General features: G+C 43.9%; 1 protein-coding gene across 2 annotated transcripts; it reads left to right on the top strand.

The window, feature by feature from the left end:
* Positions 1-14,236: 14,236 nt before the first annotated feature.
* Positions 14,237-117,493, top strand: Rerg (RAS like estrogen regulated growth inhibitor). Of its 2 annotated transcripts, none has more exons than XM_005072897.4 (5): positions 14,237-14,503; positions 19,354-19,523; positions 103,718-103,774; positions 114,319-114,392; positions 115,801-117,493. In XM_005072897.4, exons 2-5 carry the CDS (start codon positions 19,463-19,465, stop codon positions 116,206-116,208), a joined length of 600 nt encoding a protein of 199 aa, XP_005072954.1. In that variant the 5' UTR covers positions 14,237-14,503; positions 19,354-19,462; the 3' UTR covers positions 116,209-117,493. The 2 variants fall into 2 exon arrangements, with proteins under 2 accessions (XP_005072954.1, XP_021084523.1); XM_021228864.2 differs by lacking the exon at positions 14,237-14,503 and adding an exon at positions 18,145-18,301.
* Positions 117,494-135,569: the final 18,076 nt, after the last annotated feature.

Genomic DNA, 135,569 nt, shown 5'->3' with positions numbered 1-135,569 from the left:
GGAAGAATGGTGAAGATCGTGGCCCAGGTAGGCGGCCCAGAGGATGCAAACTCCAGATGGTACAGCAGAGAATGTGAGGATTTGGGAATCTGAGGAACAGCAGAACAGATGATGGGAATCCCGCAGGGAGTTATTCTGGGTTTTTATTTCGTTTTAGCTTTTTGCGTCTGTGTTGTGGTTTGATCTGACCCACCACTCTGCCTTTTGACTATTTGACAGTCCTCCAGAGTTTACTATTTGCATGTTTTCAGTGAGGCTTCTCCTGTCTTTCCCAATGTTCTCTGGTTGGGATGAAAAATCTCTTACTATTTGGCAAACAGTCCTCCTGTCTTCCACCAGCCAGCATTGGCTTAAAAGCCTCAAATGTTTCCTGTTTGCTGCACATGTGTCAGATTATACGAACAATGTATCTTTAACTGATGCTTGAACCTAAGGTGGTTTGTTAAACTGTCACCTTACTCGTTTGCTAAGGTTTTATGTAACGTTTGGGTGGGCTTTATATCATCTACATCTTTAGAGGAAGCTCTTCTATTTATTTTTTTTTTGAGACAAGGTTTCCCTGTATTGTTTTGGATAAAGATAATATTGTCTGGGAAGGACCACATTGTGCTGTGGACCCAGGAATAACTTCAGCCATTTGCTTGTTCTGCTTGGTAGTCTTTTCACTTTGCTGATAATTCAGTTTTGTTAGTGAACCTGTTGGAGGCTCTGTTGCAGCTTGGCAAGCAGAGAGCACCCTCTTGTTCATTCCGGATTCATTGTCCCACACAGTCTACATTCTGTGGATGTTCTGCTAAGGTGGGGTTCCTCTTGTTCCCTTCTTGTATCTGAATGGATGAAATTTCAGTTTTTTTCAGTTCAGTCATTTAAAAATGACTTTAACTATAGCTCTGTGAGCTACTAGAATACAGGAGAAAGTTGGTTGCTTTTTAACATTTCCATGAAAAATAAGGAAATGGGTTTCTATCCTGTTTTATTGTGGATTCATGAAAAAGTTAATTGGGACTATTTCTGTTTTTAAAAATATTCTCTAGCAGTACTATCCACTGATGTATTCTCTAGATTAAGGCAAAAGGAAAAACAGGGATCAACCATTTCAAAATGTAGAAAAAGGCACTGACAGCCAGCCGCCTAATGACTGGTGGGGAATCAGGCTTGGATAAAATGAGTTCTTGGTGCCTCCAGCGCCTCCGTCCCATAAATAGTCCACAGACCTGCACGATTGACAGCAACATGCCTGCCACTCTCACTTGCAGAGTGGGACAGGAATGACAGCATCTTTTAACTTACGTTCATGCCTACCCATTATCACCCTTCATGAGCAAGCTGTTAACACACTACACAGCCACCAAACAGTAGATGAGGCCTCTTGGCAGTGATTAAGCAAGAAATACAATTGCAGAATGCAGCCATTCTCTATTCTTATGCTAAGGAATTTTGCTACAGATGGGCCAGTTTTCTTGATCGGTTTTCCCAACTATCTCCAATGTGCATGATTTCACTTTGTTGCTTGTTTTTAAAGGGGCAATGTGATTTTTAATTTTTTCCAACTGATATAATTCCTATGCCCTCATCACAAGCCAGAAGAACTGAAACAAAGACAAGCATTCCAAGTAAGCCTGACTCCTGTGTGTCTACCAACACCATCTCCGGTCACCTCCACACTGAGACCATCATCTGTTTGCTTTCTAGCTTCATACATGTTCTGTGTCACAATGCATACTTGCACACAGAAATGACATGGATTCTTTTAGCATGGATTGCATACAGTTTTAGACATTGCATCTTGTTTTGTGTTAGAGATACTTTTCTGACAGCATAAATGTGCATTTATTTTATATTTTTAATATAAAAGCTTGCTTTGAGCTTCAGGTTGGTTGCTTTTTAAAAATTATTTTAATATGACATTTTATTAGTTCTTTGAGAATCCATACAATGTATTTGATCATATTCACAGCCCCCACTCCTCTCCTAACTTTCCCAGATCCAACCCCAGCCTCCCTACCCACTCGCAACTTCCTATCTTCTTTTTTATATAACTTTTTAAAGAGATTTGTTTATTTTATGTGCATTAGTGTTTTGCCTGCATGTGAGGATGTCAGGTCTTTTGGAGCTGGAATTATGGACAGTTGGGAACTGTCATGTGAATGCTTGGGATTGAACCTGGGTCCTCTGGAAGAGCAGCCACTGCTCTTAACCACTGAGCCATCTTTCCAGCCTCTTCATATTTTCTTATTTGTTTGTTTGTTTTTAAATGATATCCATGTAGTCCGAAGTGTCTGGCCATCTACTGGAGCATGGCCGACACACCAGAGACCACACACACCCTTACAGAAAATTCATACTCCTACCAACAGTCCACAGCACCTCAGTCAAGGGTGGAGCCTCGGGAGCTCCTCCCACTGCATGCTAGGGTGTTGACTGGCTTGGTCTGGTGTAGGCAACCACAGTTGCCTTAAGTTCATGAGTGCAGTGAACTCCCTCACAGCCAAAAGACACTATATCCCTCTGATTTTTCCCAACATCTGGCTCTGATCTTTCTGATCCCCCCAACCCTTACAAGATGGTCCCCGAACCTGTGGCAGAGGGCAATGTAGACATCCCAGTTGTGGCTCGCCGCACTCTGATTTGTTGGGAGTTTCCTCATTAGCCACCATCCACCGTACAACAAAAGTTCTCCAGATGATGTCTGGGGCTGTACTCACGCATGGCTCTAAAGATAGAAATTTAGAGGCAGTTTGATACTGTGTTCATTTACCAAACAATAACAGTAGTAGGTTCCCCTTGAGCCTGTATGCTTCCCAACGGTGGGTTCTTGACCTCAATTTATTTTTAATGTTACTTTGTGTTCCACAAACTGTCAAAGTGTTTAGATTGCATTTCAAATTTACTGCCAGCTCACCACACAAAGATCTCTCATGCCATCTGAGCACATGAACACCGTATCAAACTTACACTTCCATTTGGATTTATTTCCCCAAAATTCCAGGTAATGTGGCTAAAGCGTTTTCATAAACACAGTGGTTGCTAAGTTGAATTTGTTTTGTCTGTCCCCCAAAACTGTCCTACTGCCCAACTAAAAGCCAATACAACCCATAACAATACGAACTCAGTAATTCTATCAGGGAAATGTAAGGTCTGGTGGTCTGGGAAAGAAAGCGAGATAGACCCCTGAGCACTAAGTCTGACACACAGGGTGAGGCTCAAAGGTTTTCTCAGCAGCGGCTTGCTCCTGTGGCCACATACATCGTGAGATGTCTACCCCGCTTTATGTCTTAACTTTAAAATCTTACTTCTTATTGGAGAAAGAAAGAACATTCCATTTTGGAGAGGAGTCTGTTCTCTCGTTCCACCATGGGAATCTAATAAAAGTCACTAGGATTATGACAATCCTGCCTACCATGTGATGAGGGCCAAGAAGGAATTGGAGTGAGATTCTAAGCTAGAGAGACACAGAACATTAGCCTCAGGTTGTGTTTCTCTAAACACCCTTGTTCCTGTATTCTTGTGCTCTGTACAGAGGAAGGTCAAGGGAGATATCAACCTTGAGGAAGGTCAAAATGGTCTTAAGGGAGAGGAGCTCATCTGAAAGATAGCAGTCATAGCTAGAAGGTTCCAGAGCATGAGGCTGTGTGGCCAGCCACAAATTAGGCATGTGCACTCCCTCCCTGCAAAGGTCAACATTGTAGTATGGGATGTGGAGGTGGGTGCTCCTGAATTCAGCACCATCACTTCCTGATGACCTACTACTGATGGCTTCTGAGGTGGGGTCACACAGGTTGTTTTTTTCAGGGTGTGACACTTGGTCATTCAACCATGCTGATAGTCCCAGACCTAGGAGCACATGGTGCACAAAATTTGGACTCAGCCAATTATTTGAAAACATAAGAGGATATGAAGTTGAGGGGAGATGGGGAATCAGGGGCTAGATCTGGGAGGGATTAGGGGGAAGATTGGGGTGAATATGATAAAATTCTTAAATAATTCCTAAAACCATGGTATTTTAAGAAGAACACAAGTTTGGGGAGGTAACATATTTAATAGTGTAGAGTGAAATTGTTTCAAAAGACCGCTCCTTCCTCGTGCTTAGTTTTTGTATGGCACAGCCACTATTTTCCTGTGTCTTCATATTTTTCTGTGTCAGTATATTACAGAGATGCCCTAGAACTGGAGTTGTAGATGGTTGTGAACTGCCATATGGGTGCTGGGAACCTCTGAGCCTTCTCTTCAGCCCCATTCCTCATTCCTTCTTTCTTTGCTTTATATTAATGGAATACTTCATTTTATCTGCCACATTTGCTTTTGTTTTTCAGGGCTGGGGACTGAGCGATGTCCATAGACATGACAGGCAAGTGCTAGATCTAACGCTGAGCTACATCCCCAGCCTATTGTTTCTATTTTATGCTTGAATTTTCTAGTATTTTCCTAGAAATAATAAAAACGTATTCTTAAATTATTTGTATATTTTACATTAATAATCTTTTCACATCTCAGAAATTTTACATCCATATTATTTGGGCTTCTTGCTAATGTCATAGATTTTTGCCTAAAGGTGTTATTTCACACCCTTAGGACATTTTAATGCTGTGGCTTTAATTGATTAATGTTCATTGGTTTTGACTTATGTATTGACATTAAATTGATGTTGCTAACTGTAGCTTAATTCTTTTTCTTCTATCTGAAGTCATAAACTAGAATTGTTCTGCAAACAATTAATGAACTCTTCCAAATTGTGTTTGAGAGAATGACCTGTTTCAAGTCAATGTAGAATCCTGGTATGAAACTTTCGTAATGCCCCTCTGTCCCCTTACATCTGCCAGACATTGTGCAGAGAGGCCTTGACATCCATTCTGGTGGGTTTAAGATGATATCTTCCTGGTTGCACTGAATACTTTTCTCTCCATCCTTATTTCTGCAAGTTGTTCAGGCTGTGTCTCAGTAATGTTCTTCTGTTATTGGCCTGTTTGGTGTTCATGGGGCTTCTTATACTGGAGCATTGCCAGTTCTCAGTAGATCTGCGAGACATTTTCGGAAATGCCTTTCAGCCATTGTTTTCCGAGATCCCTCCTTTTCTCTGTTTCTCACCTCTTCCGTGATTGGGATGGTGCTCGTGTTAGGCTCTAGCATCAAGGTCCACATTTCTCACAATATCCAAGTTTTTCCATCCATTGCTTGCCATTATTGTACCTTCCAGATATTTTCTAATATCACATCTTTGAATTTACTAATTCCTTCTTCTTTTAAAAATTTCATTTTTCTGGTAATTTTATATATGAGAATTGTACTTATTTCATTTCACTAATTCTTTCTTTTAATCCTGTATTCCACAGTTGAACTTATTCGACATGCTTTTAATGTAAGGTATTATATTTGTAAGGTTTTCGCTTAGCCAATTGCATTGTTTCCTTTCTGTATCAGTTACTTCCCTGCTGCTGTGATAAAACACCATGCCTAAGGCGACTTATAGGAGGGAGGGTTTGTTTAAATGTACAGTTCCAACGGTATAGGAGTCCACCACCGTCATGGCAGAGGGCATGGCAACAAGCAGGCATGGTGGCTGAGACAGCAAGATCACATTTTCAACCACAAGCAGGAAGCAGAGAGTCAGCACAGAGCAATCTAAAGAGCCCACCATCAGTGATGCACTAAGCCCAGTGTCAAACTTCCTGCAACAAGGCCGCACCTACTGAGCCTTCCCAAACAGTACCACCTGGGGATCAAGTATCCAAATTCCTGAGACTGCCAAACAGCAGCTCATTGACATCAATGCAATTTCTTTGTTGAGATAATCGCATCCATGAAAACATTACTTTATGGTTTTACTGACTTTTGTCCATTATTTCTCCCATTGTCTTCAGTATACCTAGCTACCCCAACAACCCTAAAATTGTACTTGAACTCCAGCTCCAGTTTGCCTGTTGGTATTAGCGTCTCATTAATGCCGTTTTGTCTCCTGGGCGTTGTTACTATTTAGTAAATTTTACTGGATGTGTTATGGGTTACTGGTTAGTAAATTTTACTGGATGTGTTATGGGTTACTGGTTAGTAAATTTTACTGGATGTGTTATGGGTTACTGGTTAGTAAATTTTACTGGATGTGTTATGGGTTACTGGTTAGTAAATTTTACTGGATGTGTTATGGGTTACTGGTTAGTAAATTTTACTGGATGTGTTATGGGTTACTGGTTAGTAAATTTTACTGGATGTGTTATGGGTTACTGGTTAGTAAATTTTACTGGATGTGTTATGGGTTACTGGTTAGTAAATTTTACTGGATGTGTTATGGGTTACTGGTTAGTAAATTTTACTGGATGTGTTATGGGTTACTGGTTAGTAAATTTTACTGGATGTGTTATGGGTTACTGGTTAGTAAATTTTACTGGATGTGTTATGGATGAATGTTTGTGTGCTCAAGACATCATACATTGATGCCATGATTCCCAGAGTGAGTGTATTTGGAGAAGGGCAATTCCCCCATGGTCAGTATGATTTCTGATAAAAAGAATAAGTCATATAATATATATGAAATAAATTATTATATCAGTCAGGGTTCTACATAGGAGCAGAATGAATATATGTGCATATATGTACATGTATGCATGCAACTGCATATGTATATAGACATGTATGTGTAGGCATGTGTGTATATGTGTTATATATGCATGTATGTATATAGTCTTTTATGTTTATGTATATAGACTTTTATGTGTATACATATAGACTTTTATGTGTATACATATAGACTTTTATGTGTATGTATATAGGCTTTTATGTGTATGTATATAGACATGTATGTGTATGTATGCATGTATATGTGTATATGTGTGTGTATATATATGCATGTATGTATATAGTCATATATATATATATAGAGAGAGAGAGAGAGAGAGACTTTTATGTATGTATATATGTATATAGACTTTTAGAATGGCTTTCAGGCTGTGGTCCAGCTAGTCTAACAATGGCCATCTACCAACAGAAGGTTCATGAATCCGTGAGGCTGGATGTCTCAGCTGGTCCTCATTACACATCAGAACCCCAAAGAAGTAGGCTCTAATGCCAGTAAAGGAATGAACTTGCCAGCAAGAGCAAGCAGGAAAAGAGAGCAAGCTTCCCTCTCCCATGTTCTCTATTTAGGCTGCTAGTAGAAGGTGTGGCCTGGATTGAAAGATGGCACCACTGGAGGCAGATATTTCACTGGGACCATCGACTCCCCAATAATGGCAAGGAGACTTACTATTAATTATGAAAGCTAAGCCGACAGTTAGGCTTGCTTCTTATAGCTCTTGTAACTTAAATTAACCCATTTCTCTTAACTTACCTTCTGCCTCCTGGCTTTATTATCTCACCTCTGTATTGCCCATCCTGCCTGTTCTGTGTCTCCTGGTGTCTCCTCCTTTTCCTTTTCAGCAGCTTCACTGCCCCCAAAATTCTGCCCAACTATTGGCTGTTCAACTTTTTATTAGACCAATCAGAGTGACACATCTTCACAGTGTACAAAAAGATTTTTCCACAGCATCCCAATTTAAAAGATCTAGATTAAAAACAGGTCTTCCTATTTCAAATGATTTAATTAAGGAAAAAAAATCCCTCTCAGCTGTGCCCAGACAGTTAGGTTTTAGTTAGTTCCAGATGTAGTGACAATGACAACCAAGAATAGCCGTCACAACTGTACAAGAAAAGATGATGGCAGTATCCCTGTAAGCAAAAATAGCTAACGAAATAAGAACGGAAAGAGGCAGCCATCGTCAGATATGCAGAGGCTTGTTGTAGGGCCTCCGGGAGGCACTTAATGAGTCATAAAGAGCCAATAATAGAAAAGCCATGATAATAGTTACTAAATGAATTTCTTCCAATTAAATATAGAGCTACCTTTAAATGACTCTGAGAGTGAAACCGGTAAGTGAATGCAAATGATGTGCATCTTAACAATGAGTCAGTGACACCCCAGCAAACCCAGAGGGGAGGCTAGGGGAGGTGAGGAAAGCTAGTCTTCCCACCTTCAAATGGCGGGAAACCACTCGACACTGAACAAAGCTGACACCAGCTTAGGCACCATGAGGTCAGAGCCACAACATGTGATAATTTTGACTTTGGACGAATTGTAAGGTTGGGAAAGCCAGTAACAAGAGCCAACATCTGAAGTCCACTCCTCTCTGCATTCACTTTATCTATGTAGTTCCTTTTGAATGGGAAGTGTTGTGTTCAGTGTGGTGGCACTTAACAGATCTTCTGATAAGACTATGCTCTACAGTGCCTGGCCTGACAGTGAGCATCACTGTAGTCCCTTGTGGTAACAGTGGCCGTTTCCTCTTGGGGTGGCGCTTCTGCTTCTTTGTGCTTCTCAGCATGCTTTGATTATTTATGACGAATCTACTTCACAGCTCTCACATACAGCTTCAGCTTGGATTGTACTTTGTGGTTTTATTTTCCTCTTCACCTGTTAACACTGAGCTAGAAGTTTAGCTTGAGTCTGGAAGCTGGGGAGTATGTATGACAAAGCCTGTCTCCAGGGGAGTGTATGCCCAGGAGGCAGGCATCATGGGACCTTACTTGCTCCTGTGACTGATCCTTGAGGTAGGAGGCATAGGAGGAGTGGGCATTTTTTTTTGCAGCTTTTGATAAGGAATACATCCCATAGAACAGAGGACCCATGGTCAGTACGGTACAGTATGGTAGATATGAGGTTCCAATGGAGTTAGCTCATCTTTCCTGGTCCAGTGCATCTGGAACTGTACGTGTGATATTTCTACCTCCATGTCCACTGATGTTCTACTCATAGCAACAGGACAAGTATCCTGTCTACATGCCTACTAAGAGAAGAACGGATCTCGAAAATGTGGATTTTACACATGGACAATGGGATTTTAGTCATCTGTCAAGAAGAATGAAATCATGAAACTTGAAGGAAAGTGTATGGAACTGCAAAGGAACTTGTTAAGAGAGCTGGCTGAACCCAGAAAGATGAAAACCACAGGTTGTCTCTCATAGGTGGCCCCTAATTCCTGACGTTCATACGAATGTAAATAAGGGTTGTGAGAGTGGGTATAGGCTATGAGATTAGATGAAAAAGGGAGCAGAAAGGTGCTTGAGGTACCAAAGGGTGGTGATGTATTATTTATGATTTATTAAAGCTTGCCTGAGGATTCTCAAAGGCAAAGTGAGCCTCAAGCTATAGAGATCAGGCAGTGGTGATGCACACCTTTAATGTCAGCAGCCAGAAGCTAGGAGGTGGTGGTGCACACCTTTAATCCTAGGACCCGGGATTAAGAGGTAGACGGCTCTCTGTGAGCCCAAAGTCATCCAGATCTACACAAGATTGATTCAGTCCTAAACAGAAGCAGCTCACACAAAGATGATCTCAGCACCTGGGATCACACGCCTTTAATCCCAACATTAGAGGTGTATGAAAGATACCTGAGATTGATTCTCCAGCCACATTGAGACTAGGAAGGCATTGAAGTCTCAGGATTCTCCAGTCACGCTGAGGAGAGGCTTCAGTCTGAGGTTTGGTGGAGCCAGGATCGCCTTCAGTCTGAAGTAGAGTGAGAGCTAGTGCCCGGCTGCTTTACTTTTCTGATCTTCAGCTTGAAGCTTGAACCCCAATATCAGTTTCTGGGTTTTTTACTTATCAAGCAACACCAAAGGTGACATGTGACAGGACAGTGGAAAGGTATGGGAAAGGACAAAGCGGGGAGGGAGAATGAGGAAGGAAGAAGAAACAAAGAAAACTTTGTTTGAAGAATACCATCTAGGCTCCACCCACAGAACTAGGACTAGACTGGCTGCTTGTGCTTGGGGTCTACTGCTGCATCTTCCATCCAAGCAGCAGGAGCCAATGATCCCTAGTCTCCTTCCCTACCCACGGGTCCAGGTAAACCAGGGCCCATTTCTGGACCACCTGCCTGGGCCTGGGCTCTGCCACTGAGGCTTCCAGCCCGGTAGAGGCTGCAGGAGCCAAGGTACCATAGTTCCCTGCTCCACCCACGGAACTAGGAGTAGACCGGCTGCCGGTGCTTGGGGACTGCCATGGTGGCTTCCATCCCAGAGGCAGGAGCAAACCCATCCCAGCATCCTCGTCTCCTGCTTCACCCACGTGACTAAGACTATCAGGGCCTGTCTCCAGGCCACACTCCTGTGCCTGGAGTATACTACAAGGGCTCCCATCCATTCTAGTGGGATCCAAAGCACCCCAGCATCCTAGTCCATTTCTCCACCCATAAGACCAGGAAGTGGAGAGCTACCAGAACAGTGGACTTGACTACACCCACCAGAAGGGCCCTGGTCCCACACCCATCAATAGAGGAAGAGGCACCCTCTGGAACCCACTGCAAGAATGGATGGGAAGGAGACAATATAAAAACACAAGGAGCAACAGAAAACCAATATGATACCGCCAGAGTCCAGAGACCCTACACCAACAAGACTGGAACACCCCAACATGAATGAAGCTAGAAGAGAATGACATAAAAAACAACTTCATGGAAATGATAGAGGCCCTCAAAGAGGATATGAGAAAATCCCTTAAAGAGATGGAAGAAAAAACAATCCAAAAATGCAAGAAATGGAGCAAAAGATAAAACAAATTTGCAAGAAACAATTCAAACAGTTTGAAATCTGAAATAGAAACAATAAAAAAAACCACAGTCTGAAGGAATGCTGGAAATAGAAAAACTGGGAAAATGGTCAGGTAATACAGATGCAAGCATAGCCAACAGAATACAAGAGATGGAAGAGAGAATGAATCTTAGGTGTTGAAGATACACTAGGAGAATTAGATTCATCAACCAAAGAAAAATTTAAGTCCAACAAATCCCTAACACAAAATATCCAGGAAATATGGGACACCGTGAAAAGACCAAACTTAAGAATAATAGGTATAGAAGAAGGTGAAGAAACCCACCTCAAAGGGCCAGAAAACATATTCAACAAAATAATAGAAGAAAACTTTCCCAACCTAAAGAAAAAAATGCCAATGAAGGCGCAAGAAGCTTACAGAACACCAAATAGAGTGGACCCCCCAAGAAAATCCCCCCAACACATAATAATCAAGATCCCAAACATACAGAATAAAGAAAGAATATTAAGAGCAGCTAAGGGAAAAGGCCAAGTTACATATAAAGGCAAACCTATCAGAATTACACCTGACTTCTCCATGGAAACTATGAAAGCCAGAAGGTCCTGGATAGATATTCTACCAACATTAAGAGACCACGAATGCCAGCCAAGACTGCTATACCCAGCAAAGCTTTCAATCACTATAGATGGAGAAAACAAGATATTTCATGACAAAACCAGATTTAAACAATACATGTCCACTAACCCAGCCCTATAGAAAATTGTGGAAGGAAAACATCGACCCAAGGAATTTAACTACAACCAGAAAAACATAAGCAATAGATAAACCCACTTTTCTAACAGGCAAAAGAAAAACTGATGGAAATCCACATACACTTCCACCACCAACAACCATTCCAAAACAAACAAGAATGAGCTATGAATGGTCATTAATTTCCCTCAATATTAATGGTCTTTACTCGCCCATAAAAAGCCACAGGTTAACAGATGGATTCGAAGACAGAATCCATCCTTCTGCTGCATACAAGAAACACATCTCAGCTTCAAAGACAGATGTTATTTTAGAGTTAAGGGTTGGGAAAAGATTTTCCAATCAAATGGACCCAAGAAACAAGCAGGAGTAGCAATCCTAATATCTAACAAATTAGACTTTAAACTAAAATCAATCAAAAAAGATGAAGGAGTTCATTTCATACTCATCACAGGAGAAATCAACCAAGATGAAGTCTCAATTCTGAATATCTATGCCCCAAATACAAAGCCATCCACGTTCGTAAAAGAAACATTACTAAAACTCAAAGCACATATAAAACCTCACATACTTGTAGTGGGAGACTTCAACACCCCACTCTCACCACTAGACAGGACCACAAGACATAAACTTAACAAGGATACGAAGGACCTAATAGAAGTTATGACCCAATTGGGTTTAACAGACATCTATGGAACACTCCATCCAAACACAAAAGAATATACCTTCTTCTCAGCTCCACACGGAACCTTCTCAAAAATCAACCACATACTTGGCAACATAGCAAACCTCAACAGATACAAAAAAAATGGAATAACTCCATGTATCTTATCAGACCATCATGCCTTAATGTTAGAATTCAACAATAACACAAATTGCAGAAACTCTGCAAACTTGTGGAAATTGAATAATACACAATTTCACCACTCCTGGGCCAAAGAAGAAATAAAAAAAGAAATTAAAGACTTCCTAGAATTCTAATTCTTTTCAGGCTAATACAAAACTTGAAAGATGTTGCACGAGTGTACATGAATGTCCCTTGTATTGAGTGATGAGATCTCTTTTATAAGGGCTATCCACGATAATAGACAGAAACAGCTTCGGGGACAAAATGATAAAGGATTGTTCACATGAAGCCTGCTGGTAGGCTTGTATCCTCTTCAATATCTATTGGGTAGAAGAGGTAAAATGGGAACCCACACTTAAGTTATTGTAAAATACTACATATAATCTAAATTTTATGTTATATGTAATATATATATTCATAGATATTGTATGTATCATATTCAAAGACATTTTATTAAATACTGCTCTACAGAACGTTATGGGAATAGAAAGTAGATTGAAACTTGATCATATTAATGCTACAAAATTCCACACAATTTGAATTTTATAGGATTCTGTATTATCTACATAATTATCTTCTTACTGTAGGTCTTTTAAGGTATTTTGTATTCTGAGATGCTGAAATCTCCATGTCTCAAATACGGCAAATATGGCATCCATTCCTTCAGTCCCATACTCGTTACCTCTAATCAAATCAGTACATAAACAATTTAGATATATCTGTCTCAAGATGTCTTCTAGTTGTATTCATGTGATCATTGTGTGTTAGGAGGGCCTACAACAGAGGAACAAGCACATGTGCACACGCATGTGCACATACACACACATGCTCATATCACACACACACACACACACACACACACACACACACACACACTATGTTCCCCACTTTTCTGGCCTCTGGAGTTTCAGGGTTAGCAGAAGACTAAGAAAACGGGAGTGAATGCGGAGCTACGGGACGCCGGCAGGGTGGTTGAGGTGCGGAGGACAGTATCTGCTGCAGGTCAGACCGGGGGTCCAGGGCCAGTTGGGGTGACTGGGAGACTCACGGTGGGTGAGGTGTATTAAGCTTTCTCAATGAGTTATCATGACACATCCTACTGAAGGAGCCACATCCCATGACTGTCACAGGTTCTGCTGTGTTATCCAGCCTGCCTGCCAAGTCCTGCCTCTGTGGTGACCTTTCTTTTGTGGCCTTGGCCTACTGATGGTTCGCATCGCCCTAGGCCCCTTCCTGCTCTTGTCCGGCTTTCAGTAAGCCACCAGATACCCTTGTAAGAAAGTGCAGATTTGGAGTAAGGAAAGAGACAGGCATAGACATTTCCTGTTGCTTTATTCATGCATATCATTCTTTGGGAACCCTTTGACCTCTTTGAAGTTCCCTTCCCTCTGAAAGACGGCAATTACAATAGCCATACTTACCTCAAGGAAGGTGAATAGCAAAGGAGAGGAGAGATGCTAGCAGTCCCTGCATAGCTTAGCATAGCATGAATGGTAATTATCTTTGCTGGGGTTAGAACACCGTGGGGTGGGACGCCAAGGCAAATCTTATAAATGCTGGTCTTGCCTAGAGAACTGAGCGCGCTGGGGATTTTACCATATATACAAACACGAATTGCAGTTGAATCTGGTGTTTATATCTTTCGAAGTGTATTTGTTTCCGATCCGGTCCGGATTTTTTCTCCCAGCTATTTATTGGCTTGAACCAGTTCTCTCTCTCTCTCTCTCTCTCTCTCTCTCTCTCTCTCTCTCTCTCTCTCTCTCTCTCTCTCTCTCTCTCTCTCTCTCTCTCTCTCTCTCTCTCTCTCTCTCTCTCTCTCTCTCTCTCTCTCTCTCTCTCTTCTGCTTCCTATTGAATATTATGAGAATAACAGAACACAAGGCGTATTGGCAAGATCCTTTGAAACAAGTCGTAGAGAACACGGAGTAAGTGATGCTTTTAATCAAGAAAGGACTTAGCTGGAACCTGCAGGCCTGGCTCTGAGCAAGGCTGGGTTGTGGGGCGCTCAGCTGGCAGGCTGGTCCAGCAGGGGACGCCCGAGAGCCTCACTGCAGCATCCCGGCGGCGGAGCGCGGCGGCGGCCGGCAGCAACTCGCGTCCTGCCGCAGTCTCTCGGCAGCTGGTCTGGGCGAGCGCAAGGGAGGAGACCCGCGCCCGGAAACCGCACTCGGAGCCGCGGTGACTTCCACCCGCGATCGCGGCCCCCCGGCTCTCAAACACCTCCCGCAGCCTGGGAGGGTCAGCGTGGGAGGGCTTCCCGATCTCTCGGGTCGGATTGCGAACTTGGAGAGGACCGCGGCTCTCTCTCTGGCCTGGAGAGTGAACAGGTGAGTGACACACACGTGTCCCAGGTGGCTCTCTGAGGACAGGGTGCAAGCCCCAGAGAGCTCAGTCCCTGGTTGCGTCCTCCAGATCTCGGGGAGGGTCCCTCGCCAAAGGCGACTTTGGGGTTCTCTGAGAGGGATGTGAACGCCAGCACCAGGCTTGACAGCGCGTCCGGAGCTAAGGGCGTCCTTCTGATGTCGGGGACATCTGCTCCCTGCTGTGGAGCCTACAGTCTGCAGGAGTCCAAGTCCAAGGTGGGCTAGCTCCTGGCTGCAGACCTGTTGAATTCAGGGTAACGAGACAGCCCGGGGGGCTTGCACGGTTACAACCTCTTTGCTGTGCGTGTTGCGTTGTGATACGATGAAGGAAAATTCCTAGCAACGGAATAACCCTGATTTCAGGAGAGGTCTGGCCCAGACGGAAGCGGTCTCACTCCCACCGTCAGACTGGCCCCGTTGCTGCCCTGCACAGCTACACTTTGTTTTTGTTGCTTGTAAGGAGGCCATAAAAACATGAAAATGTAGTTATAAAGATGCCCCCACCCCCACCAGAGGAAGTGGAAAACACTGACCTTGATAAGCGCAGTCTGGGAAATGATTTACTGGGAGCAAACCCTTTTGATGAGTAAATAAACATGGGTGAAGCTTTCTGAATGTCAGTCTAACAGAATCCCCACAGGTAGCCGCTTTGGTTTGTGTATACTTGCATGCGGTGAGTCAATGAGTTCATCAGTAGTATCAAATAAAACAATGCCTTTCTTTCCTTTACCCTGAAATTTTGCTCCAATGACTTTATGCATAGAAAAAAAAACCTCGGTATTTCATCTCCTAAATATTTAGGTGTGACTTTATGATTGGGGATGATAGGATCTTGAAAGTCGTTTGTTTATTTGTGTTGCCCAGCTAAAGCGTTCTGCTCATAGAGTGAACTTCTCTAGTCGTGGCAGGAATAGTTCCATGTGTTAGAACCAATGAGTTTTCTCACATCTGAGGGTTAGAAGGTCTCCAGTTACTAATTCAACAGAAACTTGCCTGCAGGTTACTATGACAACAGTTGACATGTTGATGGCTTCTGTCAAATTTTCATGTGGAAATAAAATGTGAAGGCATCTCTAGGGGTCAGTTTTGCATCTTCCCTTTGATTTTTCTAAACACACCGCAAGGCTGACAGTAGCCAGCAGGATCTTTATTATGTTACAAAGGGGGGGGGAATTAACCCACATAATTTGTCATTCACATGTGAAATCCATGAGCTTCACAGGCCCAATAGGAGTTACTGAAATATTTGACTTGGTTTGAAAAAAAATACAGTTGATGGTTACTTTTACAAAGTATTAATCAAGACTATATCCACATTTTAGACACATAGGATGACACTTTTACATGAAATAGCAAATTATTATTTATGGGTGTCCCTGTTATGAAGATGCTCTATGTTTCAAAGAAATGCAAGCTGGCAGCTATTCACAAGTTAAAAGACAGCTAACAAGTTTAATATGCAGACCTTAAATGTAAGGCCTTTCCTTTGTGGATGCATATAAAATGATGGATGAGGAATTTGTTTTGTTTTGGCACACTGCTTAGGTGACGTGGAATAGCCTGAAACTCGTGATGTAGCCCAAGCTGCTCTTGGATTCAAGGTCTTTCCATTCCAGCATCCCAAATGCTGGGGATACAGGCCAGCACCTAAGGAAATGCACATCTTTAGCTAAAAGGATGGGTCCAGATCTGTAAGATCTTTGAGGATCACTGCAAAGTTCTTGTTTGGAGTTGGAAGCAAAGACTGAAAGAAACACCCACCTCTTCTTCCCTGAGAAGTGCCCACACTTAAGAAACCTGCTCATCAAAATGTGTTAGGTCCACATTAATGGCTCAAATACGTGAGCGATAGTGGGAAAAGAGGAACTAACTTGTCTCTGCAGGATATGTATTGAGAGGGAGTTCTGTTTTCTCTTTCCCTTTCTTAGGCTGTTTCTTAAAATCTGTATATCCAAAACACTGTACCAGGCAGGATCAGTTAACATATTTAGGAAACAGATTGTGACATCATGTTGAGAAAGGTTCTGTCTCCCAGGCTGGCCTCAAGGTGAGCGACTGCGAGTGACCTTGAACTTCTGAACTTCTTCCTAAATTCTGTGATCATAGGTTCACGTCACCATGCCTAGCAGAAACACAACTTTAGGAGGCAGAACAGTGAGTGAATTCTGAATACCAGTGCCACTGAGTTTAACACATGTGAAAGTGGGACTTTGAGTTGATGGTCGTAGCTTGATGGAGAGGCTCAGGCAGTGGGAGTCCTTAGCCAATGGGAAAACTGTAAGGCTTCCCATGGTTGGCTGTGCTAGTAGCAACCACAGCGGACATGTCGGAACTTCTGTTGTGACAGCTTACCAGGTTGTGTGTCAAGTTGTGAGGATGAAAACTCCACGTTTTTAGAGTCATTAAAACAGCCGGTGCCCGGGGGCAAGTGTGCGTATGGTGGGGGGGGGGGGTCAAGGACTTAAGCAAGGTCTTTATCATTTGCTGTGTGTCCCCTGAAGAATGCGTGAACAGCTGGCCCTCACTTTCCTAGAAAGTGGAAGCCTAGGATGGGGCAGTGTCCTAAGGGCTGTCAGACTGTGTAGCCCCATCTTAGTGAAAGAAATGACTTGTTTCCATGGAAAAGAACCAGGACATCACAGGCAGAAGTAACAAGGAGACATATCACAGCCCAATATTATAGGTAAGGAAGTTCTCCTGATTAGAAAAGGCTGCCTATGAATGACATGACTTACAAAGGAAATAAACTGATCTTGAGTACCTGGAATTGACCAATCGGACACAGAATGGTTGGCTAACAGAGGCAAATCTGCAATAGTGGGGAGATTTCCCTTGACTGGTCCCCTACCCAAGGCCTTTCCCAAGTTTACGTTTCTTCGGGTGTTAAGAACCGTGAGAGGCTGAGCTAAGAGTATAACCTGTGACAGATGCTTGCCTACCATCATGAGTGAGGCCTTAGGTTCCATCTCCAGCACAGCATAAAATTCAGTCACCAAGAGCTACAGATGCCACGACTCAACATCGGCCTGTGCACAACGAGCAGAGGCACACGAAGCCATGTGTGCACCATTAGTGTTAGGACCTCCTTATAAATGGACGCACCTGAGATCATCTTTAAAGAGGACCACGGATGCGGAGCACACCACATACCTCCTGTGTGCCAGGGGATCACATCCGGCAGAACATAGTCGTATAATTTGCATATTTTGCACGTATCGAGTTTTGAATCATGCGTACCTGTTACGTGATTTACCCTGCGATCTATTGTGAACTGAGGTGAAATCTAACCTTGCAGTCGACAGTTGGATTGCGTGGCAATGCAGTTGACCGATACGCATGCGCATGGCTCATTAAAGAGATCCCAAGGTGCCTCTTCCCATCATGTGTGTACTGGCTGGTTTTGTGTGTCAACTTGACACAAGCTAGTTTCGTCGGCTAGGCATCAGCTGAGGAAATGTCTGCATGAGACCCAGCTGTAAGGCATTTTCTCAATTAGTGAGCAATGAGAGGGCCCAGCCCATGGTGGGTGGTGCCATCCCTGGGCTGGTGGTCCTGCATTCTATAAGAAATCAGAGCAAGCCAGGGGAGGTGAGCCAGTAACAGCGCCTGTCCACGGCCTCTGCGTCAGCTCCTGCCTCCAGGATCCTGCCCTGTCTGAGTACCCGTCCTGACTTCCTTCGTTGGTGAACAGCAATGAGGAAATGTAGGCTGAACAAATCCTTTCCTCTCCAACTTGCTTTATGGTCATGGTGTTTTGTCAAGGTAATTGAACCCATAACTAAGACAATGTGTATTTATATGTGGAGGATTTGTAAGCAGTGGTAAATGCATTTATTCACATAGCATTTCTTATCAATTATGCCAAAAAACAATCTATTCATAAAAACATAGTAGAGGAAGTATTTTAAAGGCGATGCTATTGCTGGGCGTTGGTGGTGAACACCTTTAATCGCAGCACTCAGGAGGCACAGGCAGACTGATCTCTGTGAGTTGGAGGCCAGCCTGGTCTACACAGCAAGTTCCAGGACAGGCTCCAAAGCCACACAGAGAAACCCTGGACATGCTTGATGGTCTTTGGGTCTCCAGATCTGTGGCTACCAGCTGGCATTCCTGTAACAATACTATGTGTACACATATTTTAAAACCAAACAGTTTTATTTTTTAAAGATCACTTGTATTTGTAATTAGGCATTTGTGTTTTTGGAGCTGTGTTCCCACCTGAAGTACCATAGAGACCTGAAGAGTTCTTTGGAATCCCAGGCAGTTGTGAGCCACCCAATGGGGTGCTGGGAGCCAAACTCTGGTCTCCTGACGATCAGTGATCACTGCTGCTCTTAAGCAGGACGCTAACCTATCCCTCCAGTCCCAGCTCTAAATTCCTAAGTCCCAACTGTGCCTTACTCTGTGGTTTAGAGTGAGTCCCTATGGCCCTCTCACAGAGCAGTGGTGAAAACCAAACTAGAAGATGCATAACTCGGGTGGTTTGATGGTAACTGCCAACCTGTCGGGATTCTGGGAATCACCTGGGAGATGGACTTCTGAGCCTGCCAGTGAGAAGTGATCTTCACGGAAGGCCCCAACCACTGTGAGGCGAGCAGTAGCAGACCTTGGTGCCTTCTGGTGGCAGGTGTGATGTGACCAACTGTGTCACACTCCTACTGTCTTGACCTCCAGCCTGCCGTGATGAACTATGCGTTGCCTTTGCCACGGTATTTTATCACAGCTACAGGAGAAGAAACTAAGACGAAGGGTGACTGGCGTTTCACAGATGTTTCTTTTCTCACTTGGAATCTGCAACTCTCTTTTCTTTTAAGGATTGTGGACCCTTTGGAGGTTGACAATGACACAGTGAACCTGAAGGCTACCAGCAAAGCCATCTGCTCGCATCCTGAGTCTGAACAGTACATCCCGTCGTCACCAACCATGGCGAAGAGCGCAGAGGTCAAACTGGCCATATTTGGGAGAGCAGGCGTGGGCAAGTCAGGTGAGCTCCTTCTCATGGCATTTATAGGATCTGTGAGTTTGTCACAGCTTTCAGGATGGGGCAGGTAAGCAGCCCTGCTGTCCTACCCCTGTATCTAGAAGTTTTCTTTTTCACAGCCAACTCAGGATTTGTCTACTTACTTATGACAAAGTAAATTTGCTGATAAAGTACAAGGCACAGGATAGGTCATAGACCGAATCCAAAGAAATCAAACTGTGGAAATGTCACAAAGTATCTGTTCTTCCCTCACTATGGTAGATCTCAAGGCGTCAATTATATGTCTCATCTATTTGTATATTCTCACCAAAATGGTCCAAGGTCAAGCAGATGCCAGGGCCCTAGTAAGTGCTTGTTGAATGAATCTATCTTTGTCGGCGACAGAATTGTTTTCTTGCCCAGTCTTCTATAGTGGGAGAAGGACACTTGAAATTAGGCGTGCAAACTTCCAAGCAAGAGAGCTATGACCAGGCCCCCAGAGTGAATTTGAATTAGCAATTCCGAATAACATCACTAATTCAGAGCCCTCTTTTGCTTTGTTGTGCTAAAGGGGTTTTTAGAGGCCGCTTTTATTTGGCGGTGCCAAGGGGGTGAAAGCCAGGACCGTGTTCATGCCGGGCATCACTCTGTCCCTGAGCAACATCCCCAGCCCTGGGCTCCTTGAGACAGTCTCCTAAAAGACCAAAATCATCACTCACTTCCTATGCTTAAAATCAAGTGTAGGCTAAAGGAGATGGTGCCCAGTGCTAACACCACATGGCTTTACCAGTGACAGGGATCAGGGCTTGCTTGGTGTCTCATGGGAAGGAACCAAAACCATACAGAGTTTTTGGCAGTCGGCAAGGACACAAACACCTCCGAGGGGTGTGAGTGGGTAGACAGATACCTGCCCAGAAATAAACCGGCTGATCCCCATACAGGTAATCTATGCGCTCTTAAAGAAACACACACACACACACACACACACACACACACTCACACACACCTTCCTTACAGTTCTGTGACCAGCCTCCTCCTAGCCATCTCCCTGGCTGTCTCAACAGCGATCTGCCCTGCTGTAGGTCTTGTCTCTGTTGGGTTTTCTTGGCTCTTTCTCTGCCACCTTGCTTCTCGGCTGTTCTTGCCTCGGGTGGAATCCAAACAGGGCAAACAGCGGCCAGGACTGAAGATGCCCAAGCCCCGCCCCTTTAATCTCCTTTGGTTTCCCAATGGTGTGAGAACCTCAGTCTGTAGCTGGTAGAAGGAACTGGAGAATGAGGAAACTGCCCCAGGGAGTGCCTCTGGTGGAAGGAACGGAACACGTGGGATGGAGAGCAGGAGAGAGGTGCTGGGGGGGGCGAGGGCGCGTGGGAAGATTGGGTTTTTAACAGTGTCTCGGTTTGTGTGACTGGGGGGTTTAGCCATCCATCCTCCTTCCTTCCCTCTCTCTCTCCCTTCCTTCCTTCCTTCCTTCCTTCCTTCCTTCCTTCCTTCCTTCCTTCCTTCCTTCCTCTTCCTACCTCCAACAGGAGAATAAGAGGAAGAGTTCTTCCAAGCCTTCCTGCATGGTTTGGAAAAGCTGAACGCTGAACGTAGGGCTTGCAAGATGGCTGGAGGGTAGGAGGACTTGCAGCTCAAGCATAGGACACCTGAGCTGAATCTCCAGCACCAGTGTAAAGAGCTGGGCGTGGCTAGCGCATGCCCAGTCTTAGCTACAGGTGAGGGAACAGGATTGCCTGGGCTTGCTCCCAGCCAGCCTCCTCGCCCTGGGCTCAGTGAGCCTTTCTGGAGGAAATCAGTGAAAAAGCAGAACACCTAATGCCTTGCTGGTTCCTCTGTCCATCCCACACACCACACTTCCCAGCACAGACGGCACACACACCGCTCCCCCAAGTAAACACACATTTTAGTTTTGAAAACGATCTAGACATGAGATGCAGCCTCGGGGAAGAAGTACTCGGTTTGTGAATGCCCATCCGCACCCCATCTTCAGCCCCTCAGAGAGAACGGACCCTCCTATCCAGCCTGACTCACCGCCTGAGCTGTAACTTCAGTTTCCTTTGTGGGTCTCCAAAGTGCTCTCCACTAATGTAGCACCTGGCCCCGTCATTCCCTCCTGACCCGGTTTTCCCTGAGCCGCCTTCCATCTTTGTCTCTTCCGAAATTTAGTGAACATGGGCACTGTGTTTCCCAACTTGTCTCTTCTGCTCATTTGCAGTTTAAGCGTGTGGACCTGTTGCTGTAGCCATTCCACAGAAACTGCCACTGCTGGGTCCACTACCCACCAATGCCCAAGAAAGTGATTTAACAAAGCTATCATCCTTTCAGGACTCTTTCAATGACTCCTTACAACCCCTCTTCCCCAAGGTTCCTTCCCAGGGGGTTGGGGCACTACCCTCCCTCCTGGCTTTCTGGGTTCTTCTGTTGACTCTAACTAGTTTGTGCCCTGCCTGCCTCTGACCTTGGGTCTTCTAGGGGTCTGCATGATAAGTAAAACCTCCTAGACTGTTCCCGTTTCCCGAGGGTGATTCTTCATGTGTGATTCTCCATGTCCTGGGCAAAGATGACGCCTGCTCTAGGGGAACAAGTTTGGATGACCTGAGCTTTTTTATTTTTCATATTGAAAGCATAGGTTGAAACTGCTTATGAAGGTCCTTACCAGATCTGTATCTTGATTGAGAGTAAATAAATCTTTTCAGATCCATTTCTGTGTGTGTGTTTGCCGTGTGCCCACGCACACTCATGTACATATGTGTACATGCACGTAGAAGTCAGAGGTCAACCTCAGACACCTTCAGTCAGCAGCCATCTTTTTTTTTTTTTTGAGACAGTTTCTCTTGTTGGCCAGGAGTTTGCCATTTGGCTAGGTGGCTAGCCAGTAAGCCCTAGGAGTATGCCTGGGTCTTTCTCCAGGTGAGGGAAGGACCTCCCGGGGAGCCAGCTTGAGATGGGGTCTGCGGAGACTGAGCATCTCTGATTTGACTTGGTCTGAATTGTTCGAGGGGCGCAGGCTCACTTCACCTCTCTGCTGTCTCACCCACTCACTGATGTGTGTAAACCACGTTGTCTCTACTATTTGGGATTTATATCATTCTGAGTCTTGAGCGCTGGGCATGTGCTATGATCTACTTCCAAGTCTCCCCGCACACCGCGGGCCCCCCCTTCCCCCGTTTGCTCTGTGAACTTGGCAATGTGAGGCAAACCATTCCTCAATTCTTTAAGCTATGGGAAACACATGGCAGTGTCCATGTCCATCTCAGTTATCAAAACTGAGTCATTACACGCAAGTGTTTTAGCACAGATCATGACACGTAGCAGATGTGCATGCGCTATCTCATATTATTAGGATGTTTCCTGTATGCTTTTGATTTCTGAGTTCCATGGTGAATAAATTAAATCAAAAGTAAATGTGTATTCTACTGGGTATTTTGTTTTATCTCTGAAAATCAAAAGGCTAGAGTAAGGTGAAACTATGTCCTTACTCAGCAATACCAGCATATGCAGACACACAAACATGCATACACACAGAGGGATGGGGAGAAACAGAGAGACAGACAGAGAGAGAGAGAGAGAGAGAGACAGAGACAGAGACAGAGACAGAGACAGAGAGACAGAGTGTTCCCTTTTATGAATCCAAGGCCTGGCTCATGCCAATTACAACTTGGTTATAATCCTACTTAATAGCTTTATATTAAACCATGGGAAAATAGTCAGAAATATGTAGTTTCACCAGTATATCGACACTCTTCCATTTGAAAGTGTTTCTGGTGTGTAGTGGAAGGCTTTCTAGTCCCAAGTGACAGACAGGTCTTCTGTGTTTGAAAAAGAATTGAACGGAACTTCCCAGTTGACAAGTTGACCATGGAAGCATCAGCAAGGGCTCAGTTTAAGAATGTGCTAATGACTGGAGTAGACCAATACAGTGAGGAGCGTGTGTGTGACACGCATGTGAAAGCATGCTGAGCCTGGTGGAGGGCACAGGCTCTTTACCCAGTCTAGCTTCACCACGCAGGCTTGTCTTCATGTGAGCTTGCTGGCTGAGGGACAGCATGCTGAGCACAGTGGTGTGTGTGTGTGTGTGTGTGTGTGTGTGTGTGTGTGTGACAACCTGTAGGCTGTGGTTTCCCAGCCTTTCCTGTCTTCTTCCCCAGCATGGTAAACATTTCCCTTCACTAGCCAATGGTAGACCATGAGTATCACGGCTCTCACACTTCCCTCCTGAGTGTCTCAGTCTATATTTTGACAGGTTCCAAGTAATTAAGCAAAAGACCTGCCAAAGCCCGAAAGACACCAGACACACACTTTATTAAATTCTTCCTAGATGTATTCAGATCTACAAGTGTGAGAAGGGTTGATTAAAAAAAAACAACTGGAAATTTAAATTTAGTTTCACAGTTGACACTCTTGTTTCAGAGCTGAGACACTCTGTGCCATCACAAGATGTATTTCTTGGAAGGGCCAGTCTGGTTGATTGTATCTCCTAACTCAAAATGTATCCCCTAACTCAAAAGCCAATGGGTACACTCATCCGTGCAAGCTTAAATACAGATTTCGGAGCCATAAACTGGTTACCAAATCAAAACAGCTTGTGATATTTTCATTCCTTGGCACGAGGATAGTTTTCTCCTTGTTCTTGTCTGCCACTTTTTACTTTAATGAAACAGCAACAAATTTTCTTTTCTTTTTTCAGATAAAGGGTCTTGTGTATCCCAGGCTGGCTTCAAATCCATTATATAGCAGAGGATGACCTTGAACTCCTGATCCTCCTGCCTCTGACTCTCAAGGGCTAGAATGGAAAGTGTGTGCCACCACGCCCAGTTCTATGTGCAATGCCAGGAATGAAACCCAGGACTTGATGTGAGCTAAGCGCGGACTCTAGCGAGTGAGTCAGTCACACCCCCATCTCAACGATTTCTGAGTTTAGATGGGAGTTTCTGCTATACACACTAAACTATTTTAAAATATGTGTGCACATATGACCGGAATTTACTTGTGAGTCTGTGTGCGATCAGGTCAGTCTCCTTACACTACTGAAAAGGTTTAGAAGGCTTAAGTGGCTGTGCTGTACTGACTCTTTGCCTTTCAGACTTCGCTGTGTAGGCTGCTTCTCGAACACCATTGTCAAGGCACTCAAAGGAGAGAAAGATGTAGGGGACTGGAAGGCTTGCCAGCCTCTCATAATCTGTCTATTCTTTTCTGTATTTCATACTTTTATAAGAATATGCATGCAGATTAATATTAACATATGGTCTAGCTATGTTTGTTACTGCCCAGAAAAATTTAACAAGCTGACTTTTGGCTGCAGTTTCAACATGGAGGCCTGAAGAGGGCCTTGGACCCTCTAGATCTAGAGTTATGAGCCCCCTGCTGTGGGTGCTAAGAGCTGAACTCTCTGCAAGAGAGTATATTATCTTAATCACTGAGCTGGGCCTGCAGCCCTCCACCTTAGGTTTTGAGAGAGGATCTCTCACCCACTTTGGAGTTCAAGAATTGACTGATCTGGTTGGCCAGTGAAGCGCCTAGGATTCTCCTGTCTCTGCCCTTGACTCAGGGCACAAGTTACAGGTGTTTGATACCACACTTGAGGTTTTTTTTTTTTGTTTTGTTTTTTTTTTTTTTGGTTTTTCGAGACAGGGGTTCTCTGTGGCTTTGGAGGCTGTCCTGGAACTCGCTCTGTAGACCAGGCTGGCCTCGAACTCACAGAGATCCGCCTGCCTCTGCCTCCCGAGTGCTGGGATTAAAGGCGTGCGCCACCACCGCCCGGCCACACTTGAGTTTTTAATATGAATGCTAAAGATTCTAAGTGTGGCCCTCGTGCTTATGGAACCAAGCACTGTTCCCATGGAGCCACCACCAGAGCCCCATCCCCTCAAATAGTTACCATTCCTTTGTGGTGAGAACACGTAAAATGGTCCTTCAGACATTCTGAGTTATACATAGTTAACTTATTAATGAGTTAGTAATAAAGTCACCATGTTAGTAATAAAATATTGAAGTTACCGTGGTGTGCCATTTGCCACCAGAAATTGTGTCTCCGGAATAAATCAAACTTGGTCCCTGTTGATCAGCACCTCCTCTTTCCCTAGCCACACCCCTGCCCTGGCCTCCGGTAAATGCCTTTGCTTCTGTCCTGAGAATGCGCTTGCTCTCTCATGTTTTCCATGAAGATTGGTTGGTACAGCCTTTGTCCTTCTGTGGCTGGTGTTCCTCTTCGCATAAAGTCCTCTGGCTGGCAAGGTTGTTGGAAGGACAGGATTCCCTTGACACTTGTCGGGCTGCAAAACATTCTGTTATGTAAATAAACCCTCTTTTCTTTAGTTGACTATTGGTGGTTACCTAGTTTGATTGTTTAATATCCCGGTAATTGAGAATAATGCTGTAATGAATTTGGGACTGCAGGCACAGATTATATAATCCTACTGATAATTTTCTAAAAACATTAGTCAGAGTAAAGGCTAGATTATATTTCCTTTTTCCTGTGTAAGAACTTGCAAGGTTGTGTGTGTATGTGTGTGTGTTTCCTTTCTTTTGTTTTGTTTTTGTTCTTGTTTTGGGATGGGATTCCTTTTCATGGCCCCAGCTGTCCTGGAGCTCACTACGTAGACCAGATTGGCTTGAACTCCTCTTGCCTCTGTCTCGGGAGTGCTGGCTTCCTTCGAAGTGTTGCAAAAGTGAGGTCCACTGACGACTCGTGAAGTTAACGGTTAGAAGAACGGCTTTTAAAGGATTGGGCTGAAGGGAGGGAAGTTGCCTGCACACATCTGAGTGGGACTAGAAACACTACCTTCTGAGCTGTCAGAGAAGCACGTGTCTTCCTTCCTGCATCTACACCGACAATAAAGCAGGAGAATGAAGATGGATCTTTGTTTTATCCATCTGAAGGGCACCCAAAGGACATTTCCAAGTTACAGGACTCACTTATACACTTGTACCAAGCCGGAGTTCTGTATAAGCTCAGGTAGTCTTGCACACCCAAGCAAGGAAAGAGAATGCGTTTCTTCTCTCTTTGCTGTGACTGAAGACCTGACCAGAAGCAACTTAAGGAAGGGCCAGCTTATTCTGGCACTCAGGTTGAGCAGCTGCAGCTCATTACAGGCAGGGTGGTGTGGCAGCAGGAGCATGAGTTAGCTGGCCACTGCATCTGCAGGGCTCTGACCTGAGCTAGGGCTGGACCCTGAGACCCTGGGCCTCCCTCCTCCTCCATTCTCCAGTGAGGCTCTCCTATTGCTTCCACAACCTTCCAAATCAGCACCACATGCTGGTGATCAAATGTTCAGACACAGGAGCCTGTGGGGGCAACAGAAAGACACTTAACCTGCAACAGGAAGAGGGGGAGGAAATGCGCCTCCAGAGTCCTGGGGAAGAAAGGCTGCAGCAGCTACATGGCGAGCCAGCAGCTAAGCGCTTTCTTTGTCTGCTTCAGCGATCAACTCCTAGTTAAACTCCACCTAGGAACTGTTGCAATATCACATGAAAACAGCTCTCAGCTTTTTAAATAATAAAGGCAAGAACATGAAAGGGGCAGAAGATACATTCACGGAAGAAATAATACAGGGAAATAAAGCCATATTAAACCATGAACTCTTTTTAAACGTCAAAAGTGCATTTTTCTGCCTCTATTTGTTCTATTGTAATATATAATTACATTCAATCATCCTTTATTTTTAATTGCCATCTACTTTATTCATTGGAATACCATCTCGTCTCCGTAGTTAAGCATCAGGGTTTCGTGGCTTCCTATTCAACTTGACCTTTTTTTTTCTTTTGCTCTGATGAGGGCTAACTTTAAGCCGAGTGAAGAAAATTTTGAATCATCTCTTTTATTCTCTTGTTATTCTTGGTATCTCTCCAACTCATGGGTTTGGGGAAATAAGCCAACTTTTCAAGGTGGTACCGGCCTTGAAGCCAAAATTCCAGTGCAAACGCATCGCTGTAGCTCCAACTGCCTTTGAAAATTGATGTGGTTTCTGAAAAAAAGGAGCTGTAATTTCTTCCATCCCATTAAAAATAGGAGTGCAACATTGCAGAAGCAAGGCAATATGAAGTAGGTAATTGCAGCATACATAAACGGATGTTCAAAGCTGATGTGCATATTCATGAGATGCAAATAGAGAGCCTGGTGGTCAGGCAGCTTGCTGGGGCTAGAGCTAGCCTAGAACCCCAGGATAGGACTTCGCAAAGCTCTTGCGATTGAGTGTTTTGCCCCATCTAACTCTTGTCCATGTCCTCCCAAGCATTTTCTCTTACAAAAAGAAATGATCATCAGAGTTTCACAATACGACCTTCATAAAAGCCAACGAATGTTTCATTTACGAGAAATTCCCAGTGAATAAGTGGTGTGTGCCAATGATTCCTGGGGATGCCAGGTATGCTGTCAATCATTTGGAGTGCAGACCTTCCAGTAATTGGAGGAAGACCACCCACACTAGGAAGGTCACCTCCTTTCCTTCAAGTGCCCAAATGTGCGTAGCGTGTATGTTTGACTCCTCTGTCACCCGTCTGAATCTGCACAGTTTTGTGCTGTATGATCGGTCCTGCTGTTCGCTGCTTTAGAATCAGAGATGTTTCAGCCTCTGCTCCTGGCATCACACAGAGCATGCTAATACCCCCTTCCATTTGACAGTCCTTCACAAGTAGCATGCCTCACTCAGTCCTTTCTTCCCTAGTCTAGGGACAGTCACTTAACTCACTCCCTAGAGAGCATGGCTTTGGGTCACAGCCTGCTGACCTGCTCAACCTGGTTTCTCTGAAGCTGCAGGTCTAGGATGAAACTGTAGCCCTTAGAGATGTGGCTTGCCCCTAAACAGACCAGAGTGAGATAGTTTTGCCTTCTAGATACTCTGCTAAGACATCCTAAGGTCACCACTGCTCTCAGGGCGGCAGGAGATTTGATGGTGGCTCATTGGGACTTCACTGCAAATGAAGGCTTTTGGGTTTGCTGTGTGTGGTTTTGGTTTTAAATGTATACCCTTGGTGAGCTAAATATTCCCTAAGCAGGGTGTGTGCGTTTAACTCAGGTGGAGAAGTTTATTTTCACCCTCCTAAGTATTGTTTTGCTAGATTTAGTTGGTTCTTCTGTCTGTCAGGAGACTTTTTGATCTGAATATGTGTCGTCCCTCCCAATTTTCTGCCATCTCTATGTATATTCGTTTAGGACTATTACAGACACGTGTCTGTCTGTGTGCATGCATGCGTGCGTGCGTGCGTGTTTGCATAAAGGCCAGAGGGCTATCAACTGGCCATCCAGCCATCCAGCCCTAGGGATCTGCCAGTCTCCTCTGTAATCCCAGGGGTAGCTCATACCACCATGGCTAGGTTCTAGGTGCTGACCCCAGATCTTTTTTGATTGACTGAGCTATCTCCCTAGCAGTCATCAGATTTTCTACTTTGATATTGCTTGACTTACTGAAATGATGAGAATTCCTAATAATATTAGGCCACTGTACACCTACACAGTTTTTACTTATTTATTTATAAAAAGAAGGGTTATAGGTCTTTGACTCTTAGGGGACAGATATTAGCAACATGTCACATTATTTCCACATCTCTTAAATAACTTCTGATTGGGAGTTATAGCATTAAAAATGGGTGGGAACCTTATACTAATAAGCCCTTGTTTGTTACTGTCCTCAACTTCTCTTGCTTCTGAAGCACATGCTTTTCTTAGGACTCAAAGTTCCACTGCTATAGAAAGTGCACACATGATCCAATGAGATTACTCCCAACAGCTCTTCTAGCTAAAAAGCCATTTTGCAGGGAGCCATTCCAAGACATGTATGTGTGCGTCTACATAAAAACAACCAAACTTGGTTGATTGAGGGAAGTTGATGCTACCAACCAGAGCTGAGTGTGGGCTAGAATGGTCTTTTCTAGTTCTCAGCAATCGTTAGGAAATCGACCCACAACTCAGAACCTCCTGGAGGGGTTAGTCAGTATGTTTCCAGAACCCTCTGCCAGAACTTTGATTTACTACGTGGTGGTTTCAGAGAATTCAAATGTCTAGTAGTTTGCTACAAGGCTGATTTTTCTAAGTACCTAATTCTGGTTTGGAAAACATGGTGCTGCTTGTTCACTATTTAACTTCCATTTAGAGAAAAGTAAATTAACTTAAAAACAGAAATATCAAACATGTGTGCATTAACCAGCTGCATGAGCTGGGTGCCCAGCACGGCTGAGACTGTAGGTGATTTAACATTGAGTGGCAGACAGGCAATGTCGTAGGACTTATGGCAGTACTGTAGAGAGAACACCCAAGTGAGGCAAAAAGAACCCTGTGCAAGAGGGTTCTCCCGAAAAGCAGGACTTTCTCTCACATTGTAGGAGAGAAAGGACGGCTTTCAGAGAAATGCATTCCTCAATTGCTCTGATATGAGGAATCTTGGCTTTTAGATAGTGAGTTACTTGGGGACAGATGGAGCTAACCAGTAATGTGTCTAGAAGTTAACCAAATAGGTCAACTATGACACTGGTTAAGCATCCCTAATCCAAAATCCAAAACTAGAAGTGCTCTGAAATTTGAATTTTTCTGAGTGCCCACACAGGGCTCAAACAGTCTCTGGTGTCAAGATAAAAGATTCTCACCTGATAGTCGATATAAACATTCCAATATCAAAAACCATCTCTAATGTCTGAAATACTTGTAGGAGAAGCATTTTAGATAAGGGGCGGTCAGCTTGCCCCAAGTTTTCCACAAAGACCACACAGGAATTGAATCCAGAACCTGCATTTAAACACCGCGTTGCACAGTCAAGTCTCAGTGAGAGCCAGACCAGCAAACAATAGCCAGAGAGTTAAAGCGGGGTTTTATGGTGCTCTTTGGTAAACGGTGTTTCTAAAAAGGGTTAAAGGGGGTGTCAAAAGAACTGCCTACATTTTAGGAGCGTGAGTAACATATTTTCTTCAATGATGCATTTCCTGTCTCCTTAAAAATATTTTTAAATGTTTCCTTCTATTTTCTATCATGGGGCAGTAATTTAAGAGGAAGAGACAAAAATAAAAGAATTCTCGAAAACTGTGAATATTTGTCTGAGAAGCAATTGATTTCCTTTTGCATCGAGAGCTCCATAAATTACAATGGAAACAAACAACAGGCTAGCTTTGTACTCACTTGGCTACACATAGGGGGAAGATTTGAGGAGTGACTCAACTACACACGGTAATAGAACACATATTATCTGCTACAGCGCCTAGAAATCGTTCCATTACAACATTTGATGTCTTATCTTTCCTTTAAACCTGGTTTTCTTGTTTTTTGTTTTTGAAGCACAGCTCACTACTTAGACCTGGCGGGCCTGGAACTTGCCATACAGACTAAATATGCATCAGTCCTCCTGCTTTGGTACTTGCTGAGATTACAGGCTAAAATAGTCTGTGACTTGTCCATGTGTGTTTGAGACAGGGTCTCACTTCGGTCAGGCTGGCTTTGAACCCACTAGTCATTCCAGGATGACCTTAAACTCTTGATCCTCTTGTATCCACCTTCAGAATTTCCCAATTACTCCGGCAGTGCCACTGTCTCCAGTTATATGCAGTGGTAGGGTTTGAACCCAGGGCTTTGTGCAAGCACTCTACCAACTGAGCTGCATCTCCAGCCCAATGACAGCCCATTTCTTTCTTCTTTCCTTCTATAAACCACAACACATTATTGACATGGATCCGGCGTCAACTGTATGACGAGTTATACAGCAAAGCTAATCTTGAAATGATTTATTCTGAATGCAGTTCATTCTCAGGTCCCATTTGAAGAGAGAATTGGGAAGGAATATGGAATATCTTGATTGAATAAAGGATAGAGCTTTGGGATTTTTGAAACATGAACTCCAATAGATAGATTGCTAACAACAACAACAGATTGTGTTAGGCCAGCAAGATGGCTCAGAAGGTAAGGGCGGTGGCTGCTGAGCCTGATAATCTAAGTTCTATCCCCAGAATTTGTGTGATAGAAAGAGAGGACTGATGACTACAAGTTGTTCTCTGACCGTCACACTTTCACTATGACACAGAACAAATAAGTTACTAAACTTTTCTTTAAGGAAATTTCACCTCGAGGAACAGATGTATACACTCACCATTTGGATCCTTTGCTAAGGATGGAATTGAGGGAGAGAGGGCTGGGATGTTTTAGGGAAAGGCTAAGTCCCAAATCCCTTCATCCCTTTTCTACAGGTGAGCTGACTGGGTTTCCGGTGGGTGGGTAGGGCCCCTGCTTATAACAGGTCTACAGCACCACCAGCTGGGAGCCTGTGCTAACACATTTCTGCCTGTGAGGACATTTTGCATTCCAACACAACCTGAGAATCCTGAGTCAGGCTCAAACAGTGTCTGTGAAAATGTGTTTTTACTTTGTTTGAAAATTGCTCAAGGAAATGGGAATCCAGAACAAAGGAAGCTGCAATTAAACCAAGAGATCTTGGAGTCTTATTTTTTTTTAAACATTCGGCTCTGTTTTAAAAATAGTTTTTCTGTTTCAAATCCCACCTATGATTTCATGCTAAAACCTCTTATTTGGCTTTGGAGGCTGCACAGTAAGTGAGTGGCTAGGGAAGGAAGATGGAAATTATAAAATAAAAAAAAGACGGAAAAGCAGAACTTTAGCGTGAAAAAAAAAAGTGGAGCTTGTTAAATATCCTCACTGGAAATGAAGGAAAGGATATGCTAAACTTTGACTCTAAAGAGCCCCAGAAGCAAAAATATGTGTCTCTTCAAAACCATGAGAGACCAACCACCCTTTCAATATTAAGGAAAATATGTAGTCATGTCAAAGATTTTAAAATTATGTTCCGCATCATAGAAGGGGGTTCCATTCCCTCGCTGAGGTGAACCTGGGAGCCGGAAGAAGCGAGTCTCACCTAGGGAAGGTGCCAGTGGTCTTCCAGCCGCTGATGAGTGAGGCTGGTTGGACCTGGCGCCCATCAGATAACTAGAGATCTTCTATCTTCCATGAAAAAATACATGATTAATTATTGCTGGAGCCTTTTAAAAATCATAATGCTTCTTATAAATACATAGGATCACTGTTTTTATTATTAATATTTTTATTCTACATTGTAATATTCAAAGTTATAATATGTGGACATTTAATGAAAATTTGTCATGCAGATCCTTGATGGTAAGGTGGAAACTTTACTAGATGCTTTTTGGGGACCCTTCCCCACTCCCCAGTAACATAGAGAGGCAATTTTCTTCAGTGCAAATTAAGAAATTATTCAACCGTCACTGAAACCACATAGCTATTGTAAATGGATTTTTTTTTAAATTCAAGTCTCATGAGGCAAGAATTTTAAAACTGTGTTTCTTAAAAGATTTATTTTTATTTGTGTGCCTGTATGTTTGGCATGTGTGTGCTTGGGTGCCCATCCAAGTCAGAGCTGTCCATCAGTTCCCCTGGAGCTAGAGTTGGCTATGAACTGCCCAATACAGGTGATAGGAACTGAACTGCAGCTCTCTGCAAGAGGCTGAGCAATCTCTTCAACCCCCTCACAATTAAACTTGTACAGCTAACATTCCCATTGTTTTCAGTATGTAAGTAAACAGTTTCTGTCTTATTTGATCATCTGTAAAGATATTTATTCAACATGGGCCGGGTGGTGGTGACGCATGCCTTTAATCCCAGCACTCGGGAGGCAGAGGCAGGCGGATCTCTGTGAGTTCGAGGCTGGGCTGGACCGACTGCCTCCAAAACAATACAGAGAAACCCTGTCTCATAAAACCCCCCCCCAAAAAAAAGATATTCAACATGCCAGATACCATTGTCTCTGCTCAGTCAAGTTCATGGGCAGACCTGTGAATGTCACTTGAAGTTAAAACACCATTGCCATAAGCAGCAATTTGAATAGTCCCACTTTTTAAAATTTTTATTATGATGATAAATTTTTCTTTTTTACTGAAGGAAGGGAATCATTAAGAAGTGACACGTTCATTTTTACCCAAGGATGCTTTGCTATGGAGAGATGCTGATGCAGCCCAGTAGAGTCAAAGCCCAACTCCTCAGGTACCGGTTCATCTAGTTCCTAAGTTAAATTCACGGCCCACTTTTCAACCCTCCAGTGTTTGAATGCCGGTGGCATGGCCCAGAGAATGGGCCATCGAGTCACTTGATGTAAACTTGACAAACTGAATTCAATCCCCAGGACCCACATGGCAGAAGGAGACAGCCAACTCCTGAAAACTATACCCTGTGCTACAGAAAAACAGACAGGCATGCACACACACACACACACACACACACACACACACACACACACACACACAGAGGAATGTTTTTTTAATCCCCAGTTTGTGATGAATAGGTATATACTAGTATGTGTCTGAGTGATGGTTAAAGCTAAAGTCCCAGGTATTCCTGACCAAGTGGCCTGTGAATCATCATGCTTTCTACCTTGTAAATGAAGAGAACCTTCTAAGATACAAAGGAAGTCAGTACTTAGTTTCACATTTAGTTTTGTTCCTCCATGCAAAGCAAATCCTGGTCTAGAATATGGGGATATAAGAAAAATGTGACGCTGCCTCTATTCTTAATGCTGGGACTGTACTAGATCCATGATAGCCTGATACAAACCAAACCAATGACAAGAACAAAAATTACTCATGAGCATTAAATAAAAACGCCTGGGAATGGCATCACACAAAGGAAATATCTCATAAAATGTGTGTGCTATAGAAGTCACGGTAACCCAGTTATCACGGAACAGTCACATTGGGAACAGATAAGGTAAACGGTGCTGCCACCTGGGGTCTCACATGTCTGATTTCATGAAGTAGATGATGAAATTCTGTACGTTTGAGCTGGTGACATTTTGGCTAGACGTGTGAATATGTGACCTTCCATGGCAAAGGGGACTTTGCAGATAGGACTGAAGTTATGGATGCAGAGATGGGGTTTTCCTAGACGTGTCCAGGGGAGTTAATCCTCAATGTCAAAAAGTGAAGGACCTTCACACTGGGGTCAGGGCCAGATGGGACTATGATGTAATGGACCTGGGAACCTAGTGGTTTCAAAAGACTGGTTTGAATCTTGAAAGGGCCTCTGACAGTCAGATGCTTTGAACAACTCCTCCAGTGCATGAGTCTAGTAAATGACGAAATGGAGCCCAAGCGAGCTGTGCGGCTCACATGTCAGATCTTTGTAGTTTTAGGTCTATCTTCCGCTCCCTATGGCAACAAAGCTCAACTCAGACCTTCACACCCCAAGTCACAAAACGCAAACGTCTCCCAGGTGTCTCCCCTTTACCTGCTTATTACTTGTGAGGCTCTCATTGGATTCCCAAAGAGCCTGATCCTATGATAACCAATCATTACCATGAGGTTATAGCCTGAGAGCCAGACTGGGATCCAAATCCTGGCCTCACTGCAGCTCTGGAGCGTGAGTTACAGAGGTGGATGTGTGTGCTTGAGCTGACCTGGCCAGTGACTGGCTTGTTGAAGGTGTGCAATGAATACGTAGAGAAGAAAAGACTGCCTCAGACTCATACTGTGAGTGTCCTGTAGAATAACCCATGGAAAGAGTTTAGGGAAGGCAGCACAGGCTGTTCTCATGCATGGTAGTGAGTCCTGTGCATCCGTGGTTGGCTGGACCTGTGGTCCTTGGGATGCTCGCATTTGGGAGCTATGGTTGCTTTATGATCGGCACCTTCTCTTGTTCCTGGCCTTTCTCACCTGGCATTCATTCCCACCAGGACTGTTTTTGTTTCAGTGGCAACATTTAAGTAGGCTCATACACTGCTTATAAATTGTAAGCTCAGCATTGAACGCTTAAGAATAACCTCCCTCTTCCACGATAGTCATGTCTAAAAAATGAATTTCCAGCAGCAGCTTAGTAGGAATCATCCCTTTTAAAGATCGTCATGAACGAACGCTCTGCCCAGAGAGGTGATGTGGTCTTGCTTTTTGTGTTACGAACGCTCTGCCCAGAGAGGTGATGTGGTCTTGCTTTTTGTGTTAACTTCGTGCTTTCCAGGGTGATTGCTCTGCACTGTCAACCCGACTACATGTAGAATCACAATGGAAAGACGGTCTGGGGTGTCGCTGAGGGTTTCCCCGCGTGGTTTAACCGAGGTGGATAGTCCATCCCACAGGTTGTAGACCTGGACTGAAAGAAGAAAGCAAACTGAGTGCCGTCATCCACGCCCGTCCACTTCCTGACTGTGGATGTGGTGTGACCAGGGACATCATGATGTTTCCATGATAGGATGGACTGTATCCTCAAGCCACGAGCCTGGGTAATCCCTTTCTTCCTCAAGTTGCTTCTGTGAAGCATTTTACCACAATGAGAAAAACAACTAAAATTCCACAGGTCAGCAAATGCTTTGCCCTGCTCCAGTGTTTGGGTTGACCCTCAGCGCATCTTTTGGTGCAAGATCTACAGTTTTTTCAGCATGGACCTAATTGACCGTTGACATCAGGCTTTTAGACGTAAGCACAAGTGATGGTACGAAGCCCGAGCTTGAGGCTGCTTGTATTTGAGAAATGCCTTCCCTAGGACAAAGTATGATTGAGACTTGGTATCAGTTTTTAGCATGTTTATGCCAGTTTTGTAATAAGCTAACAGTGTTAATTATGTCTGTTGAAGAAGAAAGGGCCATCTCTTCAGGCAGCAAAGCTTTGCCTGAACATGACAAGAGGCTCCATCTTCCTGTTCTTATGAGTAAAATGCCATGTCTATACTTCTGCGTTCAGCCCTTCATGCTTGTTACTGCTCCGTTTTAGGACTAACCATGAATTCTAGTAAGAAACCATTGCCCCGTGAGGGCTCACACTGCATGGCAACACAGTCTTGTTCTCCTGTCCTAAATGGGTGGGGGAGGAAGGTCATTTGTCCCACACTCTTCAAGTGGCCCAAGATCACATATTTGACTTTGAGTGCTTGTAGAATAGCACACCCCCTGGGTGACAGCTCACCTCCTTTCATATGCTTCTCTGTCCAGGTTGTGTACCACTTAGGAGTGTAAAACACAAGCCATTGATTGACCTATTATTGTTTTAGAACAGGCTGGACAATCAAGCCGTATGCTTTCTGGGGAGGAGAATAACACATTGGCAATGTATGCATTGAGAGTGATTCAGCCTTCTGTTTCTGCCTACCTCGGTTTTATGCCATGGTGATTTTCACCCACTTTCCCGATGTGGTTTTCATTTGACCTCCGTTCAATTCTAAACAAATAAATGCTAATGGCTTTGGGTAATTAATGAAACAAACTAGGAGGAACAAAACCAGTTAAGCTTGCTATGCCTTAAGGAGACAAGTGGAAAATTTCCATAGGTTACAGAAGCAGGATACATCATCATTCACAGAGCTGTGTGAAGGCCACCTACTTAGCCGGAAGAAAAATGAGTGGGCAGGAGAGAAAGATTAGTGGTGACCTTTCTCTGAGCTCCCACTCTGCTTCCTAAGCAAGCTGAGAAGTTGCCCTTGAGGGAGAGAGGAGTAGCCTTAGTCTGTTACAGCATGTTAGTGGTGTTGGACTTTACCCAAATCAACACTCCTAAAGACTGCTGTGGAAATCTCAACACCCCCTACTCCACCTCTCCATGGCTAATTAGACTCTTCTCAAGTCAAGGTTATTTGTTCATTAGTCATGATTTGAGTGGTGCTCACGAAGGCTCTTCTTCTCAAGACTTTGCAAACATTGATTTGACGAGCTCCTCAACTGTGGGGGTAGTGGGAGGAAACATTTCAAAGGATTTATGTTATTTTTATTTATAAGTGTGCAGAAGAGTATGTGCACATGAGTGCAGGTGCCCACAGAGAGTAGAAGAGGGAGTCAGATCCCCTGAAGTTGGAGTTACAGATGCTTGCAAACAACCTCATGTGTGTGCTAGGGAAAGGCCTGGGCTCTCCTGATAGAACAGTACATGCTCTTTACCACTGATCTTTTTCTCCAGCCCTACAGGTTCACTCTTCCTACAGATTGTACACTGGGAGATAATTGATGTAGATATTAGCAACACAAAATTCTCCACTTCTGGGAAGCCATGACTGAATCCTTAGTGTAAGCTACTTGGTGACGCTAGGCAAGCTGAAAATCAGTTTTACAGACACAGTAGACATCAGAGTGGTTATAAAAATGATGCCCAGAGGTCGGGAGGCAGAGGCCAGCCTGGTCTACATAGAGAGTTCCAGACTGTCTGCGTGAGAAAGAGAAAAGGAAGCATGTAACAAGTCTTCCTCTGTCATGTCAGCCAGCTCCCGAATAGCTACATGGAGACTTATTATTATTAAATATGAAAGCTTGGCCTTAGCTTAGGCTTGTTTTTACCTAGCTCTTAGAACTTAAACTAACCCACTTCTATGAAATCTACCACCCATCCTGCTTCTTCCCTATCTTGGGTTGTTTCTCTTGCGTGCCTAGATTCATTTTCTTAGATTCATTTTCTACTTCTTGTTCCTCCCCCTCCTGCCTAGCTATCTATGGGCTGTTCAGATCTTTATTAAACCAGTCAGCAATACATCTTCACATTGCGTACAAATATCCCACAACAGGAGTGGGGAGACATGGCTTGGTGATTAAAGAGCGCTTGCTACTCTTATGGAGGACCTGGGCTCAGTTCTCAGCATCCAGGTCAGGCAGCTGCTGCTGGTAGCTTCCTCCAGAGGATCCACATCTCTGCTCTGGGATTTGGGCATCTAGATTTACAAAAACAAAGGAAACCTGTTTTTAGAAAATCATGCCCAGGAAATTTAACACTCCTCAGTAAGATTTTTTTCCCCTCGGGATTTTAGCAGGTTCTCAGGAGTCAGACACAATAAGTCCAAACTCAGTAACCAGAGGGAAAAACCATGGTCCTGCTGTCTTCCCTGGAATTGCTCTGAACCAGTAGAGCCAAGAGAACCAGTTTCTGGTTTCTTGGCAGCTAGAGGAGACATTGAGCATTCTTGGGGGAGATGGGCTCCAGTCTTTTAAACAACACCGAGGCTGTATACACAGTTCCTGAATCTGAGATAAGAGCCTGCTAGCAAAATGCACAGCGTTGCTTTGTAATAGAAACTCCATTACATTAGGGAGGCTGTGCTCCCTTCAGTTTAAAATCATAAGTGACTAGTTAGATAAAGCTGATATTTCAAAGCCTGTGCTCAGAGGGAAGATATTCCTATTTTTATTGAAAATGGTTTTATTTCATACAATATATTCTGATTATGCTTCTCGGATATCCTCTTCCCCTTCCATCCAAACCCCCACCCTTTCTCTCTCTCATTAACAAACAAGTATCTAAAGAATACTGACAAAATAAGAGAAAACAAAAAGCATACAGTTTAGAATAGGACAAAGGAAACCCACAGAAGAAAAAGCCAAAGGAAAGTACAAGAAACACAACGCATGCAGAGACACACACATCGGCACACACAGGAATCTGCTTCTAAGACCTGGGAAGCTGCAGCGGGGGAGTGAGTGGCTAGGAAGAATGTGGTTCCAACTAGGCCAGCTTTTAGTGACTTTAGTGTGATCCTACTGAAAGGCTTCTGCCTCCCCTCCCGCCCCCAGGCCCCCAGCAGCCAGGCCTGGAATGTGCTGCAGAAGGAAGTCTGTGTTTGTGAGTCAGAGACCAGCCTGCACCCTGTGAAAGTGTGCCAGGCAAGCCATGAGGTCCTCCAGGAGCCGGCCATCTCCTCTCCACCCTACCTGCCTGTGATTCTGCACAATCCCTGCAGGTTCCTCGGAGGGGGGAAATGATCTTAGAGCCTGTGACTCATTGTTTTCATTGTTCTACAGGGACTGGCTTTTTACTTTTCCTCCTCTGGCAGCCAAGTCTCAGATTCAAACTCTCTCGGGGGGAGGGGTGGGAAAAAAGAGACTAAGAAGAGCCCTACCCCACCCTCCCTTCCCACTGGCTCCATTTCCTCAAGGTGACAATAACCAGAAACATTGATAGGGACAAAAGAAGACAGTCGGTGAAACAGTAGTCAGAGGGTTGGGAAAGTTTCTCTCATTTGGAATTATACCACATTTCCTTTTCTTACTGACAGAATAATTTCTTAATCCAAACAAGATGGAGTCAAAATGCCAAATGATTGGGGACATTCCTTGCTTAGAGTTCAGCACGCACTCAGCTGTATTTGTGGTCGTTATTAGGTCATATGTGTTCATAAAACTTGGCTTTCTGACTTGTTTTTCTTTGCGGGGAGCCTAGGAGTGAGGAGAGAGTTGAGAGTCTCACAGCCTTCAGAGGCAGGCATAAATACTCCTATAGTCTTCCCAAGGGAAGAGCACACCAACTGGTTATCCAATATCAAATGGTCAGCCCTGAAATACATATTTACAAGTAACATTACACAGACTGAACAGGGAATGTATATGTGTATACACATATGTATGTAATGATAACTAATACAGAAAGAGTCTCTGAATTTGAAAGAGAGCAAGGAGGGGTTCATGGGGGACTTGCGGGGAGAAAGGGGGAAGTGGTGTGGTTATATTTTAATCTCAAAAACTGAAAGGAATAATTAAAAGTGTTTTTAAAGTTTAAGAGCCAGGATTCCATGGAGAGCTGGTTGCCTGTAAGGCTGCCACACGGTCGTGGAAGCTTAATGTGGGATGTCTTGTGATGCCAAAATGAAGTGTGGCGGAGGCATTATTACAAACGAAGCCTGTTGTTGAGATGACAGCAGCCTACTGATGTTAATTTCTTAGTTTTGATGAGCATTCGATGGTTACCTGAGATGCTGACATCCATGAAGCCTGGTGAAAGACAGGGACTCTTACACTGTTCCTACAAACCTTTTCAAAGTCTAGAATAGTCTGAAGTGAATTACTGTAGGTTGATATTTTGTCATCTTTCTACACTTCTCAACCCTAGAAAATAAGTAACTAAGCAATACCCAGGTCAGGGTTAACGTAGCTGCATCCGACGCCACTTTCATCCATGGGTCATTCAACACCCACTCAACAGTCAACAGATCAGTTGCTCTGCCAGTCTTCTGGATTGGATGGCTCACAAGTCAGGCAGACCCTGGCAAAGCTACAGATGCCAGGATGAGGGAGGTGCATGAGCCTGTCAGAAAACACGCAAGAAGCTAACTAAGGCTCAGGAGACCAGATACCACATAGCTGTGAATGGATATGAGTAGCCAAGATGGCCCTGACTTAAAGAGGGGAGGAGGGTAAGAATGTGTCTGGAAGAAGTAGCCCAGCAGAGAGAGGTAGATGGAGATGAGGCGCTGAGGCAAAGTGAAGCAGCAGTGTCTAGATTATGGAATTCAATCAGAGGAGAGATGAAGCCAGAAAGATAAGCAAAGTCTAGATAACACTAGGAAGTTAGTGGTTTAACTGAAATGTGATGGGAATCTAATGAAGAGCTTGCATCAGCACCTGGGGAGATGGCTCTGTAGGAGGGTGCTGCTACACATGATCCCTAGCACGCACATGCAATGCTGAGCGTGGCAGGGAGCACTCAGCCCAATACTGAACATGGCAGGGAACACTGACATACAAAGCTGAGCATGGCAGGGAGCACTCACATGCAAAGCTGAGTGTGGCAGGGACACTCACACTGTTGAAGTGGTGGAAACAGAAAATTTCCACCTAGACAGTCTAGCAGATCAGTGAGCTTCAGGTTCCGTGGGAGACCCTGTCTTAAAATTTTAAGTTAGAGAAGCAACTGGGCATGTTGACCTTTGGCCTGCACATGCACGAACATATATGCACACAACACACAAATATACACATGTGTACACATCCACACATACAAAGAGATTGAATCAGGAAATTGAATAAAATATTTCTGTTTGGGCCAAAATGAAAACCCCTGGCTTCCCTAGGAGAGAAATCAATTGCTTGGGGGCAGAAAAAGAGGCCCGTGAGAGAGCTGTTGCATCAGTCTTAGTAAGCAGTGTCATAGCCTTGGAACCCTGATAAAGGTTTGGAACTAATGGGGACAGATTCAAGGAACCCCAGAAAGCACAGACAATGGAGGCCAGTGTTTGATGTGAGAAGAGCCACTATTTAGATAACTCATCTCCACAGCTACAGACTGTAAATCATTTAGTCTACACAGTGAATTCAGGCATGAGACTGACATGTGGCTTTCTGGAGATGCATGTGAGTACATGGAGGTGTGTCAGACACATCCTAACATGGAGATGCATGGGAGTGCATGGAGGTGTGTCAGACACATCCTAACATGGAGATGCATGGGAGTGTATGGAGGTGTGTCAGACACACCCTAACATGGCCCCTCATCAGTCGTGTCCTCCATCCTTGGGTTCCAACAGAATTTATAATTTGCTTCTAGCCAGAAGAAAATGACGAGGAAGGTGGAATGGCACTTCTGTGGTTAAATTACATTATATAAAGCTATGACCTAGCTGACAGCATGAGAAAGACCTTTCCTGCTCTCTTTGACGTTTCAGCTGTATTCAAAGGTGGCTACATGGCAAGGCATTATGGGTAAGGTCTTAGCTGTACAAGTGGCCATGGGTGACCACCATCACGAAACTTTAAACCTACAAAATCACTTTGAGGAGTTGAGTTCTGCTAACCACGTGAAGAAGTTTGGAAGCGACTCTTTCCCAAGTCAAGTCCCCAGGACAATGACACTTCCAACAGATGCTTTGGTTGCTTGGAGCAAAGGACCCCCCGGCCTACAGAAACTGTGAGATATTGGGTCTGGTGGTGTGTGCCTGTAATTGCAGCACTTGGTAGGTGGAGGCAGGAGGATCAGGAGTTCATGGACAGCCTTGTCTATATAGTGTGTTCAAAAGTAGCCCGGCATACGTGAAAGAAACACTGAGATAAGAAAGCGCGCTGTTCTGAACCACTGAGTTGGTGACAGTGTGTTACACAGCAACAGAAGGGGACATTCTCGATGGCTGTTTCTCCCTCCTCTGTAGCCGTCTCTCTGTCTCTGTGCACCATCAAACTCTCAGCCCGAGGCCTCTTCCCTTTGGCTTTCACTTACCCTTTATGTAGTCTGGGTATTCTAAGTATTGCAATTTCCCATCAGCTCTATTTATCAGGACCGCTGACTTACAAATAAAGAGACATCTTTACCACCATGGCACAAACCTAGACTGCTGGTGTCAAAGTGGACAGTTGTTCCCAGGTGTTAGAGCACTGCTGTGGCTTCCTTCTGCTTAAACCCTGGGAGCCCATCGTTGACCCATGCTGGTCCCCATCTTCTCTTGTGTGCCTTGGCATGGCCCGTGCACCTATGGTGCTTCTAGTCTTTATGTAATCCACCATCATCCCCTTAATTTTTGTGTGTCATAAAGCCCTCTTTAAATCCCCAGCAAACCCCCTGACTGGCCCCGATTCCCATGCCATTGAGAAGAGTGATATACTGTGAATTAGCCCTAGAGAACTGATAGGAAATTATGAAAACAGCATGTTTGGGAACATACAAAGTCTAAGAATCCACGAACCTCCCTGGTATCCATGTCAAGCTTTGCCTGACATTGGTGATAACCAGACATTGGCTTGTGGACTTTTCCATGGATTTATGAGGACAGATTTAACAAGAAACTCCATGGTGGGGGATGGAGGGGGACCAAGAAACCCAAAAGCTATTTTTGGCCCTCACTTTTATTGAAGGCCATGTGAATTTATCTCCCAGCAGACCCTTTTCCTAATCCTTTGGTTGTAGAATAATTTTCAACTAATGTTTATTTGTCACTTTCTCTAAGCCAGTCTCTGACTGGGGCTCTGGGGATAAAGCAATGCACAGGCTGGTTGAACTCCGAGGAATTTGTCTTGTAAAATGGAGATATGTATCACAAGAAAGTTAATAGTTACCGCACATAGTGTTTCAGAAGGGATGGCTGCAATAAGCAGAATAAAGACATGGGACTAGAAACAGAGCGTGGATGTTTACAAGTTTGGACAGAGTGGCCAGAAGATGTTTCAGTGGCAACAGTGTACTTAATGAAATATCTGAGAGTAGATGGTTAACAGTTGCCCCATGTGAAGGGAACTCCGTGGACAGGTCCTGTATCTTCAAAGGGGAAGGGCAGCGGAGGGGACCAGAGTGGAACAGAGAAAAGGGGAGATGTCGGAGAGAGAGTGTCTTTGGAGTGTTTGGACCATGCAGGTGTATAGATGGCAGAGCTGCTTGGCCTAGAACAAGATGCAAAGCCACTGGAAAACCGCAGGCAGAAGAGTGAGAGAAACGGCGTCCATGTGATGGCGTGCTGCAACTTCTAAACGCTCAATGTGTTTCCAGGAGTGAGAGCAAAGACAAAGGAAGAAACAGGCACTCTCTAGGAGACTACTGCCAAAGTAGACAATAAATTAAGAGTGTTTCTGTCACCACAGCAGGTCCTGTTGGACTTCTGGACAGGAGGGACATGGGAGTGTTTGTTCTTTTTGAATGATAGCATCTCTCTCCCTACTCTGTGAGGACATGGTGGTCTGGAACATTCTCTTCACTACTACCAAAGGAGTAAAGAAAATGATGAGAGGGACAGTAGATCCTTCCTTTGCTGAAGAAGGGTGTCTCTATGGGCTGCAGTTTTCGTTGGGGGGATAAAATACCTTCAAAGGAAGGAGAAATAAACTGTTCATTGCTGTATGGAAATACAACTTTCATGTGCTTTTGGTATAAGTATGTATTATGTCAACCCATTCAATGTTAACAGTGCTTTCACTTGAATCTTCACACCAATCATGTAAACTGTAGCTCCATCTGTACCTAGTGTCTTTTCAACAATGAAGGGAAGCTCAGGGCAGGAATTGGTTCCCAAAAGGCACCCCTTCTCATGGATGTACTTTACACTCCCTGTCTCTGAGCATTCTTTCATGCCTGGTAGATTAAAAGAAAGTCAAGATTAGGAACACTATGTTTCTGTATAACCCATGGATGTAACTGTAGAGACTCTGTGACCACATCCAAGTAACTAGTTATTCAAGCTTGTTTTTCTGTCCATGAGAGCTTTCTTCTGTTCTCAAAACCTATCCTAATAGAGTACAGGGTAGATCTGTACCAAGAAGAAATAAAATGCTGATGGAAATATGTGAGCCCTGGGCAGGATAGATGTGTGGGGAGGTTATATCCTCTCTTTGACCACTAACTAAACATGTGCCCTTAGTGAAGGAAATGGACCTTCTACCTAGATGTTTACTCATCCTTCAAGCATTTCTTGTTTAGGGCCCAGTACAATTCTGATTCTAGTCCTGGATAGCCCTGCATGATGTTCTCTGTTGTGTATGTGTTTCATGCTAATGCAGAAATCACTATGCAGTCTTATAAAACTGACCTTAAAATTCATTTCCATGGAATTCATCTCATAGAACTCAGTAAAATAAAAATCAGTGCACTTAGTTTCCCAATGGAACATAGTCAAATGGTCAAGAAAAAGCAGTGAGTATTTATTACCTCTGTTTGCACTTGTCCCTGACTCACACTTCAGGGTTAGAGTATCCCTGCTGCTGGTCACCGAAGCACAGGCAACTTACAATAGTGTTTAGACCTTGGAGCTGGCAAATGTGCCGGCTTCCAGTGCAATCCCGCTTGGTCTGCCCTGCATGTAGTTGCATGGGTGCAGTGAGCATTCGCTTTTGTTTGGTACTGCATTTACTCCCGGGCACACCGTAAGATTTGCTGTCCCACAAGAGTCGTGCCTTTTACTTACTATTTGTCCTTGTGCCTTGATCCTATTTGTTGTCCCGAGAGCTGGCTCCAACACCTCCCAAAGGGCAATTTTTAACAGTCTCTGTTCTCCCCTCCTGTCTTCAAAAAAAAAAATGATCTCGGTCCTAACTCCCAAGTTGGCTTCAGATAGTGGAAAAGTTCTCCCGGGCTGAGACGGGAATGGTGAGAGCTGACCCAGACGGTCTAACTATCTCCGCGGGGATCTTAATTGAAACCAAACTCCTTCTCCATGTTAATGTTTTCCTAGTAGGAAGAGAAAGAGGAAGCCAGACCCAGTGCCCAAACCCTCCTCTAGTTTCTGCTTAGCAGTGAAATTAACAAGGAACCTTTCCTGGGTATTATGCATTGGCTGGGAATCATTTGACTGTCCCCAGGGCCATCCACCCATCCCAGCCGCTCCATTAATCTCTGGGAAATCCCCAGTGCTGCAACTGTCACTGTATAATTGAATGCTTTGTTATTTTCTGCATGGCCCTGTACTTTGGCAGCATATTTTTATTAAGAGCAGGGTCTGTTGTTTGTCATTTGTTCCATATTGCTGAGAAGAGGTAGCATCGCACATGTCCTCTTTGTTCAGTGTTTCTTCTGAGTTTTCTCTTCACACTTTCCTTCTTTTTTTCTTACTTTTCTGCTTCAGTCTGTTCATACGGAAATATACACATACATGCACACACACACACACATATATATAGTTCAAGTCACATATATATGTATATGCTATACATATATATGTATATACTACACACACACACAGATATTATATATACATATATACATATATATGGGGTTTTGGGTTTTGAAACGATATCTGGGACTCACAATGTAGACCAGCCTGTCCTTGAACTCACAGAGATCTGCCTGCCTCTGCCTCCTGAGCACTGGGGTCAAGGTGTGCACACATCTTTACTGCACACAGTACCGGGTTTCATAATGATGTTTTAGTACAGGTCTATGATGTATTTTGACCACGCCTTTGGTCTTTGCATCTTCTTCATGTTTCTTACTTAAAAGCCAGATTCTCCAATGCATTAGGTAGGCATCAACTGTCTTCTCTAGTTTTCCCTTCCAATCTCCTCAGAGAAGGGAATGAACTTTAAAAAACACTGAAATTAAGTGTTACTGCCACCAACAGGTTAATCTTTAACTTAAGCACACAACCCCCAAATGTCTAGATACTACAAACTGTGACAAATTCTGAATAGGGTAAACAACTATTTGACTTCCTGATGTTGTCATTATGCTAGTAATTTCTTAATCATCACAACAAAGACCATACCCTAATAATACAGAAAGAACTCAACATCATTATTTTTACATGAAACAAAACTTTCTCTTGTGACCTCGAATTACCAGAAATGATGCAGCTACTTCCACACAGGAAGGGAGACTTTCAATGGTGAGAGGTTATGTATCTCAAGAAGCAAATAGTCAGGGCTGGGGAGATGGCACAGTGGTTAGGAGCACTGGTTGTCCTTCCAGAGGACCCGAGTTCAATAACAAGCATGAGCAAGGGAGCTCACTACCTGTCCAGAAACCAGTTTTGATTGTTGATGGTGCCCTAGTGACTTCAGCCAGGGGCCAGGGCGGGGACACAGTGCCTAGCACACAGCCTATCTTAGGCTCTTGCCCACAGAAGCAGGAGTTGAGAATCTGCTTCTGACTGCATAACTAACTGAACCTTTTGCTCATTGACCCACCCCCTTACCACTGCTGATAATAGAGCAAATCACAGTGTTTCCCAAACACTGAATTAATCATTCCTATGAGTCTTCAAAACAGACAAGAGAGCTAACATGTAGCATCAAGGGAATGAAACTTTGTTATCCCTATTTTTGGTGTGAACCAGTCTTTGCTGTCAATCTAATACATTAAGTTCTTAAAGGTTTTAGAAAAAATCCCAATCCTGTGTGGGGGCAAGGGGCAGAAAATGATGCCATAGGCATGGAAACAGAGTGATGTTCCTGCCAAGTGACTGTTGGGATGCCTTGTTACCATAGCAGAGGGAGGGGGGGGGGAGATGGTCCATGAACCTTCCAAGAACAGAGTAGCTATTTGGTATTCTCCAGACCATTGTTCTAACCTAACTGTTGGTCTCAGTGTGGAACTGTACAGCACTGATACAACGAAGGGAAGAATTATAATGCGATGCTCATGATAGCCTTCTCTCTTAGATATGAAGGTGTCCATGATGTCCTGTGGATGGGGGGCCGGGGGTGAAGGAAGGGAGTGAGAGGAGCTGACTTTAGTTCCATCCCTCTTTCCTATCTTGGAAGCTACGGAATGCTCACTCTGTCCACATTACTCCTTTCGTTGCTGTACCTAACTGGACAAAAGGTTTCTTTTGACTCGTGGATCGGAGGATCACAGTCCATTGTGTTGGAGGAGATACAGACGTGAGTGGCTAAGTGACAAGAGCAGCAGAGGACCAGCAAGCCAGTCAGGTCGGGAAACAGAGCCAGGCTCTACAGCTGAAGGCCTGAGGCTCCCCTCCTTCCAGATAGGTCCCAACTCTCAAACACATGAGCCTGCGGGAACATTTTACAAGCCAAACTCTCACTCCAACTCCAGAGCCTAAGGACTCGGGTTGAGACAAGAAAGGCCAATGCACTTGCTGTGTGTTTCTGGAATACACAATACAGGGAAATCTCTAGAACCTCATCTTTCAGCCGTGTTCCTCGAGTGGGTGGAAGGATGCTTCTCATAGGTTGGCACTGAAGATGATCATGAGGCAGATGACTGCCCGTGGCTCAGGAGTGGTTCCCTCAGAGGAAACCGTCCCCTTCTTGCCTTGAAGGATGCTGAACTTAGTGCCGGAGACCCATGCAGTGCATAACACGGCACCATTCATATTATATTGTGTCAGTGCATAAGAAGTTAGCTCTAATGTAGTGATGTGTTATCTTGGGCCAGGAGTCTGAACTCAGCTTTGATATGCTCTCTGCTAAGGGACTCATCCGGGGTCAGCTGGTGTTTACTCTTCTCAAAACCTTGAGTAAGAAAGTATCTGGAGCTCCTTTGGAGTCTTAAAGATTTATTTTCTTGTTTGTATGTGTGTGGGCCCATACACACTGTTAAATGAGAACAGCCATCCAGAGTAAACCCTTCTTGTGACTCAGTGGTTCAGTGTTTGCGTTGTGCTTTATCTGGGAACAGCACTTTGTAGTTTGTTTTCCCTGGAGTGTGAGCTTCTGTAGGCAGGGCCAACCTCCTACTGAATCTTCCAGGACCGGGTTATGGAGAAAGGAAAAGTCTTCAAACAAATAGAGTTACCATAGTTACCATAAACCTGGCCCCTCCCCAGGAAAAGCATGAAAGAGACACTCGTATCAGTGTGGAGAGATGAAGCCTTGGATGATGCTAGACTTAGACTACAAAAGAGCACATCATACACACTCATCCCAGCCCACATTGTCCTCTGGAAAATCTACTTGAGGTTGGGGTATTCACAAGCAGTGTTTCAGGAATGTAGACCGCCACTCATTTACAAAGAAACCACATGGTTTGCATTCTGTATTCTAGTTGTTGAAACATGGCGAAATTGGGTCTAATTTGTGTGTAGTCTGGAAATTGTAGTGACTCTCATAGGAATTGTCTTGGGGTAATGAATGTCACAGGTATTCAACAGTGTGGGGGGGGGGGAGTCTGGGGATGCACACACTTTCCTGTGACTTTGATGGCAAGGAATGAGAACTGAACTGGGAGAGTGACATGGAGGCAATTTACGCCATGCTCAGTCTGTGCTTGACAAATTGCTGGGTGGTTTTCTGTTCATATCCATCGGAGAGCTGTATTAGGTTAAGGAAAAATTAAGTTACCCCAAAACGGAATGTCCTATTCTCGCTTGCTCCCGTTCTGACGATGTGTTACATAATGTCATCTAAAGACCTCCCAAGTACTGCAGATAGGTTCTATGAGAGTCCTCAAGGGCCAAGTAAGAGGTATGAGGGAAATCACTTTGTCACCCACAAACAGACTCTTCCATATTCATCTCTGCGGCCCCTCCCCAGCTGCCTGGAGAACACACCCTCTGTCAGCATGGTTTGCTACCATTGGATGCCCCTAAATCCATCATTTCAAATGCACTGTGTTCCTGGGTTTACAGCTTGAAATAATGATCAAGGTTTCTGCATTCTTGATAAATGAGGCCCATCATGATCACAGACTATGCATTGGAAAGGTTTACTGGGTTAAAAAAAATTCAGATATTCTAGTTTGATGCATAATCTCAAATGTTTTTTCTTTTCTGTCTTAAATCAACTAGTTTTTAAAAGCAAGCAGCATCTGTTGCAGGAGCAAGACCACCTTCCACGCAAGATTAGTCTCACACACAAAGAATATCTTCCCTTCTTGTCAGAACTAGGTGCACTCAGAATTGCCACCTGTCACTCCTGCGCTTACATACTATGCACATGAAAACACAAAGGACTAGAGAGAGAGGTGAGTTGTCAGAGTGCTTGTCTGGCATGCAGAAACCTCGAGTTCAGTCCCCAGCACCTCATAAAACTAAGTGCTATGCACATCTGTAGTCCCAGCACTTGGAGGCAGGAGGATCAGAAGTTCAAGGTCATACTCAACTACATAGCAAGTGCAAGACCATGTTGGGATACTCAAGGTCCTGCCTCAACTTCTTCCCCCATACCCAATGAAGAATAGAAATTTGAAAAGGATGATTGCAAATCAGTGGAAACAAACTTGAATACTTCCTACTTATATCCCTTTGGAGACTTATAGTGAGGTGAGGAAACAGAGTTGAGGACATGAAGGGATTCGGATTTTGTTTGTCTAATTTTTCCTTCTCCAACTGCGTTCCCTGTGGCCTTCTGAACTGACACGTGTGTTGCTGGTTTTCAGGAGCACCCAGGTGGTTTTTCCTAACTCACATCACACATTTCACTTTTAGAAATGTTACAGAAACATCCAGTGTTTGCTTCCAGGTTCCTCCTCCTCTGCGTGGATGGCGAAGAGATGCTCTGATAAGGCCAGACACTCTTCCCAGCTGAGTTCAAGGAAGGTCAGGCCCCAAACACCGGACTCTGGGATGAGTCGGACTGTCCCTCTGTCAAGCACCCGGTGCCTTTTCTGATCTGAGATACATTAAAATCATTTCTCTAAAGAGACAGGAGGCCCATTCTTGAGGAGAAAGAGAAATGCAGAGATTCCAATTTCTGGATGTCTTAGAAAAACAGACTGCAGGATAAACATGCTGTACACATCAAACTTTGCCATGCATCATAAAGAACATTCTCTGTGACCTGGAAGTTTGGGTAAGGGCCAGACTGCATGTCTCCATTGAGTTTTTTTTTGGATGAAAATTTGAGATAAATGTCTATTTTTTTGTCTGCCAAAACACTTTTCATATTCATATGTTATCTGTACATATGTATGTATGAGAAGATAAAAATAGTTTTAAAGTTAGTTTGATTTCATATCCATAATTTTTGAAGTTCTAAACAAGTTGAGAAATCTAATTTAATATCCTTCAGTACTCTGTCTGGTACCTGGTTGATCTTAGTCCACTCAAGTTCTCCTGCCTAAACACAGTCTCAGTTTGGGATTCTAATGACACCAGGTGTCAGGACGCATTCTCTGGACGGAGAATGCTGACACATTAGGGGGTTGTTTTTATGACATTGCAAAGATGTGCCACAGTTCAGGACTTACGTGCTGCTCCTCTCTCACCCCACCTTTTTATGATGCTCGGGCCAGAATGTCTCACTAATACTTTCTAAATGCGACGAACGTAGGTTAGTGTTCTAGGATCTCCAGGGGACTCAGTCAGGTTGTGACGCATGCGCTGCTGTCGCTCTAAAGTCAACATGAATATGGATAAGGCAGATGCTTTGCAATCTAGAACTTCACAACTGAAATAACGATTGCCCCCTCTTTCCTAGAATCCTTGCTCTGTTTGGTGGCTTTAAATGAAGAGGGAAAAGATAAGGCATTCCCCTCATAATGCTGTGTGTGATTCCAAGTTCCTTTTCTTTGACCACTGAAGCCATTCTTTGCCTACTGTTGTCCCTGTGTCCTTTAAGATCAAAGCTTGAGGAGAAGTTACTCGATAAGGATTAAGAGTTCTTTTAGCAGAAAACTAAGAGATCCAAAGATCTACTTTAGTTTTAACTGTATGTATGTGCATGTGTCTGGGTATGGGTGTGCACACGTGCCCCTGGAGACCTGAAGAGGATGTACAGCCAAGTTATGAGTGGTTATGAACTGTGTGGTGTTGGTGCTGGGAGCCAAACTCCAGTCCCCTGCAGGAGCAGTAAATGCTCTTGACCACTGATGCATCCGTAGCCACAGATGACCCTTTTCAACCATTCCCTAGTCTGTTTCCTGTTGCTGTGATACAATAACACAGACTGGGTAAATTATAGAGAAGACAGGTTATCTCCTGGTGAGCCTGGTTCTAAGAGGATGGGGCTGGCACCTGGGAGGGTGGGGCTGGCCTCTGGGAGGGAGGGACTGGCACCTCGGAGGGTGGGGCAGGCATCTTGGAAGGTGGGTTTGGTATCTGGGAGGGTGGGGCTGGCATCTGAGAGGATGAGGCTGGCATCTGGCACAGACGTCCTTGCTGGGCCAACCTGGTGGAAGAGTAAGTGAGCTAGAAAGAAACAGGGAGAAAAATGTGTCTGAACTCCTGTGGTGACGAGCATAGTCCCTGGATAACTGCATTGCTCTCTTTACGCCAGCAGAGCCCGAATCTACCAGTGTCCTCTTAAAGACCTCCCATCTCGATACCCGCACAGCTGAATTAAATCCCAGGATGAATTTTAGAATTCAAGCCATATCAAAATTTAATCTGTTGCAGGCCCCCCCCCCCGAGATAGAATTGTGCCACGAACTGTAATTTGATTCTTCAAGGCATGGAAAACAGAGAATGAGTTTCCTCATGGCCCCTGATGGTGGTTGTCACGATATCCTTTAGCTTACTCTATGAGGTTACATGTGGCGGTGACCTCAGGGGACACTTCACCCACTTGTCATGTGACTTTGCATCTTGCCTTCTCACCTCTATTCTCTTCTTTCTCCTTGTTGATGTCAACTTACATAGCACGTCAGGTGTCCAGTGATTGCCTTTGGTCCTATATGGATAGAGAATAGGTTCGCATATGGCTAATGATAAAACCTCACATTTACTGAATTCTGAGGATGTCACATATTTATTAACAGTCATAACAGCTAGTGAAAGAGTAATATTGACCCCACACACAAGTGGAGAAAGAGGTTAAGCACGCTATACAAGGCTACCCAACTAGTGAGTGGCAGGGCCCGGACTGTACACCAGCAGCAGGGACTGCCAGCGCCCTATGCTAACTTCTCAACAATAACTTAGTCTTCCTGAAGTCTGCAGAGCACAGCCATCGGCAGCCCTGATGGATGAGATGTCTGCCAAGACAAACAACGGAATAAACCCAGCTTAAATATGGAATTTCAGAAAACTACTCTACCCTTAGTATTTTGTCCCTTGTTCAGATTATTAAGATTTTTCTCCCTCCTCCCTCCCCTGTTATGAAAAAGCAAGCTTGCCAGCTGTCAAGTTCTTGGAGGAAATCCACAGGACTTAGTCATCGTGAGGCTCCCTGGGGGCCTCTACTGTCCTGGGTAGACTGAAGGCTTTCCACGGACTGCCATGTTTGCTAGCTTGGAGTGCAACTAGAGTCTCAACTGCAGAGTGTGAAGCAAAGCATAATCTTAAAAACTACCCCTGCCTGTGCTTGGTTTCTTGTTAGCCAAGGAAGTGTTGGTGCTGAGGGGCGGGGGAAGCAATTGAAACACAGCTTTGTGTTTGTGTGCAGGAGACTGGCTGCCATTAATCATCTATGCATGCCGCAAGAATTGAGATCCGGAGCCTATGACATATCTTAGCAACTGGAAGCAGCCTGGCTGTGTGGTCTTTCTCCAGTTTGGAGAAAGGATCTTAGGGAAGTCTGCTCTCCGCTCATGAAAAGTGGGAGAAACTACATCCCAGCGGAGTCAGGAGCGAGGCTGACAGATGAGCCACAAGGCTTTTTTTTTTTTTTTAAATCAGTAAGTCACGTAAGGGATATGTAATGGCCTTGCTGGTTCCCAACAGAGAGGAGGGTTTCCCATTTTCCCAGTGAAACTTCTGTCTTAGGGCCAGGGAATTCAGTCAGAGGGTCCCATGGATGATTTATTAGGCCTGTCTCATGGGTGTGGGTGTGGCATTTGAGCATTCTTGGCCTCAGTGGGAAGAGCTACTGCTTGCAGGAAACTGGCCTCTGGCTGTTGAGCCTGTGAAGAGAGGCCAGGCCCCCTACACACTGCGGCCTTTGCCTGTCCTCAGCTGTTTCCACCAAGGGCCCCTGCTGTCTACCTCGTACTCCAGGAGAGAAGTCTTTCTGGGGAAGACTCTTGGGGCAATAAATGACACAGGGTGTCCTTTCCCGGAGTCTATACTAGATGTGTCTGGTGGGTCCCTTCATGGTGGAAACAGGGTATATCTTTCCTTTTGGTTTTCCAATGGCAGTTTTTTTTTTATTTCACATATCAGTCTTTTACAGTAAAATCCCAAGTCTTCAGTTGCTAGCAGAATGTTTTGAGTTTGACACGGTTTTGCAGCATTATACACTGTGACTTTTCATGTTTAGAAAAAGGGTTTTAGGGAAGGACTTTTATTTTCTTTCATCTTCTATTGTTTTCCTAAAATAGATTCAGATGAGTGAGTGTCATATTTCAGCAGCCTCTATCTCAGATTTATAAATTCCATCCCCTGCCTTTAAGCCATTCACCTTTGACCTGGCCCTAACCCGAGTGGTCTAGGTGGGAGCATGAGACGTCTTATTTCGTGTTCTCCACAAACATCCTGGGTGGACCTTCTGAGTTCCTGGTGCTGGGTAAGCTTCGGTAATGTTTGAATCTCCCTGAAACAGCCCACTCCATCTTTGCTGTCTCGTTTTGCTTTCCCTGTTGACTGGTAACTTTGCCCATGACAAGTGGTGAATCACACTGTTGTGGCTTTCAGGGATGGCAACTGGAATGAGAAACCCTGCAGGCATTTTCTCACATGTCTCTTAATGCCTCAGTATTTTGGGATGCTACATGGCAGCCAGCAAATGTTTCCTAACAAAATTTTTTGAGGGGAAAAATGCAGTCTACATATGGAAGATAATGTATTCAAAAGAATAAGCCAGAAACTTCAGAAGGTTTTGGTGTAAATTCAGAAAATCTATGTTTTAATTGGAGCAATTTGGGGGAAAAATTACTTTGGACCAGGTAGAGAACCTTCACCCTGAATGTCAGCAGTGACTGATGACAAGGACTTTAATGCATTTCTGTACCCCAGCTTAGTCAAGTATGAGAGATGTGGACTTCACTGGCCTTTGACCTTTTTGTCTTCTGAGTCACTTTTAAGATTTCAAAACGTCATGACTGATTGCAGAAGAATTGTCTTTAGAATGCATTGCACTGATTAAAGGGAAGTCATGGATCTGAGCCTGCCCTCGGATGGCTGGGAAGTACTCAGCCTGGCCACCAATGCCGGCTCTCAGGTTTATTCTACCCGCTTGCCTGCCTCTGAAACACACATCCTGCCTTTTTCTGTCCTTTTCCCTTTTGTTCCTGCTTCTAGTTTCCAAATAGAACAAATGTGCAACTTTATTAACAAATCTTGTTTGACTTGGGCAGAGGGAAGCAATCTCATGCTAGGTAACATAGTAGCCTGAAGAAGCAGTAATTTATGGTATCAGCTCACTCTGCCAGAGAGAGGATTTGAAGTGTCTGGAAGGTTCTGTCCTAAACTCTCTATCCCCAGCAAGGCACTATTATGACATGGCAGACGCATGTGAAGGCTCTAACACTGGCGTCATTGTTTCAAAGGGCTGTAGGGAGATGTGTTCTCTCCCGCTGTCTTTCGTCACTATTCTATCCTGTCACACTAACCTCCTCATTACTGAGGGAGACACCTACCCAAAAGCAATGGCTTTCACTCTGATTCTCAACCTTCCTAATGCCCCAACCCTTGAATACAATTTCTCGTGTTGCAACCCCCAACCCCAAAGTTATTATTCTTGTTGCTACTTCCTAGCAGTAAGTCTGCTGCTGTTGTGAATCATAATGTAAACATTTGTGCTTTCCAATGGTGTTAGGTGATCCCTGTTAAAGCGCTAGTCATTTGATCCCCAAAGGGGTCACGACCCACAGGTTGAGAACCTCTGGTCTAACTAATCAGGACTGAGACTACTAACTCACTATTTAGCTGAGTATGACCTTGATCTCCTGATCTTTGGGCTTCCAACCCCAAAAAGCTGGGACTGCAAAAAGCACCATCTTTCTCTGTATTGACCAGACTCTTTAAAGATTATTTTTATTTTTAAAGTATATGTGTATGTGTGTCTGCACGGGTGTTTGTGTCTGTGACTGCAGTACCCATGGAAGCCAAAGGAGATCATCTGATCCCTTGGACCTGGAGTTACAGGCAGTTGTGAGCTTCTTGAGACAGGTGCTGGGGATTGAACCTGGGTCCTCTGGAAGAGCAGTGAGTGCTCATAACCATTGAGCCATGTCTCCAGCCTGGCCTGATTCTCTAAAGCACAGTGTGATTCTAGAAATGAAAATGATTATTACAGTTACTGAAAGAATCTCTTCTGGTAAATTCACCTTTCAGTCCCAGGGACCCCTTTGTTGGATATACACACAGGTTGAGGACCTTGGAGCATGTATCTGTCATGTGTTGTGGATGAAAGTCGTGGAGGCTTACAGATGCTAAACTCTCCTTTCTGTGAAGTCATTTAATTTATCTTTGTCATTGGGTCCTCATGGAATGTTTTATTATTCTTCATTTTTCAATGAAGGAAATTTAGGTTTAAATATAAGAAGAATGTATGTAAAATTGAGTTAGTATAACATGAAACTAAAATTAAGAAATTACAGCTATAAAATTAAGGGGAAAGAGAGGTGTTGCCTTAGGCCTTTTCCTAGACTACACGTTGTTTATTACTGATGCTTTATTTTACATGGTATGTCATTTCCATTCAACAGTTACAAGGTGTTAGTGTTCACATTTCTAGCAGCAACTCAAATAAGTAAATAGATAACATCAAATATTGCAGATAAACCCAGTGGCGCTGTTTTCGGTGGGATTGGAGGTAGCACGTCTCAGAAGAAGGGCTGAAATGAGTAAGCAGAATGTGGTCATTTGTAGAGGGCAGATTCCCTCTCATAGTCAATTTCAATGTGGAATGAAGTTCCTCTCAACGCTTTAGTGACATAGTGACAGTTCTGTGCAAGAGGAGCCTCCTTCCCTCTAGGATCTGTCAGGCTGCCTGAAGATGGAGTTTTTCTGTGCCGGCATTCACTTCCAGTAAATCACTCAGAAACTTCATATTAATTGTAAATGCTTGACCAATAGCTCAGGCTTGTTAATGGCTAACTCTTACCTTCTAGTTAACCCACATTTCTTATCTATGCCTTGCCATGTGGCTTGATACCTTTTCTTGGTATGGTATGTCCATCTTGTTTCTGTCTGCATTTCAGTACTCCTCTGACTCCAGCTTTCTTCCTTCTGGCATTCTCCATTTGACTCTCTTGCCTAACTTTATCCTGCTCAGCCATTGGCCAGTCAGCTGCTTTATGAAGCCAATCACAGCACCAAATCTTTGAGGTGTACAAGAGGGTTCTTCCACAGCAGCTGCCCCTCACACCCACTGTGCTTGTGGCTCTCAGGGCTGTTGTAGAGCCGGGGAAGGTTTGAGAACAGTAGAAGAAATTAAAGTGCTGTAAACAGTCAGCAGTTTGCTTGTTTTAGTGAATAAACACTTTTAAGGTACTTACAGAACTTCAGTTAATTCTACCGGTCTAAAACACTGTCACTAAAGCCGGTTGTATAGCCTCAAGCAACATCATTGAAAGGGTGGTGTTGTAGGGTATGATTTGTCACCTCAGGAGAAGCCTTGTCCACAGGTGCTCATGAGAATAATCAACTGTTTAACACCACACAAAACAGAGCACGGCTCGACTTGTGAAAGATCTACAGAGGTTTCTGGAAAACTTGGTATACTCCTGGGCATGTAGTGGGGTGCAGCCATGTTCGAGGCTGTATACATGCTCAACAAAGACGTGACAGGACTCCACCTGGGCATGTAGTAGGGCGCAGCCATGTCCGAGGCTGTATACATGCTCAACAAAGACGTGACAGGACTCCAGTGTGAGTGAGAAATGAAGTCAAATTGGCTACCTGAGCACTAAAGGAAGAGCCCGGCATGTGCGCTTAGAAACAGACAGCTGACTTTGGTGACGAGAACTTGGGTCCTCTGCTGGAGCAGTCTACACTTCCAACTGCAGAGCCATCTCTTGAGTCCCGTCGCCCCACGTTTTCAAAATCCCCAAGACACTCCTAAATGTAATTAAAATATCAACGGTCCCAGAATATGTAAATGTATTTAAAAGAATGACTGCTGATGGTGGTGGCACAGGCCTTTAATCCCAGCACTCCAGAGGCAGAGGCAGGTGGATCTTTGTGAGTTCAAGGCCAGCCTGGTCTTCAAAGAGAGTTCCAGGACAGTCTCCAAACCTACAGAGAAACTCTGATGTCTCAAAAAACAAACAAAAATTGACTAAAATTGGAGGTGCATACACCTGATTCCTTAAACTTTCTACAAAGACTCAGTAATCAAATAATACAGTACCGGCGTAGGGACTGATATGTAGCTCAATGGAACAGAATGGTCCAGAAACAGTCCTCTATATTAAAGAACAACTATCTCTTGAAGGATTGAACACGTTAGTATAGAAAGTAAGCTCTCTCCAAGTGGTTTTATAACCACTGCCTGTTCATATGCAATAATTGAAGTAGGAGCCATGCCTCACATTGTATACAAAATTTGACTCACCATAGGCTTAAATACAAATTCTAAGAAAAAAATCTGTAGATTAGAACTTGAGACTGACTTAAGTATGTTTCTTACATATGAGATGAAGTACAAATAACAAAAGAGATAGTTCACTTTGTAAAAATTAAGACTTCATGTATCAAAGGCCACTATTTTAAAAAGAGCTGATATGCTGGGCGTTGGTGGCGCACGCCTTTAATCCCAGCACTCAGGAGGCAGAGGCAGGCAGATCTCTGTGAGTTCGAGGGCAGCCTGGTATTCAGAGTGAGTGCCAGGACAGGCTCCAAAGCCACAGAGAAACCCTGTCTCGAAAAATAAACAAATAAATAAATAAGTAAGTAAGTAAATAATTTATAGCCTCCAAAACAATACAGAGAAACCCTGTCTTGAAAAACCAAAAAAAAAAAAAAAAAAAAAAAAAAAAAGAGCTGCTATGCACAACCTGTGGGGGTTCTCGAGCAAGAGGATTAGGAGGAGAAATAAAGCTTGAGGCCAGAGTGGACTGTGGCTATGTGAGACTTCATTTGAAGAGAACAGAAAGAAAGGAAGGGGGGAGGAAAGAAAAAGGGAGGAAAGGAAGGAAAGAAAAGTACAACTCATACGATAAGAGAAAACGCATTAGAATGGAATATTAATTAAGAATGTGTATTCATAATTTGGAACTGGGATTGACATGTGAAACAAACTTGTTTCTAACTTAAATTAAAAAAAATGAAGAGAAAAAAGAAAGTAATTTTATACTCAGTAATAAAGACGAACAACTCAGTTAAAACCGTACAAAGGATTTAAATTGATCCTTCTCCATAGAAAATACTTAAGGAACAGTAAGTACACAAAACAATACATCATTAACCATTGCAGACAAAGCAAAGAAAAACATAACACATTCACTTAGGAAAATACTATGAACATATTCACATGCAGAGAAGGGTGTGAAAAACTGATCTCTGGATGTCGAGAGGATGTAAAATAGTTGAGCTACTCTGGGAAACAATTTTACAGTCTCTAAAAAATGTTGTATGTGACCAAAGTGCGTTCTCTCTCTCTCTCTCTCTCTCTCTCTCTCTCTCTCTCTCTCTCTCTCTCTCTCTCTCTCTCTCTCTCGCTCTCTCTCTCTCGCTCTCTCTCTCTCTCTCTCTCCTCTCTCTCCTCCCTCTCTACCTCTCATCTCCTCCCCCTTTCCTTCTCCCTCTCTCCACACACACATAAACACAAAAGCAGTGTAAATAAAATATCTACACAGAATGCTCTATACATATGTTTGTAGAAGCAGTTTTTAAATCACCTGAAAGTTGAAAATAGCCAAAATGTCCATGAATATATGGATAAGCAAAACTGCACACCTACAAAATAGAAGGCTATCCATGAAGTAAGAAGCATTGGCATGTGTTATAACATGGATGAATTATGGAAGCATAATGGTAGGTGAGGCAGCCCAGTAAAAGGCTGCACGCTGTATGGTAGCATGGAGGTGGAATGTTTGGAGAAGGCTAAGCAGAGGCAGAGGGGTTGCTAGCTGCCTGGAGCAGAGGGGAGAGTGTGGAATGAGGACCGACAGACACCCGAGTATGAAGCTTCTTGGGGGATGATGGTTATAAAATCAGACTGTGTGAATATTGCACAACTGTGAACACGTTAAAAACACTGACTTGTATACTTGAGTAGGAGAACTTTGTGCTCTTTTAATCAGGCCCATTTTATTTTACTTTTGAGACGGGCTCTGACTGTGTAGCTCTAACGGGCCCTGAATTTGCTGCGGAAACCAGGCCGGTCTCAAACTCCCAGGGATCCTCCCGATTCTGCCTCATGAGTGCTGGGATTAAAGACGTGTGCCACCATGCCAGACTACCCACATCTGTTTCACAAAGCTATTTAGAATAACTATATGTGGCTCCGAAAAGAGTAAGAGGTATTAGTGTTTGGGGGTTAACTATTAAGTCATATTAATTGGGCAAGTCAACATTAGGTGTGTATACTAAAATACTAATTATACATTACTGGTACTTTGAATGAAAGTGGCCCCGATAGGCTCATAGGGAGTGGCAATATTAGGAGGTGTGGTCTTGTTGGAGGAATTGTATCACTCGGGGGGGGGATCTGAGGCTTCAGAAACTCAAGGCAGGTCCTCTAGAGTGTAGTCTTCCCCACCATCCGCCTGGGCCCTGCCGCGCTGTCTGAACGCCCAAATAACACACAGGACACTGTATTAGTTATGAAGCTGTTGGCCGTTTGCTCTGTTTCTTACTGGCTAGCTCTGACTTAAGTATTTAACCCATAATTGTTAATCTAAGTATTTCTCTTACCAGAGAAAGGGGTCCAGGACCTCTTACTCCTGTGGTGGCCTACATTGTGTCTCCCTCTGCCTCTCTTTCCCAAAATTCTCCTTGATTCCTAGTCCCACCTGTCTTGCTTCCCTATTGGCCAACAGTGCTTTATTCAACACAGATTTACAGAATGACATCTCCCATCAAGGTCCTGTGTCACTCTCCCTTCCTGCTGCCTGCCAATCTGGATGCAGAGCCCTTAGGTGCTCTCTCTCTAGCACCATGTCTGCCTGCATGCCGTCACAATCCTACCATGACAACAATGGACTAAACCTCTGAACTGTAGGCCAGTCCCAATTAAACTCCTTTATAAGAGTGGTCACAGTCATGCAGTCTCTTCACAGCAATAAAATCCTAATCAAGACAACATATAACCTATCATTTGTGCATATTAAATGTGCATACTAATAAATTAATTGTATATACTTACGCATCTCTGGGACAGTTTCAGACATGACGATACCATGCCTCAGCCGTACTGTTTCCTCAGTTTCTCCCATCCTCCCCTTCCTCCTCACTTTAGGTTCCCTTCTCAGTGCCTGCTACTCACACACACCAGTGGTAGGTAAAGGGTTGCCCTTCTATACCTCGTGTTTTCCTTGTGCTGTGAAGGAACGGCGGCTCTTATTGTGAAAAAGCTTATTATATTTCTACTGGGCTGATTGCACGGTTTCTACCCTTGATTCTGTGCCCGAGCTACATTACATTCATTGGTCTGTGTATGTTGCCCTAACCTTCCACCTCCCAGACTGAAAACAACTTATTCATGATACATGATCCTATTAATATGTCTTCAGTTCCATTTGCAAGTATTTTGATTATGATTTTAATGTCTATGTTCATCAAAGACACTAGTTTTCTCGCCCTCTGTTTCATTTTCTTATTGTTACATCAGTGTTGCTTGTAGACCGAGTTTGGAAGCATCCATCCACTTTCTACTTCCTGAAATGGGTTGGGAAATATCATTGTTAGTTCTTCTTTAAAAGTCTACAATAATGCATTTGTGAAATCACCAAACAGGGAATTTGCCTTGGTGGGAGATTTTTATTCAACTTTAATCTCATTATTTATTATTGATTATTGACTTATTTAGATGTTACATATTGTTGGTTCAATATTGTGGATCATCTTGGTCTAGAAGTTTCTCTGTTTCTTCTTGATTTTCCAATGTACTGGCATAACACTTTTTAAAATGTTTACTAATGACCATCTGAATTCCAGTGGTATCTACAGTAATAGTAAAACTAATAATCCTTTTTAATCTCTAATTTCATGATTTTCTCATGTTTTTAAGATGAGTTTGGCTGAAAGCTGGGCAGTTTTTACTGCTGTTTTCAAGTCTAGTATTTGCTCAACTTTGCATAATTGAACTTCGGCGTTTTTCTTTTCATTTCTACTTTTGTTTATTTCTTCTCTAACTTCTTCCTTCTACTGATTTTGACTTCACTTGTTCCCATTTTTTCTAACCCCTTGAGCTATATCCTTAGGTTATTTATTTGAGATGTCTATGTTTTAAATATTGAGAGATTACTATAGAAGTCTTCCTTTGAATAACTTTTGTTTGCTTCATTTAATTTTAATGAATTTCTCAATTTCCCCGACCAGTACAAATTGACAGGTTTCCTTCTGTAAAAAACTGGAGGAATAAATGTGATTAGCATGCTTTATTTTGAGGATGTTTGATCAACAACCTCTATTATTCCGATGGATTATAGTCTGATTGTATGTCAATATTCTTTTCCTAGGTAATGCAACATTTGCAAAATATTCTTGTGTGTGTTCAAGGAAACTGAATAATTAACACATGAGTGGGTAAAGAAAATGTGGTACAGATAGCCAATGGAACATTGGCATTCTTGGGACAATAGACCAATCATAGGTTAGTATGTCAAGTGAGACAGACCAGCCCCTGGAGGACAAATCTCGTGTGTTTTCTCTCAAGTGTGGAATCCAGTGTGAAACGTATAGATGTGAGAGTGGAGACTTGACTAAGAGAGGAGAGCGGGAGAACTTGACTCAGTGGAGGGAGGAAGGGAGGCTGTGAAGAAATAATGGAGTACTCATGAAGTGAAAGCCTGGAGAGGCTGCAGGAGATGGACGTAAGAGGCGTGCAGAGGAGCAGAGGGAACAAGGGTGTGGGAGAGGGCAGGGGTGGGGCGAATAAGAACAGCATATGAGAATGTGTGCGAGCATGAGCTGTCACAGTGACATCTAGTACTTGCCACTCATGTTTACTTGGCCACGGTAAATATGGAGAGTAAGTGTGCTGACTTGGAGGGTTTGTGTGGCATTGCTGGGTTTACGGTGGTTCTAATTTTAGGGTTTTTTTTTTTTTTTGGAACCTCCATAGTAATTTCCAGAAGGCTACCTTAGTTTACATTGCAATGACAAATTCTCTTTAAGATGAACACACAAAAAATCAGGCTTTGAGTAACACACATGTAATCTCCAATCTGGGGATCAAGAAAGAAGCAGGCAGGTTTCTGAGCTCAGTGGCCAGTCAGCATAGCCTAACTGGCAAGCCAGTAAGAGACTCTGCGGAAAATAACAGAAACACCTCCTAAAGTGTCTGTGCTGTGGCCTCCGCAAGCAAGCACAGAAATGCAGATACACTTCCACACACGTGCACCTGTAAATGCACACACACACCCCTAAAGTGTCCTCTGACCTCTACAAGCAAGCACACAAATATATATACACTCCCACACATGTGCATCTATAAACGCGCACGCGCACACACACACATACACAGACACACACACACACTGACTCTCACACTCACACATGGATATAACACACACATGCAAACACAAAGAACATAGCAAATCTGGCCTTGCATCTGATTGTTTTGAGTTCTTGTGTTGCAGATCTCTGACTTGACCCACACATTCCCACAGAATCTTTAGTCAGTGATATGTACCTTCTCTATATGTATGGGTGCATGCCTGTGGATGGCTTCTTTTAATATCCTTGATCTATGGTCTCTGTAAGGACTATGAGTTAATCATTTAGAAGGGAAGTCTGACAATGACCAGGAATTGGCATCACATAATTGCCCAGCTAGGAGCTCATAAAAATAAGAATTCTGTATACATAGGGATTTGCTGTGTTAGCATTCTCTGGAGGAATAGAACCAATATGATATACGTTTTAAGTGAGATTAATTACAAGGAATGGCTTACATAATTAATTCCATGGTCAACTTTCTGCAGTTGGAGGCCCACCCAGGAGTCTCACGAGCTGGTTCGTATTCCAGTACAAGTATGAAGGCCTGTGGACCAGAAGCATCGAGAACAGGAGTTGAGTGTCAAGTTCAGAGACAGATAGAAGACAAAATTCTCCTTTCTTGTCTTTTGCCCTAGTCAAACGGACTATACGATACTGGCCTAGATAGGTGAGGGTGGGATTTGTGTGTGTGTGTGTGTGTGTGTGTGTGTGTGTGTGTGTGTATTTGTGCATGTGCATGAGTGTGTGTGTGTGCGCGCGAGCACATGTGTTTGGACCTGTGTCTAAAATCCAGCCGTCAACCTCTAATCACATTACTAAGGTCCCACAATAAGGACTCCAGCTTTCTTAGGGAGCTCTGGGACTGAACTCAGGTCTTCTTGCTTGCACAGCAAACACTACCTGTGACATCTCTCCAGCTCAGGGGTGGCTTGTCTTTGCTCAGACTCTTAATTCAAACCCTGAGTCTTTCTGAAAATAACCTCAAAATACAGTGTTTAACCAACTATCTGAAGACTCTTTGGCCAAGTCAAGTTAACAAATGAAGTTAGGTACCACACCCTGTGTAGCCAGAATGAACACTGCAGACTTCCTCAGAAGTCATTAAAACAAGGCCATTTTCAACAGAGAATGGTTTGTGCATTTACTATATCCTGGGGTTGGGGATGTAGCCCAGTCTGAGGAATGCTTGCCTGGCATACACAAAGCTCTGGGTTCAGTGTCAAGAATCAGAAAGAACAAAAAGGAATATCCCCTTTAGTTAGTTATTGTCCTAGTTACTTTTCTATTGCTATGAAGAGGCACTGTGACTAAGGCAACTTATAATTGAAGCATTTGAGTAGAGGCTTGCCTACAGTTTCAGAGAGTTAATCCATGAGCCCCTGCTGGGGAGCATGGCAGCAGACAGGCAGGCGTGGCCCTGGAGCAGCTTAGAGTTTACACCTGATCCACAGGCATAGGGCAGGCAGAAGAATAGGCTGGGTTTGGTGTGATCTTTTGAAACATCAAATCCCATTGCCCAGTAACACACCTCCTTTCGACAAGGCCACTAATTCTTCACCCCCCCCCCCACACACAAATTCTACCAACTAGAGACAAAGCATATAAATATGATCCTATGGGGACTAATTTCATTCTAACTGCCACAGTTACCTGTCTTCCCACCTAACCACTTGTCTGTTTGAATATGATTTCCAAACTGAAAATGATGGAAACACACCTACAAGTCCAGCTCTTAGGAGGTAAAGATAGAGGGGTCACATGCTAATTCCTAGTCTGGGCTACATGAAATATTGTCATATGTATGTATGAGGATATATATGCATAAAAGGAAAGAATACTGTGAATCTGCATCTGCATTTCCCCTGAAAACTAGGGGAAAACCCTAACAAAGCAGGTTATCAGTTGACTGGCAGCATGCATCTGCAAATGTCTTTGTAGAAGCCAGGCTGTGTGGGCATTGTCACGATGGTAAGGTAGTGCGGGGCTGTCAGCATTGCTCACCATTCTCCGAGTCTGAACAGAGAACGGAACGCTTGAGAAAATGCCCTGTGAGAGTGAGCAGCCTGTGTGCACCAAGGCAACCTACTCATCCGTCACAGGGAATACGCTGTGCCCAGAACAGGACAGCCAGAAGGCAGGCGACATTGCCTCTTTGAGAGATCAACCACCTGAAGTGTATTTGTTCATGTTATCTCATCTCGTTCTGGTCAGTAAAACAGCCCCCCCCAAGTGACCTACTTCATTATCAGTTCCATCATACAAAAGAAATACCCGGGGGAGTCAAGGTGCTGCCTCCAGGTTCTTGAGCCAGAAGGTATCTGAGCAGAGATGGAAGCCGAGTCTGTAGGTTGCGCAATGCAGCACACTTGCTGTGTGACACCCAGGGACTCACAAGCCCAACCGCGGCGTGCCAGAGGCGAATGATGGCTTAGAATGAGGATTGTATTGTGGCTGAAGCTACAGGAACTGGATCCAATTCATTGTTAACAAACCTGGGAATGGCACATGGCTCTTGGGAAACGGGATCTTTCTTAGGAAAGTTGGGTGTTGTACTTTCAAAGAGAGACCTTAAAGATTCCATAATTAGAGTGGAGAGGTTCAGAGGCCCTTTGTGTAACAGGAAAAGCAGTCAGGAGGCAGACCGACAGGTGTCATGAAGGGAAAACCAAGGATAAAGAGGATCTCACTTCTCTTGGGGGCATATTTCCAGTTATTATCCAGTTTTCAAGGGAAAGTTTGTAAATCTGTCTTACCAGTCTGAAGGTATTTGCCTTGATTTGGACAAAGAGCCAATTAAAACTTCATTAGCCCAAGGGAGAGTAAAGATCGGGGAGGGACCAAAGTGGTGTGACCTTGTATCTTCTGCGGCAGGTGCCCATTAGAACAAAACGCTTTGTTTGGGTGGGGTTGTCATAACGAGCTTATTTCCTAAGTTAAAATCCACTTCTACTGCGTCTTAAATGTCATTTAGTCTAGGTCCCAGGAGACCCAGATCGTAGGCCTGCCTATTTCTGTGGTGCATGTGTGGGTTATTTTAGATAGCAGAACTTAGGCGCGCTCCCACAGAGGCTGATCTCCATAGAGTGATCCCGATCATGGAGCCTGATGACCTGTCAGTAGCATGATCAGTTCATAGCCCCTCCCCCCCCTCCAAAGACCTGCTAAATCAGAAAGTCAGAGGGTGGGGCTTCAGGCTTCTAGGTGTCATAGGATCCCAGAAGCCGGCTGCACTTTGAGAACACCGTTCTAGGAAAGGCAGGCCTATACTACATCTTGGATCCAGTTTTTCAGTTGGAGTAATCTCTGTTCCCTCTGGTTTCTCTATAGATAAATAGGGAGGGCCAATCTGGAGGTTGATTCCTTCCCAAAGATGTGCCCAACATAAGAGGAGTTTAGTCTTTGGAAGGTTCTTATTTGTCCAGTTGGACTCGCCTGGGGGTGAGAGAACCCCAGTTACTGTTATGTGTGCTCTGCGCTCAACCAGAGAATCTTCCGCGCCAAGGCTTGCTTCGCATTGTCTCCTTAGTAAGACATACCTTGTTTGCATGATGTAGGAGTGAACCCCACAAAGCTATCCACCCATGAGGGCGGGGACATGTAAACTGACACAGGTAGATATAAAAGGAAGTGAAAGGAAAAGGAACCTCCCTTTTCTCTCTTGGAAGCCAGCCACGCTTCTAACTCCTGGTTTGTGTGACTCTCTCTCTCTCTCTGGTAAATAAATACATTGTTTTCCTTATAGCATCGAATACCCTCTTTAGCATGGCATCATTTTGTCACTGGTGTTTTGGAGTTAGAAGATGAAAGGGCTCATGAGCACACAGAACGTGCTGAAAAGTCACCTCACCAGCCTTTGTCAGGAGTATAATGGTTGAATATAGCATACGTAGCAATAATGACACTAATGCATACTCTCTAAAATACTCTCTAAACGTCGTGTCTTTATAAAGTCATTTACACATGTTAATTGGGGAAGGTATATGGCAGGGATATCGCCCTCACTATCATCATGGTCACTACCATCAGGAGGCAGGTCCAGAGCCTGCACGAAACAGATGACGAGGCTAATTGTGTTTTCCCGTCCCTTTTGTATGGCACCCTCACACTGTCCTGGGATGAACCGGATTGTGGACGTTTTATTTCCAAACATCCCTGTTGCTCTCTTTGCCATCTCTCATGCTGCTAGGAACCCTGAACTCACTGTTGATCCCCTGTCCTTTGCCGTCACCCTCCTGTATCGTTCCACCGTACCTCATTGCCCAAGCAGCCAGCAGGGCCGTGCCCTGTGGATAACAATACAGGTCCCTTTAAAATTCCTTCACAAACGGGAAGCTATTGTCTCCCATAGAGTTAAGTTCTTTTTCACTCTGTGACTATAAAAAAATTTGTCTTTCAGTTTAAACAAAATAGTTTATCTGGCACATAAAATGATGGACTTCCTTGACGCTGTAGTCCGTGTGCACCGCTGTGCTGTCCTCTAAGTCACCCACAACTTCCCTTTCCAACGGTCCCCTTTCTCCTCCTCCGTGAGCCCCTCTGCTTTCATGTCAGACATATTTGATGGTTAAACTTAAGCCTGCTTATAAGGGAAAATGAGACATTTTCCTACCACCCCCATTACACATGCATTCTCCTTGCTCCTCCTACTTCTTTCTCTGTCTTTTAAAACAGGTTCTCATGAAGCCCAGGCCAGGCTTCATCTTGCTTAGTAGCCAAGAGTGACATACAACGTCTGATCTTTCTGCCTCCACTTCCCGAGCGCTGGAATTACAGGCGGGCACCCCAAGCTTTGCTTTATGCAGTGGAGGTGGGGGTGGGGTCAAACCCAGGGCATCAAGTGTGGTAAACAGGCAACTCTACCAATGCACCCCCCATCTCACTAAGCTCTTTTCCTGGGCATCTCACATGTGAGATCTCCTCTGACCAAGCAGTGCATTTTCATCAGGGTGGGGAGGTCACACTGCCTCTTCAGTCAGCACCCAGGACAGTGGTGACTTTGCAGGACAGATGGGCTTCTTGTTGGCACTTCCTGTCCACGACTGTGATGAAAGCATCCTTCTCACCACTGCTACTCCCAGGGGCCCAGTCAAGTCCCTGTGCCAGAGACAGCAGAACGGAGAACCCTGCAAAAGCTAGCGGTAATGATTCAGTGCTTGACCCAGGACACACGCTACTTCTGCTCCCGTCTCCCTGGCCCTGAAATGCATTTCTCACTGCTTTCCTGGAGAGGCAACGGCACAGATGACCGGCACACACCCCTGTAGTGCCCTGTAAGAAGCGACTTCCACCTTCTGGGTAACTGTGGGGTTCCTCACAGGCACAGCGGACTGTGATCCAAGCACTCCCACCTCTGTAATGGTGGTAGTGGAAGCATATGTGTGTGTGTGTGTGTGTGTGTGTGTGTGTGTGTGTGTGTGTGTGTGTGTGTATGTGTGTGTGGTGGTAAAGAGGATAAAGGCCGACCATCCTTCTCCAGGGTAATATTGGGAGTTAGCGGGGTGGGCAGAGTGTGAAAAATGTGCTGCACTGGGAATATGACAGTAACCATCACTTCAATGTCTGTTTGGATCTTCCTGGTACATAGCTCCAGGCCACTGTGACCCCAGTTTAAGACTGCAGCCTGCCAGCGAAAGCTTGCCAGACGCATCTGGGTAGGGCTGCTATTTCAAGCCCCTCCAGTCACTGCCTGCTGCAAATGAACGTAACTTGAATGTGGCATGTTTTTCCACCTTCTGTATCAGCATAAATAATCTGCCCAAAGGCTGTTGGTCTATGAAATGCCTGAGCCCTGGATTACTCTTTATCCACCCCGAGTTCCCCAAGGGAAGTACAAAGTGTATATTTTCTGGAAGTAGAGTTTATTATGTTGTTTGAAAATGTTACTCTGAGCAACAGATGTTATTTTTGGAGCCCGTGCAACTTTATGTTAGAAAAAAAAGTCTTGGCTGTAGTTAAAAGCTCTCTGGCTGCAAGTGATTGGTATACAGGCCCCCAGTCTGGTTTCTTTAGCTGTGCCATGACCGCTTTCCGGCAGAGGCAGCAAGCCGTCTACCAGTTTCCAGACTTAGAGTGGTCACCACCCTGCTGTGACTAATGCTCCAGGGACTCAGAGATGCTCCTAGATGCTCCTGGCCGTAACCTTCACTTTGAAGAACCGCAAGGAAAATGACAGAGAATTCATTGGTGTCCTCAGAATCAATTTGGATTCGGTACAGTTTGTTCCTCTTCATTTGGCTGTGAAGAATAGCAGTTTGGAGCCTCAAAGGGAGAGTGTGTAACCCTCTGTGCCAGGAGGATTATTCACAATTTCCTCCTATGTGAAAATTCTCAGAGTGGCACTCTGGCTTAATGAAGCCAGCACTCTCCTGGAAACCTTCAATAAGACATCTCTGGATGTCTCCAGGGGACAAAGGTCAAGCTCCCAATGGAAACCTGACTTCATTTTTTTGCTTCATTCGCCTAGACCTTTGACTCTTTCGTACTGGGCATCACTCTCTTGTGGGTGGCTCAATACTGTTGGAAAGAAAGGAAAGGAAATGTGAACAGTTGGAGATCAAGCGAGGTCCATGACCAGGAAGTGACAGTGGCGCTTCTAGCCCAGGGCTAGGTGTAGAGGACAGGGCAGGGTGGTGCTGGTAGCTTCTACCGTTGACCGAGAGACAGCCTGGTGAGCAGACACACAGTCTAGGAACACTTGCCCCTTGGGATAATGGGATTCTGTGAGGTGGCTGCCCTGAGGACCCAATGGTTTGTTGTGGATTCCTATTTTGTCTCCGAGGAGAAGGTTGGGTTCCCGCCGCTGGGTTAAGGACATCAGTGGGCTTCACAGACTGCTGTGGGTTCTGGAAAGCAGGACCTTATGCATAAGCCCCCATGGTGAGCACAAGGGACAGTCTGGACACCGGGGCTGTTGTAGGAGTGAACCCCACAAAGCTACCCGCCCAACAGGGCGGGGTCAAGGTAGAGATAAAAGGTAGTGAAAGGAAAAGGGGCCTCTCTTTTTTCTCCTGGAAGCCAGCCACGCTTCCAACTCCTGGTATGTGCGACTCTCTCTCTCCCTGATAAATAAATATATTGTTTTTCCCTATATAGCCTCGATTACCGCGATAGGCTGTGGCAGAGACTCAAAAGTTAGGTGAGCACGTTTTGAGTTTTGAGTTTCCGTTCAGAAGCAGGGGAGAGGAGCATGGATGAATCCACGCTCATGGAACAGTCGTGGAGCCATTCGTGTGACCCTTGTTGGAATCAGATTGGATCAGAGATCTACAGGACCATTAGGGTCAGAGCTGACTAACTGTGCCTTGTGCTGGCAAACACCCGAGCAGTCAGTCAGTCCCTGCTTGGTTCCCTGCCTCGCAACTTCATCCCTGGAGTCCTTCTTCCAAGAGTGCTTGCTAGGTGAGAGGCAGTCTGTGAAAGGTTGAGGGACAACGGGAAGGAAGGGGAACCAGGAGTTTCTCTTGATGCTTTCTACGGTGTTTCTTGCAACATCTGCATCTTGGCTAATTACCTTATAAAATTTTTTGAAAAAGGAAAGAAACAGAAAAAAGCTCTGCTTCATGTGTGAATTCCTCTGACTCCAGATTTGGGGGAAGTTCCAAACGCTATGCTCTGGTTACCCACCCCCCTCGCACCATCTTCCCACGTCTTATGCATAAACTCCCTTCTGCTCTTGGTCTTGAATAATGGTTGATCATCACTGTCAACTTTATTGAATTTAAAACCGCCTAGGACATTAGTGAGGTGCTCTTGTAGATGATTTCATGCTAGGGCGTTTCCACAAATGGTTAACTAAGAGAAAGGCTCATGGTGAATGTGGGCAGCACCATCCAATGGGCATGGGGTCTGGACAGAACGGGGTGGGGCTAGTCACATGAATTCCTGCATTCCCTCAGTTTCACTTCCTTCCTGTCACCATGATGTGAGCAGCCTTCTCCTCGCCGCATTCCCACTGTCAATGATGCTCCACCCAGGCAGGGGATGGGATCATCACTGGCGGAATCCTGAGAAATCAAGAGCCAAAACTAAAATTCATTCTTTATGAAAATGTCCTGTCAAGTATTTTGTCACAGCACTGAGGAAAATGACTCGGAGAACCTTGAGCTGGGCCCTAGTGGGTCTTCCCTTAGTTTGGATAACAATGGCCTCTGGGTCTTCCCTTAGTTTGGATAATAATGGCCTCTATTTGGAAAACCCAGAGCCATTTCCCTTTATGGGAAGACCTCAACCTGCAGGAGATGCCATCCTCTAAATTACTTCTTTTCCTCTAATAAACATTTGTGCCTTATCCCTTTCTCAAAATATTCCTCCTTCTCACCCATGTATTTTCTTCACATTCCTGCTGAACTTTAGTTCTTGGGGGCATTTTGCCTTTCCACTCAAATCTATATTGTCATCTGAAAGTTAACAGGCTCCGTTTGATGTGTTGTTTAGGGTGCATGATTCGAAGTCACGGAATGAAGTTAAACGTCTTAATTGGCATTCTTTACTCTTCCCTGCAGTCTGAGTCATCTACTTTTCCTAGTGTGGTGTTCCTTCTCTCTCTCTCTCTCTCTCTCTCTCTCTCTCTCTCTCTCTCTCTCTCTCTCTCTCTCTCTCTCTCTCTCTCTCTCTCTCTCTCTCTCTCTCTCTCAGGCCACCTGGCGGGGGTGACCTGCCTGGTTTTTATGTGCTGCTTCTGATAGTATCTCTGCTTGAAGCAAGGGAGACAGCTCATGATCCCTGCCTTATTCTCAATCACTTCAACAAAAGGCATAAACGGGGCCCTCATTAGCAAGAGCAAGCAATGCATCCATCCCGTCAGCCAAGTTTCTCAATTCTTAGCACAACTGTTGCCTTACTGAGGTTTTCAAGTTGTTACTAACACACGGTAAGATACCAACATCTGATGTACCATTGTCAGGAGGTCCAGGCCCTTCATCAATTGTGTCCTGAGAGGCAGGGGACCACTTTCAAAATAAGAGCTGGGTAGATAATCTCTAAGAGTCCATGAACAGAAAATTGTAGCTGCATTTAAAGTGTGGTTGTGTTTTTTTAAAAAAACAATTTCTTCGTGATTTATTTTTGTCCTTGATAACAAAAGAGATGTTCAGGTGCACTGGCAAACACACGATCTCTGCTCCTTCTCTCACCACAATATTCCCATATGCGGCACACTTTGTGTTCTCGCCCGTGGAGAGGCAAAGTAGGTACTGCCAATTCTCTCTCCCAGGTAATGAGCTTGAGATGGAAGGGTTAGCAGAGCTGAGATCACACACACCTTCTATTATGCTATTTCTTTTGGTTTCCATTGTGCATGGAGCCTCTCTACAAAGGTGCCAAAGCCTGGATTTGAAAAAGCCGTGTTCCCATGGAGTCTGCCCCGGCCTTCCTTCATCAAGCCCTGGGCACCTCATTCCTGATGTCAGCTGCTTGGCACCTAGACCAGTTACTACAGCCAGTGAGAGAGCTTTGACCCTATCATCAGCAAAGAACACAGTCTGACACTACCCCTGTGTTTGTAAAATATGCATCAAGAAAAGGGTTTAAAATAAATGATCAAACTCTGATTTAGAGAGAGAGACACACAGACACATAGAGAGAGACTAGTTACACAGAACTGTACAAACCACTACCCCAAAATATATCTGCAGCTTTGTATTAAGCAGAGTTTGCTGTAGATGGTGTGTGGTTGTGTTGCTCTTTTTCCTCTTCTCTTCTCCAACATTTAGATGGTCTCTGAGGCTCTCTTCCTTCACACAGAGACAACAGAATGCCAAAATTCTCCTCCACTACCTTAGGACTAGACCCATCCCATCTCCATTTTCTCTACTGTCAGGGAAGTAGATTAGTTTGAAATTTTTTTATCGCCCTTTGTTTTCTTTGTGGTCAGATTTATTATTTTCCCAGAAAGCACAAGGAAGTATCCAAAATCAGTAGCTGGTAAAGAACTAAAAATCTCAAAATATATAATGCAAGAGAATAAAACCAATAACTTAGCTTCCTATTAAATTAAAATGAACGAGCTTTATGTAAGAACTAAAGACTTGTTTCTGTATAACCAATGCAGAAAATTATGCAGACACAGTGAGATCCTGAGGGTCTGTGCTGAACAAATGAGGACCTGCCAAAAGACATACGAGGCTAGCTTGAAAGAGCACTCATTGGCCATTCCCTGCACAAAGTAAATAATGGTAGCAATGTCTTACACCCAGTGAATAAAATGAGGAAGAAGTGTGTGTGTGTGTGGCCGCAATAGGTTGCAGCCTACCAACTCGCCCAAGACTGCCTGTGTCCCCACTGATATGAGAAATAAATGAACAAATGAGGCAATGGAGAGAAGGAGAAGCTCTCCCGTGCACTACAGACTCACCGGCAGACACATTAAGCATGACAGAGGGTCATCATTAGGCGGGACGGGAGGAGAGGGGGTGTCAGGATGTTTACCAAGCATCCGAGCATCTCTTACAGATTCTGTGATGGAAGTTGTAGAGTTAGGGGTCATAATACTTCCAACAGAAAAAAAATATTTCCAACAGACCTTCAAATGGTAAGGAAAAGAATGTAAATAGCACAGAAAGTTCATGTGTGCAGATGCATGTATTTCACAAAACCTGTCTAAATCTGTGCATATGTACACATATAGGTGCAGATTATTCGTTGTCTCTGTGATCAGTACACAGCCGCACAGCTACCAGGAGAAAAATAGTAGACAGATGTTGAAAGATGTAACATTTAGACAAACAGAATGTGAGAGTCATCTGTTCCCTTCTCACAGATTTGCTTGAGAGTACACCAGAAAAAAGAAACAGAAAATGCTGGAAATCAAAATGGCCATGTGGTCCATCTCGGTGTGAAGAGAAAGAGATGCTCTACTTCCTGAAGTGACCAGCTGGAATTCCATTTCCTGGTCCTTTCATTACCTTCATGCATTTGTTTTAGAGCTAAAATTCTGTCTCACTTTTTTCTTTTTTTCAAGTTTAAGTATAAGATGGAGACCAAAAGGAGAGCTGTTAGGACCCCCTAGCAAAGTTAGTGTCACTTCAGGGACAAGGAGACATTTGCAAGTTTTAGCAGCAGATCCTCAGGAAACGGGGAGATGGTCTTTCCAAAAATGGTCATAAATTCCACCCTTCAAGTTGGTCTCACATATTGGGAATTCGTTTGAAAGTGACTTGCTTCTCAAGCTTCTTGCTCACCCCACGTGACATTTTGGCATGGAAACACTCAGGGTGGGTGGATTGTAAAATATTTCTCCAAATTACAAAATATTTGAAAGCTGATACCAGACATACCCTCTTATCTGCTGATTGCAGATAGCTTGAAGCTATTTTGGTATGCCTGGGCATCTCTGCCTGCGGGTGCAGTCTGGCTGGTGTCGATTCTCTCTGCCTTCTTAAACAGAAGAGTTCTAGAGCACAGAGTGGGGAACACAGCCTCCCCATGAGCAGATCATCTAGAAGAAGTCCAAGAAAAGAAGCTGCTGGGGAAGACAGGCCAGAGAAGCTGGGCAGATCTGAGCCCCCTCACCCCCACTCTCTCAATGCAATGGGCTGTGGATATTTTACAGCACTTTGCAAAGTCTAACACTTCTTCAAGTGTTATCTCACTTAATCCTCTTAAAAGCTCCATGAGATAAACACTGTTTTTATGCACATTCTGTGGCTCAGATACCTGAGCTTAGAGAAGCAGCTTGCCACATGTGTGTGGTAGTTACCAAGCTTGGGCTGCCCTGTACTTTTTGATGAGTTCCTCTCTCCACCCCACTTCTCTCTCCAGGGGACTCATGAGGCAACAGCTGAAACACGCCTTGAATACCCAGTTTGTTGCCTACCCCAGTTTAGAAATAACGAACCAACAACAGCCCAAGTTTTTCTGAACCCACTGATATTATTACCAGGCCACCATGTTTGATGCCCGTGGTCTCTTTTTGAACCTGCTGAGATGGGATGCCCACTGAACACTGACTGCAAGGTTGGTACTCAGTGATGCAGCTGCAAGAGCTGATGTGGTGTCCATGAGAAGCTAGATGAGTGTGGTGGTTTGAATGTAATTGGCCCCCATAAACTCTAGAGAGTTGCACGATCCGGAGGCGTGGCCTCGTTGAAGTAAGTGTGGCCTTGTTGGAGGAAGTATGGAGGTGGGCTTTGAGGTTTCTTTTGCTCAAGCTTCACTCAGTGTAACACAGTCCACTTCCTGTTGCCTTCTGATCAAGATGTGGCCAACACCAGGTCTACCTGCATGTCAACATGCTCCCCACCATGTAATAATGAACTGAACCTCTGAACTGTAAACTGCCAACACATTTTAATGTTTTCTTTATGAGAGTTGCTAGAATCATGGCGTCACCTCACAGCAATAGAAACTCTGACTAAGACAGCAAGGAAAGACAAACCTCTTCAGTGGGGTTCTGAATCTGAAGTCTTGATACAGAGGAGTCCATGGACAGTTTCTATGGGAACATGTTTGTCTCTGATAACCTTTCATGACATGTAGTGTGTTCTGCACTATGGATGCTGAAAATCATTCCAGTGTTGTTAGCAAACCTGTGACTTTGTCACCAAGAAAAAAGCATCTATTAGTTTCAATCATAATACCTTAAAATGTCACTTATACTTCCCATGAAGGTAAAATTAATGGTAGCTATTAAATTCTAAACTAGATCCTATTTAAGAAGCTAATAAAGTTGAATTTTAAAATTATTTTTACCATTATGTCAGTTTATTACCATTAAACAATGTCATAGTGGTATTTCAACATAGTTTTATCTATAATTATACATAATATATCCTGAAAACTATTATTATTATATTATAAAATATTATTATGGTATTTCAACATAGTTGGTCTATTTTAATTATGCATATCATATGTATTATAAAATATTACTGAGAAATATGAGTCACAGACTCTGTAAAAATGACCCACAGCACAAAAGTAGTTAAGGACTGTATAGCAAAGACCACATTGGTTGTTTTTCTGGGGGGGAGGATACTCTGGCTTAACACAAGCTACTTCAAGAGGCCCCTGAGAGCACAAAACAATTGAAATCCCAGATGAAGGTAGTAGTTAGATATTACCACACATCCAGGTACTTCCCAATCACAAGAAGGAAGACACCATCAGGACACCCACCTCCTGGGTGCCAGTTTCTTCCCACCCCAATGCCTCCTCTCCTGCCTACTCAACTTTAATGAAGGTGTGTCTTCTGGAGCTCAATGAAACCCAGCGCTCTGGAAGCCGGGCCTGTGTTAGCAGGCCCGGTGGGTGGATGGAAGCCAAGATGTTTGTGATTCTCTCCTCCCTCGTTTTCCTGTGGAAACAGCTCAGGAGGCCTATGCTACAGGGTTGACCCACCAAGTTTATCAACTCTCTTTCCTGGAAACTCATGTTGTCCTTTTGTGTGACATTTTCTCTAATTCACTGGTCGCAATCATTTACTTTGCAGCAGGCTGAGTTTGGTCGCATCTACACAGGTGGCCCCAGGTGTATACATATTTTTTTGATAGTTCTCACACATCATAAATAGTTACTGGGAGCAGGGAGACTACAAGCTGCACAGATGGTGTTTATAAACACAACTTCCAAGGATCATTTGGGTAACTGCTAACTGTTGTTTATACTGTCTGACAGGGGACCAATGAACTGCCCCATGTTCAAAGGGGCAGAAGCCTTGCTGGGCTCTGGAACCACCAGTAGATGACTGTGACAGCTGTTTGTAATTCCCCTGTGGTTTTTTTTCTCTTGACCAAATTATTAAACAGGCTACAGGGCTATTTGGCCAAGAGACGTGACCGAACTCTTAATCTTCTCTGATTATCAGGTTTCCCCTTCATTCTACTTTAAGTTATACTCAAAGCAAAATGTATTTGGCTTCATAATGGACTGGGTGAGCATTTATAACCGATTCTCCTTTCTGGTTGCAAAATTTGGAACTGGCCTCACATAGATGGCAGCCCGAAGTGGACCAGGTGGTCAGGTCCAAAGGCAATCTGGGCAAAGCTGCTGCTCTCTGTGGAGTGCCAAGGAGACATGGTGACTAAATTGCAACCTCAAAGACACATATTAAGAAGATAATCTGCATGTAGTCTAGCACAGCCATCACAAAGAACCATGAGTGAGGTAGCTTAAAAATCAGAGATGTATTCACTTGTAGAGCTAGAGGCAAGAACTCAGGAGTCATGTGCCGGCACTTGTTTTCTTCAAAGACGAGGGAGAAGCTGTCCCATCTTTCTTTGCTGGTGTCTGATAATCCTGAGTGAACCCTGGCTTCCATCCAGGCCTTTCTTATTCAGTTGTTCTTTTTTTTTTTTTTTTTGCATGTGTTCATCCAAGCACATGTGCACAGGCACACTTGTGCATGAACCTGGAGGCCAGAAGAGGGCACTGGGTATCGTTTCTACCACCCCTTTTCTATTCTTTTGAGGCAGGGTCTCTTCTTAAACTTGGGACGCACATTTTTGTCCTCAGCTGTGCAACCAGTAAACCTAGCTATCCTATCTCCACCTCTTGAAACGAGTGTTATGAGCATGCACAGGGTTTCACGTGTGCTACAAAGATGCTGTATCAAAACTCTGGTCCTCATGATTGCACAACAAGTCCCCTTAAGTCCTGAGTCATTGCTCTCATCCCTCCACATATGTCTTATCATCTGTTCTGTATGCTTCTGTTCCCATGACCAAATCCCCCCTTTGGAAGAACACAGTTATAATTGATAACAGCCCACAAAGCCACTGAGTCTGCAAAGGTTCTGTTTTTAGATAAGGTTACATTCATGGGGGTGAAGACTACACTGGAGAGGACACAATCCAACCTGTAACATTATCCACCTTGAAAAATTCCCAAAGATAATTGGTAGCTGGTAGTGGAGTCTGCAGGCTCAAATAATTTGCGTTTAGTGAATATATTTATTCTAGATGCCTTATCTAGGTAAGGGGATGTCAAAAGTATCAAATTATAGACCTCTCCCTCCCCCCCCCTGATAAATTATAAATGTCCTTTAATTCCACATATGCCAGGGACTGGTTTTTGCTTGTTCTTCCTAGAACTTGTTGGAATTTTTCTGAATGCTATTGTTTCCTTTTCTTTGGTAAACTTTAGAATCTCTCTAGCTCTTTAAAATGTCTGGAGATCAGGATAAAGAGTTTCTTTTGTGAGCAAAATATGTATCTCTGGCCCTGTTGTAAGGGAAACTTAATGGAGAGCATTCATTTGAAAAAGGAAAGCTCACACCCCAGGGGGAACGTAGCTCACACTCCAGGGGGAGCAGAGCTCACACTCTAGAGGAACAGAGCTCACACTCCAGGGGAACAGAGCTCACATTCCAGGGGAGCAGAGCTCACACTCCAGGGGAACAGAGTTCACACTCCAGGGGAACAGAGTTCACACTCCAAGGGAACAAAGTTCAGAACAGAGCTCACACTCCAGGAGAAACAAAGCTCACACTCCAGAGGAGCAAAGCTCACACTCCAGAGGAACAGAGCTCACACTCCAAGGGAACAAAGTTTCAGAACAGAGCTCACACTCCAGGAGAACAGAGCTCACATTCCAGGAGAACAGAGCTCACATTCCAGGGGAACAGAGCTCACACTCCAGAGGAACAGAGGTCACACTCCAGGAGAACAGAGCTCACATTCCAGGGGAACAGAGCTCACACTCCAGGGGAACAGAGCTCACATTCCAGGGGAACAGAGCTCACACTCCAGAGGAACAGAGGTCACACTCCAGGAGAACAGAGCTCACATTCCAGGGGAACAGAGCTCACACTCCAGGGGAACAGAGCTCACATTCCAGGGGAACAGAGCTCACACTCCAGAGGAACAGAGGTCACACTCCAGGAGAAACAAAGCTCACACTCCAGGGGAACAGAGCTCACACTCCAGGGGAACAGAGCTCACACTCCAGGAGAAACAAAGCTCACACTCCAGGGGAACAGAGCTCACACTCCAGGGGAACAGAGCTCACACTCCTGGTTCCTACTTGATACTTGCCAGAGCAGCAGCCTTCACAGTGGTTGGTTGTGTTGTCTATAAACAGAAGATAATTTTAAAATCCAAGATGAACACCTATCATAGTCCCCCCCCACACTTCCTTCAAGGAAACCCTGAATGACCCTAAGCTGTAGAGTGGCTGGAAAAACACTGACCTAGAAAATAAATATATAACAAGTCACATTTTCCCTATTCCTTAAGGGAAACTGTGGTGCTAATTTTTATTCGTAATCTGTCTGCTAAGTGTAAATCAATGAGTCACTGAACTCCCTCCACTCTACACCATAAATATTAAGACTTACAAAGAGGTTGAGTCCACGTGTGATGAAAAAATACTTTCCTGTACTTATTCACTCACAAAGGAGGGGGTGTTTTTTCTAAGTAACAGCAGAAACGTTAATGTCATTAAAGAGCAATATTATTTTCAAAGAAAAGTTACGCTAATAAAAGAATCTTTTTTTCAGATAATAATATAATTGCATTAGGCTTTCATACCTGAAAGCATGCAAGCTAGATCTGGATCTAATAAAGAACAGCTCTGTTAAACTTCAAATCTATGTGAAGGCAATTAAAACCAATGTTTGATTCTGGCAGATATCTACTCCTAGCAATGGGGAATCATGCAGCAGAAATTCCACCTGAATTGGCTTCCCCGGGTCAAGTCATCACGCTATTTCTAAGGCACATCGATACGGGAACGTGGGCACAGTGCCACAGAAGGGACAGAGCACATGTCCTCTGTCCTCCCAACAGCCTCTTCTGTGTCTGACCTAGATCAAGGAGCGTGAAATAGTAGTCTGCTGTCTCCAGGAGGTGCCTGCACTGCCCAAGCAGGGGCTTTCTGCCCCCCCCCTGGGCTTTTGAAGTTGGAGGGGAATGGGCACTGTGCACAATGACTTCAGAAGATATCCCACATCCCTTGGTAGAGGGGGCAGTCAGTGTCCGAAGTGGATGCACCGATATGCTTAAAAGCATCCAAGTCATCTTGGGACAGAGGTACCGAAGGAAAGGCTTCTTAACCATGTGATGTCAACATCATTGCATCTTTGCCAACAGTTTTCTGCCCACCCTGGGTGGCAGCCTCTGTGCTTCCCATCAGAGGGACTATCATTTTCTGCTATTTCCTTGTGAAACGTGGTGGCCTTTTCAGAATCTCCCTGTTTTCCTTAGTTTATAGAGATTAGGTTGTCTCCCCCTCTTTGGTATACACTGCCAAGATGACTGTAGCCACTGTGCTCCCAGAGGGTAGCATTGGTAGTTAAAGCGCCAGCCAGTCCCTACCTTCTGTGTTTCATAATCCCAGAGTCGGAGCGCAGACTGAAGATGCTATTAAAGTTCATTTAAACCATCACGGGGCAGAACTCTGTAGAGATGACACTCAGCATTTATTGCAAAGGCACAGAGTTTACAACCAACTGGTTTCAGCCATTGAAGAGGGCCCTACCAATAAGGGGTAACAGACAAACACCAATCTCCTGTAAGTGGGGAAAAGTCTTACCTGACTCATACAGGAAGGACAAGGGCAATAAAGGGGAATTCTGGTGGCACCTCACTTGCTTTCTTTGTTCATAATGGAGGAAGGTAGGGAGGACTTTCAATGCATCTTCCGAAAGCTTCGTGCATTCTGGTGGTGCCCTCTGGTGGATGGATGGAGGGCTCAGCTGACACCCCTTAATTTGGGGATGTTTGTTTATCTACAGTGTTTATGTCCTTTGCTACCATATAACACTTAGCCTGCATCTTCTCCTCATCCCAGGGGTTTTCTGTGATAAGATGGACTACAGCACAAGTCCCCAGTTCATGGCCTGTGGGGGAGCGTCCATGGTAAAGTCAGCCACAAAGGAGAACAGGTTTTACTGCTGCCTCAAAGCGGCCTGGACAGTGTGGGTGCAATCTGACTGTTGCGTGCAAGCATTGGCCTCTGTTATGTTTTTGTAAATGGTTCAAAGCTGTGGACTGTGTCTCTGGCAAACTGCTTATGAGGAACAAAGGAGAGATAAGAATGTTTTTCATTTAAAAAGGCATGTGGTTCTTATTGCCTTCCTGAGATTAGGTTTTGTTTCCCTTCCCTTTTATTTTTAAAGTTAGTTTTCCGCTGTGAGATGAAGTGATTTTCATAGGAAACATTGGCGATATAGAGGGAGGGGGACCGACTGCAGTAATACCAAAGTGAGGACTGATTTGGGGTGTAGCCAGTGACGCAGGCTACTTCTTGGAATGTGCCCTGCAGAATTTAATGAGATGAGCTCATTTACCTATCTGCACAGCTGCTTCGCCTGATTTAAAGACACATCTACAGCACTGCATTTATGCATTTTCTGACTCAAATTAGGAATGGTATCATTGGCATACTAACCGTAGAAGCTACTTAGTCAAGTCAAAACCTTACCTCAGCTGGGCCCCTTATTTCCCGGGAAGCAAATCTCAGACCATGGTCAGTCATTTGCCACAATCCCTTCTGGAGCTTGGTCAACTTCTCTGGTCCTTATCACACCAGGATTTGTTTGTGTAACAGTAATTAAGTGTAGCCCATATGGTCCCTACCGCATAAAGTCATACCCAGCCTGAATTTCAATCTGGCCTTCCCACCTAGTACCTGTGACTTCTTGGATGAGCAATGTACAGACTAAGTTTTAGATTCCTTGTTTCATGTCAAAAAGAACTCCTGAGACCATAGGAAAACATAGAGGAAAGTATGTCATAATAAACTAATACTGCCTGGCACAGCACCAAATGGGGATGGTGGCGTTCCGCTAGCTTTTGACAGATGTCATTAATATGTATTTGCATGCACACTTGCTTTTAAGTACTTTGTTTTCTAAGTCTGGCCCTTGAGTGCTGCATATTGGAAACAGAAGCAGGAGGATAGTGAGTTTGGGGCTAACCTGGGCTACATAGCATGAATATGTCCAGGAATAAGTAAGTAAATGAATAAAGAAGCAAACACCTCTGCTATTAAAAGACTTTAAAAATGGGCTGGGGTTGTAACTCAGGGGTAGTGCGAACTGCTTAGAGTGTAAAGGGTCTGAGTCAGAACTCAGTGACAGACCACAAACAAATGGCTGAAAGGTGTCATGGCTGTTAGGAAACAACCAGGAGTCAGTGAGATTTCTCAGGAGGCAAGGGCACTTGTCACAGGCCTGACACCTTGAGATCCATCCCAAGAAGCCACATACGAGAGAGCTGAGCCAGTTCTAGCCAGTTCTTCTCTGACTGCCACGGAAATGCTGTGGTAGATATGCCTGGATGAGTGTGCACACACGCACACACACGTGCACACACACACAATAAAAAAATTTAAAATACCAAATAAGCAAGTAAACAGAGCTCCTTGTCACTGACATTATTACAAACTAACATTACCCATTATTAAGTTACTGTATCAGAATGGGCATTGTAGTATATATATATCACATCCCAGCACTTGGGGATTAGAAACAGGGGGATCTGGAGTTCAAGGCCAGACTTGACTGTGTAGTAAAATGAAGGGATAGCCTGGTTTTCAGAATGAGACCCTATTTTTATTAAAAAAAAAAAAAATAGAGGAAGGAGATGGCTAATGACAGAGAGAGCTGGTGACCAAACACTGACGTCATGATCTCAGGTCTCAGTAGGCGTACTCACGCGGGAGCTGCAGCTCGGAGCTCACACCTGTCGATGGCTGTGGCCCTCGGGTCTCACAGGTCCACTGTACACCTCTTCACTTTGACCCAGCAGACGTGGTCGAAGAATTAGCTTCAGTTTAAAGTAAGTGTCTCTGTCTCCCAAGCAGAGGGCGGTTTGGTGGTCTCTCTTCCTGGAGCAGCACAGTAAGATGTGAATCTTTGTTTAGTTGACCTGAAAATGCATCCAGATGTCAGCTTTCATTCATCTGCTCGGAGTGTCACCCTTCTTGCTTGCTGTCGGGTGCCACCAAGCAGTTCCTCTTGCTCCCCCTCCCCCTCCCCCCTCCTCCCTCCCCCTCCCCCTTCCTTCCTTCGTTTTGGGTTTAGATGTAAGTCTAGAAAGCAGTGGTTCCAGGTTCTAGTATCTCTTTTCGACACATTGTACATAGACATGTGAATAATTGCGGGCAGGGTACAGTTTATTGCAGGGGAGATACAGAGGGAGACGGGGAGGGGTCAAACCGCCTCACCTGAGGCCTGGCTCCAAGAGGGGACACAAGGGATGAAGCGAGGTCCCAGTGACTTTTTCTGCATCTTTCACACTATTCTCACCTCTCCCAAGTTCCTACGGTGCAGGATATTCCAAGAGGCACTGCATCGGTTGGAAGAACCTTGGGGGACGGGGGGGCTGCCAATCCTTCCCCTGCTGCTGTCCTTTGTGTCTTTTTTCTGGAATTTTACCCTTTACTGTTTCCTGCCTCATTCTGGACCAGTAGGCGCAACCGTACCTTTAGGCTGTATGTATGTATTTGTGTGTGTATGTATGCATGTATGTGTTATTTTATTTCTCACTTATGTACTCTAGTATGTCTGTGTGTGTGCTCATGCCATGGTACACATGTCATCAGAGGTTTACCTGTAGACATCATTCTCTCCTACTGTGTGGAACAAGTTCCTTTACTCAGTGACCCATGGTCATCACAGAATATGGGTATTAACCCCAAATTCCAGTTTTTCTTGTCATTTATTAGTATAAAGGGGGGTCAATCTGTGTCATCACCCTACTTAAAAATAACCCCACTCTTCTTCTCTGTGTTCTCTATGCGTCAGCCCATATTGACTGATGATTATTCCCTAGCCTTCATCTCATTGGCTCTTAAAGGAGCAATTTTAGGGAGAGAACACTATGAAATGCTCTTTTTTTTTCTGAAAGTAAGTTTTACAATAGGAGTTATGCTCACTATAGACACAGATTTTAATCACTTGGATTCATGATGTTGGAGTGTGGATCACACAATTCTGTGAACCCAGGCCCAGCGGCCTCTCCGGTCACCAGTATAAATTTCATTCGAAGTTTACGGAGAGACAATGAAGTCTGTCTTTTTTTTTCTAAATCATACCCAGCATTAAATGTCAGCTGAGCTGAAATAAATATAACCTTAAAACCAAGAAAGAGAGGAGGGGAGAAGAAGAACGAGGAGGGGGAAAAGGAGAGGGAGAGGAAAGACAGTTATAGGAAAGAGGCGGGAAGAGGGTAGTTTTAAGTTTCAATAGCTTGGTTTTAGAGACTGGACACAAGGTCTTTAAAATGGTATGAAAAGGGCAGATTTAAGGGAGATACGGGCTTTCTATTTAAAAATATTTGAAGGAAACCCAAATCAAAATGAAACTAAAGCAAAGGGTCATGCATGTAGTATTCCTAAGGCGTTTCCCGTCAAGTTCATCTGCCTGTGCTTGGATTGTTTGCCAAAGCTTCGGGCAGATCCTTAGATTAAACAGGGCCAGGAAGCTGCCTGCTCAGGAATTCAACACCCAGGCTTCACCCCGCTCTTAGCCTGTGAGGCCCAGTCAGATGCGGCCCTAGCTCTGCACCTCAGAGAAAGGGGCCCATTCCACACCACACGGTTCTAATGCAATGGAATGGAGTCATTGGGGCCTGTACACTGGCTTCACAGAACAGCCTGCCTTCCACTCATGAGACCAGACTCGCTTGTTTGTAAGGCTTCATGTCCAGCTGCAGGCTGGTTATTCAGTCTGGGTGAGCATTGTGACCCTTGTTTTTTGAGAAGGAACCATGCTCCCTTCCTTGTCTAGCATGCTTATCCCAGGCCCCCACGTATGAAATTTCCAGAGATAGGGAGGAAACAGAGGTCTGACTAGAAACTGTCAGGGCTGATATCTTGTGATAATTGTCTCAAGTCTGCAACTGGTGCTTTCTCCTCCCTTTCATATTTGAGCTCGGGGTGCAGAAGTCAAGGCCCCATGTAAAGATGAAAGAGAAAAGGTGAGAGAAAACCACAGAAATTTCAGCTGGAAAGATCTCACCTCTCTTCTGTAGCCTCCACTCATTTCATCCTAGTCTTGTTTCTGCAGCATTGGGCACTTAACCTGTACTTGGTACCAGTGAATCTGGTGAATAACAGCTAGAGAGATCGTCAGGTTTGGATGATACAGTCTTATGGTGGAATAAAACAATGACCGATGCATGTTTAATATGAGCATATCAAAGAACTGACTGTTGTTATAATTTAAACAGAGCAGCGCACAGAGAAAGATGCCGTGAGACAGGGTTCAAGCAGAGGGTTATTTTTTAAATTAAGAAAAGGGATCATAAAAAGGGGAGGGGAGGAGACCAGCCTCCAGAGATGGGGAACAACAGGAGAAAGGAAAGAGGAAAGAGAGAAAAGAGGGGAAGCAGAGAGAGAGAGAGAGAGAGAGAGAGAGAGAGAGAGAGAGAGAGAGAGAGAGAGAGAGAGAGAGAGAGAGAGAGAGAGGAGAGGAACAGGACCCTTTTAAAAGGGAACACATTGAATATGCATACATGGTGCTCTTAGTGGCTGCAACTGAGGGTGTATCCTGTCAGAACCCCCAAGAGCAGGCCAGTCCGGATGCCTGAACACTAACAACTGTGGTTGAAGAACAGTTTGATGATGGCTTGTGAGGCTGAGGTCCACTCACAGCCTCACCTTCACATTTCCCAAGTTCACTCCATTGAAGCTGTTATCCATACCAATCCATTTCCAGTGACCTCACACACCGGACCCAATTCTGAGCCCTCGTGTTATCTGCAGTGCGAGAAACGGGTGTTGAACCGCGTCTCTGTGGAGAACGTTCATCCAGGATTCTAGACTACTAGTTTCCTTCTTGCTTCACCTTCCCAGTCACCCCCACTAGGTACCCCCTCATTAACTCAATGCTTAAAGTGTATCATTGACACAGAGTCTAGGATGCTTCTCCGTTCTAACTGGGTCTCCCTGTGACCTCATCCAACCACGAGGTTTTCAATATCATGATTATACTAACAAACACTCAGCATGTATGTAGCCTAGGAGTCTGTCTACAACACCAGGCTTTTTTCTTTTTCAATTTGGTATATATTTGCTATACATAGCACTCAGCTCCATGAGGACATTTTCATGAGGTATATAATGCCTCTAATCCTATCCTGTTATACTCTGACCCCCACTATCCTTTCCCCTCCCTTCTCCCACTAGCTGCTTTATGCTGATTAGAAAATTTCATTTCTGCTTTCAAGTCATATGTTCATGAGTTTATGTTTCTGTAAAAAATTTAGGGTCCAAAACAGGAGAAAACGTCATTGTCTTTCTGAGACTGGATGAATTCACTCACTGTGATAATCCTGTCTTAACCCTTTTCCCCCAAAGATGACATCATTTATTTTTGTCTTTATAAGGGATTAAAGCTGTGTGGTGTGGATATTCCACGTTGCTCTCTGCCATCCCGGCCACAGGCACACCTAGGCTGGTTCCATAGCTTGGTGCTGAGCTGGATCCCATAGTAGGTCTAATTTGGTTTCCTTGGGATACTTACATGGATGTCCACAGTGGTGCGCTAGTTTACATGCCCAGCAGCAGGATGGAGGAGTCCCCTGTCTCAGTGTCTTCTCCAGCACTTGTTGTTACTCTCTTTGTAGAGTTGCCAGCGCCCAGCACATGTATACACCCCAGGGTCCCCCAGCACAACCTGAGCTGGTGTCTACATGAAGACAAGGGTCCCATGGTACTCTCCTGTGTGCAAACATTCTCCTTCAGGGCAATTTGTTTTCCTACCTCATAGTATAAAAAGAGTGTTCAGGACAGTCAAAAGAAAAGCTGCGGAAATTATATATATATATATATATATACATATACATATATATATATATATATATATATTCCAATGGATTGTTCAGGTGTCTCAACTGCGTTTTTAAAAATCTAATGAGAGAAATCGATGTTACATATTTGTTTTCGTTCTCATTTCTCCCTCCCTTGAGATCCCAAATGGTCTTATTATTCAAAGAAATGCTAAGAAAAACAGATGCAAAATAACTCAGAGACTAATTGACAAATCATCACCAAGTAACTGCATTGATATTTGCACCACACCACACGAGTCTCATCAGCCACATATCTATGTTAGGGCCCCATAAGTGATTGACTGATGTTTGCATTACACCACATGGGTCTCATTATCAACATATCTTGGATCCCACAAATGAACACAACAGTGGCTTGATTCATTTTAACATTCAGTTATAGGGAAATGGTAGCGGGGAACCAGATAGGGCATGATGTGAAATCTTACAAAATACTCTACAGAACCCACGGGAAACACACCCTTTGCTGATGGGGCTCTAGCTGTTAAATCCTGGAGTTTTACCCTTGGATAGATCTGCTCTCTGAGTTGTTAGACAGAGAATCTTTTGTGTTATTTGTGTTAAAAAGGAAATAAGACTAGCAGTGACTGTGACGTAGAGCTTCCAGTCTGAACGAAACCACAGTTCTGGTGGTAAGGACTAAAGGCAGCACTCAGTTTATAAATTGTAAAACACAATACATGTTCATTGTGGAACACAGTCACTGGTTTTATATAGATAGACATAGATATATTAACCAACCATGTGTTTGGACACAATCTGTAAAGTTAAGCTTAATGTGAAAAGGTAGGAATAAAACAAACAAAAATAATGGCTCTCCTCATTGGCTCCTATGTCTGTGATAAAACTTGGGAAGGAGAGGGTTATGGTCCATCTTAGAGGGAAGCCAGGGAAAGATCTTAGGGCAGGAACTCGGAGGTTGGAATTAAGGAGGGACCACGGAGAAATGCTGCTTACTCCCTTGCTTCTACTGAGTCTGCTTTCTCATATAACCAGGACCACCAGGGGTGGCACCACCCATAGTTGGCTGGGCCCTCATCCATCCCTCATCAATCAAGACTCGTCCCCTAGGAGTTTGATTCCCACGGGATCACAGCCTCCTGCACCTCCAGTTCCCGGGGATGTGGTATCACCTGACGCACACTCATGCCCACACACACCCATGCACAAATGCACACATTAATAATGTTTCAAAAGAAGAAGTGTGTTTTAGGTTGACACTTTGGAGAAGATGCAGAAGAAATCATGAAAGCTTTTGTGTTTTTTATTCTTTAAGTTGTCTTTTATAACCCTTGTTCAAACAATGATGGTGACCATGCATACAATTAAAACAAGAGACAGTAATGACTCGGGGCAAGAGCAGATGACAGTCGTCTACTGTAAAGAGAAACCTTTTCCTTGAGAGAAGCCTTCCTGCCAGCCTGGTTCCAGAGCCGCATCAGTCCCAAATAAACACACAGGAGGCTGTATTAATTATGAAGCTGTTGGCCTTGCTTGTTTCTTACTGGCTAGCTCTGACTTAAGTATTTATCCCCTAATTGCTAATCTAAGTATTTCTCTTACCGGAGAGGTTTCCGGGCTTCCTACCCCATGGCGTTAAATCTTGACTCCCTGTGTTTCTCCTTTCCAGAGTTCTCCTGGACTCCTAGTCCCACCTATCTATATTCCTATTGGCCAGCAGTGCTTTATTGACAAATGCACAGGACTTCCCCCCAACAGTCTACACTTGAGGAGCAGCTTTTGACACAGAAGATGACCAGAGTGTGCTGCATATTGAAAGCTCTAAGAAAAACACTCCTTTTTTTAAAATGTAGCTGACATGCTGAAAGAAACTCAAAAATGTATAATGTAACCTTATTTTATGTGCATTAGTGGGAAGGTGTCAGATCTCCTGGGGCTGGAGTTATAGACAGTTGTGAGCTGCCATGTGGATGCTGGGAATTGAACCTGGGTCCTCTGGAAGAACAGACACTACGCTTAACCACTGAGCCATCTCTCCAGCCCTGGGAGTCAAAGTTAGAATGGTGCAAGATGTTCAGTTAAACCAAAGACTCCCGGAAAAGGGGAAAGGAAGAATGGATAGGAGAAAGAAAGAAATAGACTATACAAGAACACTGCAGGAGTGAACGAGAATGGATCTGAGAGGGACGAGCCATCCAGGGAGGTTCTTCACTGGTAGCAGAAGCTCACCCTGGTGTGAGTTATGAATAATGCAACTTGGACTGGCCGTGAACTAGCAGCATCCTCCTGCCTCAGATTCCCAAGTGCTAGGATTACAGGTTTTAGCCATCTTGCCCTACTTAGATAGTGTGATATCTTCTTGCTGAAAAGGCTACAGACATAAGGGTGCAGTCAGTAACAATCTTAAAAATGTAATATGGTGCAGACACATTGGAGAACGTGGGAAATTTCTTATAAGACTAAGTGTATAGTCTTACCATAATCCAGCAGCTGTGCTCTGAATATTTCCCCAAACGTTAAGATGATGCCTGTCTATATAATACCTGTATGTGTAGTCCCTTTACTGAACCATATCTGCCCCCAAATGGGACAAATTAAGTTATTCATCAAATAATGGCTGGTTGAAAGGTCTGTGTGCTCACAGACTTGAGTGTGCAGCAACAGGAAGATGTAAGCTATCGAGCCGCACAGCGAGGTGAATGAACCCAGCATTGCTGCAGGGTGGCAGAGTTAGTCTGATGAAGTCAGACTATTTCTAAACTGATTCTGCACAGCTGCTGGAGGTGGAGGGAAGCCGGCCCCGCCCTGTCTTAACTTCATTGTCCTTATGCAGTGCTGGGAGCATTTTAGTCTCATCTGTCCAACCCAGTTCACTTTGGCAGTGAAACAGCAGCCACATGGATTAAGTGAAAACTCGACCATTCATCTCTGTGTTTATGATGCTTCTATTTACTTTTATCATTTTTAATTGTCTTATATTCAGTGAACATGGAATGGACTTTCATGACATCTTCGTGCAAACACATGATGTATTTGGAGCACTTTGGGGTTTGTCTCACAAGCTCCTCCTGGGTGGTTCTCTAGCCCAGTGGCCCACAGTTTCTCTCACCTTCACTCGTAGATTTGTGAGTGAGCCACAACTGCCTTCCCGGTAGACCTTTTGGATTCCGTTTTTATGGAACTCCGATGGCAGCTTCAGGATCGGGTTGAGGCTCATGGAAGACTCCCCGCTGCCTACCGTTATACCTAATCACTGGTCATAGTCAGTTAAACCACTAACTGCCCCAGAGACAAGACGCAAGACCAGAGTGGAGCAAAGGACTTCTTTGGACAGTACCCTGTGAGGCCCACGGACCTTTCCGTGACCGGTGTCCCCATGAGCATCTTGTCAGTGTCTCCTCACCTTCCTGGGGACACTTAAGTCATTCAGAATCTCTTTTATGCCCACAATAAAATCTGACCATTTCAACTGTCAATTTCCACAGCTCTGTAGCTATAGACACAGGAGGAAAAGAAATAGACATTAATACCACACGTGCTTCCTCTATCAGCAAAAAGTAAAAATTAAAAATGTAATTTTTATTTAAATCCTTTGATAACATAAAAAATACTTAATTCCTTGCAGACAATTTTGGTGAAACCCATTGCCTTGGAATGAAATTTTGCTTTTTAACAAACATACAACAAACTAGAAAATTGTAAATACCAAGTCCCAATGTTGGAAAGTTGGCATTTATTTCTTAATTGTTATTCTTATAATTAAAGCAAATAATTTTCTACTTGTATGAAGCTGGTTGGAAAGTTTGGACCAAGAATGTGTAGATTAGCCAGGCAGTGGTGGCACAGGCCTTTAATCCCATCACTCAGGAGGCAGAGGCAAGTGGATCTCTGTAAGTTTGGAGCCAGCCTGGTCTACAGAGCGAGTTCCAGAACATCTAAAGGATGTTACATAAAGAAACCATGTCTTCAAAAGAAAAAAAGAGAGAGAGAATGTATAGATTTTGATTGACATTTGATGTATTAACCTTCAGATTCAAAGGCAAAACCTAGTGACCTCATTACAATATTCAAACTGATCTCTTGTTTGTTCTTTCAGTTTCAATTGAGCAATAATATATCGCCAGACAACCATACATACTGATTTTCCTCTTGAAAAACATATTGCTTTCATTTTATAACCCTCACAAACATCCCCAAACTTCTTATCAAATAGGTTGGGAACTTTAAGTCATGCTTCCATTCTTTCTTACTCCCGTCTGTCACCCTAAGACACAGTCGCCATTATCAAATTCATCCCCACCTGGACACCTCCACAACAGTGCCAGTCATGATTCATGATCTGAAGTGTGACCCCATAGCTAGGGTTTCGTAAACACAATGCTTTCTGACACCTCATGGAAATCGTATCAAAAGAAGCCTTTCACAGAAGGCTCCCATTGCCGTGGTAACTCTTCTCCCTCAGGGTGCTAGTCATCTCAGAACACCGGACAAATCCACATCTTCAGGCTTAAACAAACAATCATTTCAAAGCTATTCTTCATCCCCGTCTGGATCTAATTTCCCTTGCGTTTTCACTCCTAGCTTATAAAGCGTGCGTCATTGTGCTGCGCTCATTTTACAAGTCCATTAAGTGGCTCCGCTTCTATTTTTTTATGAGGCTTAAGGATCTTTGTATCAATTCCTTTTGACCTTCACAGGACAGACAGCAAAGGGGCCAAAATGATAAGGGGTGGGGATTGGGCCGCTTCTGAGGGTACAACTATAGAAACGGATTATAGAAATACCTGCCTTTATCGGGATCCAGTCATTCTTTTGGTGCAGTTGGAAATCTGAGATTAGGAAGAGAAGGCAGGAAGCAAGAGAGGCTGCCATAGTTATGAAGAGGTGGCATTCTGGACAAAGTCTCTGCTCTCTTTAAACCATCCGCCACATCAGCTACATTTGCAACCCAGCAGAGTGGCAGGTGACAAGGATCACTCTCTCCAGCTACGGGGCGGCTGGCAGCTACGGAACAGTGTCTGACAGTAACTGTGATAGGACAGACAGACAAGAAATACATCTTGACTGACGGACGGATGGATGAATGGAAGACTAGAAGGTGACGTATGAGCACGTGTGTGCATGAAGCGATGGATAGATGGTAGCTCTATTTGATAGTTTTATTAACGTCGCATGCTCACCGTCTTCCGGTTCAGTGTCACTGCTTGAAAGACTCATTGGTCTTCCAGTCTGTCATTCTTAATGAAACCCTTGAACTCATTCCTCTCCCATAGTCACAACTCCTATTCTGGCCTCAAAGAACTTCACGGCCCACTCCCAACACATGCATAGCTCCTCCCACACAGAGCTTTACCTATGCCCGAACTTTCGACTCTTAGCTGAACTTGGCTCTTCAGCTTCAACATCATTAGACATGACATGTGTGCCCTTGACTCTCTCTCTAGAAGTCAACAAGCTTCAACTCACCCAAGCCTCAGCTCACAATTTAGCTCTAGTGTGACGGCATCTTCCCTGTGGAATCTTCTGTCTTGCTTTCTTTTGGCACTTTGCATGATGTTCCATAAATGTGTATTGATTAAATGTGAAAATCTCAAATGGGAAGAAGAAAAGTTTCATAAGAAGGTGTGTGTGTGTGTGTGTGTGTTCTCTTGTATGTAAGTGGGGAGTATGAGTACATATCTGTGTTCATGCACATGTGTGTGGAGTCTAGATAGAGGTCAATGTCAGATGTCTTCCTCAAGTGCTCTTCAATTATTTTTATTTTAGTTTTTATGCGTATGGGTGTTTTACCTTGCATGCATGTCTGGGCATTAGATCCCCATCTGGGTGCTGGTAATGGAACTCAGGTCCTCTGGAAGAGGGGCTAGTGCTCCTAACCATCTCTCCAGATTGTTCCCCCCAACACACACACACACACACACACACACACACACACACACACACACACACACACACACAGATAGGGTTCATCACTGAGCCCGGAGCTCACTGATTAAGCTGGGCTGGTCGCCTGCAAGCACCAGTGACCCACCTGCCTGTGCTTTCTCAGGGATGGAGCTACAAACACACACCCCCATGCTAGCTTTTCATGTTGGTGCTGGGGATCCGAACTCAGTAAAGTCTTCAGCCTTGCAGAGCAGGTGTTTTTCTCAGCCATCTTTCCAAACCCAAAGAACTTCTAAAGGACTGAAGCTGGTTATCAGGAAACACATCTGGAACTTGATTTTCATGTCTGTGTCTTTCAATGCTCCTTTCTCTTTAAGTCCTGACATTTCGAATCATGCAATGGTTACCCTCCAGTCCAGCAAATGTTTCCTTCCAGTGTAGCTCATTAGTTCCAAAATTATTTTTGTTTTCCTTTGACAAAAGTCTATGAGACTTCACAGTGCCGTATCATTGGTCTCAACTATTGTCAGTGCCATGTAACCTAAGGCTTCAAAGAGCTGTCCTTGCTCTTCTTGGAAGGCCACACCAGGCTCTGTGCCAGGGCATCAAAAATTCTGTCTTTCCCCTGAGGCATAATGGCTGCTGTGGGAAGAAAGACAGACACAGGAAGTCCCACCCAAAGGAAGAAAGTGCACATAGAAGGTGGGGTAGAAACAAGACCCAGGTCCGGAAGAGAGGAACTGTGGCAGGCCCAGAATGTGCGGAAGCAGGGACCTTGCATTTGGAACTTTGATTTGACCTGGAGGTGCACACAGCCTGTCAGTCTGAAGTCTGGGGTAATGCAGGGGTCCTGAGGAAGAGTATGTCTGGATGTGAGCTGGTCCTGAGATGTGCACTAATTTTATGTGAAGACTAAAAGAAAGAGACAGGTGAATGTGTTCCATAGGGTGAAAGGCTGAGACAGCACATACCCGTGATCCCAGTATACAGGAGGCTGAGGCAGGGGGATTGCCACCCATGAGTTTCATGCATGATCCTGCCTCAGAAGAGGGGAGGAATGAGGGGGGTGGACAAGAGAGGAAGGGGAGGTATTTTATTGTTATTGTTTTAGGGGGAGGAGCCTAACGGAAATTAAGACTCTGTGGTGCTGAACTTGAACATGTGGCACTTCCAAAAGCTATAGCCTGGCGGAGAGCTGCCAGTCACCCGCCTCTAACTCTAAGCCTGGCAGAGAGCTGCCAGTCACCCGCCTCTAACTCTAAGCCTGGCAGAGAGCTGCCAGTCACCCGCCTCTAACTCTAAGCCTGAGCAGAAGCATCAGGTAGGCCTTCATAAAGTGTGACTCCAGGTTCGTCCCTTGTGTTTTAGGCTCTGGAAAACACAATGCTATTCCTCTGGGGCAGCAGGGTGAGTCAGGCTCTCCACCGTCTGCCCTTGCTTCTTTATCTCCGTCCTTGCAATAAGAACACAGTGACAGCAGGGCCTGGCTTACGGGTTAGTTTGGATTTGAGTCATAGTCTAGATCAATCACCCCGCCACCATTACCCTATCTCAGCTTTTCCCAGGGCATCAAGAGAGCAAATTCCCAAGTCTTTAAGAATGAAAGCCATGTGCTACTTTCTTTGCTGAGATGGTTGCCTAAGATGGTTCCTGACATTCTATTTTTTTTTTTTTTTCTGAAAGAAACTGGCCAGGAGACAGCGGCTCACCACACACTGCCTGATAGCTGCTCCATTACTTACGTACTTCCTGTCTGCTTGGTCTGTTGCATAAATAAAAAGCCTTTTGAAGAGAGAAACAAAAATCTTACTTATCTTAAAGTTTCCTTTTTGCTTCTCAGAATTTATAATCTCTCACTGTGTTGCCATGGTTTTGGGTCATGGTGATTTTCTTCAGTAAAGAAGAAATTCAGTCATCAACCAAAAATGCAATTCCCGAAGCCTGCTTCTCGACAGGGTGTACACTCATATAGAAAAAAATTCTCAACCATGTGGAATTTAGTCATGTGTGGAAATATTAAAATATAGTAGTAACTATGGCATATTGTTAAAAGTTTTTGCTTTGAGATTTAAAGTTAGCGGATTCTGTCTCGGATCTTCCTTTTAACTGCTCTGCAAAATTCATCCAATTTCTGTTCATGTTCTTTCTGTATAAAATAGGAGCATTAATTGATACTTTCAAGAGTTTGTATGATAAATAAATACACTCATGATCAGTATCCATTATGTCCTTAGCTCCCCTTGAATGCTCAGAAAGTGCCATTGCTATGGAATTGAAAGCATTCCTAGATCCTTTAATGCCATGTTCTAGGAGTGTGTACACTTCAGCCCAACAGCTAATTTGATTCATGAATGGAAAATGAGCTTCACATAACTGAGTTACGATAATCCACACTCAATCATCCCCCAGATCTTCAGTGGGAGTTCTTTTGTGATGGGCACCCATTTTGGTTCTTTTTTTTTTTTTTTTCTGAAAACCCTTGACTACTGTAATGCTAACTAACAGTTGTGGGTGGCAATGATGGCGGTTCCTCTCTGACCTAAGGGAGAGGCACAGTGGGTCCTGAAATTCTTTTTTTTTTTCTTTTTTGCTTTTTCGAGACAGGGTTTCTCTGTAGCTTTGGAGGCTGTCCTGGAACTAGCTCTTGTAGACCAGGCTGGTCTCGAACTCACAGAGATCCTCCTGCCTCTGCCTGCTGAGTGCTGGAATTAAAGGCGTGGGCCACCAGCGTCCGGCTGGGTCCTGCAATTCTGATCAATCAGATTTGCAAAGCAGGTGGACCAGATGGGCACTGGAACCTGGAATCAGACCTGAGAAGGGGTTGATATATTTTCAAGACTTGGAAAGTCCTCCTTAAAGAGGATGTTTCTCCAACAGAATAAACACACCAGAATACAGACCAACTCCAATAGCGGTATCCAAACCAATGATTTATTAAGATTTTAATAGTTTAGTCATCCATTTCTTAAAAAGGTAATGGCTGTCTATCAGGTCAGACATTTATGACAACCGGGGGAGATGAATGCACCCAAAGCTTCATCTCTGACTTAAAAAGGACAATTCCCACTTGATAGGACATAGGAATAATAAATATTTACAAAGTCACTGAGCATATTCTGTAACAGAGAGGAAGTGAACGACACTGTCGTGGCACAGTAGAGGAAGAGATGTCCTGGCAGGGCCAGGCAAAGTTTCAAATGGGATAATATGACTGCTTCTGCCCCTACAGTAGATAGACGTGCTGTCTGCTATATGATGACCTTGACTGCGAGTCTGCGTCCTGTGTGCCCTTTGTTTCCCCTTGACTTGGTGATGCTACACTCTTCATTGCCTACTTACTATGCTGATCACTTATTAGCTTGTCAGAGTTTCAGGGAAGCCAAGTTAAATTAAACTGTCATGAGAGGACACTGGAAGCCACCCCACCCCTCCCCCTGCTGCTGCCACGGTGCTCTAGCTCTATACTTAAAATATCCAACCCCCAAGAAAACAAATGAAGTCAGCTAAGTGAAGATGACGATGAAAAGCAGTGTGGAAGGACTGTCACACTACCTGAGCGTGTGTTAGTGCGCCGTGGGCCACAGAAGTGAAAAGCGCGTCTTCGCTCCACACTGAGAAAATGTGGGACAATAGCCAACACTCAACCTTATGTCTAGACAAGTAAGCTTTCTTAGAGATAGTTCAGGTTGTATTTTCGTCATGGGTGTGACTCTTTTGTAACAGAGGCAGTGTTGAACAAAGCCATTGTTTTGAGTCTCCCCGCTCCCAAGATGGAGCAAAGCAGGGAGCATGTGCATAAGAGCGCTTCTATATATGCTTACATATGGCATCCTCCGGAAAATTTTCAACTGTAGAACAGTGACAGCAGGGGGATGCAGCAGTCTCTGAACCCCAGTGACTGGACAGCCGAGGACAATGAAGGGGAAGGACCTGCTTTCTATGAGAAAGAAATGTGGGGCCAGTGAAACGGCTCCTTGCATCCAAGACTGAAAATCTGGGTTCAATCCCCAGGCCCCACAAGATGGGAAGGAGAGAGCTGCCTCTCAAAAGTTCTTTGGCTTCCCCTCGTGCGTGTGTGCATGTATGCACACATACTTGGGCAAGCCAGCGAGCACATACAAATAGAAATAAATGTAATTAAAAATTGCAAAAAGAAATGTGTAGGTGATCTGAGCTTTAATTTCTTCAAGCTCCACGGGGAGAAAAGTTGTGCTTGCAAATGCCTAGCATGGTGCCTGAGCTCACAGCGCATGCTCAGTAGGTTAGAGTTGGTAACATTAACACTACTGCGTTCTTTCCCCATCAATAATGCTTATGACACTGTTTTACTCAAGGCTGTGCTTGGTGAAATGAGCAAACAATTTAGTGTAATATGAAAACTCTCATCTTTCTCTTTCACATGATTTTTAGTGCTTGCTTTATTATGACACTGTAACTACAAGCCATAAATTGAACTGAAAGCAATTGCGTATTGATCCTGAAACCCAGGTAGGGTTGGTAATAGGTACCATGGCCTTGGGTGTGAGCTGGTAACGAAGTCAAAATATGATGTACTGGGTGCTGAGGAGGAGAGTTAGGAAGAGAGACCCTCTGAGGATACAGTCCCATTTTAAGAAGCTCTACCCTTAGCACACTACATAAATGTACTAAAATGTCCTCAGGTGGTTTCAAGCTTAGGACTTTTGTTGAGGTAACAAACTTGGTTGTAAGATAAGTTGGGAAAAAATGACAAAAAAATATGGTAAAGAGTTCTCACTAATGGACTAATGGACCACATAGGTGCTGTGCAACAAGTTTCCCTTCATTTTGTGTAACAAAAACAATTGTGTTTTTCACAGAACATTTGAAGGTTTTTATGACAGCAGTTAGTAAAATGTGTAAAAGACATCATAAAGTGATGTGATATTATGTGGTCTTAAAATGTTGAATAAACATTTTCACAAAGGTCTTGCAGGTTATAGAATGAATGCAAGAATCCATTTATTCATAGCCAAACCTTTCACTATTGCAAGAGTTAGGGAGGAAAAGCACGGCGTTTGTGCCTACATTAAATTAATGGCTTCCATTGGAGTCTGACCAGGATGGTGGACACAACTCAGGTGCATGGTGACCAGGAGGGAAGCAGGAAGCAGCGATGGTTATAAAGACCTGGGGGCTAACAAGAGGGGGCTCGGCAGGTAAAGTGCTTTCTGCCAAAGCTGAGGACCCAAGTTCAATCCCCAGAACCGACACGATGGAAGGTGAGACGTGACGGCCACAAGCTGTACTCTGAACTTCACATGCGCTGCATAGCATGTGTACACACACACACACACACACACACACACACTGCATAATTGAATACTTGAAAGTATTCAAAATTTGGTATTTTCAACACTTGCACGTAGATTTTTCAGCCCCATCAGTATGTGTTATTTTTCTCTGCTACTCTATAATACATGCTATACCCCCACGCTGCTGAGATTAGAGTCAATTTGTGGCATAGCTGTGACTTCGTGTCTGAGGCCCTGCAGAGATGAGCAATCTCATTTTTAAAGTAGATTGCCCAAACTTGGGCATCTTAACAACATACGGTCCAAACTGCCGATCATGGCCGCTTTATGAACTCACTGCTTAGCAGGCGCCTAAGCCGTAGTATCTGGAGGTTCCATCTATGTTGCTGTTGCATTGAACTCTTGTAATTACCGCGTGAGTTTTCATTTGGCTGGCTCAGTTTATTTCTGTCTAAAAAAGATTTATCATACAGAACACAGAACCGTAAGGGGAAAGCCTGTGAGACTTCAGTGGGAAGCGAAGGTTTCAGTGTAACATTGTGCTTCAGAAAAACAAACAAGCAAACTCCAACTCCGCCCGAGACGGTGGGAACAGAGAAAGCAGGAAAGTTAAACTGATCTTTTTGGTAGCTTTCTCTGGAGGAGGTAGTGCTGGGAACTACATCCAGGGCTTTGCGTGTTCCAGGGAAAACGCTCTACCCCTGAATCACACCCCCAATTCATACGCACACATTTTAAAGATATTTTCAGAGTTACTTATTGCTAGTGTGTGCACACATGTGTGTCAGGGCACACCTGTCACAGCGCGCATATCAAGGTCAGAGGACAACTTTGTGGACTTGGTTCTTTCCTTCCACTTTTATGTATGTGTTCCAGGGCTCTAACACAGGTCAACAGGCTTAAACAGCAGTCACCTTCACCAGCTGTCCGCCTCTCTAGCCCCCAACAGTACGTATTAATAAACTGTAGAATAAGCAACTTTATTGTGATCGTAAAAAAGACCTTACATGCCTCCCCTATGCTGCTAGAGTTCTATCATTATATATCCACATCAGTTCTTTTTTTCTCTTATTTTACATGTGTTGGTGTTTTGCCATGGGTGTTGGGTCCCCTGGAACTGGAGTTACAGACAATTGTGGGCTGCCATGTGGATGCTGAGATTTGAACCTGGGTCTTCTGGAAGAGCAGTCAGGGCTGTTAACTGTTGAGCCATCTCTTCCGCCCCCAGGTCACTTCTTAAGGGAGGGTTTATACAAAAACGCATGGTACTACTGGGAGTTCTCTCAGGCTGGGTTTTCTGCTGTGTCTTTCGATGCTTGGCTGTTATTTCCCTGTTAAGAATGCGCCATCATTATTACCATCACTGATCCTTGTTTTTCATCTACCTAGTAAGCATCTTTTAGTCTACCAAGAAGTTCTCTAGACACTAGAAAACTGATAAACAGAACAAATCCCACACTCTCATGGAATATGCATCCCTAAAGAAAAGGCCAAGCAACATAACAGCAACGGTATTAGTAATAATAACAATAGCTGTGTAAGATCCCAGTTGTTCTGTTCCTCTTAGTATTAGTAGGGGTTGTGATAGTTAATAGCAGCTATGGCTCTGCCACAGTGCCTTGTGGGACAATGGCGTGAAACTGCCCTACCTCCTTTTACGCCAGTCACACGGCCTACTTCACGCTCCTAGATCATACCACCCACACTTTCCTGTCTCAGGGACTTTGCATTCGCTCTTCTTTCTGTCTGGAGTATTATCCCTTCAGATGTCTTCTCTTACACATTTCGAATATCCCTTATCAAAAAGGATTACAGGGACTGGAGAGGTGGCTCCGTGGTTAAGGGCACTGACTGCTCTTGCAGAGGCCTTGGGTTTGGTTGCCAGCCTCAGGTAGCTCACAACTGCCTGCCACCCCAGCTCCAGGAATCTGATACCTTCTTCTGGTCTTCATGCATGTACACACACACATAAACATGAAAAATCAAAATCTTTTAAAAAGAGGATCACCCTTGCCACTTCCTTAAATAGCATCCCTCATGTGGTGATGTTTTGTTGATGATCTAACAAATAAAGCTTGCCTGGAGATCAGAAAAACAAGGCAGCCAAACACTGGGGAGTTCTCACCTCTACCAAGGCTGGGGAAACCCTGTCCTCAGAGTGGCTGCAGACTGAATACGCTGCACTCCTGTCTCCACCCGCCTTATGTTCCTCTAGTGCTGGGATTAAAGGTGTACAATACCATCTCTCAGCTTCCATTGCCAACTAATGTGGCTGCTGGCATTAAATGTGTGTGCCACCACTGGCTGGCCTGTACAGGTGACTAGTGTAACTAGCTTTGCACTCTGATCTTCAAGCAAGCTTTATTTGTTAGATCATAAACAATTCGTCTTTTTTGTATGATACAAAAAGAAGGTTGTAACTAATATAAGAAAAACTATATGCAATAAATACAATAACTATATACAATATGTGTAGGCAATATTCTCTCCAGCATAAGTCCCAGGTCCTCCCCAACTTACTCTGGATATCTTACTAGAGCACTCATCCTCTCTGGCATCCTGCATACTTCATCTGTCATTGGAATCTATAACCTGTTTCTTCCTAGAAGAGAAGGTCCTGAGGTCAGGCATGGTGGTTTGAATTGTGACCTTGACATTTCCAAACAGAGCAGATGCCAGCACAGAGTAGACACTGTGTAAGGTCTGGATCAGTGTCGTGAGGTCATGGAGCATCTAAGACAAAGATGTTGCATGAGATGAGCTGTAATGAACCTAAGCATGAGGAGGTTGTTCAGGTGAATAGAGGCAACCCAACAACCAGAAGGGAATAGCAATATTAACCGGTGAAGCAGGGAATGAAATCTGCAAGGATGGGGGCCAAGATCATGTACAAAAATCATATTCTGTAGTGAAATTTGTAAAAAAAAAATCGTGGGGCTAAATAATACAGAAATGTGGTGTCACCAAAGCATCTTGGGCACAGTTTAAACATTTAACAGAAAATATATTGGAGTACAAAATTATACTTTTATTCTTTATGTTAATCAAATTAAAATAGAAATCTAAAATTATATCATTTTGTCTTTCCCAAAGATAATCTCTAAGAAATAAAAACAAGGTCACATCTCTAAATGATGCATGCCACTGTTTGTATGTGCTTTATCAGCATTTGGGATAGACTAGTTTTTTAAATGCATGTTCCTATTGCTAGAATAATCACTGTGTGCAACTGTGTAAAAAGGAGATTGACATTGTTAGACTGGTCACACTAACTGGAAGCCGACTGACATTGTTTGGATTGGTTACACTACTGGACATAGGTTATTCTGGATCCTTGGCGGTAGGAATTCAGCCAGTATCCCAGGAGTCAGCAGGAACAGCTTACCAACAACAAGCATGGTATCTTGAAGGTAGATGAAAGTTGTTCTTCACTACTGTGGTTGTGTGGTATGTATGCTTGCGTGTGGACATGCACATGCCATGGTGTACTTGTGGAGGACAACCTTCCAAAGTTGTTTCTTCCTTCCACGGTGGGACCCAGGGATCAGACTTAGGTCACGAGGCTTGGGCCGTGAGCTATTTTATCCACTGGGCCATTCTGCCAATCCCAATTATGTTTTTATGAACATAAGAAATTTCTTTGGAGTTAACACATCCAAACTCTTCCTGTATTATATACAAGTTTCTTAATAGGGTGACAAGTCTTTGCTGTAGTAACAGTGGCAACATGGAATAGCAGTGTGTCATTAAGAATGGTCCCAGTGACCACAGCTGAAGGACAAAGTAACATTAAATAAAATTTGTGTATACATATTCAAAACCTCCAAACATTCAAAAACATTTCTTCCTTATAGCTTCAAACCGTATTGCCAGACTCAGACATCGTCAAATGATGCAATTGTGCTCAGAATATTTGATTCTGAAAGGCAGTGAAGTGTCTAATATAGTTCAGAAGTATTTTGAAAAATGATTAAATGTTAAATGGTTTTGGAATTGAGAAACGCCAGTTATATTTTTTAAGTAGCTTATTTGAATAAGTCATTCCTTACAGATACAAACACTTCTTACAGATTGACCTTTAGAGCTAAAATAGGCATTCTAACTAAGGACGGGGCCCTTCAAATCCCTTGGTCAGCTCTGTTTACTAACATGGTTTTGTTTTTGAGACAGGGTCTCACTATGTGACCCTGGTCAGCCCACAACTCACAGAGATCCTCCTGCCTCTGTCTCCCAAGGGCTGAGATTAAAGGCATGCACCACCATACCTGGCTAACATTGTTTATCTTTAAAAGAGAAAAGTGTCTGTCTGTACTTATTATTTCATGCATGCAAAAAAATCCTTAAAAATGGAAGACTAATTCAGGAGAGACTTCCCAGTGGCAGCCTGAGGGCACAGCTGAAAACACCAGCACACTCCCTGTGGGAAGGTTGACAGGGTCAGTGGCCGTGCTACTTTGGGCTCTGAGCACATGTTGGGTGGAATTAAGTCTCACACTCTGTTTTCCCTCTTCACCAGGAGTGAAGTCACCTATGGCTGTGGCCTGTCTGACAGCTTCCACGTGTCACTGTGCAGTGTGACAGCTCACAGGACACACGAGGGGAGAAAGGGACATGCTTCTTTGTTGATCCCAAAAGTGCTGACAGACACAGTGACCATGGCCTTCCACCAGTTAGCTTTGACCCTTCCAGGGATATCTGTGAGTGGCTCATGCAAGGCATTTTTGTAAAAGTAAAGATATTATTGGTATTTTAAACTAGTAGCCATGATTTTTGAGTTAAGTTCAGGGGAGTCTGAGAAACCATCCAGGGTTTTCAGGGAGCCCCTGTGCTGCTGCAATTATTCACCGAATAGTATGAATGTGCTTCTTCTTTTTTATTTTTCAGGGAAAGGATCCAATATTCTCTGTGTACTTTTAGTGTCTGTGACAGCCTCCTTCAGAAACTTTCTCAAGTTTGACAAGCACTCGTGATCTGGAAAGGAGTGCATAGGGACTCTCTGACACGAGTTGTCAACTTTCAGGACAACCGTGTCCGTGTGTTTAAGTGTATTTGCTTTGTTTTCTTTTAAGACAGGGGCCACTTATTTAGCTCAGGGTATCCTGGAAGGCATCCTCAAAGAACTATCCTCCTGCCTCACCCTCCTTGTGCTGGGATTACAGGCATGTGCCATCATACAGACCATCACTTCTCTTTTTTCAAGCCCATATTTCCAGCCAGAGATCACCCAGATTGCCTACGACTTAAAACCCATGCAGAACAACAGAGAGACGGTAGGCATTTCTCTAAGACAGGCTCCATACTGAACAAAACCTGAGACAAGGCAGCCAGCAAACCCCTGAGAACTTCCTGTCTTTGGTCCCCCTCTCCTCCCAGCACATCTGGGGATACAGACATGCATGACAACACCCATCTTTGGGCACTTTCTGATGAGCTGCCATGAATTCCTAATTCTGAGTTTCAGATAGCTACATTTCTATAACCTTGTCAGCTTGTAGCTTGTAATGGTGATGTCTTTTATTTTAACTCAACTTTGTCAATCTCTAGTAATACTGGAACTCCAGAGACTTGTGATGTGGTTTTTGCATCTGAATTAAAGACTTTATTGACATTTTTGTGTGCAAATCTTCACACTGTGTTAGTTGGCTTTAAGCCTGTGACTAGAAGAACAAATCTAAGATGTAAATGTGTGAATGACAAACATGTTAAAACACCACCCAAGTTTGAGGCAGCCATATGAATCAGAAGTGCACGGAAATAATCGTAGGTGAACCAGGCCTATAGCCAAGGAGATGTTGATAGGTATGGTGGGGTATGAGTCTCTGCCTCTGCAGAAGGATATGAACTCCAGCAAGACCTCACTTTTGACACGTTGTTCTTTTTCTTCCACAGCTATCGTTGTGAGATTTCTGACCAAACGATTCATCTGGGAGTATGATCCAACCCTCGGTATGTCTCGTTACATCCTCACCTCCTCCTCCAATATGTTTAGGACCCTCGAAACAGGACGGCGTGTCTGTGGCACCCTTGTTAAGTCCCCTTTGACTGTTTTGAAAGCATAGTGTTTAATTTGTCATGCAGGAAGCCCTCCTAGAGGCTGTGCATCACAGCCTATGTTTTGAGCCCTGCAGGACTTAGTGCAGAAGTGAAGGATTTAAGTCCATCCTCAGAGAAGAAGCAAAGGGCTTCCTCAGGACGCTCACTCTCCCATCCAATATGCAACCTTGTCCTACTGGCAGAAAGGGTGACTCGGGCAGCATTTGGGGGTGCAAAGGGGTATGTCCTCATGAGAGCAAACGTCTGCACACTGACCAGGGGGAGTGTGAGCAAGAAGCCTTATCCCATCCCTTTAGGTCCCAATGACTACACCAAAGTGGTGTTTGTGGATAAGGAAGGAAGAAACAGTGTTTATGCATAAATGTGGGTAAAGACTATTCCTAGGTACTTTTGTTAGTGTGTGTGTGTGTGTGTGTGTGTGTGTGTGTGTGTGTGTGTGTATGGTGTGGTGTCCATGTGTCATAGTGCAGGTGTAGAGGACAGAGGACAACTGGAAGGCATCAATTCTCTCCTTCACCATACGGACTTCAGGGATCAAACTCAGGTTCTTAGGGTTGGCAGAAACCGCCTTTACCCACTGAGCCATCTGGCCAGCCCCACTGTTTTGGATTTAGTGTTTATTGGTGCAGACGCTGTGGAGTTTCGCATATGCAATTCCCTGCAGGTGTATCATGCACGAGACGGCGTGTGCAACTCACAGGGGAGTCTGCCGCTTGCGCTTTCCTTGTTTGAGTCCTTCATTCCCAAGCATTCTGAGCTGCCCTCTCTGTGCTTGCCCTGTAGCTCAGGTGCTAGAGAGACAGCAGTCGGCAGATGCTGATCTGCGGGAGGGGGTGTGCTCGCTTATGCTCATTGGGGCCAAAGGTTGGGTGTCCTCTATTTTTCTCCATATTATTTTTTTGAGACAGGATCTCTCACTGTATGTGAAGCTTACCATTTCTGCTAGTCTGGCTGGCCAGCCCCCAAACTCTCCTGACTCTCCCCTGCACCCCCCATGCTGGGATTGCAGAACTGTACCACTGTGTCTGGACATTTCTATGGGTTCTAGGGATGCAATCCCAGGTCCACACTTCACCGAGCCAGCTGCCCACCTCGAGTCTCTGCATTTTTGACCTAGCAGTCTAGAAGAGTGAGAGAATAAATAACCACAGTCAGATGCAGTGTGGAAGCAAACAAAGAAGGGATGGATGGTCCTGTCAATTTATTTCTTTAGTGTCCAACTGTAGAATCTACCTGGAACTTACTGTAGTGACGAGTAGGCATGAGGACCCAACAGCTGTCTTCCAATCATTGATCAGATTTCCTGTCATTAGTTGCACAGCTCCGAACTCCTCATGTGACTTCCAAGGCCATCTTCAGAAAGCAAGCCGTGTGTAGTAGGGTGTAGCCAAAACCTCCAATGCCGTCCTCTCTACCCGTTTACTTACTTCTCCTTATTGTCATCTTATGTGCTGTTTGTGGGACTGTGCTGCCTAAGAACACGTCACACGGGCACATGCAGTGCATTGAATTTATCATCCCCCTTTGCCCCTCCTCCTTTTTTCTTAAACACTCCTTCCTCCTGTTAGTTCCCTTCATCCCTCTGGACTGCTTTGCCTCTACTTTCATGCCATGTAGACCCATGTGATTTTATGCGTCTATATAAAATATATGAAGCACAAGTGAGGAAAAAAAAGCATGGATTTATCTCCGAGGATGCCTTGGTTTGTTAAATACACTCATCTCCAGTTGCATCCGTTCCCCTGAAAAGGCGTATCTCTGTTCTTCTGGGTACGTGGAAAGCATCCCACTGTGTGCACACATGCATTTCCTTTGTCTGTTCTTCCGCTGTGGGACACCTAACTTGCTTCCATAACTCAGCCATTGCGAACGACAGTGAGCCCCTTCACCAGCTCCATGCTGCACGTTGATGAATGGGAGAGAGGATCTTCCTCCTCTGCTCTCAGACAACGTTATCTTGGCTGCTCGCAGCGGTGCATTTTTCTAGGTCAGTTTCAGAGATTGTGACAGCATGGCATGACAGATTGGGATTGGCTGAAATCGCAAATTATTTTGAAGCCTCGTGTTTTATGATGTTCAGTCTTTTAGACAGGAGTTTTACTTATATCCATTTGAAAGATCCTCCTCTGACTTTGCTTTTTAAAAGACCATCACAAGTGACTTTATTAGTAAGCACATAATCATAACTCTCCAGATTTGTATCTGGATAGACATATCACCAGATACCTCTGTGAGGATGCAGAGAAAAATGAAAAGTTACATGTCAGGACAGTAACCTTAGCTATTGAATGGGTGAGAATACAGGGTAATATTTTCTGATTTTGCTTTTCTAAATGTATCTTTCTAACACAAACAGGAGAATAAAGACACACAAAGACCCACATTTGGAATATAATATGTCTTAGTTAGGGTTTCTTCTGCTTTGAAGAGACACCACGACCACAATAACTTATAAAGGAAACATTTAATTTGGTTGGTTACAGTTCAGGGGTTCAGTTCATTATTTTCATGATGGGAAGCTGGCAGCGTGCAGGCAGACATGGTGCTGGAGAAGGAGCTGAGAGTCCTGCATCTTGACCCACAGGCAACAGGAAGTGGCCTGTCTCACTGGGTGTGGCTTGAGTGTATATGAGGCCTCAAAGCCCGCCTCCACAGTAACACACTTCCTCAAACAAGATTGCATCTACTCCCACAAACAGGCCACATCTCCTAACAGTGCCACTCTCTCTGGGGGCCATTTTCTTTCAAACCACCCCACAATATTTCCCTGGCTTAAGTATTAAAAAAAGAGTTAAATTAATATTTTAAATTTCTAAAATTATTTTATAAGCATGCATTATTGAACAATTCTGTTGGTAGGAAAATACAAAAAGTACACTTTGATTTGTCACTTTCTTCCCGTATATTCTCTGATATTATCACAGGGTTAGGGAGAAGAGTGATTATTTTCTGAGAAAAGATGTTTTTGAATATTTTGTTCATCAAAATTTTTTTCATTATAGCAATACTCTATATCATTTGGCTATAAAGATGAACCTTGCTTTTAAAAGGAACCATTATCTGTTGTCTTTTCCAGCTGTGTAAATACTCTCTTGTGTTTTTCTGATTTATATACGTTTTATCGTGGTTATTTGGTATTTTCCACAATTCATAGGAGTTGGTTGAAAGCTACGTATACTCCACTCTATCCACACCTCCCAACAAAGGATGAAGCTTATAAAAAATATATATATCATGACATTTTTAACTCTCTCTGGGAGTGTTCTAGTAAGTAACATAACTATTTTTAATTGGGCTTTGGTGAAGCCTGTTCCTTTTCTTTGATTCATTCTCAACAGTCACCGATATAAATAGGAATGCGCCTGCACTGGTTATCTGCAGGCATCCTTCCCTGGGAAACAGGATGCCACACAATAACCTTGCACCATGCGGCTCAGCGAGGACCCTGGCTGCTAAGCAACCAGAGCCTTCCTCCGCCTTCCGGAGGAACAGGTGCGTAGCTCGCTGGCAGGTGATCTGTCATTAGCTCACACAGCGGACTGGATCTGTGTGGGCGTGTACATTGAAAGCCCGCTAATTTTCTAGCACACAGGAAACCTCAATCCAGGGGATTCAATAGAAATTAGCATTTTAGGGCTTAATTTCCCACTCCCATCGGGAAAGACTCAATCTTTGTGGAATTCACGGTTACTTTACAAGTTTCAAAACAACCAGCAACCAAAATAGCTACATTTCAAAGCCGAGTGGCGAGTTTGTGAAGGAGAAAGAGGGAGGAGGATGGGGGAGGTGTCCTCTTGAATTTCTGAATTCAGCCCCTTCCTCGGAACTTGAGGAAGTGGGTTTCTCGACTTGGACTTTTGTTGTTTTTTCATGAGAAGCTGGGAACCGATGAACACCATCCCACGTACTAACAAGCGGGGTAGTGAGTGCTTTGCTCTTTGTCCTAGGTTGGTGTTCTATTGCTGTGTTAAACACCATAACCAAAAGCGACTTGGTGAGGAAAGCGTTTATTTGGATTATGTGTCCCAATCGCAGTCCACCCTGAGGCAAGCCAGGCAGGAAACCAAGGCAGAACCTTGAAGCATAAACCTGCCCCTTGGCTGGCTCAGCTGTCTTTCTAATCCAGTTCAGACCCACCTGCCTAGGGATGCTACCAGCCACAGTGGTCTGGGCCCGCCTGCATCAATTAGCAATCCAAAAAATGCCTCACAGACATGCCTATAAGCCAATCTGATGGGAGCAATCCCTCAGCTGGGGCTTCTTCCTAGAGACAGCTGGGTTTGTGTCCACTTTACAATATCTAATCAGAGTGTTGAGTGGCCAGTGAGGTTGGGGTTCTAGACTTCAGAGCCAGTGGCTTTGTTTGTTTTTGTTGTTGCTGTTGTGTTTTGTTGAATTTGTTTATAAGAGGGTCTATCATGATGGTTTTTATTAGAGGTACAAGCAAGGGGTGGAGGGAACTGCTCCTACATGAGCTACTGACAGACTTAAGCCCCCTTTCTACAAAGAGGCTTTTGTCTTGTTGTTGTTTTTTTTTTCCTTTTTTTTAAATGCAAGTGTTTTGAAGGACGGAGTCTCAGAAAATCCCACAATCCTCTATATGGGATGATTTTCACTTCCCTCATCTTTTTCCCATCTCATCAGAGGATTCTTTGCCAGATTCAGCCCTGGTTTTTTTTAATAACACCGAACACTATTCCTTAAGTTGGTCAGATTTTGGATGCGGCCCATTTAATCAAGGAACAGCCTTGATGGTGGGAAGTGGGTTCTGGCTGTGGACTGAACAAAACCCATAAATGTCTAGTCCCAATCAAGAGTTGAATCCTGCCTTCCAGAGTCAAGTTACCCTCAAGGAATGTTGTGAGACATAAGAGTCCAGTAACAGAACTGTGTGTATGTTTCTGCTCATGGGTATGTGCTGGAGGCCTGGAGAGAGCAAGAGAGGGTGTTTCTCAGTACTAGTTCTGGTGTCCCCAGACAAAGAAGGCTATGCACATGGTGCCTGAATGCAGGGTCGCTGTCCGTGTGCGCAGTAAAAGTTCAGCCCAGAACAAGGGAAGGAGTCAGGAGACATAGTAAACCCACTGCTCATTGATTCTGTACTTGGTTCATCTTGCCTGCCTCACAACTTCTCTGCTTGGAAAGGCTCAGGCAGAGAAACAAGTTCTCTTGACTGGGTGCCGAAGCAGAAGAGCTCAGGCATGCCATAAAACTATTCAGTACCGATACTGCAGGAAAATGGGAGACAGGCATCTGATAAACAGGGCCAGAGAAGCAAGACTTCATCCAAGATGACACGATGGGTTTGTAGTCTGGCCAGAACCTAACTCAGAACAGTTTCCACTCTAGCATCAAACCATGTTGCTAACTGCTGCTGTTAACCTTTCGAGAGTATGCTAAATGCACTCTTTACAGAAGTTTCATGGGATGCATGTTTTTCAAAGGTTTATTTTTATTATTTTTAGTTATGTGTTTGGGAGGGTGAAATGTGAACATGAGTGCCCATTGAGGCTAGAGACATCTGGTTGACCTGGAGAGGAGTTTGTCAGCTGCCTGAAATAAGGGTTTGGTACCAAACAGGAGTGCTTTAGAATATACACTCTTAACCACTGTGCTACTTCTGTAGGCTGCTAAAGATGTTTTAAGTTGTGTTCCTTCATACATGGGAATCTTAAAGGTAATTTTAATATACCACATTCAATCATGAAACTGATGTTTGTTTTAGAATATAAATTTTTAGTGCATTTGGCCATAGATCAATCAAACATACCCCCAGCCCTCCAAAGAAAGGACTCATGCTACCATTCTTGTTAACATAAAGAAAATAGAGCATATGGAAACAGTCCACACATGCACATCACTTGGTTGTTTTTGTTTTGTTTTAATATTTTGAGACAAAGTCTCTCTAAATATCCCTGGCTTTCCTGGTATTCATTGTGTAGACCAGGCTGGCCTTACCACACCCAGCTTTCTTTTGAATTTTAAAACGAAGAGTAGAAATTATGTGTTTTGTTAGGATTTGTGTCAGATAGGCTCACAAATTCATATCCAATATTTTACCTCTTTTTGTAATATTTTCAATGTGTTGCATGTAGAGAAAATGAGTTCATAGTGAGAGAAAGACACATGAAGGAAAAAATGCTCAACACAGTGTGAAGACAGTATTCATCTTGGACGAAACTGGTTCACCACCACCAGCTGCTATGTCTGCAGCAGACATTCCCTCATTTCCTGTATTTCAGCCCTTTCATTTCAGTTAACAAACAGCCAAAGAATTGCACAACTTCATGCAAGTTTCATTCTATTCTGTTGCCCCCTGTGGTGGCCTTCTGAAGTTGAGACCTGAGTCCATTGACCGCTCGCGGGAGCCACAAAGAACGGCACCCTTTCCTCTGAGACAGATTTTGGTGCAGAGACGGATGGGAGGGTGGGGTTCTGTTTTCCAGGCTGCAGTGCTGATGCCAGCCATTTGAAAAGGCACAGGAGAACAGCCTGGGGGAAGGACCAGGAGGGCATGGGAGTCCAGCGTGTGTTCAGCCAGCTGGACTTCTCCTCAGGCCCAAAGACTCAAGAAGAAGAAAGGAAACTACTGGGAAAACACTTGCAGAAGAGAAGCTGCTGAGAATGGCATGTCAGAGCATTCAGTCTCCAAACTAGAACCTCTCATTTAAGATGAAAGAGTGCAGGCCTGGACACTCTTGTTGCCTGAGCTTTCTGTCCTGGCTGGTCCTGTGGCCTTTGATCCCCAAATAAACACACATGAAGGGGAAGTCCTGTGTATTTGTCAATAAAGCACTGTTGGCCAATAGCGAAGTAAGATAGGTGGGACTAGGAGTCGAGGAGGACTCTGGGTAGGAGAAACACAGGAAGTCGAGATGTAACGCCATGGAGTAGGAAGCCCGGAAACCTCTCCGGTAAGAGAAATACTTAGATTAGCAATTATGGGGTAATTACTTAAGTCAGAGCTAGCCAGTAAGAAACAAGCAAGGCCAACAGCTTCATAACTAATATAGCCTCCTGTGTGTTTATTTGGGGCTCATGCGGCTCTGGAATCAGGCTGGCAGGAAGGATTCTCTCAAGGAAAAGGCTTCTCTTTACACATACATACGCTGTATTAGTTATAAAACTTTTGGCTGATATCTTGGGATTCTTATTGGCTACCTCTGTCTTAATTATTAACCCGTTTCTATTAATCTATGTATTGCCACATGGTCTTATCTTACTGGAGAATGGTCTGGACCTCTATTTCCTTTGGTGGCTCACTTGATGACTATGCCGGTGGGCCCTCTCTGCCTGCCTTTCCCAGAATTCTCCTCGTCCTAATCCCACCTATCTTCCTGCCTCATTGGCCACAGTGTTTTATTCATCAATCATAAGAGAAACATATATACAGAAAGACTTCCCCCATCACAGTTTTTCCATGAGAACCCACATGCCCTCAATGTGTGCATTGTGAGTTCTAGGAGAGGGAAGAGAAGCAAAATGCATGTATTCGAGTATATTGAATGTATTCTCATTTTAAAATGACAACTTTTAAAAGGCTTCAGTTACACAGGTTCCGGTGGTGACCATTCACAGTACTGCTGCTAGGCGGCTAGGTCTTGCCCATGGCAATCTTTCTTTCTACATTTTATGCCTTAGATAGGCAATTGTTTCCTGTAAGAAAATAGGAAAGTGGTCCCCAAAGGCTGCAAAAAGTAAGTGATAGGAAAGGAAGGAAGGAAGGAAGGAAGGAAGGAAGGAAGGAAGGCTGGTGGTGGCACAGACCTTTAATCCCAGCACCCATGAGGCAGAGGCAGGCGGATCTCTGAGTTCAAGGCCAGCCTGGTCTACAAGGTGAGTTCCAGGACAGCGAAGACTAAATAGAGAAACCCTGTCTTGAAAAAGCAAAAGCAAAAAAATAAAAAAAATAAAAAAGAAGGAAGAGAAGAAAGGAGGAAGGGAGGGAGGGAGGGTTTGGAAGGCAGTGAGGTGTGCTAAAGAAATGAACAGACAAAACTGATTTCTAGTCTAGTCCCCAAGAGAGGCAGTACCAGGCTCATGTACTTGATTGACTGGATGTTTCAGTGATACACATACACAAATACCCAGTTAGTAATTGTGTTGGACGCCTTGCCGTCTCTTCAGCACCCTCAATGGAGATTTTTTTTTAAGTTAGAATTCTTGGTTTCATGATCAAACACAGAATGAGGCTACAGTTTTCCTCAGGTTTTGTTTTCTTGTTATTGCTTTTATGCCACCGGCCAGTGGGGTTGGCGCCTGTGTGGTGACATCTTTGGGCACCCTCCTTGTATTGTTTTTGATTTATTCTGTTTTCCCTCTCCGACTTTGTGAAACTGAGTACTTAGCTCGCTTTCCCTAGGCTCCCCACACCCCTCTTCTTTCCTGAAACGCTTGTTAGTTAAACTTGCCTTTGACCTTTGCCTCAGCTTCGTCCTGAAAGGACACATGAGAATCGCCTAGGATGCATTGCAATTCTGGATTGCTTCTGATACAGTTTCATTGATTTGCTGGGTGCCACCAATGTCCTGAACTCAGAGGGCATCACTAGCGGATAAGAAGGAAAGCACGTTGTGGAATTTTAGTAAGAAATATGTATAACACATTGATAAATCTTATTCTTTATAGAATAAGCCTTGGTGGAAGGGTTGTGGAAACAGTGGAGGTTGTGGTGGCTAAGAATTTCTGGGAACAAGAGCCACTTAAAGTCTTAAGATAAAAAATATCCAACAGAATGTACCCATTACAGTGAAATTTAAGGATATTGATGATGGGGGGGCAGAGAAGAGAAAACAATACACTTCCCAAGAAAGGGCGTGGCTCAGTCAACACCGAGAAAAGCCCCCCATGTGACCTCCACCAGCTCCGTCAGTCACTCTTGGCTCCCTGGTCTCATAGCAGTGTTCTTATATGGCCGCGGCCGCTGATACTGCTTTGTTTGTGATTCCACTTAAGCTATGAGGGAAGTGTTCACGGCTGCCCGGGCTTCCTGTACCTGCCACTGTCTCATCCCTCAGGGTTTGGGGACCACTAAGGACCCAGGGGCTGCAGCTGGTACAGAACGGCTGTTAGGTTCTGCTTTGATCAGTGTCCAGCCTGTTACTGTGGGGGAGCGTGGGGAGGAGTTGGTGTCTTTGTTCATCTGTAAGTTAAGGAAATAAAAGGCCCAGAAGCTCAACGGTGACAGGAAGCAGTGGAGGGATTCTCAAACACAGAGGACATGCTCAACAAGTAAAGAAAGGCTTTCATTAGAGGTGGGGAAAGACGCAGACCTGCTGCATGGAACTTCTTTTTTTTCTCTCTCAATATATTTTTTAATTTAAATTAGAAACATGAATGTTTCACATGTCAATCCCAGCTCCCTCTCCGACCCCTCCTCCCTTGTCCCTCCACCAGCCCTCCAAGCCCCCCACCCAATCCTCACATCATTCCCCAGGGAGGGTGAGGCCTTCCTTGGGGGGAGATCTCTAAAATCTGTCATTTCATTTCATCCAGGGCAGGACCTAGGCCCTTCCCCATGTGTCCAGGCTGAGAGAGCATCCCTCTATTTGGAATGGGCTCTCAGAGCTCATTCATAAACCATGGTAAACACTGATCTACTACTGCAGGCCCTAGTGATTTCTGTGGCCTCCTCCCTGGCACTACGAAGAAGTTCCAGACTCCATGAATGCACGGAACTTATTAAAAAGCCTTTGAAGGGTTTCCCTCCCTAATTTGGGGCTGGTTAGTTTGAACAAAGACAGGATGGCTGATTAGCCCTCAACTGTTATGTAAACATGTCTGATCAGTCTTGCCTTGCCAGCCCATGGGCCAGCAGGGGCAGCCTACTGCAGAGGGGAAAAAGCTTTTGTTCTCAGCCACTAGGCTTTTGCCTCAGGTCAGGGAGGTGGGAAGAAGCCAGCCATCTTGGAAATTCACCATCTTTATCTGTCTGGCTATCATGAAATCTATCTAAGACCTCATCTCTCAATCCTACCCACCTCCCTCTAATGTCTATGATCTTTAGAGGGTTGAAGTTAGGAAGAGACACCATAGGGTTTTCTGAAGAAAAAAAAAAAAAGAAAAGGAAACAAAAATAAACCAAAACTGGATTTTAGGAATATCAAGGCAGAATGTGTTTTCATGGAAAACACCCTTTTCATTTTAGAATGTAGGTACCACATCCGATTTAAATGGAAAGGAGCACTAGGGGGCTGGCCTCCCAAGAGAACAAGATGCAGCCTTGAGGAAAGGGTAGAGGACCAAGGAGGAGTCGGCTGGAGTTTGGGCCCTGATAAAGCTCCGGAGAATATTTATAACGCTGTTTCCTTGTCTTTTACCCCACCCCTGCATTGCTACAAAGGCAGAAATGCTCCCCCATGCCTAATTTCTGACTTAGGGATCAGATTCCATCTCACATGTGCCTCTGAGCTTTCTTCATGTTCTCCCTCTTTTAGAGTCAACCTACCGACACCAGGCAACCATCGATGATGAAGTTGTTTCTATGGAGATCCTAGATACCGCCGGCCAGGTGAATAAAAATTCAGCTAAGTATTTTTTGTATCAAATAAAAAAGAGACATGTATGATGATATGCATAACATTTTAAAAAAGCCAAAGAATTTTTCTGAGTGTGACTCTTACGTGCCTAAAACCTCATTCCTTCCATTATCTTGGCACTTTAGACATCAATGCATGTGTAATTATATCCTTGTGTGGATGACCCTGCTCTTCAAGAAGGTGCTAGAAATACAACACTCACAGACCATCTAGGGTAGACTTTCCCTCTGTATTTGGGGGGATGCCAGTGCATTCATGTGCTTTTACAGACAAACATGCTTTTGAAGTGCTCAATGAATTTAAATAAGCATCTCTATTGAAAAGAATTACTAATATCCTCATTGCAAGGTCTTTGAGAGAGCTCTCTGGTCTACACTGCCCTCCAAGTCTCTGTGACCACACCGAGGTTAGTTTGCATTTCACACTACAATGTGGAGATGCTTGCTTGCTAATCTAACTGGCAAATTTCCTGTGACATTAGTCAGATCAAGTCTTACAAAAGGTTTCATAGGCTCAGTTCCCAACTATAGAAATGCCTACAGGGGTGATGGTTAGCTGGCCAGGCATCTCCATGGAGCTGTAACAATGACCTGTGACCTCCAGGAAGACGTGAGGTAAAGTGTTTAGTCCAGGAATTGCTCCTGAAATGAATTATCCCCCTTTCCTTCTCATCAGTCCCCTTCTTGTGTGTGGACCTCTGCACAGTGCTGAGCACACCAAGAACAGAGGCCTCTGAAAGCAACTGAACCCGTGAAAACAATGCTTTCTTCTCTCTCCTTCCCTCTCATCTTGTCCTTTTCTTCTCCTCCTTCTTCCTCCTCCTCTGTCTCTCTTCCCACACACAAAGTCTTATCATCTCGCCACGTAGCCCAGGCTAGCCCTGAACATGACATCCTCTCACCTCTGCCTCCCAAGTACTAGGATCACAGGTCCATGAACCCCAAGACCCACCCAGCCATCTTTCAGACTGTGCCAGTGTTCTCCTCATGGAGAAGTCACCACTCTAACAGTCACTGCAGGAGGAGTTTCATCGTTACTACTACTGTATAACACAGATTGGGGCATCTGGGTGTGGGGGTGGGGACCCTAATCCTTAAATTTAAGCAGTGTACTCTGTACAGCATGTCACTGGTTTCCTTTTTTGTCTCTAGGGTTACCAATCCTCTATAATCAGAACAGAGAGGATGTTAAAACGGATGAGGGTGGTTTGTACTTACCTTCCAAACTGATTAAGAAAATAAGCTCGACCAGGAAAACAGCCAAGACATTTAATGATAAACAGATATGAGGAGGTGTAATTAAGGGATTATTATGGCAACAGCAGTGTACACATCGGGATTAGGTCCCGGTCTCCTGATTGTGCTCTTTCTTTGCTCACAGGAAGACACCATCCAGAGGGAAGGACACATGCGCTGGGGGGAAGGCTTCGTGCTAGTCTACGATATCACTGACCGAGGAAGCTTTGAAGAAGTGCTGCCGCTAAAGAACGTCTTAGACGAAGTCAAAAAGCCCAAAAACCTAACTCTCATCTTGGTCGGAAACAAGGCTGACTTGGACCACTCCAGGCAAGTGAGTACGGAAGAAGGGGAGAAGCTGGCTACAGAATTGGCTTGCGCATTTTATGAATGCTCCGCCTGCACGGGAGAAGGGAACATCACCGAGGTGTTCTATGAGCTCTGTCGCGAGGTGCGCCGCAGGAGGATGGTCCAAGGCAAGACGAGGCGACGCAGCTCCACCACACACGTCAAGCAAGCCATTAACAAGATGCTCACCAAAATCAGTAGTTAGAGGCCCTGCCAAGACGCGCTGAAAATTGAGAAGTTCTTCCTGGCTCTTCTTTTGCCCTTCCAAACACGAGCGAAATATTCTTCTCCTTGTTTTGACTTTGGGAAACGTCAGGGTTTCTCGTGGTTCCTGGTCAGCTGCGTGCTGGGCAGTTCCCCAGTGTCCTCGCGGTCCTGATGCTGTGACAGTCTCTCCCTTTCCTGCTTGCATAGGATCCGTGCTAATGTAGTTTGAAGATGTAACCACCAAGATGCTGAAGTTGCTGGATTGGCAGAAGCTAATTTTAGGCATCCCTGCCTTGCTTAAACACGTTGAAATCTTTTCAGAGGCATTTTAAGATTCTGTTTCTTGTAGGATACTGCAAAGGTCGCCATAGTGTTTTGGGATGTCTAGTGAGAATTTGAGAAGGGTAGCTGAGCAATTACAACGGAAATAGAACTCTAGTTACCATTCGAAGTAAGGATTTTTTTAAATTGCTATCTTACTTAAATTGTACAGTTTTTTCTTTAACCATTAATTTCATTTTTAGGTTGAAATGTTATCACTGATTTTATTTCGTAATGTAATTGTCCATTTCAATTCAAAATGGTTCTCTCAGTGATCTATATTGGTCCTTATATGCCCAATTCCATTATAATTTCCTTAGTAGCAGAAGAAACAAGACCCACAATTCACATTCTGCTGTGTCTTTGCCCCCCTGAAGCCTGGGTGACAGAAAACACCAGGAAACTTTGTATCAAAGCTTGAGGTCACTGCATGTTAGTAGAGGACTTAGAGTTAGCGACACCTGGTTTGCGTGTTACTCTAATAGCACTGTAGCAGGGAGAGAACCATCTAAATAAGAAAATTCTGCTACCTAGTTATTATTCCCTATTGGAAACCAAGTCTGAATCCTGTGCAGTCAGCAGAGTAAACCTCTGATACAATAAGTTGGCCACATACATCCTTAACCTTTAAGCCTTGGAAGAATTGGGGGAAAGAATGGGTGATTAAAATTCATTGTATCCGAACGACCATACAGAACATGGATGCTCAGTGGGTGAAAAAAAACTGTGTAACTGCCAAGAGTTTATGGCCCTTTCTCCATTTCCTGCCCCATATATTAAGATTTGGGCACTTTATTTTGGAAGAAAATATATATCTTTTACATATTACATATTTATATGTATACATGTAAGTGTGTATAAAATTTGTAAGCATTGGAGGCTTTCATTCACCAATGCATTTGAACAATCTGGTGTAACTGACTTTGTTTTATGTGACTATAATAAAAAGTATAATTTTCAAATTCTGTCAGAATTTTTTGTGGCTAGCTTGTAAGTTTAGGTGAGACCTGGGAAGCATTTGAATTGCCTAAGGGAAAGTCAATGAACCCGACTTGAAGAGAAATTAGCTCCTGCTAATAATAACAACTGCTACTTTTAGAGTACTCGAGGGTTATTTGGGGCACTTTGTTCATTTTCTCTCCCAATCGTCACAATTATCCTAAGACAGTAGTGCTGTGATAATCATGGCAGAGGTACAATGTCACCAAGCCAGATTGGTGTTTGGAGGGTAGAGCCAGAACATTGCCTGAGAGAGAGTCCAACTCTGGTCCACGCTGATAGCCCACTAGGCAGTTCTTAGCCTCGACTGCAAGCGTGAAGACACAAAATGAAGTGATTAAGGGAAACCTTGCCTTCTTTATCCTCACCCATTCACTGCAAATAGGTTTATATATGTCAATTATGTAATTTATATAGCCCACTTGATGGTATGTGACCCAAATTTTAAAAAATCTAAGAAAGATGGTCAAAATCTTCTAAGTAGTAGAAACAACATGAAATAAAAATATGGAGACAAGAATGTTAATGGTGAACACAGAGACCCAAAGGAGCTCAGAGGGCCACATATTATCATTTTTAGAGGAAGAAGGGATGGAAAAGTTGAAGGAAAGGATCAAAAGTGTGCAAAGACTAAGAACCAAGAAAGACATAAACAAAACCTCATATTCCATCAAAAATACCAATTAAAAACGAAGTGAGTAAATGCCACGGTGATTGTCTTCAGGACCATCCAAAGGGAAAGGAAACAGAGAAGTTACTGTTTGTAATTTCTAGGCCCAGTCTCTTTCATCCTCACATATCTTCACTAGGAAATGTAGTTCAGCCAACCCCCGCTAAAAATGACTCTTACGGGAGTGAAAACATGAATGTCGCTTTTGAGTTAAAATTAAGGAAGATGGAGCTGGAGAGATGACCCAACAGTTAAGAGTACGTGTTGCTCTTGCAGAGGAACCTGGTTTGACCCCCAGCAACCACATGAAGGTTCACAACTGCCTGTAATTCCAGTTCCAGGGGATCCAAATCTCTCTTCTGCCCTCCAGGGGTACTACACATATGTTGTATATGTATGTCCACCTGGCAAACACACAACACATAAAATACAATAAATAAAACAAAGCTAATGAAGTCAAGTGCACAGTCGGTGTGGTAACTATGATAGACATGTTTATGTAAATGCAGGCAAATATGAAAAGTCTATCTTTTAATTAAAGAGCATGAGCGGTCACCGTGCTAGCTCAGTTACTCCTCTCATATCCCAAGCTTCTCCACGAAGAAAAATGCTACCAGTTGTTTGAAAGGCCAGCTTTATTTTGATGAATGCTACCAACCTAAGCTTCATTTGCTATTGTAAAGATGACAATCTAATTCCACATCAAATGCATGCCATTCATGCAGCCACAACAGGGTGATAAGAGCCCTATTTACTTTTGCATCTCACACTACTAGAAAGAACTAGAAAAAGCATATGTATTAATTTTACTGACATTGAATAGTAAGCAATAAGGTACTAGTATTCCTGGATGTATGAAGAGTATCAAGGTGAATGCCAGTGACTGTACCAACTTAATGTCAAGTAACTGACTCAAACAAACAAACAAAAACCAGAGTATGGCTTCCAATGATAGAATAGATCCTGGGAGCTCACTGATAGAAAAATCAGAATTTGAGGAGGCCAAGTTCATCAGAGTCTGTGGCCCAAGAGGCCTGCTGAGGACTGACATGCAGACTCGGGCTGAAACAAAAGAGGAAAAAGGGTGCCACTGGGTTACTTTCCTCACCATCGTGGCCAACATACAGGAAGAAACAACGCCAGGGAGGGAGGGTTGATTTTTGGCTCATAGTTTAAGTGACTACCATCCGTAACAGCAGGGAATGCAACTGGGAATTGTTCCCATCTGGACCTCAGCCCTTGGGATGGCACTGCCTACATTCAGTGTGTCTCTTCCTCAGTTGGTCCTTTCTTAATCTTCTCTGGGGACTCCGGCATTGCTGGCAGGAACTCACCAAGAGGGATGCCCTTGGTGCTCCTTGATCCAATCAAGTTAATGGTGCACATTAACCAGAACAAGAGCAGAGCATCGGCATATGCAGGACTGGAAACAGTTCACGTTCACATCAGGACCTGATAGTGCACAAACAATACACAGGAGCTTAGAAAACCATTGTGCCGATACACAGGGAGTTAGAAGAATGTCGTGCTGGCTGTGGGTCTAAATTACTCCTCACCGCTCACTACTAAAGCTTTAAAGTGTGAAGCTGGTCAGACTGAATCCAGATAACCTTGTTGTTGTTGCTGTTGTTCTAGAAAACTATCCAGCATCCTATTACAAAAGTATACAAGCAAATTCTGTGTTTGACAAACTTGAAACTCAAGATGGCTCATATCTGGTTTTAAATTCTCTGCACAAAGAGGCAAAAAAATGTGACCTAGAAATAGGATTAAAACCCAGTCAATAGAAACAGACCAAGGTGAGGGAAGCTGTCACTATCAAGCAAGGAAATTAAGACAGCTTTACAGATAGATGTGCCCCGTGTCTTCACAGAGTTAAAGAAAGGTCTGAGCATAGCAGGGACAGATGAAAAGGAGCAGCATGAGATGAAAGTGACTTCCACCTGAAAAGATAAAGGACTGAGTTCAGCTGTCATCAGACTGATGCTGAAGAAACGCCAAAGAGATGGCTAAGCAATTGAAACAGCTGGAATGAAACAACGAGGAAGAAAGGTAATTGACCACAGATAGACTCTTAGAGAAAAGCAAGCAGAGCAACACATGATAAGATTAAACTCCCAGAAGTCAAGGAGACTAACGGTGGGACAAAAACTAGTAGCAGGCGGGAGACAAGGCTCGGTGGTTAAGAGCACTGAGTGCTCTTCCAGAGGACCCAGGTTTGACTCCCAGCACCCACGTGGTGTCTCACAACTGTCTGTAATTCTAGTTCCATGGAATCCCACATCCTATTTTAACTTCTGGGAGCACCAGGAACACAAGTGGTGCATAGACATAGATGCAGGCACAGCTCACACAGGTAAAATAATTTAACAAAAAAATTTAATAAGAAATAATTGAAAAGATAATCACTGAGAAAAAAACAGCATTTAAACTTTATCTAAAAAACTCACAAGATTCCAGGAGTGAAATACTCAAAGATACTAATAACATAATTGTTTAAATCAAATTAATAAAGACAATAAGCAGAAATTTTTAATAGAAATTGAGTGGGCAGGAGATACACATTACCTACAGAGGACCGAGGTAGGAATAATGGGCACATGGGAGAAGATTAGAGTGGAATATTTTATTTAAACTATTGGAAGAAAAAATATTGCTTAGAATGACATTACAAGTTAAAGTATTTTTCACCAACAAAGGTGAGGAACAAGACCAAAGCGAATTCACTGTGGACAGGGTTAGTCTATCAGGAAAGTTAAAGGGTGTGCTAAGCAGGAAGAGAATACTCCAAAGGCAATGAATATCACAGAAAAAAACGAACTGTACTGGAAATGCAGTTTCTCTTTGTCCCAGTGTCTTTTCTGTGGCTGTAATAAAATATTCAGCCAAAAAGCAGCTTAAGGGAGATTTCAAGTTAAATGCCATTATAGTGGGGAAGTCAAGGCAGCAAGAGCAGGAAGTGGTTAGTCACATGACATCCACCGGCAGGAGCAGAGAGAAATCAATGCATGCATTTGAGGTGCTAAACTCTCTTTCTCTGCTCATAGAGCCCAGGGCCTCAACTCTGCGGAATAGTGCCACCCACCCAACAGGCAGGGACATCTCATAGCAATTAAGGAGATCAAGACAACCCCTGTAGACATGCCCTCGGGTCAGCTTGATCTAGCCAATCCTTTACTAAGACTCTGCGAGCAGGTGGAGATTTCTAGGTTGATTCAAACTGAAAATTAAAATGAGCCATCACAATGTCCATGCTCAGAGCTGAGAGGCCCAGTGGCAGCTTCTGTTCACTGAGGGCTCCAGACAGATATGAGGCCAACCTCATGACAACTGCTTGAAAGAATGGTTCCTCGTAGGTTGTCATCTTACATCTTTCTGATCCCCTGTGCTGAAAATAACTTTCCTTATTCTATGAAGGAGCTCTGTGTGTGTGTGTGTGTGTGTGTGTGTGTGTGTGTGTGTGTGTGTGTGTGTGCATGCGTGTATGTGTGAGGGGTTGTGTGCCTGTGTGTATATGTGTGTCTGTGTTGTATGCATGTGTGTTATAGGTGCACTCACTGGTGTGTGCTGGTTTGCAGGCCAGAGGTCGATGACAAATATCTTCTTCTATTATATCCACTTATTTTTTGAGGCAGTGTTTCTCACTAAATCTGAAGCTGAACATTTTAGTTGCAAAGAGTGGCCAGTGGACTCCTAAGATCCCCTAGTCTTCACTCCTCAGTACTGGGGTGTCTGGTGCTGTGATTGCTTGAATGAGGATGGCCCCCACAGGCTCATATGTTTGAATGCTTGACCCTGCATTATCGGGACTATACTGGCAGGATTGGGAGGTATGGCTTTGTTGGAGAAGATGTGCCACAGGGGTGGGCTAGGCGTTTCAACAGTCCAACCCAGGCCCAGTCTCACTTCCTCTCTACCTACAACTTCCGGCTGAGATGTTAACCCCAATGTGAGACCTGCCTACCTTCTACCACGGCCTCCCACATGATGATAATGAACTAACCCTCTGAAACTGTTTGCCTTGGTCTTGGTGTCTCTTTACAACAACAGGAGTGACTAAGATGGATGTATACCCCGTGCCCAGATTTTGTTTACTATGTGAGTGCAAGAACTCCTATCTCAGGTCCTCATGCTTGAACAGAGACCATTTTATACATGGAGCCATCTCTCCAACCCCAAGGAAGATTTGAAGGATAAAGGTCACCACTGTAACCTAGTGAGGTTCTTGATGAGGGCTACAGGGTGTTCCTCCATGAGAGCCAGCAACATAGTCATGAAACCTTTCATCTTGTCATTATCCCCATCTTCTCAGAGCTTGGGGAGCCAAGGGATTATTGCAAAAAGCAAGGCATTACATAGAAACCAATATAGAATGCTGACTGAATTGTTCCCTGAGCTTCAAAGTCAATCTATGTGCCAGTGACATCCAACCTACAATTTATGCTCCTAACATTTGCTGGCAAATTAGCTTTTTGGAATGCTGAATGTAATTTCACCAGAAAACAATATTGTAAATCTCATCTAAGTTTTCCCAGAGAGTCCGCAGTGGCATACTTAAGCCATATAAAGCACATTGCTTTTCCTCAGGGTATACATCAACAACAGCATCCCAGAAAGAATAAAAATAACTTTCATCATCCTCTCCCCTATCCTTCGGTTTTATGCTGACATAATCAGGTTGCCCTTCTTAAACTCTTGACTATACACCTTCATTTGGGAGAAGTTTCAGGTTAGAAATGTCTAAAGATCATGGTTGATAAGACAAACAAAGCTAACTGATGGAAAAGGAGAGGGATATATATATATATTCAAAGAACATGCATATTTACACAAAGCAAGCATTTAAGCATTCATACTGGCCTGCCTTTGGAGTTCTGACAGGATATACCCTCAGCCACTAAGAGCACCACCTGTGCCTATTCATTATGTTCCCTTTTAAAGGGGCCCTGCCCATGTCTCCTCTCTCTCTCTCTCTCTCTCTCTCTCTCTCTCTCTCTCTCTCTCTCTGACTCTCCCTCTCTCTCTGCCTTTCTTTCCTCTCCTGCTGCTCCTGTCCTCAGAGGCCAGTCCCCCCCCTCCCCTTTCCCTTTTTACAACCCTTTTCCAATAATAACAACAACAACAACAACAGCAGCAAGAAAACCTCTGTTTGAGCTCTGTTGCATGGTGTCTTTCTCTCTTGATCTGCTTTCCCTTTTTTAATTACAGTATTGGTTCCCTGACCAGGAATTTTTCATGACCGTGTGTCTGTAAGGTAACATTTTTGGTTATTCCACATAAGTGAGGTAGAATGAGATCCAATGAAAAAGGATCCAGTGAGAAAGGCACAAGACACCTTGGTGATTCATCAATCAAGGGACCAGAGGGTCCAAAATGGGCACAGGCAAGTGAAAGACCTGTATGACAAGAACTGAAAGTCTTTTAAGAATGAAACTGGAGAAGATAGCAGAAGATGCGAGGGTCTCCGATGCCGATGGATCAGTAGGATTAACATAGTAAAAATGTCCATCTTGCCAAAAATTATCTATATAATTGACAAAGTATCTATGAAAATTCCAACACAATTCTTTACAGACCTTGAGAGAACAGTACTCAACTTCATATGGAAAAAAAGTCAGGATAGCTGAAATAATCCTGTACAAAAAAAGAACTCCTAGAGGTATCACCATCCCTGATCTCAAGCTCTACTACAGAGATATAGTAATAAAACCTGAATGGTATTGGCATAAAAATAGACAGGTGGATCAATGGAATTGGATAGAAGACTCAGATGTAAATTCACACACGTATGGACACTTGATTCTTGACCAAATGAAACCCCAAAATTATACAATGGATAAAAGAAAATAGCTTCAACAAATGGTGATGGACTAACTGGATGTCTGCATGTAGAAGAGTGCAAATAGATCAATATCTATCACCCTACCCAAAACTCAAGTCCAAGTGGATCAAAGACCCCAACATAAAATCAGATACAATGAACTTGACAGAAGAGAAACTGGGGAATAGCCTTGAATGCATTGGCACAGGAGACAACTTCCTGAACAGAACACCAGTAACTCAGGCACTAAGACCAACAATTAATAAATGGGACATGATGAAACTAAAAAGCTTCTGTAAGGCAAAGGACACTATCAAAATGGTCAAAGGGAAGCCTACAGAATGGGAAGAGATCTTCACCAGCCCTACATCTGACAGAGTGCTTATATCTAAAATATATAAAGAACTCAAGAAACTAGACATCAACAAACCAAAAAATCCAATTAAAAGTGTTGTATAGATCTAAACAGAGAAATCTCGAGAGAGGAATCTCAAATGGCCAAGAAGCACTTTTAAAAAATGCTCAGTATCCTTAGTCATCATAGAAATGCAAATCAAAATGTTTCTGAGACTCCACCTTACACCTGTCAGAATGGTTAAGATCAAAAACACAAGTGACAGCTCATGCTACAGAGGATGTGGAACAAGGGAAACACTCTCCCACTGCTGGTGGGAGGGAAAACTTGTGCAGCCACTTTGGAAATCGATAATGGCAATTTCTCAGAAAATTGGGAATCTATCTACCTGAATATCCAACTATACCTCTCTTGGGCATATATCCAAAGGATGTTCCATTGTGCTGCAAGGACACTTGTTCAACTATGTTCATAGCTGTTTTGTTCATAATAGTCAGAAACTGGAAACAACCTAGATGTCCCTCAACTGAAGAACGGATAAAGAAAATGTGCTACATTTACACAACGGAGCATTATTCAGCTGTTAGAAACAATGGCATTATGAAAATTTCAGGCAAATGGATTGGACTAGAAAAGATCATCCTGAGTTAAGTAACCCAGACCCGAAAGAAAAATATGGTTGTACTCATTTACAAGTGGCTATTTAGTTAGCCATAAAGTAAAGGATAACAATGTTACAATTCACCAACCCAGTGAAGCTAAGTAACAAGTAACAAGGAGGGCTGGCAGAAAGGGAGGCACTTGACTCTCACCATGAAAGGGAAATAGAATAGCCATCATGGGTGTATGGGGGACCTGGATGGAGTATTGGTGTGGGAACAGGAGGGATCAGGTGGGAGGAGAGGAGGGAGAGAGTACTCGGAAAGAAAACTGGAATGGGAGGCATCTCTGGGATGAGCTAGAAAAATACTGCGATGGATACTCCCAGGAATCTTCGAGGGTGATCCTAGCTAGGACTCCTAGTAGTTGAGGATATATAACCTTAACCAGCCATCTCCTGTGACCAGGCAAGACTTCCAGTGGAGGAGTTGGGACATCAATCCAGCCACAAAACCTTCAACCTACAGTTTGTCCTGCCTATGGGGTGTGCTGGGGTTAAAGGTGGCACAGAAATTGTCAGAGTGGTCAACCAATGACTGGTTCATCTTAAACCCATGCCATGTGAGGGAGCTCAACCCTGAGGGTCAGGACCCAGAGGTAGGATCGCCCAGAGACAGGACAGAACCAAACACAGCTGGCAAAAAAAAATCAATGAAATGATTTCTAATGATAATCTGCTCAGGATAGAACCAAACACAACTGGCAAAAAAATCAATGAAATGATTTCTAATGATAATTTGCTCAGGATAGAACCAAACACAGCTGGCAAAAAAAATCAATGAAATGGTTTCTAATGATATTCTGCTTTACTCATAGACTGCTGCCTAGCCCAACTGTCCCCAGAGAGCCTTCACCCAGCAATTGATGGCAACAGATAGAGAGACCCACAGTCAAGCATTAGGCAGAGCTGGGGAATTCTGCAGAAGAGGGGAAGGAAGGAGTGTAGGAGTCAGAGGGGTCAAGGACACCACAAGAATACCCAAAGAATCAAGGCTGAACCACCGACGGGAGCCCGCATGGGACTGACCTAGGCCTAGGCCTTCTGCACATGTGTCAGCCCACATGGGACTGACCTAGGCCTTCTGCACATGTGTTACGTCATGTAGCAGCTCACAACTGTCTGTAACTCCGTCTCCAGGGAACTTAACATATTCTCTTCAAAGACTCCAACATGATTTGTGTGTGGTTTGAGCAGGGCTGAGGTCCCACTGTGGCATTGTTGAGAGGTGGTGGCCCTTTGAGAGGTGATGCCAGTGGAAAGCCTTTAGCTCTCCAGGGTAGTACCCCTGGGGGGATTAATGTGTTCCTGGGAGAAACTTCATTTTTGTAGGCGTGAGCTGTTGGAAAACTGCCTGTCTCTGAACCTTTCTTTCTTCCTGTCTTATGAAGAGATTTCTCTTGCGTGCACGCTTGCCATAATGCTGACACTGAGCAGATAGAGCCACTCGAGTAGGGACTTACAGGCTCCAAACTTGTTCGCTGAACAAGTCTTATTTATTCATGCTGAATCTAGTAGAGTTTCCTGGTGCCTAGAACCCTTTTTACCCCAGGATTGTCTTGAACTTGCAGCAACCTTCCTACTTCAGCCAGCCTCCCGGGCGCTGGCGTTAGAGGTGTGAGCCGCCACCTTTGCCTTCTGGATAAAGGTCTTCTGGTGGCCTGATTATACTTTTTAAGAACTGATGTACCTAACTGCCTTTACATATTTCATTTAAGACTAGAGGCCAGGGAAAAGAGGGGACAGGACTATTTAAGAGTCAGGGCACCAGAGTGTATGCAAGACTCATCATCCAGTCATGACAGTGAAACTACAGCTATCAAATCTCAATAATATTGTTTTCTAAACAAGACCTGCCTAGTGACAGCAGGAAAATCACGTGGATGGGGGAAATCTTAAAACCTAGATGAAGGCAATCAATGGCCGCTGAGAGAGGGAATATCAGTTTCTCCAGGGATGAACTTAACTAGTTAACCAACCCCAAGTGGTCAGCACCAAATATATATATAGAAGCAGGAACAAATGGACTCACTAGGCTGCAAATGCGAATGTGTGTGTGTGTGTGTGTGTGTGTGTGTGTGTGTGTGTGAGAGACACAATAATAATTACACAGGAAGATGTCATGAGTTAGAGATGAAGTAGGTGGGGAATAGAAAGAATTAGAGGAAGAAGGAGGGTGAAAATGATGCGAATATGGTACTCATGTATGAAATTCTAAAAAGTAAAGAGTTAGTTAAAAAAAGAAATGAGACTGTTCTGCACCCGAAAGACGTGAGTTTATAAGAACAATCTCCAGCTTGCTTCTAAAAGGTCAATGTATAATTTCTCTTAAAACCAGTAACATTCAGAACACTTACCATCAGAGACTGTTTCCAGATTTTCAGTTTACAAATGCATTTTCCAGACTGTGTCCAGTACAGAGTGACGCTTGTTATTAGTGCCATTCTCCAAACAGAGTGGGAGTTAGAGGTTAAAGCCCAGCTTTTGTCTGTAAGTGAAGTAGTTAATTTGATAAACTTGTATGCTAAAGGAAACTGTGCTACATAGGAGCCTCGTGTCTCCAATGAGAAGGAGCCTCAATCCATCTGCTCAAGTCATTCACAAGTCAACGATACCACTTCCAGCTCAGATTTCCAAGCTCACTCTTCCCCTTAATCCATTTTACTTGAACTTGGTAAGAAATAAAGTAACTGAGGAGTCCACTAGGTCACTTAAGATGTGATTAGCTACACTAGCTTCGTCAAATCACTTTTCTGCTCATGATTCATTTCATATCTATGTTGATAATTTGCAAAAACTGGGTCTGTAGTGTGTGAGTAGACCATGTTACCCAATGTTCAAACAGTACAGACGTGCGCCTAAGTCAGTCACTGCACGAAAACAAGGCATTTGTTGTTTCTGGAAAAGTCCTTTAAGAGCTGGAGGTACAACTCACTGGTGAAGAGTAAGTACTGCTCTTGTAGAGGACCCAAGCTTGGTTCCCAACATCCATATTGTTCTCAACCACAGGTAAATCAAGCCCAGGGCATCTGATATCTAATGCCCTCTTCTGGCCTACCTGGAAACTTGTACACACACACGCACACATGCAGTACTTAAAAATAAAAACTCATATAAAGGACAGGTGGAAACAGGGCAAGGAGACACCATCCAGGTTTCCCAGGCAACGACCAAATATCAAAGTAAAGATGTGATGCTTTAGTGATCTTCCCAGATGAAATAAATTAACAGTGAGTCAGCTTCCTGTCTTTATCAACCCTCCTGACTATAAACAATCCATTAAACTCATAGCCACAAGTGGGGAACAGACATTATGCTGGTTTGCCTCATGCTGACGAGTGCCTGGATTGTGACCAGAAATACCACGAACAATTAAAACAGTATGGAGCAGTCCTCCCTCGCTGTAACTACGGTGCAACGACCCACTGCATACTGCTGTGTCTGGATTCTGCTTAGTAAACCCAGGCTGCACACCAGATGGTAGGGCTGCCAGATGCTTCCTCCACAGAGCAAATCATGTCCTTGCTAAAAGGTCAAGGGTAAGGTATGGAGGAAGGCCATAAATGCATCAGTAAGTAGTTCTTTATCTTGGAACAGCCTCAGCCAAGTCTTTCTGGCAGCACAGTAGTAATAAAATGTTGAAATGCCGTGTCCAATTTCTACCCTGCTTAGGAATGAGGGATTTTAAGAGTTTATCCTGACATAACTGATGCCCCTATTCCCTGTGACAATGTTGCTCCATATTGGGCTCCAGGGCCATTGTCAAAGAGTTATCTGGGATGCTTGTTTAAGATTTAAACCCTGGACCCATTCCAGAACTACTGAACCAGAAGATGTGGGCTTAATGCCCAGAAATCAGCACTGTAACAAGCTTGCCTCGAGATGATCATGAACACCAAATGATGGCTGCCAGAGAGAGAGGACATGGCACACATATTAAATGTCTATTTTCTGGAGAGTTTGTGAGTCGTGAGGTGGAGGAGAGTGATCTCTAAATTGTGCGGGCTTTAGCCCCCCTATTCCACTTTAGAGGAGCGATTCTCAACCTGTGGGTCGTGACCCCTTCGAGGGTCGAAAAACTTTTCCATAGAGGTCACCTAAGACCATTGGAAAACATAGATATTTACACTATAATTCATAATAGTAGCAAAATTACAGTTACTAGTTAGCAACAAAAATAATTTTATGGTCTGGGTCAGCCATAACATGAGGAACTACATTAAAAGTTCGCAGCGTTAGAAAGGTTGAGAACCACATTAGACTATAGTGAGTTTTCTGGTGTGTGTGTATGTGTGTGTGTGTGTGTGTGTGTGTGTGTAACATACATTTTCACATGCGTGTGTGTCTGTGTGTACATGCGGGTGCTTATGCATTAACGGTGCATGTGACCTAGCTCTTTCACTCCAGGGAGCCCATCTCTGCCTCCTCAGCCTGGGGTGACAAGTATGCACTGCCACACCCGGCTTTTCAAAGAGCGAATTGTAAGATCAACCTCAGCCCCTTGTGCTTGTGAGGTCAGCTCTTTACCAACAGAGTTGTCCCTTCGACTCCTTTTCTAGAAAAGCATCTTAAGAATATAACAAAAGTGGAGCAAACAATAAATACTAAAGAGACTAACTGTTAATTCTCACAGTACCAAAAGGCAAGTAAAATTCCGCATCTAAAAGCAATGGTTTGTTTACAAGTAGAAGTCTAGGGCGCAGGAGAGAGGGCTCAGTGGTTAGGAGCACTCGCTGCTCTTGCAGAGGACCTGGGTAGCTCATGACTGTCTGTTAAGTCCAGTCCCAGGTGATCTGACAGTCTCTCAGGGACATCCGTGCAGGCAAAACACCAATGCACATGAAATCGATAAATAAATAAAAGAATTCTAAGAAAAGTGTATGTCTAAGTAAATAAATTGATACAGACACTATAATTTGATTGGGAAACTTTTTAAACATGGGAAAGTGCTGAGTTCACAAACACTTACACTATGCTGAAAGGACATAGGAAGACTGATGTCCCTGTGCAAAGAAACATGGAAATGTATGAAAATGCCCAGGAAAACACTCAGGAGGTGTGTTTAAACAATGAATAGGACACAAATGAGAGTAGCAATTCTCAAGTAAAAACTATACATGGAAGAAGAAAAATGAATGAGGGAAATGAAGTGCCAGCGTGGTTATCTTTTACTGTATGACACAGGGATTGGCTACCGTGCTCGCCCAATAGGCTGCACACGGAGAACTTTGGGAGAAGAAAGCAGTTGTAGATGATATTCAGAGTGCATGTTCCCCAATTTTAAAGACTCAAGGTGTTACCTTCTCAGTCACCTTTGCCCTGACTTCCACCCATTCCCTGCTTTATATCCCCAGATTTTTCGGTCTGTAACAATTCCCTCTGTCTTGCTAGGTGCTTCTGTTGGTGTTGGGAACCCAGGGATCGAGTGCTTCATAGCAAGTCAAGTACTGCCTAATTTTGCAGTGATGGTCCTGAGCTCTCACACCCAAATACACTGTGTTAATATGAATGTGTCAGATCTAGGGACTGGAAAGATGGCTTAGGGGTTAAGAGCACTTGCCGTTCTTGCAGAGGATCTGACCATATGTAACCAAGGCATCTAATACCCTCTTCTGGCCTCCTCAGTCAATACGTGGTGCACAGAGAGATGCACGCAGACAAACCACTCATAAACGTAATAGTCTATTTTTAAATGAAACCAAATCAACCTTTGAAAGCCCAGAGTTATAGCTGTAGGTTTTTGTTACTAGCCCCGCTACTGACAGTATAAACATGATTCATGGATGATTGGCAGCTTAGGAAGAAAATAACTGTAAAAAAGAAATCAAGGCACATCACCCATAACTGCAAGAAGTCTGCTACCTTGGTATAAGATCCGTGTCTGGGTAAAAACTGCTGCTGTTTCCAAGGGCTAGTGACAAAATGGGACAACGTGCTAAAATGAGACCTTCAGCCTACAGCAGTGCCAGTTTAAATGGCTCGAGCATGTAAACCGTGACCTCTGCCCAGGATGACAGTGGCACCTGTTGCTCGATGTCTCTGTGGCTGACTCAGTCCCAAGGAAGGTTGGGTTTAGTTCCCTGAGTCAGGCTTTGAACACATAGAGCCAAAACTACGTAGAGCTTAACAAATCTTCAGTTAGTAAGCCAGTGATTTGCATCTATAGGACCCAAAAGAAAACTATTGTTAAGACTTCTAAAATCTGGCATTAACCAATTGGTCTGTGGTCCTTTCTTACCTGAAAGTGACTTTAATGTAGTTGGACTTGGACACAATAACTCACATCGCAGGGTTCTGCTTCAGTCACATCTTTGAAATAAGTGACTTGCCTTGTTTTTGGCATCTTGTTCTTTCTACCTGCTTGTCTTCATATAAGCTTTCATACTATAATGAAATGCCTCATGCGGAGTAATTGATTAAGTCAAAAGAATCACTCAATCCACAGTTCTGGGGATTAAGAACATGGCAACTACTGTGTTGACTGCATCCTGCTGGATGGCATCACGGAGAGACTTGTGAAAGAGGGAAAGACAGAGCAAGACAGATTCACTCCACGAGACCAGTTTTAATGTCTCCCAAGGGCGGTGTCTATGCCTTACATTAGACCACCCGGTTAGTCCAAGATGACGGCCTCCTTACTGCACTTTGTTACATCTTAAAGTGAATGTGTAGTCCACAACAAGGATTTTTAAAACTCTTTTTACACTGTTATGGAGTTTGGGGGAAGTGACATTACTTTATGCTTGTGCCTGTGCTAGGACCCAACAGACCCGACCAAACTAAGACGGAGTTATTCATGTCAGGTGCCGCATCAGTAACCTTAAACACAAAAGCAGTTTTTTTTTCTGAAGGCAGGAAACTCCAAACAATGGATGTGAAGTCTTGAAGTCTACCTGAGTCAGCATTGCGAGAACCTGGCCCTGTTTAAACTTCTATCAGAAAAGCAACTGTAACAAACTGATGTTAGCCAATAGGCTTTTCCTTGTTGTCCATCCCCCATTATTAAAATCAGCTTTTCTGTCTTTCCCAATGCATTCTAAAACTGCTTCCTTCTAGAGTAACAAAGGAACCAATTAGGCCTTCACACGAAATGTGCTGTGGTTTGTCCTCAGATAGGCCCTGTAGCACCACAGAAAATGATTCCACTCAAAACCCCAGAAAACACATCCATGCCCTTCCTTCCCAGTCTACAGATATTTTTTTCAGATGCTGCATTGTCAAAGCGCAAAGGACAAATTCAAAAGCAACATAGCTATCTTTCGGTGGCCAATAGAGGAGAAGAGCTGATAGAAAAGAAGAACGGCTGAGATCTGTTTAGTGGAAGGACATTTACTCATCTGAAAGCAGCTGACATTTTTAAGGAGCCTACCATGTTTACCTCCTTAAGGTGTATTTGGATCTTCATGTATAAGAAAGGGAAAACTCTGGAGATGTCGAGATGGCTCAGCGGTGGAGAGCACTGTCTGCTCTTCCAGAGGACCCAGGTTTGATTCTCAGCACCCACGTGGCAGCTCATAACCATCTGCAACTCCACTTCCAGGATCTGCCGCCCCCTTCAGGCCACCACAGGCACTGCATGCACATGGCACACAGACCACAGGCCCATACACACAAAATGAAAAGCAAAAAAGGAAAAACTAATTACTGTCCACCTAAACTGTGTTCCTTTCCTGTGTCCTTTATATCAGACACTAAGAAAATCGACAATAAAATATAATTATGGAAGCTAATAAATACTGAATAGTCCAGGTGTGCTAAATGTATTTCCTTAACCATTTAATTTAATTCACAAGTCAGGTCTGCAAGTTTGATACTGTGTGATAGCATTCACAGGTGAGGACAAGGCTCAAGTGAAGCTGATTCTGCCTAAGTCTCTGAGCTAAAACAGGAGAGCAACTGGTAAGCCTCAGGGTCTTGGCTGTAAAATCATCTTCCGAAGTCTGTTTTCATGGCAGGCACTCTCATGTCATAAACCACACACACTCTCAGATTTGTCATCAGTTCATCTGAGAACTAGTTAGATGCTTTGAGGGTTTCAGAAACCTTAGAAAACAGCAGCAACTTCGGTGTAGACTTTGGTATTTAAAAGACACAGACCTTGTCCGGGTTTGGGGGTTTTGTTTGTAGGACAGCTAAAAAATGAAGTGTTTGGGTTTGTTGGATGGTATAGTCATAGACATGCATGGACAAAACAAGAATCTTGAGCTTGAAGTTTGAAGATAAGGGAGAGCTCTCAGAGAAGTCCAACGCACAGTAGAGCTGAAGTCAGCTACAAGAGGACAAATAAAAGACATTTGTCACCAGTATAATGTCTGTTAATGGCTCAGGTGATTAGTTTTAATTTCTCATTTAGTTACAGAGTAACAGTAAGAGAGTCCCATTCATCAAAGCTAGTCTCAATTAGAGGATAATTAATTCAGTTTTCACTGTAAACCTCTGTCAGAAAGGACAGTGACAGCAATACAGCCATGCTATTGTTAAAGAGCTCATTCAGAGAACATGTGTCCAAGAGCACTGTGGCAGACAGTGAACCTGGGCCTGTGTCACCTACACAGAAAGGGAGTTTTTCAGATATAATTAAGTTGAAGATCTCAAGAGGTGACAATTGTCATGCATTGTCAAAATAAGTCAATCACACAGATCCTTAAGAAAAAGAAGAAGAAACGCTGTCACACAGTCAGGCATGTCACAAGGACCAAGAAGAGCTGGAGCAATGAGAATTTGAACAAAACTGTTAGCTACAAGGATAAAACAAGGGAACTAGGAAATAGGAAATAGGAACTAGGAAATAGGGACTAGGAAATAGGAATGGGCTCCCAGAGGTGACAAAGGACAAGGGAAAATATTGCCTCCTGTATCTTCCAGAAAGGAATAAAACATTGACAACACTTATGCTAGCCCACTGGGGAACTTATCAGAGTATTCATCTCCATATCAGTGACATAGAAGTCAGTATATCTGGGATGACTTGTTACAGCAACTAATACGAATGCAGAGAACAGTCTGAAATCTTGTTAGTATTATCTGAGCGTTGCTGTCAGTCACTGTGTTAAACACCTCTCATGTGATTGCAATGATCTATAAAAGAACCCTCTTCCAGAGGATATGATTTCAGTTCTTCCAACTGCCCAAAGTAACTCACAACTGTTTTCAACTCCAGTTCCAGGAGATCCAACATCCCCTTCTGGAATCCACAGGTACTGCATTCACTAGAATCCACACATGACAGACATATACAAAAACCCAGTACCCATACCTCACCTACACCAAGTAAAATCCATCTTTTGGGGAAGAGGCTAGGTCCATGTTACAGAGAGCATGTTTGTGAGGTTGGCAGGTCATCATAGCTTCAACAACAGGGATGGATTTTCACAGGTCTTTATTTTAAAGAGTTATTTTTCTTGTAAACTTGGTTCCCATGTGTGGATAGGAAGTCAGAAGAGGGTATCAGATCCCCAGGAGCTGGAATGATAGACACTTAGAAGCTTCTGGACATGAGTGATGAGAACCGAACTCAAGCCTTCTATGAGACCCCTAAGGGTCTTTAATCCCTGAGCCTTCTCTCCAGGCCCAGGCCTCCACTGAGCCATCCCTCCCGCCCCGGGCTGTTACTTTGAAAGCACTGAAATGCGGCTGTGAGTAGTTCATGCCCTCAATATATGCTGCTCCCTCACAGACACTTGGTGTAAGAATAAACACAAAGACTTCTTTTGACACTTGAAGACCCATCTAAAAAGTGAATTCTGTTGCCACCTAAAACGCCTTTGCATTTAACCATCATTTGTTTGGGAAGATCCTTCTACATCTTATTTATCTTGACCTTACATTTGTATAATTGTCTCTTCATCCATCTTTTTTTCTATTTTATGAAGCAAGCCTTCTCCATGCTATGGTCAAATTCCTGGTCCCTCCGTCTCTGCCTCCCACGTGCTGAAATAGTCCTGTAGTCCCACATCCAGTTTGTCTAGTAGTTCTGTAATAAATTCCAGAGTATTCCTTTATATACTTTATGGCCTAAGATACTTCAAAATATTTACTTTAAGAAACAATCATCACTTGTTAGAACATAATTTTTATGATAAACAAGTTTATCGACAGTGTGAGGCAGTGCCCATGGCTTAACCAAAGCTGATCATGACTAGCAGGGGGGGGTCCTCTACCCCAGTAAACTTTCTATCCTCTCACACCATGGAGACTATTATTAGTAAATACCACTGGTTAGGATTGCCTATGTCTTCCTGATCAATGGCTGCTGGGACCATTTACACTACAGAGCCAATCATAATACTTTAAAACTCACTTAGCTTGATGGCAACCCTTGTCTAAGAAACATAAGTTATATAGTTATAAAATGCATGCTTATAGATTTCTTGTCACCACTAGGGAAGCCTCAGTGTCACCCAAGAGCCTCACCTTCAAGGTGTCCTGTAAGGCATTATCAAATTATTAAACTGACTGAATTATCATAACTTTTAAAAATGAATTGCTAGACTGTGATTTACACTTGCTAATATATAAGGGGATCACATTAACAC

This window comes from Mesocricetus auratus, unplaced genomic scaffold (genome assembly GCF_017639785.1).
Source record: "Mesocricetus auratus isolate SY011 unplaced genomic scaffold, BCM_Maur_2.0 Super-Scaffold_100001, whole genome shotgun sequence".
NCBI lineage: Eukaryota > Metazoa > Chordata > Mammalia > Rodentia > Cricetidae > Mesocricetus > Mesocricetus auratus.
Note: the sequence above shows the minus strand (reverse complement) of the source record. Positions and strands in the feature narration are given on the sequence as shown.

Bases quoted from the DNA above. Each gene is read 5' to 3' on its own strand.
- Rerg (XM_005072897.4), top strand. From the start codon at position 19,463: ATGGCGAAGAGCGCAGAGGTCAAACTGGCCATATTTGGGAGAGCAGGC. The intron at 103,775-114,318 runs GTATGTCTCGTT...TCCCTCTTTTAG, and splicing joins GGAGTATGATCCAACCCTCG to AGTCAACCTACCGACACCAG. The intron at 114,393-115,800 runs GTGAATAAAAAT...CTTTGCTCACAG, and splicing joins TCCTAGATACCGCCGGCCAG to GAAGACACCATCCAGAGGGA.